This window comes from Strongylocentrotus purpuratus, unplaced genomic scaffold (assembly GCF_000002235.5).
Source record: "Strongylocentrotus purpuratus isolate Spur 01 unplaced genomic scaffold, Spur_5.0 spur5_scaffold_7, whole genome shotgun sequence".
In the NCBI taxonomy this organism is placed as follows: Eukaryota; Metazoa; Echinodermata; class Echinoidea; order Camarodonta; family Strongylocentrotidae; genus Strongylocentrotus; species Strongylocentrotus purpuratus.
Genome location: NW_022145613.1, coordinates 4019496 through 4143939, shown reverse-complemented (window position 1 = coordinate 4143939; position 124444 = coordinate 4019496). Strand labels below are relative to the sequence as shown.

The following is a 124444-nucleotide window of genomic DNA, read 5'->3' as shown; positions in this document are numbered from 1 at the left end:
CTGTTATTCTTATACTTTTGTGTCTGCCTCATAGAATGTTTTATTATGGTTTGAGAAATAAAGATGAACTGAAATTAATTTTATTCAGGTATGTTATCGGATGCACTGTTTGTCGTTCGTTTTGAGATATATCCTTTTCGATATATTCTGCATATTTTCATAAATTCTCTTAACGCAATTTTTACTCAGTTCCATTCTCCACAGCGAGAATTGATGCCCATAATGGATGCAGTGGCAGATCTAGATGTGCGCCGAATCAACCCCCCCCCCCCCTTGGCAGCCTAAAAAAGGGGGAGGGCGAAAGAATAATAAGGAGACAAGAAGGGGAAAACCATTTTTTTTGGGGGGGGGGGGGGCAGAGGGGAATCGCTACCCTGAGTAACGGGTCGGCAACATAAAGGATGGGATGGAAAACTATTTAATGTGCGGCTTAAAAAAGGAAAAAGGAAAAGGGAAAAATGGCAAGCGATAGAAGAAAAGAAGGTAAAAGAGAAAAAGATAGAGCGAGAAAAGAAAAGGAGAGAGATAGAGAAAAAAAAACATGAAAGTTCAATTAACACATAAAGATTAATTACATAAAGATTAATTCTCGCTCGGTCGCTAACCTCCCTCGCATAATATCCTTCAAAATGTACAACTAAAAAATTTAGAAAATCTGTTTTCCGATGGTATCACGTAAGCACAGTTTACATACTGTATGTTTACAAGATAAAGAGTTATAGAAATAGATCATTGCTACAAAAAGAAAATTCCGCTTGCTGTTTTCAGTAAGGAGTCACTACAACATAATTTGCCAGGCTGATATTTCCCATTTCAACCTTAGCGTTGATACAGTACAATACTGTACATAATTATATGACAGAGGCCCGGAGTAGGAAATAAAAAATCCCGTCCATGCCCAAGCTCCCTACTTACTAAAATTTACCTACTAAACTGATATGTACAACTCTTCGGATTGCACACTAATTACCGGCAAAATAAAAGTAAAGTGTGAAAAAGGGTATATTGCTTGGTTTTATACTTTAGTTTTGCTAAGGAATGTAATTTTGTAATACAATAAAACTACAAAAACATGTGAGGGGGTAGCCTACTAGTCACTGCCGTAATCTTCGCCCCTCTCGTTCGCTATGCTCCCTCGTCCTCTAGGCGTATTGATGGGGGGGGGGGGGCAGTTGCCCCCAATAAAATTCAAATGTAGTTTAATTCTCATTCGATACCATTGATTTACAAAATGTGTTTGCTGAAATTACACTATTTTCCGGGAATTTTTATCCCTTTTTTGTAATTTATACGTTTTATGCGTTTATATGAAAATGGCATATTCCCAAATTTTCAGTCAGGCAAAAAATATGCTTATGTAGAAGACTACAAGTCATGTCAAGGCACGCAGATCGGCGGGGTTCGGTGAGCCTTCCCCCCCCCCCGGCCCCCTGACTTTTTTTGGAAAAGTATTTTGAAGAGAACTAGAAAGAAAGAAAAAAAAAGAAAGAAAGAAAAGTGACCTGCCAGTGTCAAAAGGGAGGTATGCTCATCTGACCGTAATTGAATACCTAGAACCCCAAGCTTGCGGAGGCTCCGCCCCCTGGACCCCACCAAAGGCCCTAAGGCGGACACTTGGATGCTCATCTGACCGTAATTAATGCCTAAACCCCTGAACTTTAGGGGGCGACCTCACGCCAATTAGTGACCATCCAGTATCACAAATGAGCTAACAAAATATATGCTCATCTGACCGTAACTAAATGCATAAAACCCCTGAGCTTCCGGAGGCTCCACCCCTTTACCCTCTGTGGGGCATGCATGTATAAGAGTGGTGATGATGCGGATTTTTTTTTTCTTCTGCCCCCCCCCCCCCCCGAAAAAAAAAGGATTCTGCTCATTACGCCACTGGCTCCTCGCATTTGGTCCCCCGGTCATAACAAGAAATCGCCACCCCTGACCTACACTATTAATATGTTAATTAGACCGAATGACAAGGAAAATTAAACATGTTATGTTTTAGTTACTTGGTTAAATTATTTTTAGGGAAGAAAAAAACAAACTGACCTAACTTTTACTTGCACAAGATCAGTGGCGGATCCAGATGGGGCCCGAATCGGCCGTCACCCCCTTTGGCGGCTTAAATGTTTAAAATAGAAATAGAGAGCGACGAGGAAAAGGGGAAAAGGGAATAGAATAAATAAATAAAAGAGAAGAAGAATTGCAAAGGAGAGAGAGAGAGAGAGGGGAGAAGGGGGGGGGGGGGGGGGTGAGGGAAAAATAAAGTCGCTGCCTAAGCCCTAAGGGCTTGTGTGCGCACCCGTTGAGTTCGGATTCGGTCCCCTCTTTTAGAAATTCCTTGATCCGCCGCTTTGGATGGGTAAAGACAAAGTATGAAATACGAGTCAGATTTAAGATATACCCTGTCATGTCCACCCTTCCTCGACAAAATAAATAGTGTTTTGGGGGTTATCTGTGCAGTTCATAAAACGTTGCACTGTGTTAGCGTCATAAACGTAAAAGTGCGTTAACATTTGTGTTGCTTAACCATTTATATGAGCAGAAATGATTGTAGACATTCCATAAAATTTGGAAGTATTTGTGTATTTCTTATTGACAAACTTCTTACCCAGTTGTGGATCTAGAGGAAAAGGAAAACACGTGCTCCCCCTCCGACACTTACACCCCCCTTCAAGTATACCTAAAGAATACACAATTTACATGTACCAACCCCTCCCCCTCTCCCCCACACACATGCACCAAATTTGATTTGATTTGATTTTTTTTTTTGGGGGGGGGGGGGAACACTCTCCAGAACCTTTGCAAAGGACGATAATTTTTATCATCCTCAGAAAATTTTGAAAAAATGCAAAGATATACAGATAATTATGATGTAACGAAGATCGAATAGACTCTGTAGCCAGTATTCAAATATGAATAATATTTGCCCTCGCTCTTTGCGCTCCCTCACAGTTAAAAAAAAGAAAAATCATCCCTATTTTGAATTGAATGCTTCAATATGTTTTTTTTCTAAAAAACGTAAATTTCAAGATTTTGGGGTCGGCCGCATAGTTTTTTTTTGTTTAGGCCTCACCCTCAATACCGGGTGAAGCTTTTCTTCACACACCTAATCGGAGATGAAGGTAGCCCATCCAATGTGTAAAAATTGCCAATTTGATAAGTGTAAGGATCGTATTGTACAAGTACAACCGCTATACTACACACACGCAATATATTCTTTGTGTATTGTATCCATCAGGCATGATCAGTGCAACGATGGCTGGCTACCAATTAAAATAGGCATGGTGGTCGGATATAATGAGAGTAGATGATGGAGGGGGGGGGGGGGGTAAAGCGCAGAACTTAAGGGCAAATCAAAGAATTATACTACGACCTCACCTCATTTATGTTAGAAATTAAATATATCCCCGCACCATAATTATAAGCATGTCATGCGTTATATGCCTTTTCTCTGCGAAAGGGGGCATTGACTCTTTAAATACCAAATCACATAAACTATTCACCATTATGTCACCGTCATGTACATATTTTCTATGGACATAATTTTTCACGATCTCAACTTTTCACCACCCTAGCGTCATGTACATTGTCAATTATGGATAAAGTGGAATATTAACTCTTCACCACCCTACGCTTACTTTTCACCTCCGTCATGTACATTGTCTATGGATAAGCTGGAATATTTACTCTTCACCACCCTACGCTAACTTTTCACCACCCTACCGTCATGTACATTGTCTATGGATAAATGGTATTATTAACTCTTCACCACCCTACGCTAACTTTTCACCACCCTACCGTCATGCGCATTGTCTATGGATAAGCTGGAATATTAATTTTTCACCACCCTACGTTAACTTTTCACCACCCTAGCGCCATGTACAGTAAGTGTCTATGGATAATCTGGAATATTTAATTTTTCACCACCCTACGCTAACTTTTCACCACCCCACCGTCATGTACATTGTCTATGGATAAATGGTAATAATATACTCTTCACCACCCTACGCTAACTTTTCACCACCCTAGCGTCATGTACAGTGTCTATGGATAAACTGGAATATTTAATTTTTCACCACCCTACGCTAACTTTTCACCACCCTACCGCCATGTGCATAATTGTCTATGGATAAGCTGGAATATTAACTCTTCACCACCCTACGCTAACTTTTCACCACCCTACCGTCATGTGCATTGTCTATGGATAAGCTGGAATATTAACTCTTCACCACCCTACGCTAACTTTTCACCACCCTAGCGCCATGTACATTGTCTATGGATAAGTTGGAATATTAACTCTTCACCACCCTACGCTAACTTTTCACCACCCTAGCGCCATGTACATTGCTATGGATTATTAACTCTTCACCACCCTACGCTAACTTTTCACCACCCTTCCGTTATGTGCATTGTCTATGGATAAATGGTAATATTAACTCTTCACCACCCTACGCTAACTTTTCACCACCCTAGCGCCATGTACATTGTCTATGGATAAGCTGGAATATTAACTCTTCACCACCCTACGCTAACTTTTCACCACCCTAGCGCCATGTACATTGTCTATGGATTATTAACTCTTCACCACCCTACGCTAACTTTTCACCACCCTTCCGTTATGTGCATTGTCTATGGATAAGCTGGAACATTAACTCTTCACCACCCTACGCTAACTTTTCACCACCCTAGCGTCATGTACATTGTCTATGGATAAGCTGGAATATTAATTTTTCACCACCCTACGCTAACTTTTCACCACCCTAGCGCCATGTACAGTGTCTATGGATAAACTGGAATATTTAATTTTTCACCACCCTACGCTAACTTTTCACCACCCTAGCGCCATGTACAGTGTCTATGGATAAACTGGAATATTTAATTTTTCACCACCCTACGCTAACTTTTCACCACCCTAGCGCCATGTACAGTGTCTATGGATAAGCTGGAATATTAACTCTTCACCACCCTACGCTAACTTTTCACCACCCTACCGTCATGTGCATTGTCTATGGATAAGCTGGAATATTAACTCTTCACCACCCTACGCTAACTTTTCACCACCCTACCGTCATGTACATTGTCTATGGATTATTAACTCTTCACCACCCTACGCTAACTTTTCACCACCCTTCCGTTATGTGCATTGTCTATGGATAAGCTGGAACATTAACTCTTCACCACCCTACGCTAACTTTTCACCACCCTAGCGTCATGTACATTGTCTGTGGATAAGCTGGAATATTAATTTTTCACCACCCTACGCTAACTTTTCACCACCCTAGCGCCATGTACAGTGTCTATGGATAAACTGGAATATTTAATTTTTCACCACCCTTCGCTAACTTTTCACCACCCTAGCGCCATGTACAGTGTCTATGGATAAACTGGAATATTTAATTTTTCACCACCCTACGCTAACTTTTCACCACCCTACCGCCATGTGCATAATTGTCTATGGATAAGCTGGAATATTAACTCTTCACCACCCTACGCTAACTTTTCACCACCCTTCCGTTATGTACATTGTCTATGGATAAGCTGGAATATTAACTCTTCACCACCCTACGCTAACTTTTCACCACCCTACCGTCATATGTGCATTGTCTATGGATAAGCTGGAATATTAACTCTTCACCACCCTACGCTAACTTTTCACCACCCTACGGTCATGTACATTGTCTATGGATAAACTGGAATATTAATTTTTCACCACTCTACGCTAACTTTTCACCACCCTATAGCGCCATGTACATTGACTATGGATAAACTGGAATATTAATTTTTCACCATCCAATTACAATACAGTTTATTGAAGTTAAAACGGTATTATGTCCTATGTGCAGGCCAAAAATAATGACGAGGTTAAATTCCAACGTAATTTGAATGATAATAATAATTTAGAACTTCCCTCAAAACCAAAAGGTTTGAAAATGTCTTTTTGTGAGAAAATAATGATCATTAGTTGTCGAATTGAATTTAGCGAGCACGCTCGTTTAATTAGTCTGATTTTTACATAATAGACAAATGTACATTTAGTACATGTAGAGAGGCGCGGATCCAGGGGGGCGAGCGGGCCTTGCCCCCCCCCCCCCCCGAAAAAAAAGGAGAGAAAGAAAAGGAAAAGAAGGGAAAGGGAAAGAGGAGAAAAAGGGAAAAAAAGAGGAAGAAGAAAAGAAAAGAGGGAAGAAGGAGATCGGGGGGGGGGGGGGCAAAAGGAATTGCCTCCCAGGCTGCTGCCCCCTCCCCCAATCAAAAAATAAAAGAGAAGGAAGGAAAGGGAAAGAAAAAAAAGGAAAAAATGAGATAAAGGGAAGGAAAAAAGAGGAAGAAGAAAAGAAAAGAAGGGGGATATCAGTTGCAATTTTCCCGATCGGGGGGGGGGGGGTGGAGGCAAAAGGCCCTTGACTCCCCCCCCCCCCCCCCGTCCCCGCGTTAAAAAAAAGAGAAGGAAGGAAAAGGAAAAGAGGAGAGCTAAAAGGAACAAAAAAGAGGAAGAAGAAAAGAAAAGGGAGAAAAGAAGGGGAGATCAGTCAACAATGTGTGGAGCGGAGTGGGGCCAAAATGACCTTGCCCCCCCCCCCAGGCAAACTTAAAAGAGAGAGAAGGGAAGGGAAAGGGAAAGAGGAGAGAAAGGGAAAGAGCAAAAAGAGAATGAAGAAAGGTAAGGGATATCAGTTGTAATTTTCTCGTCAACAAGGTGTAAATCGGGGGGGGGGGGGCACTGGCGTACTGATAGGGGGGGGGGGGGCTTTGGGGAAATAAAATTCAAACGTGGTTTATTTCTAATTCCATAACGGTGGTTTACAAATAATGCTGAAATTACATACTTTTCCGAGATTTTTCATCACTTTTAAGTAAATTGTACTTTTGTATGCGTTTGTTGGAAAATGACAAATTCCTAAATTTACAGCCAGGCAAGAAAATGCTTCTTGAGATGCCTACATGTCAGGGCCCGCGGAACGGCGGGGATCGGGATCCTCGAGCCTCCCCCCCCCCCCCACTTTTAAAAAAAAAAGTATATTAAAGAGAAATAGAAAGAAAGAGAGCAAGAAAGAAAAAATAGTTAACTGCCAGTGACACATTATAATGATGTATCAAAATATGCTCATCTGACCATGATTAAATTAAATGCCTAAAACCACGAGGGCTCAGCCCCCTGGATTCCACCTAGGGCCCTAAGGCGGGCCCTTAGATGCTCATCTGACAGTAATTAAACGCCCAAAACCCCTGAGCTTCCGGGGGCTCTGCCCCCTGACCCCCAACGAAAAGCCTCAAGGCGGGCCCCTTGATACTCATCTGACCGTAATTGAGTGCCTAAAACCCTTGAGTTTCCGGGGGCTCCGCCCCGTGAACCCCACGCCAATTAGTGACCTGCAAATGTCACAATTAGGTATCAAAATAATGCTCATCTGACCGTAATTAAATGCCTAAAACCCCTGAACTTCCGGGGGCAGACAAGGTATCAACATAAGTTCATCTGACTGCAGGCGCGTAGCCAGGGGGGCGGTGGGGTGGTCCCCCAAAAAACGCGTAGCGAGGGAGCACGGGAGGGGGGAAACTGAATTCAGACGAAGAATATTTTCGAGAGCGGTACAACGAATCGTCTTCTTTCTCTAAAAATTAAATGAAACGTCGAAGCTTCCGCGCTTCGCACGGGAGGGGGGGGGGACTGAATTTAGACAAGGATTAAGAGTCGAGAACGGTACAACGAATCGTCTTCTTTCTCTAATGATTTAATGAAACGTAAAAGCTTCCGCGCTTCGCACGGGGGGGGGGGGGAACTGAAGTTAGACAAGGATTAAGAGTCAAGAACGATACAACGAATCGTCTTCTTTCTCTAATGATTTAATGAAACGTAAAAGCTTCGCGCGGGAGGGGGGGGGGAGCTGAATTTAGACGAAGATTAAGAGTCGATAACGGTACAACGAATCGTCTTCTTTCTCTAATAATTTTTTGAAATGTCAAAGCTTCCGCGCTTCGCGGAGGAGGGAGGGGGGAAACTCGCCCCTACTTGCACCCACCCCTCCCAATGACGTCACTGTTGGTCACCATAACGTACCAATATTTGGCTCGCATGATTTCAAATTTGCCCCCCTCTAAGAAATCTTGGATCCGTGCCTGCATGTAATGCTCATGTACCCCTTACAGCTCTATTTATTACCAAAGCAAGTCAATCATTCATTCAATAGCGTTTGACGGTCAAGTCTTAAAAGTAAACAGGTTTCCTTGCATAATTTGAATTCTATAGGACACTGCTAACAGATAGGACATACGTGACATATTCACAATTCCTGCAAAGTTCTTCAGACTTTCATGTTGGCTGAAAAAGAGATCATGGGGTTCAAATAAAACCTTTAAGAGATTTTTCCGATCGGTGGGTTTATGTATAAGCAATATTGCTTCACGAGGATGAACTGAAATAAACAGATGCGATCCCCTTCTGTCGCCTATATAAATTTTAAAAAAAATATATAGGGCTTGATATGTAGACGGGTGAGATACTTTAACAATGAAACAGTCCTCTTAATTTAACAGACTATCAAACAAAACTTGCACTCTCCAAAATATTATCGTCAAGAATTTAAAATTATATTGTACTAGCCTATATATCTTTTTCTAATACAACTGTAGAGAAAACATATATTGTAACATTCTGTAATATGTGGAATATATTTTACAAATGAACCTCAATATACCTGGCAAATGCGCAATTACACCTTGTTCCCGAAATATTTTGCGGTACCGCAAGACCTTATGCAGGTACATGCAACTGGGAAACTGTTGATTCGTCGGAAGTTTGCAACTTGAATGGATCTTATTTCAGTCGTTATGAATTCAAGAGAATCGGAAATGAACGGCGAAATTGTTGTGCTGTTTATGTAGGAACTCCACACAATTCCACATTGATTCCAAAGGGATGACAACATAATGAAGCACGAAGGCAAAGCTGGTCTCGTAAATGTTTTTAATAATATGTGGTTTTCATCGTGACTTGGTTGCCATGTCTAATGTTTTAGATATGTGCACAGCTGCATTTGAGATATAAACTGACTGTACAACATTGAATTTATCTCCCATATAATTATACTAGAGAGAATGTGAATAACAACGAATTTGTTAACAAAACACATTTTGCCCCCCCCCCCCCCACAAAAACGCCCCCTCCCCTCCAAAAAAAAAAAAAAAAAAAACAGTAAAGGAGTAAACATGGTTTGTATTTTTAACCCAAAAGAACATAACAATAATAAAATCCTGAATTAAATCACATATACAATTCCATTCAAAGAAAAGAAACGTTCACAGGAATTAAATTTCATAAACATTGCGCATGCAACCTATACGGTATTTATCAATGGAGGTCTTTATAATATATTATGCGCTATAGCGCATATCATGAACATATTGTGCGAAAATGGGAAAGCGTGTCTGTTTTTTTGTTATAGGGGTGAGAAGACATGAGCCCCCGAACGCTGGCGTACTGATGGGGGGGATGTATTTCTTATTCGATACCAGTAATTTATAAATGTTGTTGTTATGACATGATTTTCCGGTATTTTTTCTCCATTTTTTTTTAAAGTCTTACCTTTTTATGCGTTTGTTGGACGATAAGAAATTCCCAAATTACAGACGAGCGAAAAATACGCTAATTTAGAAGCCTTTATGTCATGGTCTGCAAAGTGGCTGGGCTCGAGCCTCCCCCCCCCCCCCACCTCACTTTTTGAAAAAGTATGTTAAAGAGAAAAAGAAAGAAAGACGGAGAGAAAAAATAAGTGACCTGCCAATGTCACAAATAAGGTATAAAAAAATGCTCATCTGACCGTAATTAAATGCCTTAAACCCCAGAGCTTAAGGGGGCTCCGCCCCGAACCCCACCAAGGGCCTTAAGGCGGCCCCCTTGATGCTCATCTGACCGTAATATACCTAAAACCCCTGAGCTTCCGGGGGCTCTGTCCTTTGGATGCTCATCTGATCGTAATTAAATACCTAAAACCCCTGAGCTTCCGGGGGCTCTGCCCCCTGGACCCACTATAGGGCGGGCCCCTGGATGCTCATCTGACTGTAGTTAAATATTAAAACCTCTGGGCTTCTGGGGGCTCCCCACCTGGAACACGTCAATGGCCTTAAAGAGGGCCCCTGGATGCTCATCTAACCGTAATTTAATACCTAAAACCCCTGAGCTTCCGGGGCTCAGCCCCTTGACCCCCCTACCGAGACTCATGCCCTGGACCCTACGCCAATTTACGCTCTACCTGATCGTTAATACTCCACTTTGAAAAACGTTCCGCGGGAGCTGCATGTATCATGTAAGACTGGTGGTGATGCAGATTTTTTCGTCTGCCCCCCCCCTTCCGAACGTTTTTTCTCATTACGTCACTGCCCCTGGAAGGTGAGCCCCCTGGAATATTTGCCACCCCCGAACCCCCCCCCCCCTCCCCCCCCCATCCCAAACTGTTTCCGGCGCGCCTGATCTATACAGTACTAGTAATGATTCTTTATTCTAATGTTGCCATGTATTACCGTAGAGGCTATGTCTACGAGAACGAAGAAGAGAAAATAGAATTGAAAGGAAAAAAAAGTCATATATGCATTGGCATTTCCTGTTATTTCTCAATAAATGTTTATTAGTTTTCGAAATATTCTGGTGTCCGCAGTCTTAATATTGTTTTCAAACTTCAGATGTGTATCATTGTGAGAATTTCATGAGAGCTTAGTTGTCCCCGTCTTATAGAGTTACGATTGATCCAAATCAATCGTAAGTCCTCTAATCAATCGCAAGTTTGTAGTCTCCACTCACTGGGGAAAAGGGGCGGCCGAGCGACTTCAAAAGTGGGGGGGGGGGGGGCACCAAGAAAAAAGGACACTTTCTAAAGAAAAAAAGGCACCTAGGCTACAAAGGAAAAAAAAAAAAAAAAGACATTGTTTAGACTTCGGTATATACCCCTACATTGTGTTTACATTATCAGGGATAATTTCAATATTTGTTTCACTTTATACACCATACAAGATATTGCATAATGCATCATGCTTTGCAGTTGGGTGTGATGGTCTGAACATTTATTTGCGAGCGAGGAAAAGTGTTAAGATTTTTGAGGTCGCAGTGCGAAAAATTACATCTTATAAAGAGGAAAAAACCCAATCCTGATAGGGTTATAAGTACATTTTCATAACGGAAGACTGAAAAGACCTTAGATAAAATAACATAAGTATATTTTGATTTGATTATATTTTCTTCTGCATTCGTGTAATCATACAGTTTTTCGATAACAATAATAATATAAAGTACAATAAGTATTTTTCTGACAATGAATCATAAATTAGCAAATACATATATATATATATATATATATATATATATATATATATAAAATGTCATAAATACTAAGTTTCCTCAAACATTATAAAACATGATACAATTATTTGCGGAAGAAGGACTGTCATTATAAGCAGATTGCTTGATAATACGACAGCCCCCGACAAAAACTCATGAATATATTAACACATATTAAGCAGATACGGATAGGTAATTGAAAATACAAATTTCGATGATGGTGATATTGACAATGCAGATGAGGATGATGATGATGATGAAGACGATGATGATGATGATGATGATAATGATTCGAATGAAAGAAGAGATGACATGATAAACAATGAATAGTTGACACAGAAATTCTACCTTGAGTATTCTGATAATAACATCGTTTTAACTTTGGCCTTAAATGAGTAGAGTGAGCAGGCCCGTAGCCACTGGGGGGGGGGGGGGGGGGCACGTGCCCCCCCCCAAAAAAATTGAAATTGTTTAGACCCCTCCCAGAACGTCGATCAATTATATGTGTCCCCCCCCCCTAAACATCAAACTCTGGCTACGGCCCTGAGAGGGAGCAACATGATTTAATCGATTCTGGGAGAAAGTTCCATAGGTCAGGACCATGGTGTCTTATGGATTTATTTCGGGTATACTAGATGAAAATTTGAGGAATTACGAGTAGGGTAAGAGTGAATAGCTTTATTCATAGTGTAAAAGTTTTGAAATGAAAGAGGGAGCATATTTTTTAAATACTTAAACATGATCAGTAAACATTGTAGCGAATTTATGTCGAATACTGTAAGGGTTTTCAGTTTGTAAAATATTGGACTTGTGTGCGATAAATAATCGTGAACCAGTACATAATACGAAGGGCTTTATTTTGCAATAAATAAATAGAGTTGATTTTGATTTTGGCGCTGGTGGCCAATACTAAATTGCAATATGTTATATACTGTAATATCAATGAATTATAAAGCATAACAAGCGGATAACATGGGATTAATTTCTTCTTTCAAAATCGTTTCAAAATTACAGTAAGTTCATTGGCTGCATGTATCTCTTTCAAAAAGTGTTTGAACTAACTATAACAATCCCATTTTTGTCTTGATGTCTTGATTTGAAATGTCTTGATTTGTAACTGTCCCTTATTACCTACGCATGTTGGTAATGAGAGACCTTTGATGATGACGTCATAAATTATTTTTATCTTATTAATCAGTTACATCATGACCACAATTTTGTTTCCCAATAAAGAGAAGAAGTTACTAAAGAGAAAACAAAACTTTCTGTATGTGTAACATTTTTCATGTTTATGTAAATTATGGAAATGTGCTTAAGGGTCTCCAATTCCCCACACCTACCCTAGTACTAGAGATTAAATAGGGCACTTACGAGAATGGAAAATGGACACTTATTGCAATGGAAAATGGGAACTTGTCGAAGGAAAAGGGGCACGTTTCAAAATAAAAGGGGCACTTATCAGAGTAAAAGGAGCACTATTCCTATGTAAAAAGGGGCACTTTTCGGGTGCTTGAAAAAGTGGGGGAAGGGGCACTGTGCCCCTACTCCCCCCCCCCCAGGAGTGCGGCCTCTGCTGGGGAGTATTCCTACCAGTATGGTCACCGTGAAGGCATAGGCATATCTAACACAAACTAAAACGGTAAAGAGTTAATATTCCAGTTTATAGACTATGTACATGGCGCTATATAGGGTGGTGAAAAGTTAGCGTAGGGTGGTGAAAAATTAAGAGTGCAGTTTATCCATAGACAATGTACATTGCGCTGTAGGGTGGTGAAAAGTTAGCGTAGGGTGTTGAAGAGTTAATATTCCACTTTATCCATAGACAATGTACATGACGCTAGGGCGGTGAAAAGTTAGCGTAGGGTGGTGAAAAGTTAATATTCCAGTTTATCCATAGACAATGTACATGACGCTAGGGTGGTGAAAAGTTAGCGTAGGGTGGTGAAGAGTTAATATTCCATTTTATCCATAGACAATGTACATAACTGAAGGGTGGTGAAAACTTAGCGTAGGGTGGTGAAGAGTTAATATTCCAGCTTATCCATAGACAATGTACATGACGCTAGGGTGGTGAAAAGATAGCGTAGGGTGGTGAAGAGTTAATATTACCATTTATCCATAGACAATGTACATGGCGCTAGGGTGGTGAAAAGTTAGCGTAGGGTGGTGAAGAATTAATATTCCAGCTTATCCATAGACAATGTACATGACGCTAGGGTGGTGAAAAGATAGCGTAGGGTGGTGAAGAGTTAATATTCCAGTTTATCCATAGACAATGTACATGACGCTAGGGTGGTGAAAAGTTAGCGTAGGGTGGTGAAGAGTTAATATTCCATTTTATCCATAGACAATGTACATGACGCTAGGGTGGTGAAAAGTTAGCGTAGGGTGGTGAAGAGTTAATATTCCATTTTATCCATAGACAATGTACATAACTGAAGGGTGGTGAAAAGTTAGCGTAGGGTGGTGAAGAGTTAATATTCCAGCTTATCCATAGACAATGTACATGACGCTAGGGTGGTGAAAAGATAGCGTAGGGTGGTGAAGAGTTAATATTACCATTTATCCATAGACAATGTACATGGCGCTAGGGTGGTGAAAAGTTATCGTAGGGTGGTGAAGAATTAATATTCCAGCTTATCCATAGACAATGTACATGACGCTAGGGTGGTGAAAAGTTAGCGTAGGGTGGTGAAGAGTTAATATTACCATTTATCCATAGACAATGTACATGGCGCTAGGGTGGTGAAAAGTTAGCGTAGGGTGGTGAAGAATTAATATTCCAGCTTATCCATAGACAATGTACATGACGCTAGGGTGGTGAAAAGATAGCGTAGGGTGGTGAAGAGTTAATATTACCATTTATCCATAGACAATGTACATGGCGCTAGGGTGGTGAAAAGTTAGCGTAGGGTGGTGAAGAATTAATATTCCAGCTTATCCATAGACAATGTACATGACGCTAGGGTGGTGAAAAGTTAGCGTAGGGTGGTGAAGAGTTAATATTCCAGCTTATCCATAGACAATGTACATAACGGAAGGGTGGTGAAAAGTTAGCGTAGGGTGGTGAAGAGTTAATATTACCATTTATCCATAGACAATGTACATGGCGCTAGGGTGGTGAAAAGTTAGCGTAGGGTGGTGAAGAATTAATATTCCAGTTTATCCATAGACAATGTACATGACGCTAGGGTGGTGAAAAGTTAGCGTAGGGTGGTGAAGAGTTAATATTCCATTTTATCCATAGACAATGTACATGACGCTAGGGTGGTGAAAAGTTAGCGTAGGGTGGTCGGAAGAGTTAATATTCCAGCTTATCCATAGACAATGTACATAACGGAAGGGTGGTGAAAAGTTAGCGTAGGGTGGTGAAAAATTAATATTTCACCTTATCCATAGACAATGTACATGGCGCTAGGGTGGTGAAGAATTAATATTCCAGTTTATCCATATACACTGTACATAACTGAAGGGTGGTGAAAACTTAGCGTAGGGTGGTGAAGAGTTAATATTCCAGCTTATCCATAGACAATGTACATAACGGAAGGGTGGTGAAAAGTTAGCGTAGGGTGGTGAAGAGTTAATATTACCATTTATCCATAGACAATGTACATGGCGCTAGGGTGGTGAAAAGTTAGCGTAGGGTGGTGAAGAATTAATATTCCAGTTTATCCATAGACACTGTACATGACGCTAGGTTGGTGAAAAGTTAGCGTAGGGTTGTGAAGAATAAATATTCCACTTTATCCATCGACAATGTACATGACTCTGATGTGGTAAAGAGTTGAGATTTAAAAAAATATATCCATAGAAAATATGTACATGACGGTGACATAATGGTGAATAGTTTCTGTGATTTGGTATTTAAAGAGTCAATGCCCCTTTTCCCAGAGAAGGCATATTTATTTATTTATTTATTTATGCATGCATGCATGTTCACAATTTCACAATTCATTGAAGTTAACATCACAATGAAAAATGAATATAAAATAATATAACAAATCATTTCAATTTTACAATCCATTTGAATTGACTTCACATGAAAAAGAATATAACAATGATTTATCATAGACACGTTGCAACTAATATACAGTTTGAAGAAAGAACACACAAAGGTACGTGATGAAACATAAGCAAATAGAGCTTGAATCGTGTACCACCTTTCAAATATATAACATATGACAAATAAAATTCATGCATGACTTTTAATTATGGTGCGGGGATATATTGCAATTCAAAAGAAGATAATAACTTTTTAATTTCTAACATACATGAGGTGAGGTCTTAGTATAATTCTTTGATTTGCCCCTAAGTACTGCGCTTTACCCCCCCCCCCCCCCTCCATCATCTACTCTCAATTTATATCCGGCCACCATGCCTATTTTAATTGGTAGCCAGCCATCGTTGCATTGATCATGCCTGACGGATACAATACACAAAGAATATATTGCGTGTGTGTAGTATAGCGGTTGTATGTGTACAATGCGATCCTTACACTTATCAAATTGGCAATTTTTACACATTGGATGGGCGCTACCTTCATCTCCGATTAGGTGTGTGAAGAAAAGCTTCACCCCTCAATACCCCTAGTCCCCTCCCCAAGAAAAATGAGGGGGAAGAAAAAAGGATGAAGCCAAAAGGGTATGCATATTCGAGCCTTCCGCAGTTTTGAATTCTAGCAACGAATGCCCCTGGCCCCTCCGCATGTTTGCGAAGGAACAAGAGGAGAGGTATAGTAGAGATCCTTATGATGTAATCATACGCCTGAAATATAGACTACGTCTCAGCTGCTGCGATGCTCGAGATTCGCCACATGTGCTGCGCCTATTTATATTGTGCGTGTGAGCAAAGTACGTACCGCATGTACGTGATATATGCGTGTACCGCGTGGTCGAGAACTTCAAGATTTCCTACGGCCACGAGAAGAAAAGCGTGAATAATGTTGGTCCTCTTTGAATCATCGGCAGGCTATGCCATTTTTAAGGTAGTATAATGTGTAAATTCAGATTTGAATCTAACTGTGTGATGTGTAATGATATGGTGGCAGTGGGAAATACTGTAACATTTCTTGTGATGATAAACCTAAAAGCAGGATCAGGGTCCAGTCCCATTGCTTTATATTTGCGTTAGCTTTTTATGAGAAGTATTATTATCAAGAGATTAAAGAGAAAAGATATGTACTAATTACCCGTTTGTCCTGTAATGTTAGCTGGATTAACATTGTCATTGTTATACAAATTCTTTTCAAGCTGTATTGAATTAAATAAATGACAACATTGATTGTGTGACAAGAAAATTGGGATAATATTGGAATTCATAAAATTAAAAATTAAAGAGTTTCCAATTTGAATTTCATCTGTTCATTAGACATTAGCATTGCACTGGAAAAAATCAGGACACAGACTTGTCAGCATCTACATATGTATGTTTTTGTGGCATAAACAAAAAGGCCCTTCTCCCATGTCTCCATATTCAGATATTGTAGAATCTATAATTGATCAGTAAATTCATAAAATAATTTTGAGTCTTTGTCAATTGTCTTGAATTGAGTTTGACCTTTGTTGACATGGTGTAGGTCTAGATGTTTGCTCAATAACATATTTGTCAATCTTCTTTATTAGCTGCTGGACGAGAAGAAACTTCAGAAGGTTGATGATCTATTCAAATCATTTGACTCCCCAGAGCATGCAAGCAAAGTGTAAGTAGGCCTATATCATCCTAATCCGGAGGGACTCCCAGGCCATAGACCATTCTTGTAATGTAATCAAATAACAATGCATAATTATGTGCATTCAATTTTGATTACAATATGAAAATGGTATTTTGCCGAACTCGTCTAAACTTTACCAGAAAAGATGAAGGAGATAAACAAACTTTTTAATAATAATTTACATAGCAGGAAGAAGAAAGGGCTTTAAAGTCATGTTGATAGTCATAAGTTTAATGATAATGGAAATTCAGCCATTTTTCTCTTTATTTTTCTCCTGAAGAAATGATAGGTCTACATAGGCCTACATGAGTATAATAGAACACCTTTTAAGTTTAAAACTCACTGGAATGAGATATCCTTCTAGGACAAATGTGGAGAGCAAATCATGTAGCTTTCTCTTCTGATTGAGTTAAGTTCATTATTTCATTTTTCATTTTTCTAGACTAAAGCTGAAACAGTTCGAGAAATTTCAGGACACAACAGAGGCTTTGGCAGGTAAGTTCCTCATGAACAACTCGGTCATCCCCCTCCCCCCCCCCCCCCCCTCTTTTTAATCATTTAATAACATTGTTTTCTTAAACTTGGGTAACCATGCTAGAATCACAACTGCCAATATACATGTAAGGATAGCTTTATAGATTAAAAAATCCAGTTAAATCATAAAAATCATCAATAAAATGAATTGTCATCAATACTACCTACAGGTACTGAAAAGTGCTGATATGGTGAATTTGACTCATCAAGTCTATGCTAGACTTCATTAAGTTTATGTTTTGGGCAAAAGAATTAATTTTTGCCTGCTTCCCAAATGGAGAATAGCTGGCTCTGCCGCCTCCTGACTGATAGTTTCCTGGGGATGGTCGAGACTCTAAAATATTGTTTCTGTTAATGATGTATACAGAGTAATGTATGAAGAAGAATGATTAAGATTATAACTCATTCGTCACTACCTCTGAGGCAGAAATGACTAGAAAATGACATCAAAAGCAGAGTTAGGCCTCATAGAAACCCTGTATAATCCCAGTAACCAAAGCTGATCACTAATCTCCCTCTGTAATATTCAACTTGTTAATGCTCTGTTTTCCATGCTCTAGCCTGATGATAATTGTAATATTGAATTAAAAAAGTCCAGGGAATAATTTTCCTGGTATCGCATCGCAATTTACTATGCATTTTTGCATGACTGCTATACAAAATATCTTTTGTGTAGCAGTTTTCTTCCATAGAAATGTACAGAATTTCATTTGAAATATTTATCCGTCGGCTGAAATTGCTAATCAAAAAATTTGAGGAAAATTATTCCCTGAAGTCACACGATAACCATGTTTCTGTCTACTTATATTCCCCATCTCAATTTTCTGGGATGATTTATCGTAAATTCTTAATCAAGTTTCTAAGAATTAAACTACCATGACTACATGAGGTTTTTAGTAAGTGAATTAGGAAGTGGAGCTGTTAATGGTTATTCTGAATGTAAAATAAGTGATTGTAATTTATCTTGATGGACTTGTTTTTCTCTTACAGCTGCTACTGCCCTTGTCGAAGGCAAGTTGGGCAAGGGACTAAAGAAGATCCTGAAGAAGGTAGTAGCCAAAGATGCTCAAGCAGAGCTCGCTGTGGCTGATGCCAAGCTAGGGAGCATCATCAAGGTAAGGATCACAGCACATAGGCTAATAATCATCACAGTTGCTTGTCTTTAATCACATTGACTTTTGTGCCTTTTACTGAAAATGTTGTTTATTCAGGTTGGAAATGTTTGGATACTACTAGTTCTCATGAGTTACAACAATTTCACTAAACATGGATTTTTCAAGATTTTTTTCAGTGATTCAAATTTCCACTTCCAGTTATTTTGGAGATTTTGGAGTTCAAAAGTGACCAAAGATTTTGGATGTACATGTAATACATGAGATATATTCTATATATTTCATTTCATTGAATGCTACCTGGCCTTTAATATTTACCAAAAAGCAACTGATTGCATGTTTTGTTATATAACATTTGGCAGCTTACATTATTGACGGTCAATGCTTCATATATTCCATTCAATAAATGTAGAATGTATAAAGAATACTGCAATGCTCATGTACAAATTGTATTATTCTCTATTTGATGTTTAGGATAAACTGAACATGAATTGTGTCTACAACTCCTCAATCCAAGAACTCATGAGAGGGATCAGGTCCCAGTTCGACAGCTTGGTTCCTGGTCTACCTGGCAGAGAAATGACTGCTATGACACTGGGTCTAGCTCACAGGTTAGTTTATTAATGGGACTTAGAGACAGAAAGTGAAAATAATATAAACAATGAAAGGAGGGGAACAAATGTGTCAGTTAATTAAATTGAATGAGAGACAACAAATGGAGAAGTGTTAAGAAATTGACGGGAGGGAGACGGGAAGTTGTGAATTTTGAGACCAAATATTTATGTTGCCTGCAAGTGAAATATGAGAAAGAGAGTTATGGCAGAAAATTTACCGGGAGGAAAATATTACATGTTACAAGACAAGAAGAAGAAGAAAAAGATTCCACTCACATGTAATAAGGAGAAAGGACAAGTCAGCACTATATGCATCCCTATTTCTGTATTTTCTTTTCAGTTTATCAAGGTACAAGTTGAAATTCAGCCCCGACAAAGTGGACACCATGATTGTTCAGGCAATATGTAAGTAGAAAAAACTGGGAGTCATGTTTTTATGCAAAATATGCTTTGAAATCCATCAAAAAAGATAAAAAGAAAAGTTCACAATCACTGTTTGATACAGTTTCTCTGTCCATGTACATTTTGTTTCAGACATGATTTTTATGGTGATAATGTGGCAGGGCAAGTCGAAGCTTTTTTGTCCAATATGTTACTATACTAACCACATCTAAGATTTCAGTATATCTCATTACTGTACCAAGCTGATAACCCCACATGAGCTTTGAGATGAAACAACAAATAAAATTCTGTTTTTTATGTCAATTTATTTTCACAATTCCATAAGACAATTTAAGAATACTTGGTTACATATGGAACAAACTTTGGACTTACCCAGCAGTGAAAGTGCTGTCAATAATTGTCATTTTAAAGACCGTCTATACTACTGGGCCAGAAAGGATTAGACCACACAGCAAGGTCCCTGACAGGTGGCTATCTCATTAACTCAGCTCTCAACTAACATAAGAAAAAGAGGATCACGGGGGACCAACAGGCACCGATTGGGGAAGTTTTCTATATTGAGGGAGCAAGTAGCTACAAGTAGGACAGTGAGGCTTTAATGAAGATTTCTGATTTATTTTACCCTTAATAAATATCTGTTCTGAATGAGCTAAGTAAGTTCTTATCTCTCATGTACATTTAGCACTTTTGGATGACTTAGACAAAGAGCTAAATAACTATGTGATGAGATGCAGAGAATGGTACGGCTGGCATTTTCCAGAGCTGGGAAAGATCATCACAGACAACCTAGCATTTGCAAAGACAGTACTACATATGGGTAAGTGCTTTAGGGTCATTGACTACTTTGAAGTTGAAAGTGAGCGTTTTCATTGTTATTATGCAAGTGTGGAAGAACATCAGAGAAAATAATGGCTCTTCAAATGCCTTCATATTCTAAATATGACATGTAACAGCTTAAAAATGAAAACCACATTATTATGCCACATGTTTGTGTAGTCCCATATATATCTCTCTCTGTACAGTGCTCGTTACTTTTACCTAGACTGGGCCAAATTTCTTATCATTTTGATGATTCCAGAACCTTGCCGTACACACCAATACTTATATGCTACATAATCACACCTTTTCTTTCACAATGCAATTGCCTGACCAGATCTCACCTTTATTTTTTAGGCCAATGCATGTTCTCCTTGACCCAGATTAAAGTTATTCTGTCTTTATGATATTTATGTAGGTGTGAGAACAAATGCATCCACAACAGACTTCTCAGAAATACTTCCAGAAGAGCTGGAAGAGCAACTGAAACTGGCTGCAGAAATCTCCATGGGAACGGAAGTATCTCAAGATGACATCCTCAACATCAAGTACCTCTGTGATCAGGTGAGTGGATGGCTTCATCTTAAGTAAATTTTTAAGGCTGGGGACACTGGCATCTTGGTGTTCGGAATAAAATTAAGTTTTTGGAGAATCAGTTCATTAAAAACTTGGTGTAGCGACCGCCTGTATAGGAAGACGGCCAGTCTATAAAGTCATGGAAACTTGCATCTGTAGTATCGTATACATACCATTTGCTCGTAAAGTTCACTTTTTTTGTTTCACTTGAATGGTCTTTATATTTATTTCTACTTCAGATTAAAAATATGCACTAGTCCTGAGCAAAGAAGGACCTCAATATTGAAATGACAGTGTTTGCCAAAACATCATCCCAGTGAGAAATTCAAGAGTAGAAATTGTGTGTGATGTATCCAGGTTAGGGTAGGAGTGTTCTTGGAGATAATGAAACCACTTCTGTCAATGATGCAGATAGAATATAGTATGAGATTATGATGATTATCACAAATTCTCATTCGTCACTACCTCTGAGACAGAAATGGAGTAGAATTTTCTTCTTATATTTTTTTCCCCTGGAGATTCAGTTCTTCGGTTGGTCTTTCACAGTTGGAAATATTAGCTGTAACTTTTTGTTTCATTGAGTAATTTTGCATGGTTATGGCAGCTTAATTCTTCATTGGGAGGAAAAGACCGATATATTTCTGTTAGTTGCATCAATGGTGATCTGACAGATCCTCTGGTAATATTTGTTCCATGCTCTATTCCATCAATGCTTATGCTTCTGACTTTGATTGTGTTGTATTTGGGGTTTAGAGTTACAGGGTAAAGTACATTTTGATCCGCTTTTGAAGTTGGGGATTTGGTTATTGTTCTGAATGAACCACAAAGGAGTGATTGACATAGCACATGCTGCAGCACATGTACTGACTAATTACCTTCTTCGCTCTCTCTCTCTCTCTCTGTTTCCCTCTATGAAGGTGGTCGAGATCACTGATTACAGGACACAGCTGTATGACTACCTCAAGAACAGGATGGCTGCCATTGCACCCAACCTCACCACCATGGTAGGCGAGCTGGTCGGTGCTAGGTTGATATCACATGCAGGTGAGTTGGTTGGTCCAGTGGTTTGGTGCCTATCATTGGAATAACACTGGCATGAGGTGGTTAATGCTAATAAAGAATAGCTCTTGAGATAGACCTTATAAAGCTGCTAGAATGAATAGAAAGCCGAAAAATGATTGACATTTGGATTCATAATTCTAGTTTGATAACTAAACAATGGAAAAACTGTTGCAAATCTGCTATCAATGTAGCTCCGTTCAATGAATTTCAGCATTGGGAGTTTATTGGGACAGTTTTATTAATAGGTTCTCCAAAAGGAGCATATCAGTATACACTGTAGTTACAAAAGTTCTATTTATTTATTTATTTATTAGAAAGATAAATGATTTATTGAGGTAAATGACCTATGGAGTTACGATTCATCTGTCATCATATTATGTAGATAATGAACTGGTTTATTTTAGACATTTGATAAAATCCAAGCTTAGTCCTGTAACAAGGAGCTAGTGAATGATATATTTAATCATTCATTTTTCTGTTGACACCATGTGAAGATAAAAGTCTTGAGCCTCGTTTCCTGTTCTATCCTTGCCAGGTTCACTGATGAATCTGGCCAAGCATCCCGCCTCCACCGTTCAGATCCTTGGAGCTGAGAAGGCCTTGTTCAGAGCACTGAAGACCAAGAAAGACACACCCAAGTATGGTCTCATCTACCACGCCTCACTCGTTGGACAGAGCACTCCTAAGAATAAGGGAAAGGTACGGAGTATTGCCATGTTTTTTCATCGTTTGTGCACTTTTGAATTTGACTTGAAGGAGGAATAGTAATTTATTGTCATTAGTGTTGTTGGAGTGTTTTAATCTTCACAGTTGTACCATTTATGTTCAGCATATCGAGTAAGTGTCTATGCCTCTGATTGGTTGTAACTGCAGCGACAGTTAAAAGCTCTATTTTTCTGTGATCTCTAGAGTAAGACTTTATCATCTTCATGCTATTTGACTTTTCCTCAGGGCATTCATTTCAAGATTACCTTGGTGCAGTGGTTCTAACAATTGCCCCTCAAAGCAGTATGCTAACATAACAAAAATGATACTGCAGGTACAATAAAATGTCAAAGAAACTGTTATTTTGATCAGAGAAAATGGCATTTTCCATTTGATATACTTTGATTTCATTATTTGTATTTATATAGTGCTCATAGATTAATTGCATCACTACTTTTCTTTCCTTTAGATGTCAAGAATGTTAGCGGCCAAGACCTCGTTAGCGATCAGATATGATGCCTTAGGAGATGATGCCAGCTGTGAACTAGGGTTACAGGCCAGAGCCAAGATGGAATCGAGACTAAGAAGCTTGGAGCAAGGAGACGTAAGTTCTATTCTGCATCTCTTCAGTTCCTGGTCCAGATTCTGGTCCAGATCCTGAAGTCTGGATATTGATGACCAGTTAGATTGTTCACACCCAAGTGAAGAATGTATTTTGTGTAAATTTTTGATGTTTTGTCCTAATACTTTACAATCTCAGAAAGGGACTATTAGTTATGTTCCTCTATTTAGTTTTACCTCAGAGTCTACTTTTTAAGATGTCTGCTGTGGAGGTGTCCCACATTTCCCTCCTTTGTTTTGTTTTGTTTTTGATTGTGTATTTTGTGTTTGCTTTAGAGATGGGAGGGGTCAGAGTTAGATTATCACCATTACATTGGGTTTTTCTTTCCTTATGTAGGAAGTTAAACCTAGAAACCATACAGTAGAATTTACCTGTAAAGGCGTGGTAAGGGAAACCGGTGAAAGTGGCTACCTTAAACAGATGGCCTTTATCGACCAGTGGTTACGATATGATAGGTTTGATTGTAGTTCAAGTAGCTTATTTGCCATCTCTGCCAATGATGAGAACGTTGTAAAATCATGATTTACCATGATTATTCCAAACAACTTCGTCACTACCTCTGAGGCAGAAATATAGGTCGCATAATAGATTTGAGCTAGACAAAAAAAAATTAATTTGATTGAGGTTCGTGCCTGACTTTGTATCCTTCAACATTTTTATCCAGGAAAGACGTATTTCTGGCACAGGGAAGTCCAAGGCTAAGTTTGAGAAATACCAGCACAAGAGCGAGGTCGTGACCTACGACCCCGGTATGGACTCCACCCTCCCATCTGTTCCCAAGAAGCGGAAGATAGAAGAGGTGAACGGAGATGATGAAGGAGAGGAGACGGTGTCGGCATCACCTGAGAAGAAAAAGAAGAAGAAGAAGAGAGTGTCGGAGCCGGAAGAAGTAAAGGAAGAGTCAGAGGAGGAGACAGGTAAGGCCAATATCAATCTTGTCTATCTCTCTATATCTCTCTCTCTCTATATATCTCTCTCTCTATATATCTCTCTCTCTCTCTATATATATATCTCTCTATCTCTCTCTCTCTCTCATATCTCTCTCTATATCTCCCTCCATATCTCTCTCTATATATCTCTCTATATATCTCTCTCTATATCTCTCTCTATATCTCTCTCTATATCTCTCTCTCTATATCTCTCTCTCTATATCTCTCTCTCTATATCTCTCTATATGTGATCCACTGGCAGAGGAATGCAGGTCTCGCCATCAATTCCTAATTTTGCTCTTTTTGTTTTTATTCTGACAAAAATTTGTCAGCAAAGTATTGTACAGAAAAATAATATTTGTCAAGAGAGAATAATCAGATAAGGCAATTAATGATTGTAGTACTACAAAATACGGATTTGGGAGAGGAAGGGTAGCAGGGTTCAATGATGTGGGAACCATGAGCAAGAACTTTGCATTGGAAAGAAGAAAAAATAAGGTAAGGAAAACAGTGAAAGTGGCTAGCTCAGACAGATGGCCTTTTATAGATGGGTAGCCTCAATATGACAAGTTTGATTGTAGTTAAGGTAGCGTATTTGCCATCTCTGCCAATGATGAGAACGTTGTAAAATCATGATTTATCCATGATTATTCCAAACAACTTCGTCACTACCTCTGAGGCAGAAATATAGGTCGCATAATAGATTTGAGAAACAAGACATGGATAGGGGAGAGGAAGGGTCTCGGAGTTCAATGATTTTGGAACCAAAAGCAAGAACTTTGCATTGGAAAGAAGAAAAAATAAATATAATACAGTAGAAGGACTTGAAACTTGTTTAACTCAACTTTTATATTGTGAAGCATAGTTTTAAAATGTATTTTGAAACCAATATCAACTTTTATAGGTTTGAAAAATGACAAGCCTGTAATTAACCGAACCTCATTTACAGATATTTCTTGTGTTTATAAAACTTCATTTTATGTGATTGTTTGGATGTCTCCAATATCCATCTTGATGTTTTTGTCTCTGTCCAGTTCCTGAACCATCATCAGAGAAAAAGAAAAAGAAAAAGAAGAAGGTCAAGGAGGAACCAGAAGAAGAAGCAGATGAACCGGAAACGGTAAGTAGCAGATAAAGGAAGGTGTACATTATTGTATAAGAAATACTTTAGGTGACCCAAATAGTGCATTTTTCTGTATGCTAACACGCATAGGAGACAGCTGTGTTGACTGACGGCCCACGAGCCTTAAAGGCAAAATGTTAGAAAGCATATTTTGCCAGATGCAATGCAGGATAGCTTGGGCGGTTGACTGTTGAAAGTCATCGAGTGATAACACAATGGAATTCCTTGTTGAATATTGTTATATCAGGGTTAAACAGTCAATAAAATGCAAATTGGGACATGCAAAATTATGTTTTCATGGAGAGTTTGTTGTACAGTGTTTTAAGAAGAAAGCTCTGTAGCCAATCATTCTGTTAACATGAATCTACAATTAAAAGGATCAATTTGGTTGTAAAGTTGCTGATATTATCAATTTTTAAAGAGAAGGTTGAGTTCTGGGAAGAGGTGAAAAATAATTTGTGAGCATTACTCGTTCTTATTATGCAAGTGTGGAAGAACATCAGTTAAGACATGTTCCCCGAAAAGCATGGCTCTTCAAATGCCTTCATATTCTAAATATGCATGTAACATCGTAAAAATCGGGGGGCCTGCTTTTTACGCCACGTGTTCGTGTAGTCCCATATACATCTTTCTGTGCAAGTGTTTGTAACTTTACCAAGACTTTGCCAAATTTCTTATCATTTTGATGATTCCAGAACCTTGCAATACACACAAATTCTTATATGCTAGATGATCAACCTTTTCTGGTCGGTTCCACACCGTTTCTTTCACAATGCAATCGCATGACCAGAACTCAACTTCATCTTTAAAACATGATGATTAAAGTTAACCCTCTGTTCTTTCTCCACTTTTATTCTCTCCCTTACAGCCAAGCTCAGAAAAGAAGAAAAAGAAGAAGAAGAGGAAAAGTATGGCAGAAGACGACTGAGAAGAGACTACAAGAATAGTTGGATAAGAATTTCATAGGATTCAGAATTATCATATTCTATGTGCATTTTCATTCTGTAATTAGCAGCAAATGAGAACAGCATAAAAGTGACATTTAACTTTTTATTCAAAGCTTTTAAACTTGACCAGACATGGCTATATTTTTGTGAATATTTAATTCTTCATAATCTCCCTTTTACTTTTTGTTTTCTTTTATTATTTTATATACGATATGCATATTAAAATTATGTGATTGCTCCAACACTCAAGTCTTTTTTTTTTCTTATCGGCAACACTCATTTAAGTGTTTCTGTTTTGCTGCAAATAGAAAGAGTTGATTACAGTTTTCAGTCTGAAGGAATACCTTGATTTACATGATGTCTGCCTCTAGTCAACATTATTGGGCTGTATGGTAATTAATAGATTTCTTTGTGTCTGTCTTTTTGTAATGTTCTTAGCAGCTTGTCAATAACATAAATGCAAGGACAGTATTGTTGTCTTGTAACACTGAGCAATCCAAACATAATTGGCTTAATGTTAAACTTCCAGTCACATTAGTTTGCCAAAGGTAGAGTAGAGAATAATGTATAATGAAGCTTTTATCATTGAAAATGCCTACATGGGACTTAGAAATTATTGTAAATATTAATTGTTCATTTTCTTTCTTTTTAAACAAAATGTTATTACCTGTGAGTGAATTTTTTAAAGAAACATGTCATCATTATGGCTTCAGTTCCTATGCAGGAACATTTAAGTTATTATACTTATTTGGTAAGTTCAAGGTATTATTTTCCATATGTTAAGGACATCAGAATTGATATTTCCCAGATGATTCTGTGAAATTGACCGCCCTACAAGAGTGGAGGTCAGTCATGAAAACAGACATTTGCAATGTTAATCCCTGTTTAATTTCCTTCTTTTTTGAGGAGGGGGGGGGGGGGTACCGTTTCGGACAGAAAAATGGCCAAAGTACCTTTGACTTGCCCTACTATGAAGTATACATGAAAATGATAATATAGCACAGCGATAAAGTGCAGCATACAACTTATATCTGTATCATTATGATAACAATGAGCAAGGTTCAAATTCTTCTTAAATCTTGGTCACTTTTAGCAAGCAAATAACAAAGACATCAGTGTTACTGTCAGTATCCCATGTGTAAATGTTTTGTTAAAATGCAAAGCAAATTCCATATTTTTCTTAACTTCAGTTAATCATGGTAATGTTTGATTGTACATGATCAAATGTGATTACTAATTTTGAATACTTGTAGTTGATTTACCAAAACTTGTGTCTACTCTCAACTTTTATTTATTTCTGATGGTGAAATAACAAGACCACCCACTCACTACAAATGTGTTTTAAAACTTATTGTGTTATGTAACTAGATTGAGATATTCACTCACCTCTGTTATAACCAAACACAAATTATCACAAGTATAATTGTGTTTCATGGTGTTACTGTTAGTAGTGACCCAGGGTCAAAAGTGTGGTGTCTATTACTTTTACTAGTATTCAATTTTAGTGCTGACATGCAGTATGTCTTTTATGCATTCCCCACTAGCTGTCTCTAAAAAAGAGATGCACTTTTGATCGCTTCCTTGTATATTACAATGAATATGGAATTATGTTTTTATTAAAATCATATCTTGTATAAAGTACTCATGCAGAATGTGCTTTTGGTATTAGATATTGAGTGCGGGATGAAAGAGGAGAGTGAGCTGCTCACTCTTCCGAATGCAAAGATGAGCTTGTATCATATACATCAGTAGTGACATAACAAAGATTTTTACCAACAATCCCAACTAGATGAACTTAATAAGCCAGGATATTGAAGGGTTCCATTTAAAATGTTGACAAACATGTCGTTCAATCTTTTACTAGCTGCTAACCTTTCAGATTGATTTTTCAAAATCTATTTCAAAATGTTAATAAAACATTATTTTACTGGGCATAAATATGGAGAATCTATGAGAATGAGAGGGTGAGGTGAGAAAGAAGGACTTTAGTGAGAAAGAAGGGTGGCCCGATGTGGAGGAGATCAGATTTCAACATATCACAACCTATGTGAAAACAAAAACAATAGAACACATAATCGTTGAATGAAGTCTAAATTCGTTGACAGAAGAAACATTTAGACCTAGACCGACTTTCATGAACTTATTGCTTATATTAGTTAGATGTAGAATTAAAGCGGTCTATAGATCACATTGATTTATATAAGAATGAATGTTGTGCAGAGAGCACTATATTGATCAATTTACATACCATCTCAAGATTTTATCTTTGATTTAATACACCTATTAAAGTCATAATTTAAAAAATATAGCATGAATCGACATGATCATCCTTTCTCTTGCTGGTTTCTTCTCTCGTCATAATATAAATAACTCTCTACTCTCTCTCTTTCTCTCTCTTTCTTAATCCCTTCTCTCTCTCTCTCTCTCTCTCTCCCTCTCCCTCTCTCTCCCTCTCTCTCTCTCTCGTCTCCCTAATTCTCCCTTCTCCCCGTTCCCTCTTCGATTCTCTTCTTTCCTCTCTCTTCCTTCTTCCTTCTCTCTTCTCCCTATTCCTAATTCTCTCTTCTCACTGTTCTCTTATCCCCGTTCTCTTCTCTCTTTCTCTCTTCTTCCTTATCCCTAATTAAGTTCTCTCTTCTCTCTTCCTTCTTCTCTCTTCTCCCCTTTCCCTCTTTTCTCTTCTTTTTTCTCTCTTCTTTCTTCTCTCTTCTTCCTTTATTCTTAATTCTTCTCTCTTCTCCCTTTTCTATTTTCTCTTCCTTTTTCTCTCTTCTCCCTTCTCTCTCTTCTTTCCATTCTCGGTCTCTTCTCCTTTCTCTCTTTTTCTCTTCTCTCGATCTTTTCTCTTCCTTCTTCTCTCTTCTCTCTCTCCTCGAAAATGTTATCTTACATTAACAACATTCTCGAGGATACCGTAGGATAAGGGGCGGAGCATCGAATTTACTTGACATTCGTTGGGGCGGAGCTGCACGAGTGTACGTGCAGGGACGTAATTCCGCAAAGTCATACCTCTTCAAATATTCTTACTATCATCCAGGTAATTTACATTTATTACTCTCGATCTATTGTTGTTATTTTTCAACTTTGACATAATCCGTCTTCTTTTTCTTCTTCTACTTTCCCATCTGTACATCTACCATTATATTCCTGCTTGTCTTCTGAATTCTGCACTCAGAGAGCAATAATTCATTGATGTCTCGATGGATGGGTTATTCGTGCTCATATTCATAATGATAATCATATGAATATTTTCACACACACAGTTGTTGGCTCATGCAACCGGCCGTGTGATGTATGTGCGCATCTTCGGGTATTTGTTGGGGTCAGTAGGTCCATGCTGTGGTCGGTGCATTGTTGCGTTGAGTAGTTGGTTGTTTTCTGATTGTATTTTGTAAATAGCTTTATATATATTCCATATATCATTTTTTGTTTGTATTCATGAATCAGTTATCTTTGTCACATCATCTGAGCTGAGCTGAGGGGCCTAGCTTAACCAGGCCAAGCTGTACTTCAACCAAGGTCTCCTCGTCTTTCTTTTTTCTACATTGTGTACAAAAAATAAACTTTTATCATTATACTATATTATATTTTATTACATGTGATTTCTGAAAGACAAATAAACTTGAACTTGAAGTATCAAATTGGCAATGCCAAATACTTATCTGAGTAGGTGAAAAGCAGCATATGATTTTATTTTTTGTTTCCTCGCCCCATTTTCTTCATTGTTATCTTCACTTTATAGGCCATGGGGACATCACAAAGTGTTGCTTTGAAGGAGAAGACGGTGGTGGTGATCGGCTGCAGCTTTGGGGGGAAAGCAGTGGCGTATCCACTCAGGGGCCAGTGTAAACTTATCGTGATTGATCCTCGTGAAGCCATGCACATTACCATAGCAGCACCAAGAGCCTGTGTTGAACCAGGTAATTATTAACCCATACCAGGCACGTACGCAGGGGGGGGGGGGGGGGTCAAAACCGGCCCCCCCCCCTCAAATTTGTTGAGTGTGTTTTGGAGGAACCCCCCCCCCCCTCTTTTTTTTTTTACAAAAAAAAGTATTCTTTTTAAAAATTGTGCTATGGGTGACCAAAAAAGGTGACCTAACCCCTCCCCCCAACAGAACCAAATTTTGATCGGTCATATTTTCAAGCGGCTGGCAGCGGCTGGCTGAGTCGTTACAAATTTTTTCAAAATGTGCTCTCAAAATATTTGGCGCGATTTTCAAATGTTAAACCCCCCCCCTTCAAATGAATCCTGCGTACGTGCCTGGCCCTTACCATGCTACATTGCATAGACAGTACTTAAAGACTTTAAGTTACCTGATAGGTCAACAGTGACACCCGCACTTTAAAAAAAAAGTCTTCCTACATGTGTATCAAATATATTTGTATCTCTTCTTTTACTTTGAAAAAAAAGGACATTGTCATCCTATTTTTACCCCATTCCTTACTGTTCTCAATGTTCTTTTTCAAATGTTATAATCCTAGGTGTGGTCAGTAACTTATAGTTTGGACTTGTTCAATCCTATTTATCTCTTCTTCCCCTCTTGGTTGCAGGTTTTGCTAAAAGGGTTCTTATACCGCTCAAGGAAGTCTTTGGTGATAGCTTTGAACAGGATACTGTGGAGAAGATATCCCCTGCAGCAGGGCAAGTTGTCCTCTCCAACGGCAAAGAGATTTCCTACGACTACCTGGTGATAGCCACAGGCACAACAGGACCATTTCCAGGCAAGCTTCAGAACGACTGTACCATCGATCAGGCTTTGGATCTGTACAAGGATGCATGTGAAAAGGTAGGCTTATTTCTCGTCTGTGTCTATCAAATCAAATCCAATTCATGGAGTATTTGTTATCAATATGCCTTCTTTGCAGTTATAAAGTGCTTATTTCCAATTTTCCCCACAATGTGGTATAAGGACAGTTTAAATAATAATAAGAACACTTCAAGACATTAGTTGAGCCAATATAATTGTAATGATTTGGGTATGATTTATAGTCATCCTTATCTGTTAAATAGACCAGCCATTTACTGAAAATCTTGAGATATGATTGCCAGACATTGCAACAGCTAATGTAAGGAAGATGGATTGCATCTGTAGTATATATACCATCATACAAATTAGCGTTTCAACGTTTGGAATAGATTTTCTCCATTGGTTCCTGGAAGAAACATTCACAAATTTTGATGGCATATACAAACCTCTCTATAGTGACCGCCCAAGGGAAACGCAAAAAGTGGCCTTTGTAGACAGATTCGATCCTTTAGTACATGATTCAATGAGGAACCGCTTTCAAGGGAAACAACAAATGTGGCCTTTGTAGACAGGTGGTCACTGAAGTAGGTTTGACTGTAGAAGTTTACTGATTAAAATGACTGATTCTTTCCATCACTGTCATAGGTGAAGGCTGCCAAGACGGTGGTGATCATCGGAGGGGGAGCTGTAGGGGTAGAGATTGCAGGAGAGGTGGCTACGGATTACCCAGACAAAGAAGTCACCATCATCCATGCCAGAGACAGCCTGGTGGAACCTGCCACGAGTGACACATTCAGGGCCTCTGTTCAGAAGCAGCTAGAAGAACTCAATGTGAAACTGGTCTTTGGTATGTCTGTGTCTCTATGACTCATTCTTTGGCGACAATTACTCGGCCCTTAATTTCAAACCAAGCTTAATTCCTTACTTTAAATCTGTAGCAAACACTACACCTATATCTGTACTTTAACCCTCATCCTAATCTAAACTAAAGCTAAAACCCGATCAGAACTTTTCTCTAATCTCATGCCTTTGTCAAAATGAAGAATGTACCAACGTTTGCAGGAGTAGCTAGGTATCAGTATGTTTTATTCCAAATTTATTCCACTCTGAAGACAATATAAGTGTAACCTTATTATATATATATATATATGACAAGTTCAAAACCGTTGAATAATTCAAAACTTATGAACCACCTGTCATTCTTTTACTGTACCTCATTCTCTCTCTCTCTCTCTCTCTCTCTCTCTTTTGCTGTCTATGTATCAACCTCTCCATCTCATCCTTTCATTTTCCTCCCTCCTCCCCCTCCTTTACCTCTCTTTCTCCACCTATCTCATTGTCACATCCAGGTGAGAAGGTGACCAATCTTGATGACATTCCTAGAGACCTATCAGGAGCCACTGTCCTCACCGACAAAGGCAAGTCCATCCAGGCCGACGTGGTGTTTGTATGCATAGGCTCGTCAATTAACAGTCAGGCATATGCAGAAGAGCTTGGTGAGTAGTATACAGAGGCTCGCACTCACTGACGAGGGGGGTGTTTCACAAAGATCCTAGGTCAAACTCAACTCTAATTTTGGACTTAAAAATTACGGAGAGCCATTTGTAGTCTTAAAATAGAATGTATTCAAAAAAGATAATTAAAGTTTTTTAGACTTTTTATAAATTCCACATCAAGAACATGAAATCTCATTGATAATAGATAATATGAATGATTCAAATCAACATTTTATGCCTTTTGAAATAACTTTTATAAAATATTTTCATAGATTTTAACAGCTTTCCATAGATTTTAACAGCTTTCCATAATTGTTAAGTGAGTCCAACTTAGAGATAAGTTCAACTTAGGATCTTTGTGAAACACCCCCCTGGTAACGAAGTTCATGAAATTGTGATCAATAACAACTTTCGGTACCACAGATCTACTGCGAAACTGGGACTTTCCCTTGCATGAAACCTTGACAATTCGTTTGCGAGTGGCTCAGATTTGTGAAAATTTCAGTCCGTGAATATTTATTTCACAACTAAGAGAACACAGAATATTTGCAATTCATGATAACGTAATTTGTTTTGTTATTTACTGGCTGTAATGATTATGACTGATAACAACTTAGATTATATGATCATTACTGACTTTCAGATGATTTGTTTAGCTAACTAAAGAGTTTTTAGATACTTTCTTTCTTGTCAGGAGGGTGTGGGGGAGGGGGGGGGGGGGAGTGGTGAGGCAAATTGTTAGCTTGATCATTCAAGGTGTAATAATCTCCAGAAATATCCCTTTACCACATCAAACAATAATTCATCATTTCCTTACAGGTTCTAAGATGGATGCACGTGGGTCTCTTCAGGTCAACCAATATCTTCAAGTAGAAGGTCATGAAAACATATTTGCCGTAGGTGACTGCTGCAACGCGGATGTTCAGAAGATGGCGTATAGAGCAGGAGAGCAGGGAAAAGCCGTCTACCACAACATCGTACAGCATGCGAGTGGGTACCCACTGAAACCGTACAAGTCCCGTACGTATGCAATCTTTCAATTCGTAGACTAGAGCTGTTTGAAGGGGGGGCATTTTTTTTAATAGAAATTGATTGCTTTTGCAGTTTTGCATAATTTGCATAATTTAGGAAAACTTTCAAACCTACTTTAGTGACCATCTACCAGTATATGATCGATATGAAGAAGAAAAAAAATCACCTGTCTATAAAGACTAAGATGAAGGCAATGTGATTCTATATTGAGGGCATTAAACATGAAGTGCCATGTGACATGACATATAAAGCCAGTCAAATTATTATCATCACTTATTCTTTATTCATTTATTAACTACAACTATATCAGGCACAATTTGTCAGATGTTACAAGGCTGGAATATGAACTGTGTGTTCAAATGACTGTCTTTACATAATGGTTGTTTATGTTACATAGATGCATCATACGTAATGATAATATGGATACGGATAAAGATATTCACTTTATACTCTCATTCATTGTCACTTAAGTCAGGCAGAAGTTACCAGATGTTCAACAGGAGGAGTACAAACTGAATGTTATGGACTGCTTAGTACATAACAGTTCTGTGGTTTCCGTAGATGCACGATGTGTAAAGATAAGGATGAATAATGATGATGATGAAAATGATAATAGAATGATGACTATTTACATATAGTACCGGTATGTTGTAATATCTTACTCTATAGTTGTACACATGCATTGTATATAATTCTTACAAATCGTGTTATTATCCTCTTTTATCATTTACAGCATGCGTGATGTTCGCTCTGTCAATTGGACGGCATCGGGGTCAGCTTCAAAATGGCAACATGGTCCTAGGGTCATGGCTCATGAAGCGAGTAAAGAGCCATGATCTGTTTACAGGAAAAATGTGGGGAGAATGTGGTTTGAAACCTCCCAAAAACTGAAACACTACAAAATTATGTCGAGGTGCAATGAAAATGGAATTTTACATTTGATTTTATACATTCAAGCATGACACTGCAATTAATTCAATCAAATTAACTTGCCCTTTAATTACTGGCATTTTTTATGTTTTCCGCCTGTAACCGACGAATCAAGCATCCTTTATTTATTTATTATTGCAACGTATTAATAGAGAGACACATAATTCAGAGCTCTGCCAGTTCGAGTGTGTATATTTTTATGAGCTATAGTATCACCACGCACGCATCTTTACGATATCTGTGCAATAATGTTATTTATTATTGCAACGTATTTAGAGAGACACATAATTCAGAGCTCTGCCAGTTCGAGTGTGTATGTTTTTATGCGATATAGTATCACCACGCACGCATCTTTACGATATCTGTGCAATAATGTTATTTATTATTGCAACGTATTTAGAGAGACACATAATTCAGAGCTCTGCCAGTTCGAGTGTGTATGTTTTTATGCGATATAGTATCACCACGCACGCATCTTTACGATATCTGTGCAATAATGTTATTTATTATTGCAACGTATTTAGAGAGACACATAATTCAGAGCTCTGCCAGTTCGAGTGTGTATGTTTTTATGCGCTATAGTATCACCATGCACGCATCTTTACATTGCAATCATGTTATGCTAACTGTAAACATACATTCATGGAATGCTAGTACATTTTTATGCAAATATACAACAGTTATTATTATTTTAATTTATTGTTGTTGTGATTACAATTGTAATACTGGTCAAGCTTGCTATCCATAAGGACAGCTATTCATAAGGATTATTATTCATAATGACCGCTGTCCATAACGCGTAACAAAATGAATAGCAATCCTTTATGAATAACGGCCCTTGTAAATAGTGAGCAAACCATAGCCAATTTACCTCATAATTCATAAGGACCGCCATTCGTAAAAACCACTATTCATAAGGACCGCCATTCACAAGGACCGCCATTCATAAGGACCACTATCCATAACGCGTGACTAAATGAATCGCTGTCTTTTATAAATAGTGGTCCATTTAAATAATAATAATAACAATCTATTAAAGTCCACTCCAAATTTTATTAAACCGAAAAATGGAAATTCTTTTTGCCCAATTGATCGTGAGCCCGGCAGCCACTGAGCTGCGCCAGATCGACGTTGCTCTATCCCCTTATTGTTGAACGCCAAACAAGGTAGCAGTAACTCCCGTCTTTTAACGGCGTTTGGTATGACGCGGCCGAGGTTCGAACCCACAACCTCCGGGTTGTGAGGCGGACGCTCTACTGACTGAGCCAACACACCGGTCGGGTGCAGACCCCTCTAATACAGCAGTCACATCGACGAGACCAACGCAAGACCGACAACACATCGATCATAAAGTTGCATTACCTCCAATGGCCAAGAATCGATCAGTATAGAGTCGGTTTGGAGTCGGTTTGGAGTCGGTTCGGAGTCGGTTCGGAGTCGGTTGGGAGTCGGTTGGGAGTCGGTTGGGAGTCGGTTGGGAGTCGGTTCGGAGTCGGTTCGGAGTAGGTTTGGAGTCGGTTTGGAGTCGGTTTGGAGTCGGTTTGGAGTCGGTTTGGAGTCGGTTCGGAGTAGGTTTGGAGTCGGTTTGGAGTCGGTTTGGAGTCGATTTGGAGTCAGTTTGGAGGTGTGACTGAGGTATTACTTGGTTAATCACTAATAGCAGATCCAAGGTGACTATGTGGTGTAAAGAGTGTAATTGTTTGATGTTTGGGGTAACACCCTGTTCTGTTGCTTGAATGAATTTCCCTCACAATCATCTTGTTTGCTTAGTGAATATAATTTACAAAGATATTCCTAAATAATATATTAAATAGAGAAATGAAATTGTATATTGCCTATTGTGACAGAGTATAAAATGAAGAATTTGTACTTAATATTTGATATACCGGTAACTGTTTTTAAAGTACTATTTGTATATTTTTGTTCAAAATGTATAATAGATTTACACAGATATTCCTATATGATATATTAAATAGAGGAAATGAAATTGTATAGTGCCTTTTGTGACGGAGTATAAAGTGTATAATTTGTACTTAATATTCAATCCATTTTTTTATTTTGATATACATGTACATTTTGTAACTATTTGTATATTTTTGTTGAAAATTTATATACTGCCTATATAATTGTAATGAAGTACATCTTTCTCTAAACTTTTCTGGATATCACCAAGGAATTAGGTATTAAGATTGAAATTATTATTGTGTTAGTCAATAATTAGATTTGTTGTCACCGTTAAGAGAAAGTCGAGTCCGGATAAAGGGGAAATCATAATTTTTTCGCTTTCTCATTTATTTCATTTCAGTTTGGAAGAATATCATGTTAGAAATGTTTCCTGCCCAAGGATTGCTTTTTAAATGCCCTAATATTCAAAATATGACGAAAAAAAGCTGAAAAGTTTTGATCCAAATTTCATGCCATGTGTGATTGTCATCCAATATACAATGTTATTTCAGTGTCACATGGTGCAGTGTATCTAATAAAACCTCGCATTACAATCCAATTCTTGTGTACCGCAACTTCATAATGTTATTTTATGACTAGAACAGAACTATATCTTAAACAGTTTATTTAATCTTTGTTGTTGATTAAGTGGTAAAGCACTTTTGTTCTTAAGCCAGAGGTCCTCCAGGTTTTGTTCCCTGTGGAGACGTTTATATTTTTCAATATGTAGCAGTTTTATCCATTGGCAATACTGAGATGGAGTCCTCGTTTAAGCTATGCTTAAAATCATTCTTGTCATTTTTTTTCTTCATTTTTAAACATGTGTATATCGGTACATGTACACATGACTGTGTTTATATTATTTTGTAGTAAGTGTAGCAGAGCAAAATCAGAGTGATTGGATGATGAGAGAGAAGGAGAAGGAGATGAAACAAGGCAGAAAAGAATGAGGGAGTTTTAGTGGTAAAAAAGTTAAGAGGGGAAAATGGTAGGCTAAAAAGACATTAAAAGTAAACTTTAAATCACATTAAAGGTAATACACAGTTTTGGTATGGGGTCATGAATTTGGTTTAAATGATTATTAGAAGCAAATGTGATTTTGCAATATTCAATGATCGTTGTCGCGGTTGAAATCGAGTCTAAAGTGATGAAAATGTAAATAATAAACTCTTTATGTTGTATAGCTCCCTATCAAGACTGATATTACTTTAGCTTTAAAATAATGTTTCTTGACTACAATCGACTGACTTGCTACTCCCGTTTGAAAACTATACAGTGCGTCCAAGAAAAAACGAAACCGAGAATTATCGATGTGGCATAACTTAATCAAAATTATAATTGATAAATGACACATATTTTTTGTAAAGCTTAGATCCTCCTCTTTCATGCAACTCATATAATGCATATTTCACGCATGAGTGATTCAAATCATTTTGAAGAGAGGAAACCAAAAAGTCATTTGGGGGACGGTATCTGAATTTCAAAGAGGAAATTACATTTCTAGGAAGTTGAGTTTCTGCCCTTTCATATGACACCTCAATTAGGAAAAATGAGCAAGGAATGACACAGTTCTGTTTGTTTAAAGTAGTGCTTGCATTTCCATAATTTTATCAAACGAATTCGTTTTCACTGGCTGCCAGCCGTAGCAACAAGCAGAATTGACAAAAGACTTAAAACTCTGTTTCGTTGACAATCAGCCATGCATGAAGTCTTTTGCATTAAATGAAAGGGGAGGATCTAAGCTTTACAAATATGTGTCATTTATTAATTATAAATGTGACTAAGTTATGATAAAACATCGATAATTCTCGGTTTCGTTTTTTCTGGGATGCACTGCATATTCTGAGACTTTTCATGGTCGCAGCTACCAATACCATGGAGTGGTCTTAGGCGCTGTTTAAAATATTTGAAATTTACTGGGAGCACCGGTTAATTTTTTATTATTCAATTTCTCGAAAGCTGAAGTGTTTTAGGGGCTAAATTTTCTGGTGCTTATAATACATCCACAGGGGCATCAAAAATATATATAAAAACGTTAAAAAAAATTACTATCCGTCCAAGTTTCAAAATTTCCCAAAACTTTGCAATACCTTTAAAGCATTTATTAAAAAATATTTTGAGTGCACATTGAAAGAGAGTTTGATGAAGAGAGTGAATTAAGCGGAAAGGAACAAAGTAAGCTGGAAATGAGAAGAAATAAAGAACTAGTCGACAGTGATAAGGTGAAAGTTGTGTGCAGGTGTATGTACGGGAAATAATGTACTCCCACGCACTTCGGATCTTGGCCTTAAACATGGGTAACTATTTTCTTCAGGATAATATCTCACACATAATCTCGCTAACGTGAAAATTCCAGATGCAAAATCCCGCAAATATAATTGAAATAAATTAGCTTTTTATCCAAAGTCCCCTAATAAGGGTACTATTTTCTGCCAAAATGACCCTTAAAAATGGGTATGGGTAATAGACGCTTCAGCCGCACACCCCCGTCCAAACAAAATCTGAGTACCCCCCCCCCCCCCCCCGGGTTATCTCTCTCAATTTGGACACCTGAATGAAACAAATCTAGTGCGTTATCAATAACTTAAAAAATGAAACGTCACATAGTTGCCAATTTATGTTTCAACATTAACAGATCATGTAACTTTGTCATTTATCATCGGATATTAATCAAACGTTCACTAATTTTTTTGGTCATTTTCTGCTAGTATTAATACCAACTTGATTATGAGGTTGGCCTAAAACCTATACCCTACTTCTCACCGACATATAAATACAGACGAGTGAGAACAAGCTGCAGTTACTTTGAGTAAGCCCTCTGTAGCTTTCTGCATTATATCGTATTAGAGTACAAGCCAGGGTCCCATATTGCAACTTATTTGCAATCAATAGCAACCATGTACAGAAGATTGCCGATCAATCGCAACTCTTTATAAGACGGGACCCTGGCAAGCAACTGTATTTTCATTTAGGAATATGGCCTATATTATATTATAAGTCAATCAGAGAAAAAATTATAAGCATATATTCATTATCTCTAATTCAATTATAATTGATTATGATCTATTATAATTATAATTGATTATGATCAATCAATTCCTTTCTCTGAAGCAATTTTTGTCCCCGTCTATTGCGCTGTAGAGCTCTTATCCTATTCCTAAGTCGCTAGGATCATGGTTTATATTCCAACCAAACAAGATGATTTATAATCACAGTATTTGAAGAATCAAAAGGATACCCCTTCTCGAAACTATTCTGTTCCACCTCAAATGATATTAAACCAAAGTTATGAACAATATACAATATAATTCACATTCAAGAGCATCTACTCTATTATTCTCAAGAATAATAATATAAGGCAGATAGTATCTGCTGACAAATAAACAGTAATTTTACTTTCATTATTTTGTGTGTGTGTAATTAATTCATACTATTTCAATTTGGCCTGATAGTCTTCAACTTTAGATTTTTTTTGTACTATTTTGGTTTCATGCTGCTACACTTTCAATATTTTTGTTAATGATCTAATACAGTGACAAAATGAATATTTTACCTCATTTTCACCCATGTTTTTGTTCAGTCCCCCGCTCCTCACCCGGAGGCAACGGTCTGGATCAATCTGTTTGGATACGCCACTGTATTATTGGGAGAAGAGCAACTCAGAATGAGGCTTATAGGAGGGGAGAGGAGAGGAGAGAGAGAGAGAGAGAGAGAGAGAGAGAGAGAGAGAGAGGGGGGGGGGGGGGGGGACTCTTTGCCTCGGGATGATTATACATGTGTGTCTGTGTCATCGTCATTATCATCACCATCGTCATCATCATCGTCATCATCATCATCATCATCATCATCATCAACACCACCACCATCATCATAATAATCAGCAAAATCACCATATCATTTCAATATCACAACTAATCTATCTTAACTGTAGACTTCTCTAACTACATATTTATGCCAAGCAAAGAGCTCAATTTAAGACCACGTGATAACCTAGTCCGAGGAAATGCTTAGTTTAGCTATTCCTTTCATAATTGTTTTAAATTTTGATGAAATATACCAATCCAAGCATATCCATCATCAATATATATCGCGCGCAAATCCAAAAATTGTTTGCATCCCTTTTTACTTCCGGGTGTACACCACAAGTAGGGCAAAGTTCAAAGACCGATAATATAAGATCGACGGGATGAACGGTATCTCAGCTCAGCATGTAAAAGCAAACTAAACAGCTTTCAAAATGGCTTTAAAACATGTTATATTAATCTTAGGTGTTGCGATATCATTACATTTTGTATCAGGTTAGTATATTGCTACTGTTTATGTATGTATTTGTGTAGTTGTTTGCCTTGTTTTCATAGAATTTTCCTAGTTTACTTGCGTTGCTGTGTGCGATGTGTGGCAAAATGGCGTCTTGTTTTGAGTCGGAATGGACATAGACTAGGCATAACACGCAGGGCCAACCCGGCCCGATTGAGTTGAGTGTATCGCCCTGCAGCTGCCCTGGGCGCGGGCCTGTATCTGCATGTTTTTGTTTAAGGTTTCACTGAAGACTGAAGTTTGCATCGGATTATCTCATTATCTTGATCATATAATTATAAATCACAGAACTGAGCTGAGCCAGTTAGATCTACAAATATTAGGCTAGTACAAGTTTACAACTTAGTTTGAGTCAGACTCAGAAGTAACTTAGAAATAAGGTTACGATAAATTTTAAAACAATTTTGACGGTGGTTGTCCAAATTTTATTTTAGTTTTCTCAAGCTCAATTCTCATGTTCTAACTCTTAAGACTAGATCTAGAGTAAGATTAAAAAATGTAGCCAATATGGACAAGTCAAAGTTGCATGTAGGTCTAGGCAATCTGTATTAACTGCCATGTTGTTTTTGTTTGTCGTGTGTCTGTTGCACATTTCTTTAGACTCTCGAAGCTCGGCCATGTCACCGAGAGCAGAGAGATAGATTATTATACAGATCTATAGGGTGTGTAATTGCGCACCCGGTTTTGTGTGCTAAAACTCTTCCCATAGAGATTGCGCGCAGCCCTATGCAGTCTACGCACGTAGAACTTTAGCTTACATTTAATGCATGCGCAAAATGTTCATCCGATCTCTGCGAATCACAGTCTCATTTTACTAAATTTGCGGCGACAAGGGCCCTTCTTATTGGCTATCGCTGGCTTGCATTCACTCAATGTGAATTGAATATTTGTACAAGGAGCAAGCTTGCAATTTTCCATTCAATTGATACCCAAATTATGATATTTCAGTCAAACCCTCTATTCGTTACGATTTTTCAGCATCCTTGAAAGGTTATGTATTTCACGTATTTAAGTTTAAGTCTTACGTAACTATTTTCAAAGTTTGAACAATTCTCATTTTAGTCATATTTAAAACTGAAAATTCATTCTGAAGTGTTCGTTGATTTTCTATTTTATATGTGTGTCAATGTATGTGTGAACTTGTGAAGTGCGTCACCTGTTTAAAGCATGACATGTCAAAATTCCTGTGGCGTGACGTAATATATTGACATTGCCATTGAACTTAAGTTGCGCTTAAGTTAAGTAGGCCCTCTGTCACCTTAATTCGAAGCCACTCGAGCGAATCGGCCAATGAGAGCGCGTAAACTTACTGTACAGCCCCTCCATATTCCCAAAAGAAGCTAGACTCGGAATATCTAAAAACTCTAAAAATATCTAGATCAAAACAGCGATTTAAACATCTTTTCCTTCGTAGCTCCAAGATTTGCCACTTTCATGAACCGAGCCCCCAAAGCTTAAGTTGGGCAAGCTGTAAGGAACATATCCATGCGCTCATTTTTTTTGATTGCCCCAAGGGATCACAAGCGGTTACAGTTTGAAAATACCCTTCCCCCATTTTTCGGATCAGCTACATGTAAGTAGGGAGGCATGAGCTTTGCTCAGCCCAAACACATGGTGACAGCGAGTAGAATCTGCACATGATGTATTTCACGATCGGTGCGATACAATCTTTGTGCGTGCTACCCGTGTTGCAAGCCTTCGTACACATAGTACTGCGTGTGTCCATTCTGATCTTGCGTATGTATGCATTTGGACAGCGTGTGTTTGTGAATTGGCGAACAGACCTGCACACGGGAACACAACGAAGGTGGAGCTTGCGATCGCACTCAAGTAGTGCTGCAACTAAGCAACACGCGTATGCATGCACATCGTGCGATGTGGCTGTTTAGCAAAACAAAATGATTCTGCGTGAACGTCTTTTTTGTCTATTCTGATGCATGAGCGATGTGTACATCCATTCATCCCTATGGGGTGCAAACTCGCCCAAACACTACTTTTCCACAAAATGCACCAATTTCTAAGACGTGTAATTGCTATTAGTATTACCAGTAGGGGCGCTGCACAGTGGGCCAGGGAGGAACCAAAGTGCGCCAAAACTAAGTTTGGGTGATTTTTTTTTTTCAATTTTTTTCTTGCTCAGTTGAAAGGTAATACATAGAGGAATACCTCAGTGAAATATTTAATTCCGTTATGCACAATAAGGGTATAAATTTACTACTTCAAACAGCAAAATCCTACATTTTCACAGTTTTAGTGCAAAAGTGACTTATTATATAAATCTTTCAATTCAACATGAAGTTTTTAAGTTATTGATATGAAATTGCTCTCACATATTCCTGATAGTTCATTTCGTTCAATGAATGGGTTAAAATTAATAGAAACACAATCTTCATGATATATTATAGGGTAATTCACTGAAAAATGGACTAATTATCCATGTTTTTTATAAATCCAGAAGAAATGTTTAGATCTCCGCAGTGCACCGCTTAAATTTTAATACCACCATTTCCTCTGATGTCTAAGCTTTAAGTTGATACCAAATTTGGCTGCCCGATCTTGCCCGTTGTTATGTTAGAGCCGATTTCTCTTGCCACATTGCACCGAAAAATGTGGGTTTTGGGGGTCCGCGGCTGAATCATGAAGGATTCGTGGTCATAAATCACGGCACGAGGGGGCGCGTGACACTTGTTCTGACACCGCGGACCAAAATAAACACATTTTCGGGGCAATGTTGCAAGGAAAACGGCTCTAACATAATAACGGGCAGAATCGGGCAGCCAAATCTGGTATCAACTTAAAGCTTAGACATCAGAGAAAATGTTGGTAATAAAATTTTAGCGAAAATCCCTGGAAATCCAAACATTTCCTCTGGATTTATAAAAAGAAAATCCCCAAACATGAGTTTTGGCGCACTTTGGTTCTCCCTGGCCCACTGTGCGCTGGTCCAAGAATAAAGATTGTCCGCATAAACGCGGAAAGATGCCTCCGCAAAAATAAGGATCGTCCGCATTTTCGCAGATGTTTCATATTTCGATCCTGGATTTAGCTCATGCTGCAATCATGATTATAAACCTATAGGTCAGTCAGGTACCCCATGATTTTTACAAGCAGATCACCTGTCTAATTATCAAGCTATTTATGATTGGAAATCAAAATTTCAAAATTTGTTTTCCTAATGTTTTTTATAACACTGCAGTTTATTGGGGAAAATGAGTACGGTAAAACTGGTCAAGAACGTTTATTCACCATGAATTTGCAAAATAATTAAGCATGGCTTATCGCCTCAGCTATATACATGTAGGTCAGGCCTTCTCAACTGGCGGCGCGCGCGCCACTTGTGGCGCTTGCGGTCAGTTGGAGTGGCGCCCGGCTGTTCCAAAAAATTAAATAAAAATAAAAAATTAAAAATCAAAGAAAGAAAAAATTAAAAAACTATATTTTTAAAATTTAAAAACTCAGCAATATCAAAAAGTCGCAGTTGAAGTTGAGCCCAAAATGTAAACAAGCCATTTTGGTTGTTTGATTTTCACTGGATTTTGACATTTTCCGTGTTTATTGCACTAAAATAACTACATATAAATTCACTTCCAGTGTAGATGTTACCAAGGAATTGTACTAATTATTTCACACCAATATGAAATTATGATTGATGTTTTATGGAATAAAAAGGTGTTAAAAATGCAACATCTGGACCCTAAACAAGCCCTAAAATCGACTAGCTTCCGGGGGGCTTTGTCCCCTGGACCCCACGCGGTATCGGATCGGTCGCTACGCTCCCTCTCAACACAGTGACCAAACATACAGGTTGGCACTTCAACTTCAATATACAAAAAAATTGGCACTTCTAATAAACTAGTTGAGAAGGCCTGATGTAGGTGAATCGGTCGGGTCCCCATGTTACATGTATCTTGTCACTGTAACTTTGGCAAATTGACCCCTGTTTACCCGTAATTTGGAGGGGTGCAGAAAAAGAGGTTTTAATTTGCTTTTGTGCAATAATGAAAGGGTAAATACTTTTTATGAATATTCTAAATTCATTCAGTTTGTCATTTATAAATATCAATTTTTTTTTCTACATCGGATAGCATCTTTAATGATAATAGAAACAACAAAATAAGAAAGGTTGGTAATTGTAGCATTTCAACTTCAATTCTTAATCACTCTACTCGAACCTCCACCAATAAGTCATCCTTGTTTACGTCGGCAAATCCTGTGTTGAGTGCTTGCTACCAGCACAGCTAGCTCCCATGCCATCGTAAAACAATATTGGCTGTTTATGTATGCCTGTATAGAGCTAAATGAAACTCAAGCCCCTGATGTAACAATATCTCAATCACCCCAAAAATGACAGAAAATATGTTGCGACAGACAACAATACAAGTCAGGGAAAGTGAAACCTTGCTTTAAAAAAACCCTACATAAATCCTAGAAGTATTACTGATATAAATACATTTGAAGAGCTTTGGCACAGGTGTTTTCTATAAATAATCAACTTCAAAACACTTGAATATCCCTATTTCATACCATGCTTACCGGTAGATAGTTTTGTACCCCAGCTCCAGCAGCCCAGCAAGTCTGCATGTTCAATTAGCTAATATGAAATCTCTGCGCATTCACGTGCACAAGTCAGTGTTGTGAAAATATTTTTGTGTGTGAGTTTGCCTCGTATTAGTATGTTTAACTTTAAGGCAAAAGTCATGGATTTACTACATGTCTACTTTAGAGCTCACAATCAGGGTCCTTATTTTCTAAATTGCTTCAGCTACAGGTGGGGCCTTGTCCCCCGAACCCCAACACAGTGTTCCTCTTTTTCCAGATTTTCTCTGTCTCATGCCTAAATTTTGAGACAGCAATTGATTTTTGAATTTATCAAAATCTATTGAAGAATAGTCACTGAAATAAGTTTCCTCAAATGGAGTATAGACAGACAGGTGAACCAGTACAAATGTGAAATTTTAGGTTATTTTTTTCTCTTTTTGGTTATTGCAATTGTTAAGATGAGTCATGAGGAGGGAGGGGAGTGTAGAAGTGTAATTTTGTGTTTATTTGTTTAATCTCTTCCGTTGTGTTTTTGTAACTGATTTTTTTTTCTTCCTTCTTTCTACAGGGAGTAATAAAGGCTTGATTTGTTCATGTAACGAAGAGGATTGCTTGAAGACGAACAACTCATGTGTCATCGAGACGGATCATGGCATATGTGTGTTCAGGTTGACCCGTGGCAAGTCTCAAGAAGAGATGCGATTCTTGATGTGTGAGAATGAGCCCCACGGTCCTCAAGAGAGGCTATTCTCGTGCGAGAATCCACCGCCTTCCCCCCAGTATGTGTCAGTCTGTTGCACAGAATCTAATTACTGCAACGGTGTTAGATGGAAAGATACACATCTGAATCCGATGGACCCCTTGGATCCACCACCAGGTAACTAACAATATCATTTTTAGAGAAAATATTCAACACTTTTGACTAGAGTTTCAAGCTTTAAGTTTTTGTTCTTTTTATCTTTTTATTTCTCTCCCAAACTAAAAGTGTTGTGTTAAAGATAAAGGCCAGTTCTGGTCATGGGAATGTATTGTGAAAGAAACGTTGTGGAATCGATCAGAAAAGGTTGATCATCTAGCATATAAGTATTGGTGTGTACTGCAAGATTCTGGAATCATCAAAATGATAAGAAATTTGGGCCAGTCTTTGTAAAGTTACAAGCACTGTACACTGTATATATGGGACTATCCCACACTTTCGTGACACGTGCGCAATATCAATCACGTCCAAATAGATATAATAATGTACCAAATATATCAATTAGTAGGCGGTTTCTTGGCAAAATTTGTATCATCACATATTAGTCGAAACATATTCTTTCACATGACCTATAAATGTACTTGTGTTGGATCGTACCCTCAATCAAGGTTATTTTCTGTACAACCTACATAGGGTTGTATGACACATGCTCTGGCAACCCTAGGCGCGTCCTCATCATCTCGAGATTGCCAAACAGCCCGCTATTTCTGATTTGGGAAATAATCCCAAAGTAACAAATCGTGTCTTCACTATCTCGAGATTCGACTTCGAAACTTGAAACACAACTTTGAGTAATTAGCTCGAGATATTTTGCCCAGCGTTAGCGCGTCTTGCGAATCTTGGGTCTAGTAAAGACGCACGGGACAAATAGCTGGATATTTTGCCAAATAGTAGGACATTTTGCAAACTATCCCAAGATATCTTGGGATGACAATCCTGACCAAATATCCTTCTAATTGCTACTCCGGTCTGATGAAGACGCAAATTAGCTGGATAGTTTGCGATCGGTATGGTTCAAATAGCTGGATATTTGGCAATCTCGAGAGAGTGAAGACAGGCCTACTGGCTCCACAATCAATATGCTTCACTAACCAGATTCCTCACTTCAACCTTGGACCAAGCACTAGATTTAACTATAATGCAAACCCTAAAACTAACCCCAAATCCATTCAATTTCAAGTTATTTATGTTTCCAACAAAATATTACAAATCAATTATAAAAATTTACAACAATTAAGGAATACATATTGGAAAACCTATATTTTCGTCAAAAGAGCAATTGTCGCTTGTCGCTGGAGAAAATATTGGAGCATCCCTGCATATACCAAGGTCCAAGGTCTACTTGTGTGTACTAAGATAAAGAAAGAAAGTCTAGAATTGTCTAAAATATTGATTATTAACCTGTAATTCAAGAGTTGAAGCTTGTATTAATCTATTTGCATGTCATAAATTAATTAGAGATGCAAAATATAGTTTGAATATATGTAAGTAAATGACTCCAAATGAGCTTTACATCTTTCCATTCTTTCCTTGTGCAATTTTTAGTTTGATACATGTTTTCAATTATTTTATTGTTATTATGAGAAAAAAATCACTTTGTACAAGAATTTAGCTTTCTTTGTAAAAAATGATCTCATTAACAAACATTTGTTGCTTTTTATCAACAATATTCTGCATGTGAATTAACAAACTTTTTAATCGAGATTGCAGTCATGTATTCATACATACGAGAGGCAATTTTGGAAAGATTTCTTTTTGTTTTTTTGCACAGTTTGTTTGATGTCTCAATATCTCATAGAGTGGCAGGAAGTGAATAAGCATGATAATTGATCAATCACGAGGCATTAGTTATTTTAACAAGAAGCCTAACTGAGTTCACTGGGCCCCTGTGTTGTTCCTACGTGTAGTACAGCTTGACAGGTGCGACAATACACTTTAAAGGGGGACCAGTCACTCAATTTTTGTTTTGCTTTGTGAGTTTGGGGTTCCATTTTGATATTCTCCAGTTTGCGTGTGTGTTCAGGTACATGTACCGCATTGTAAAGATGAATTTGTTATAGTATCGCACCTTCAAAGAGCTGTTACAAGTTTTGGTAAATATTATAAAAATTATTTTAAATTAAAGGAAATCGCAACTTGAGAGTAATGGACATAATTAATGTTCATGCAAGAAAACTTCGCATAGAATTAACTACTGTGCATTAGTTATTATTATATTTTTGATCAATGAAATCAAGGTCAGTGATTGGTCAACATCGCATCATGTGACCAAACATAACATTGCTATGATGTTACCAATAAGAAAAATGTGCTATACCGTGATGTCATCCATGGTATAGTGCTCTATTATACCATGGCACTACATGTACATGTATACCATGGATGACGCCATATATGCGATCGATCAAGATCAATGTGATATCGGTGTCGGCCCGGTCCTGGTACATTGTACGGTCGTCTGCGCTGCTCTCACTGCACTCAACACTACTTTAGTGACAATATACATTGTCATTATTATTATTATTATTATTAATATTTTTATGAAGGTTGGTTTGAAAAATATAAAAAGAAATATATTATGCACTATTTCAAGCCACTAGTGAAATTATGGATTCCTCGGCGACAGAAATAGCACTTTTTTCTTCGGGGCTATGCCCCTCAAAAAATAGTGCTATTCCTGCCACCTCGAATCCTCGATCCATAATTTTAGCTAGAGCCTCTCAGTGCATGGTATATTTGTTTACTAGTAGTTACTCCTATAAAATATGTCTCAATTTTTTTGCAGTGTAATTGCTCACTCTGAAAACATCAGTGAATGGTTCATGGCCACATGAATCTCTAGTCCCATGCAGAGCAACAACAAGTCATGCATGCATACCAAAAAACCTACATGTAAATGAGCAAACAACAAAAGTTGTTGTTCAAAGGTTTTTTTTTCAGTAGTATAAATGGCATGAAAAAACACTGATGGTTTTTCAAAATGTTTTATGGGCTGTGTAAATGGGCCTATTGTGTACATATTTTGCATCTTTTAAAAGATTGTGTGCACAGTCGACCTGGACTGCAAGACCTTGGAACCTTCATAGCTTCTACGAAAAAGAGCTTTGCTTTGTATAAAGTGGTCACTTAACGAGCATTGGTGATAAACATACACACAACATACATGTACATGCATGCTCCCAGGCTACTGGGGTGCAGAGCAGTGCCTGCTGGCTTTGTATGCTCCCCTCATAACATCATAGCACCAACAGCAGTGCACAATTCATTGTGAGCTAGCTCACTGAGCTGTACATTCATGTAGCGCCAAATTACACACATCAATCGCAGCAAAAGGGTGCATTGCATTCAAAGGGTTTGCATGTGTAATTGTGCGGTTTCAACCACATCGCACATTAGTAATTCAGCTCCCCACTACATTTATTCCATTGTGAAGTACATGGAAACATATTCTCCATGCTCTGTATAATGCACGTACATGTAGTCCCACATAATGCAGACAATTACATCTCAAATCATTATTCACCATGGCAGAGCTCTGGTTTCATTTTTCATCCACATTTACATACAATGCCAACTGTTTCCATGGTTCTGTTACTATTTGTCTACTCTACAGAGAATAAATTGTGACTAATATCTCTGATTCTGATATGGGAAAAAACAAACACACACACACACAAAACAACACACTTTCTTTGACCTAGATTTTAAACAAGGTACATGTATATTGTGTAGATTCATATCAAATGAATGACAAATGGTCCTTAACATGTAGGAGGTATAGCTCAACGTGGTTGAACTGACAGTCCATTAATACAACATGGAAGGCAAAAAGAGATTATAATAATTCTAGAATCTAGAATCTCAATATTGATCAGCTCCACCTTTTTTTTTTTTTGGGGGGGGGGAACATGAGCGGTTTGTGCCCCCGTTACATATTTAAATCTTCTGCTGCTATCAAAATTGTTCACATTTTTGTTACAAATTTTAGAGTATGCTTTTTTCCAGTTAAATTTGAGATAGTTTTACTAATCAGAAAGTTACGTCTTGAAAATTATCCTGGATGAAAAGTGCATTTTACAATATTCTGTTAATTTTTTGTTGTGAACTTGAAGTCTATTTCATTTTTTTTCTTCTCTGTCATGATCAGATGGGATGCTCTGCACTTAAAGTGTCATAATCTGGTCACTTTTAGAGCAGTTCACAATCATGTGAAAATAGATACACATACATGTAGGACTAGGAGAAGAAAGAATGGAAACGTAGTGGAAGGGGGCCTACATGTACATGTATTATGGACAGGCAACGGAGAAGCTGCTAAAAGATCCAGTGCACTCCTTCGCCGAAGCATGAATGTGTTGATGAATGCCTTGATACATGGTCTAGTACATGCACATGCACATACATGTTCGTGTATATGCTAGCTAGTATATGCCAATACATGCACAATGAGACACGATGTAGTAGTGTGTTTGCGCGCTCTCACAACCCCAAGCTTGATAATGTTGAAGACTGAGCATGGATGTAAACATTGGCGATGCCATTACTCATGGTCAAATACATGTACATGTATGGGATACATTTTATTTGCTCCTCCCTCTCTATGTATATGTTTGTTCTTCATGAGATGAGATGAGTTGTGAAAGTCAATATTTTGTTTTGAGGGGTGGTAAGGATCGTGATATTTGCAGTAGCTTTAGCACCTGTAAGACCTTGAGATGCTGAAGAAAGGATACTGTATGAATGGGAACTACAAGTACAGTGTCAATGTCAATATTGAAAATGGGTTGGTTTTGTCTGCCTGCACAAGGCCAGGGCGAATGAGATGTGTGCCCTCTGTAATGGGAATTTCCAAGTTATATATTGTCATGACATTAATAAGTTGGTTTCACTTTCATGATAAATGATTGTCATATAATTTAGAGACCTATCAATCATTAAACATTGTATTTAATTTATTCAATCAGCTTTTTTTTTATTGATGATTTTTTTTTAAACAGCCAAATGGCCAAATTGTAGATTTGTTTACAATCAGAATAGATAAAATGTACATGTATACATGTACATAAATTAATGATTTATTAATATCAGTAAAAATTCAACATTTTGAGTACATATATACTGGTACATGTAGTGAAGATAAACTACATAATCCAGGCTATCAATACAGGCTTGTAGTACGCCTTAGGGTCACTATAGGCATAGCAACAGGTTGTGACAAATTCCAGCAAAATAGATGTAATAGACATGTGTTTCAATTGGTTGTTGCCGAAATTGTACGGTTTTGTGAAACACTGCCTTGCGTATTGCAGAAAATATATTGCAGAAAATAAGGAAACAGTTTTGGAATCAAATACTTTAGATCTCTTTCAGGCAATATAGAATGTGTGCTGTAAACTACCGTAATTAACGGTGTATAAACCGCCCTCGTGTATTAACCGCACCCCTCTTTTTTGCCCTAAATTTTTTTTTTTTTTTTTTTTGCCGACTCTGTCGGCAGCAAGCCAGATCCGTGTTAAAAAACCCAAGCGGAATCATTTAACTGCGAGGTGCAGCTGAATGTGTAAGATCATTAATGTAAATTAAAAAAACAGGGGACCTACATGTAGGATAGAACCTTGTGGACGTAGAAGGTTATGAATTTATAATCATTGGTCAACCAAGAATAAACAGACTGAGTGGATGGCAGATCTGAATTATAATGTATATTTAATAATTAGGTTGTGTATTAAACTATCCAGGTCAGTAGTTGGTTAGCAGGAAGTTTCTGGCTGCAACACAAAGACATTGATGCAGTCGAGTACTTACAATTTATAATTGCTTTGCAGCACTTGCTTCCATATCGATTTGCTTTTTGATTGATAAAGGCCTTGATATAACATATACATGTAGGTTATCCTCTTAAGATTGTTCCGTAAGAATGAATATGTAGTCAGGACTTATAATTATTACAGAGTTTAAAGAATGATTATTTTTTGTTTAAGGATCCGCTCAGTGAGATTGTCTTCTTTTTTTCTATTGAGATTTACGAAACAAAAAACCACTTCCATTTGTCATTTTCATGTGATGTATTTGATTTGAAATAATCATTTTTTTTAAAGTTAGATAAATCTTCAGAGCACTGCCACCTCCACCTCCCTAAAAAGGAAAAATTGACTGAAATGACGATCCTTAGTCACATATCTTATGCAAGTTTCCTTTGAAACTGAACAGCTCCCTCTTTGGCAGGTGTTTGTTCATCTCGGATGTGTGTAGGGAGGGCCCTTTATCCTTTTTTGTGGGTGAATATTTGAGAATGTGAGAGAGGAGCTAGACCAAACAGGATCAGCGTGGAAATTATCACAGGAAATTGGCGTCTGGAAAGGAGACATCTCTTCCTCTGTCTCAAGAGAAATTAAAGAGAGTCTTATCCCTTATTCAATGCATCATCGACCCTTAAAATTGTAATGAGCCCCCATGAGCTATAAAATATCAAGTACAGTGAAACCTGTATATAAAGACCGCTCAAGGGAAACAAAAAAAAAGTGGTCTTTATTGAAAGGTGGTCTTTGTATACAGGTGGTAGCTCGAGCAGGTTTGACGGTTCAATTTAGGAGTTTAAACAATAATACGACACTTACATCTATTATCTGTATCATGATCAATGAACATTTTAATGTAAGACAATATAGAACAATGTAAATAATAACAAAATATCAATACCAAAAACAATTTGAGTGAGTAAAACAAAAAACTGTGAGTGGTTGAGGAGGTCGAATCAGATGTGACACAACACCAAATTTGTACAATGTAAGAAAGGTTTTTCCACAAAAAGTACATGTACATGTATAATATGCACTGGGCAGTGTAAGTGTCACTTTATGATTTTCTAAAGTTTCATGTCAAAAAAGTTTCTGTTAATTTTATAAGAAGTTCTGAAAATCTTGTAAGCTATTCAGGAATCTCATAAAGTACAATGTAGGGTTATCCTTTGTATACGATATGTAGCATGAGTATAATTTCCATGTGTACATGTACATGTCAGCTTATTAAAAAAAAGATCTGGTTATGAATAATTGTAGATACGTACATGTACATGTACAGGTACATACATTTATATTCCACTGTGTTTCTGACATTGCTTTGAAGTACATGTATGCATCCGTTATTCCGCTACTGGTGTAGGTCTACTTATTTGAATTCTTTACCGTATGGATAGTAGAGAAATGATTTATCAACTCTACATCTACATGTAGGTGTAGGCGGCCAATACATACAGTGTAGGAAAGTTACCTTTGTGTCTTCTCGTAAAGGGAAAATAATGATTTTAATTGAAAGTTGAAGTGAAATTTTATAAAGAAAAGATGGAGTTCTACATGAAGGGTTATTCAAAGGCAAACAAAAACGAGTAGATAAACAACAGTGAAAAGTAAAACAATGATATAATTAATAATTAAAAAAAAGGCAAAACATGACGAAACAAACACCGAATTTATATTTACATCAGATATTGTACAAAGTACATGTACAGTAAATGCCTTCATATGGAGAAGAATATTACAGTGTAGAAATTTATCCTGTACATGACACTTGACCTTTAATCTTTGTCAATTAAGGTCAGAAGATGAAGTGAATTCCTGCTCGTCCTGTCCTCTCAGCATTCGTGTCAACCCACAAAAAGTCTGGTAGGAAATCTAATAACCGGGAAAAGCGGTGACTCAAGTTTCCTGTAACTCGTATGTTTTGAGGAAAAATTCACTGAAGTGTTGTTTCAAATCAGCTGCGTTGTAGGGAGCGGCCATTGTTCACGACATGTTGTGTATGGGCGCGTACAAGCACATTTTTTTAGTAACTTTGTAACAAAGTTCTGTCTGTTTGTGAGGTTAACTATCATTGTCTAAACTAACATTGAACTACACATTTTCAGGAGAATCTCTTGTGTGCTTATACTTTTGAGAATATAGTGTTATGTTTTTGTTGGAGACACAGACTATGAGCAGCTACCTGTACATGTAAAGTCGTCACGGTTTGGGCATCCATCGCGTCATGAAAACCTTTTACATGTACATGTACATAGTTCTACAGTACAGGGGGATACTGACTGCAGTTCATTGTGATAGTTTGATAACTTAACTTTGACAAATGAGATTTCATAGCATTCATAGATATCTTCAGCATCTTCTCTGTGAATGTACACTATAGCTATATGTACTGTATGATCGTACAAAGGAGTACAGGTTTATTTGTCAAGACCAGTTTGGAGGATCTCTTACATTTGCATTAAAACAGAGACTTTATTGGATTTAAAGAGAAAATAGTGCACTGTAGCAGGAAAGATGTCCACCACGCCAACCAAACAATTTAGTTCAAAGCGTGGAAACACCACGGAAACGACCATGGGTACGACCATGGGGACGACCATGGGGACGACCACGCTCTCCATGAAAGACCTGCTTCTCTACCACAGAGAAAAGACTTACAATCAATCTCTTCTCTCTCCTCCCCCTACCTACCCGCCCGATCTAGACCAATGCAGGCAGGTTCCGCAGCGAGGACCGTGCAACATGCAGGAGAGGCGTTACTTCTACAACGTAACGAGCTCTAGCTGTCAGGAATTCAGCTACGGTGGGTGTGATGGCAATGACAACCGCTTCATGGATCAGGAATCATGCATGGATGCATGTAAAGGTATGTCTCAGTCTCGTTGCCCTTTTTCCCTATTTAGGCTACCTAAATTTATTGTATGGCTGTACCAAAATTGTATATCTCTATGGTAAGTAAGTAATTTTTTCCAAGCCTCAACATTGTGTAACAAAATGTTGTATAATAAAACATGGTTTAGCGAAGCGCATGTTTGAGCATTGTTTTGAACGATAACTTCATACAGGATTGGGGTTATGTCCTAGTCAGAATGCTATGTCATATAAAAATTGTATAACTGGGCGGTGCTTACTGTAAGTGCACACTGATGATTAGCCACCTATTCAAACATGACGATAATGTGATTGTGAATCATTATAGGAAGACGATCTGATTAGATTTTGGTTAAAATTCCTGAAAATACAGGTTTAAGCCTCATTATCACAATATGTCAAGAACCACTTGCGGTATGAACTTTAAACTTGGTGCAAGACCATGAATACTGTATCACCAAAGGAAGACAAGCTGATTAGATCTTGGGAATGGATGAATAGGTAAAAGGTCAAAGATCATAAAGGTCAAGTTCCTTGAAATCTTAGGATTTTAGCCTTGTTATCGAAAGGCATCAAGTACGATTTGAGCCATGAACTTCAAACATGTTACAAGTGTGCAGCACCACAATAAGACAAATTGATTACGGTAGATTTGGTGCAAAAGAAGGTCGAATGTCAAAGGTGAGTTTGTCAATTCACTTGAAATTAAAGGTTTTTTTTAACCTTGTTATGACTAAATCAATAACTATTTTTAGTTGTGAACTCGGAACCTGTAACCAGTATGCATCACTGTAGGGAGCAAAGTGATCAGATTTTGGGATTGTCAGGTCAAAAGTCAAAGGTTTTAAATATCAATCAACTTGTAAGTAAAGGCATTTTGTGCTCGCTGTGGCTGATATTCCAAGAATAATTCAATACCTTGATCTGAAATGAATATAGGCAGAGGGCATATTGGAGATGCAGTCGCATTTGTCTTGTTTTTCATGAGTTAATTGAAGGCATGGCTCCATCCTAACTGTTTTGTTGGGGGTCCAGAGTGGAATTTTAGGGTCTGTATGCATGAGCCTCCTGTTAACATTTTTTAAATGAAGGGGTCTAGGTCTAGAGTGCTGAGTAGATAAAAATGACAATCTAAAAAACAATTAAGAGAGAGAGAGAGAGAGAGAGAGAGAGAGAGAGAGAGAGAGAGAAAAAAAAAAGGCGAGTAGAAGAAGACAAGAAAAAGAGCTCTTCAAAAATAATTATTAAAAAAAAGAAGAAGAGGAAAGCTGACCCTCTTTCCCTTGATAATTAATATTTTAAAAAGTGATTTCATCCCAATATATCAGTCATGTTAGCTGTGCCGCCAACTCGTAAATTATGAAGCCGTAACTATGAAGATGAATCAGTTAAAGTCATGCCGTTGGTATTTAATCAGCTTTGCCCAGGTTTTGAAGGATGCCTGCCCACTATAGTCTGTATGCCCCAGGGTGATATGCAGTACTTCTGAGAAATGCATGGCTGCATGCTCATACTGCTCCAGAAGGAATCGTCTCTTTCACTCTTCTGTACACCTGCCTGACCCCACCCCAAATTTATCATCTCTATTGTCTCACAAAATATACCGGTAGGTCCTTTCCTCTCCTTCCCAGGCTTCACAGCTATGTTGAAATTTGTCTCTCCCACATCCTTCCGGTATTTCCCCTTTAGAGCAGTAACAAAGGAGTACATTTACATCTAGTTTGTTGCGACAGTCGTTTCATGAAATACAATGTTTATCTTTGAAAGTTTCAAATAAATTATGGAAACACCAATGCAGTGAACTTTGAACAATGTAGGCCGATGGACATGTAGAAACTGTCACTTATTTCTGATGGCCATTTTTGCAAGGTGCCAAATTTTGTGGATCAATTCGATTATTTTTTGGCTTGAAAATCCCCCAAAGCTCATAAAAAGTTCATATAACCGGTATGAGAAAGGTTATAGTTTTGCAGCAGGCAAATACTATACATGAATTAACCGTGAAAGTAAGAGCTATGATTGGATCGGATGATTGAATCAGAGGTAAATCGGATGATTTTAGCACTTTAAGACCTAAAATCACTCATACCATGGACAATTCTCTCATTCGAGCAACAATTGAGTCACCATTTTGGATTATGATGACAATGGAGAAAAAAAAATGTGTTGTCATTATAATATGATAATTGAGGCTCTTCTGTTTAGACTAATCTGTATTAATATCAAATTCATGAAAAGGCACTGAATATCAACGAGGATGGTCTACAACAACTCCAAATGACAAAATATTCTCGACTATGTTTCTTTTAGTGTTTGATACTTTGATAGCCCATAACTTGAACATTTTCTGTTTTTCTGAATACTTTCTGATCATTTTTCATTGATCGGTGAGCAGAGTTTATCATCTAATTTATTTACATCGGCCAGCAATTGGCCCCCGATCCGATTATGGGTTAACATGAACATACATGTATACATGTATATATCCCTTACCCTACCTTAAACTGTATATTTTGTGTTCCAGTGTGATACTAGTATATTATGAATAGTTCTTTAGGCTAATGATTCAAATCATGTCACAATGTCAAATGTCACACTTATGATGGAATTTGAGGGAGGGGGCTAAACAAGGAAGGGTGTGCATGTGTTCAGGTCTATAGTTGAAGATGATGTTTTAGTGACGAGATGGGAAAGTTACATGTTCTTGTACATGTAGTTGCAAAGGATTATGGGGAAGACAGACTTAGGCCATTTAAAAAAATATACATGTTTAGCGTCCCTGCCCGCTTATTTTTTGGGGGCCGCCTCCTATTTTTTTTTATTTTTTATTTTTTTTATTTTTATTTTTTTATTTTTTATTTTTTAAAATTTTAATTTATTTTTTTTCTTCAGAATAAAAACATGAAAAACACTGCTTAAAGGTACTATGTCCCTTTTGCAGCCAACCTCAAATTATGAATATGTCATGTATGTCCTATCTGTGAAATTAAAACGTTAGCAGTGTCCTCATATTCAAATTATGCAAGGAAAACCGTTTACTTGCTAGACTTCACTGTCAGACACTATTGAGTGAGTGACTGGCTTTTTTTCTTCTTTGGTAATAACATACATGAAAAGAGTTGTAAAGGGTACATGAGTATTTGTCTACATCAATAACCCACTTCTTGTGATGGCCAAGATTAAACTGATTGAATCTTTGCGCAGCATAAAACGTATGACCATTCGGTACAATTGTCTGAAAATCAAGACTATTACTTTTGGGCTCTATAGCCCTAAAGTCGATTTGACAACTAATAGTTGTTATTTTCCCACTTGAAGACATTTTCAAGCCCCACCTTTTTTAGGGAAGTTCTAAATTAGTATTATCTTTCAAATGCAGTTGGAATTTAACTTTTTCATTTTTTGGCCTGCAAATGGGACATAGTCCCTTTAAATGGATCTATTTCTGATTTAAAAAAAAAAAATGTTGGGAAAATGTACTGAGCGGCCGTTTTGAGCGGCCATTTTGAGCAGCCATTTTGAGCGGCCATTTTGAAAGGGGAAAAAAAGAAAAGGGCCTCCTCCTTCCTATTTTTCAAAAAAGCAGGATGTTAAACATGTTTTTTTTATTATTTGGCCTTACATGTATTATTGTACATTGAACATGTTGTTGGCTTTCGGTATACATAACAAACAGGTAACAGCCACATGTGCAATACACATGGCCTTATCCTGCCCTTATCCTGTCGTCATTTAGGGTGAGACAATAGACCCACATTGTCTTGGTCTCCACTGGCTCTGTGACCTTTATTATGACAAGGTCATGGATGGAAGGATTTGGCTAATCTTGTCTAGACTTGGTAGTTTTCTTGTGTGAGTTCAATGAATGTCTTTATCTGCTTGCTAGCAATTGATGGTATATTATGTAACCATATTCACAGACAGTATTGATTTGTTGAATGCTTAACAGCCTCTTGACTGGGGGGGGGGGGGGGTGAGATTTCATGATTTATGCTAACAAAATAGAAATTCAGTGTTTTAAGCATATACATTTTCCCCAGACTTATCATAGTCCTTTGACCTACATGTACTTAGTTCACATTGCGAAACTGCTCCAGATATTCCCAAAGGTTATGTGGGAAGGATCATGATTACTTTTCTTGAAAAAAATCTGGAATAATCTATGTTTTGTCTGGCTTTTATAATATTGAAGATTACTTTTTATCACTGAGCACCATAGTCTAGGTTTTTTGATTGTCTTGAAAGTCCATGTACATGTACATGTAGATAAATATGGAAATAGTCGGTCTACGGGATTAGATGTATCTGGGAATAAGATCATCGAGGGAATACTAAAAAACAGAGTTCTTACTCAACTTCAGACTTATTCAATTCTCAATTTCCAACTAAGGATGGGATTGGAGAGTGTACAGTACATGTAGGTCTATAGTTGATAATGATTTAGTGATGAAAGAGAAAGTTACGTACATGTACATGCATTACATTCTCTTGCACCAGACATGTAGCTGTGTATGTTTATAGTACATTCTTTAGGATTGAGTTATTAATTGTACAATGTAGTTGTTCCAAATAAATGTGCATATATGTACATGTACATGTACATTGTCAATGATGTTGAATTTTAAGAAACTCCTCTCAGCAATTATATATGAGAATTATCAAAAAGCAAAAAGCTTTTTTTTTGTAGACCTGGAAAAATCATTGCTTTCAGTTTCTTATGTCTGAGTCAATAACCTTTGATGTCAATTTTCCTCTTCAATTTTCTTTTTAATCATCTTTCTGAAACTCCAGATTACCGGCCTGGGGGACCTCAGTCAGAAATCAGCATTGCTGGTGTGGCGGCGCTCGTGGCAGGACCCATCTGTTTGATCTGTATATTAGTGACAATCTACCTCCTGCTTAGACAGAGCCCAGGATGCAGGGATGATGGTCATGATCCGATAGAGAATCATGGATCCAAGGACAAGCTTATCCAATCTAGCAATCTCCGTGATCTGGTGGATCCAACAACATCTGGATCAGGGTCAGGTAAATCAAAGAAAATAATGAAAGTAAAGATAAAAATGATCCAAGGAAAGAAAAATCAATGCAATTGCATGACCAGAACTCAACTTTATCTTTAAGTTTTAAAAAAGGGCAGATGAGGTTAAGTGTTTCCAAGGATATGGGTCATTCTTCAATTGCCTGAATTCAGTTCTTTGTTTCATCAGTACATTCTAGGACTTCATGAGCAACGTTAAAAGAATATCTTCAAACATAAATAGTATACAGGTAAATCATTGAGCACTCACTCACGGCACAATATTTTCAGACTTGTCTGGTCATTCCCCTCAATGGGTTGGATTAATCAGTCAGTCTGTCTGCTCCACTCCAATACATTATTAAAGATAGATTAGCAGTAGCAGGTGGTTGCTACTAATCTTTTATGATAGTCTAAATCTCGTCTTGGCTCATGATATATCTTTATAGATTGTTGTGTTTTGAGAAAAGCCCTGTTGAGTTGTTGAAGGGATGATAATAAACTTTTGTGAATATGTGATTGGGGGGGGGGGGGTGCAAGATTATGTGGGCAGTGACATATGTTTGCATGGGGAATCTTGTGAAATTACTCTAGTAGTTGTGATTTTAAGAGTTATCCACACCATAAATCCAATACAATTCTTATTCAAAGACAGATATTATTAAGTCTTGCAGGCAATATTTTCCTGTGAATTTTTATACGAATTGGAAAAAATTAAGTCCACGCTGACACTTGTAGCAGCTAAACTTGATAATCAGTAAGATTTATATGTGTATTATAGTGGCAGTAAGGCTTCCAAACAATGTAGTAGATACCCATAAGGTCAGATAAACAGTAATCATCTCTGATAACTACCTCCCATGTACTTGTCCGAGGATAACTAATTATTTTAAAGAAAATAGTTGTATGTATGTGTGGGGAGGGGCCCATTTACACATGGAGATCATTGGCATACAAGGTAATATTCTGAGAGGTGGTAGTAATATACTGATACAGTGAAAATGTAAGCTTGTCAGAAAATTGTTTGCATATCTCTGACTTTAGTGTATTACCTTGTGAAATGTGGATACCAAAAGATCACTCTTTCAATTTGAGGAGAGACGTTGAAGAGATAAAATACGATTCCACGAAGAAGCAGTAATGATACACAGATAACTTATCTTTCTCTGGGGTATTCTTGTGACCTATGACCTCAGAAAATTCACAGGAAAACAATCCCTAAATTTTTCCAGGGAATTAATAATATCTGTCTTTGAATAAGAATTGTATTGGTATTATGGTGTGGATAGCCTACGACCTCAAAAAGATCACTCTTTCAATTTGAAGAGAGACGTTGAAGAGATAAAATATGATTCCAGAAAGAAGCAGCCAAAATACAGGATAACATGTCCTCTCTAGGGTATTCTTCTGATCGACCTATGACCTCTAAAGTATTGGGATATGAGATAGTTAGCATTAAGAGCCCTGCAGACACTGGGTTCTGCTGAATACAGTACAGCGAGTGCTCCTAGATGGAGAATTTGAAGAATGTTGGAGTCCAGCTTTACCAAATATTTAAGAGAATCTGACTTGAATGAACTTAAACTGAATTGATGTGCTGTATGTGGGTTGGACAGTCCAGCATATAATATAAACAAACCAATGACAGTCATGTTTACTGAAAATCACATCTTGCATTTGCACGAAGGAGAACTTGGGTCAACCCCAATTCTTTCTACATTTTTTGTGAACTATTTTTTTGGTCATAACTTTCCTTAAATATCTTTCAAATTCAACAAAGTCTCCTCACATTAATATTTTAGGTCATATTGATTGACACATAAGGAAGAGATAAACTAGTTTTATTCATCCTTTTGAAGGAAACTTAGCAGTTATTTATTAACTTTTGAATTTTTTGAAACTTTTGCTCAATATTTTTACCCCTCTACTTTCAATGTCTCATTGTTCAAAATATCAAGCTGATGTAAGACATAAACAAATATAACAAGGTTCTCTCGTTGTTCATTTGTTCATGACAAATAACTTAACATTTTTAAAATTCTACTCTCTTTTAAATAGGCTTACCCCTGCTGGTCCAGCGTACCATCGCCCGTCAGATCGTCATTCAGGACTGCATCGGTAAGGGGCGGTACGGTGAGGTTTACCGGGGTAAATGGCGGGGCGAGTCGGTCGCCGTGAAGATCTTCAGCTCTCGGGAGGAGCGGTCATGGTTCCGTGAAGCAGAGATCTACCAGACAGTGATGCTGCGTCATGAGAACATCCTGGGCTTCATTGCTGCAGATAATAAAGGTATGCAATGAGCGTCGCTGAGTGGGATGGTGGCTTCCACAGGGCTATATTCGGAAAGTTAACTTCATTTAAAGCCAATCTGCACTAGTTTGGCCAGGGGGGATTAGACCTCCCAGCAAGGTCACTGATAGGTGGTTATCTCATCAAATCAGCTCTCAATTAACATAAGAAACAGGGGATCATGGGGGAACCAACAGGCATCGATTATGCATTGTTCGCTATATAGAGGGCGCAAGTACATGTAGCTATAAGTAGTGCAGTGGGGCTTTAAAAATGTTGTATGGTGAGAGTTGTTTTGGGTGTATGGGTGCATTCCTGTAGAAGGAGATTTTGAAGTCTGTTTGTGCTTAATTAACTAGTGGACCTGAGTGCAAAGTTTACAGCACAATTAAATGAGCTTCCTGAATACACCCCCAAGATGTAGAGGAACATCTCAAAGGAAACCTCAATCCAATGTTTCATCGGGTGTGATCCTAATGCACTCTTTACAATGAGGGTATGACTATATTTTGGAGAAGAAAAAATTGTGATCGTATTAGAAATGATATCTTAGTTATGAATGATATCATACTGAATTAGGCCTCGAATGGTGGTATGAAAAGCTTACTTAGGAAATGGAGGGAAAGTCCTCAAAAAAGCCCAGTAGGATGTGAATTGTGCCAATCAGACTTTATCTCTGATTAGAGAGCTTGAAATGTATGGCAATTTTGAATCCTTGTCAATTTGCTAGGGCCTTTTGGAAGAGCATTCATTTTCAATTACTTGGTCACTTAGAAAGGATATAAAGCTTTAAGTTGACTAGTTGCTTGTCTACAGGCCTCTACTTGCTTTCTGGGCAGTTGGGTTAATAAAATCATCATTTTTGCAGGTAAAGGAGTCTATATAGTACACACTATTGCACACTCATACAAAGCTGCCAACCATTTCTACTTTGGAGGAATGATTCCTATTTTTGTAGCATTCAAGCTTTTGTTTTTAACCCTTGATTCCTCTCTTTTTCTGAAAACTTCTGTTTAAAGAGTACACATATTGGACTGTATTCCTATTCTTTGTGAGAGTTTCCTAATTTTTGCTGTGAAAGTAAAATGTACAAATGATGTTTTTCATTCATTCATTCATCTGTTTATTTAACCATCAAAATGTATATATACAATCAAAATAAGTTGCATCAAAAATTTAGCAGAACACAAATGATGGTTTGGTGACCGCAGAGAAAGCAGGGCTTATAAAAAGGGGCCACCAAATTGAAATACACAAAAAGATTTCATATTTTTTATCTGAAATATTCACCTTTATTTTCCCAGATAATGGAACATGGACCCAGCTGATCCTGGTGAGTGATTACCATGAAAACGGTTCCCTCTTTGACTACCTGAACTCCCACGTGATTGATGTACCAGGGATGCTGAGGATGGCTCTGTCCATCGCTACTGGGCTGGCTCATCTACACATGGAGATCATGGGCATGCAAGGTATGGTAGCTTGGAAAGGGAAAAGGAAATCTAATCAAAACTATGTACATGTATGGTTGGATGAGAGTTAGAAGGACGTTAATGCTTTTAGAAGTATATGAATTGATACTCTTCTTGTTCTCAAAAGATGATGAAGACTGCTTGAGTTTTAAAAAAGTGGTTGTCATAGGTGGTCTAAATATGTACAGGGATAGTTGTCAAAAAGTGGTCTTTACAGACAAATGGTATTTTTTCATTGTTATTTCTAAAAACAGATTCAACCATATTCACCCATATATTTCTAGAGAATACTGGGTGCCCCATATTATGATAATAAATAATAATAATAATAATAGTGTAAATCTATAGAGCGCACACACCGTCCAGGGACGCTCATGGAGCTAGCTCAGCAACAGTTCTCTTTAATACAAGTAAAGTAAATGTTTATTATGTTGTTGAAGAAGACATAAAAATAGTCAATTTCTTATCAGCTGAAAACAGTCATGCATATGATGGAAGTGTGGGAAAAATAGTTATTCATCTGACTAACTCCAAGGATTGTTCCTTCATAGTCCATGATATATTTTCCCTATCACAATGAAAAGAGTTTGCTATCATCAATGACTGTATTGTGGTCAGTTAAAAAGTATGCCTTATTATTTAAAGCTAATCACACACCTATAGCTTTGGAAATTTCACCTTAATTAATACTTTTGGAGTATTATTGGGTTTGGTAACCATAAAGAAATATTATTGTATCTAAATCAAATCAATTTTCCAAGATATATATAAATATATATGTAACCAATCCCTTTTAAATCTGTTGGATATCAATTGCAAATTTTAATTATTGATTAGTAAATTAGTGGCTTTGTGTGAGTAGTCAGAACATGAATTTTATGACTAGACCACATTTGTTTGCTTGTTTGTTTCTTCAGGTAAACCAGCCATTGCCCACCGAGACATCAAGTCCAAGAACATCTTGGTCAAACGTAATGGCCAGTGTGCCATAGCTGACTTGGGGCTAGCGGTCAGACATGACTCTGTGACAGATACGGTGGACATCTTCCCCAACAATCGCATAGGTAATTTCAACCATTTCAAGATGGTTGTTCGGAGGTTGTGGTGGAGATTATTAAAATGATGATGGGGTGGTTTGTGATGGTGGAAGCATGGTTCTTTGCAAGATGTTTTATTACCTTGGTCCACATTAAGTGAACTGGCTCAGCAGCATCCCATAGGAAATCCTCTCAGTGCACCATTTTGGCAGGTTGAACATTTGCATTGCCCTTGTCAAGGGGGATGAGGGGAGTTATACATACTTTTGGTATTACTCTGTCAATAGTCCCCTTCAGTATCTGTGTGTTATGCTCCGATGAGGTCTCTGTGATGGTGATGACGATGGTGGTGGTAATACTATTCCACTTATCATGGTGATAATGATGTACATTAAAGTCTCCATTTAATGATTTGATTGAGACTGTGCTTTTATTTGAGATGAATATACTCCTGATAACTCCCAATAAAGATGGTAATGAATCACTCTGCTTATTTGTGAAAGAATTCCCAATAAACTTTTTGATATCTATCCTGAATTTGCTTTATAAATCTTTTCTTTCCTCCAGGCACAAAGCGCTACATGGCCCCCGAGGTATTGGATGACACCATCAACATGAACCACTTTGACTCCTTCAAGAGGGCTGATGTCTACTCCTTTGGATTGGTTCTCTGGGAGATTGGAAGAAGATGTCAAGTATTTGGTAAGATTCTCACTTTTCACTCTGATCATTCAGCCATTTTTACCCAGTACAATAAAGAAAATAAGACAGGAATTTCTGTTTTCAGGATTTTGCCTGATTTGGGGGCCTTTGTTTCAGGGTCTTCAGGCTTCACATTGTACAGAACAAATTAGATTCCAACATGTCTGTAGTAAAGAAAATAAGACAAGGATGTCTGTTTTCAGGATCTTGCTTGATTTTGGGGCCTTTGTTTCAGGCTTTTCAGGCTTTACATTGTACAAAACAAATTAGATTCCAACGTGACTAGGTCTCTGCATGATAGTTGAATTCAACCTGTTGGTGTCTCTGATAATGGATTAAGATTTATAGAAGGTCACATGACTCTGTAACAATATATATTCATTCATGATGATGTCAAAAGGTATTTAAGACATGATAGAAAAGATAGAAATATATTGTGATGTAATTTTCATTTTAACTAATACAACTATAGTTATCACGTTGGAGATGATTTTATATTCATTTTCTCTTGCAATTCCAGTGGGTTTAATCCGTATTTCTGTCTGGCATAGTATTCAAAGGGTTTAGAATATTCCATAACTTCATTACCCATATACATTGCTTATAGAGACCGTCTCTATTATTTTTAATTTTATATGTATTCAAAATCTGTTTCGCAGCTTAGGCTGAATTGTGAAATTTTATACAAAAATTAAAAAAATGAACATTCTTGGTCAATTGTATAGTAAGTGATCGATGAAAATTTGTTGAAATTTATTTTGTTGTATTTGTCTTGTCCTCAGGTATCTATGAAGAGTTTTGTCTACCATACCACCCCTGGGTACCAATGGACCCTCCCATTGATGATATGAGGAGGATAGTGTGTATTGAGAAGAGGAGACCACCGGTTCCTAACAGATGGAACAGTCATAAGGTAAGTTCACTTCCTTTGATATAGGTAGGTCAAGTCCATGGATCCGCACGATTTGAAAGGTTATGAAATCTGCATGTGATCATTTACTGAGATGGAGGAATGATGTAAATGTTTTCGTCAAGTTTAAAAGAGAAATTTCTTCTGGCTCCTTTGAAATAACACTTGCTGCTCGTATGATACAAATGCTACTTTTTTATACAAAAGACTGTTTATGGACTGTTCCTTTTATTTGCCTTGCCAATAAGCATTGACAGCTCTTTCTGTATTCTACTCTTCCTGCATTTCCAAGCATCTCTGTTCTGCTGCTGTGTCCATTCCCTTACTATATGTTAATTTCTGAGCTAACGAAGGATGCGATTATGTGAAAAAAAAATGTTGACTGCTTCTTGTTTGCATCACGGTAAAAACCATGGCCCTCTGCGATCTCGAAACTGCTATATGGTCACCATGATTTTCCAGAGCCTCTCCAGCAGTAGTTCTACAAGGAATAACTTGTATTTGTATTTCTATAAGGAATAACTTGTATTTGTATTTCTATAAGAAATAACTTGATAACCCTCATGCTTCTATTCTGATCCCGACAGATCATGGAATCTTATGCCAAGGTGATGAAGGAGTGCTGGTATCAGAACGGAGCTGCCCGTCTCACCGCACTCCGCATCAAGAAGACCCTGGCTGGTCTGATGGGACCTTCCGAACCAGAGGTCCTACTCCCACCGGCAAACATGCAGAATACCTGTGACGCCTCGCAGAGCGGGGACGACCTCAAGGGGAGGCTACCCCCCTCGGCCATCATCCCTACCTCGCATCCTCCCAATGTTCCTAACCCCTACCCCATCCTCAGCTAGTGGGGGGTCCATCCAACCGGCAACCCTCTTGGAGTCTTGGTGAAGGATATCCGCAACGAAGGAAAGAGAGCTTTCCCTAGCATGCAGACATTGGAGGTGTGTTGTAGGACTCTATGTTTTCAAACGTAAGAACTGTGCAAGTCACCGTAAAGAGAACATGGGGAAGGAGACAGTGAATCCATTATATCATTAAAGTGCACCTAACAAACAAGCGTCAAAGTACAGTTTTTCGTGTGCACTTTACGGGCAAGGGTGTGGAGAGAACTACAACCAATGTCCTCATAACAGATCACTAACATTCTGTGATTAAGATGACATTTTGTGTTCCTTTGTTTTCATATTGTGTCAGTTCTGAGGTATGTAGAAACTACCTGATTTAATAATTTAATGAACCTATTAAAAAAGACACTTTTAATTCATTGCGGGAATCATAATTATATGTTCAGACCTTGATTGGTGCTCAGGTCAGCCTTGTGAAAGAAATTTAATCTCGCTGGTATCGATCATCAAATCTTCAGGTCAGCTCTTAGTGACTAATTCCATGTTAAACAAAATGACTTAGATCAGGATTCAGTGGAATAGCAAAGTTGCAATGCTCTGGATGAACAGTAGCTCCTGCATACTTCACCAAGGAGATGGGCATCATGGAAAAGACTGAGGTTGGAAAGTCTTAAATGAACGTCAGCGAAACGAGGAATTGGAATTCATTGTGTTTCAAGGAGGCAGTTTATGGAGCAAGAGAGTATTGGTTTCATGATGTTCCCGAAGACGAGCAGAAAATGGTTTGTGACATTTGTCTGAGGAATGATCCTGGTCAAGGGATTATCTTATCCTGATACGAGAGAAATCTAGTATGTCTTGTTAAAATCATACAAATGAGCTGCCAGGTAAACAACAAGTTGTGGAATATGAAAAAAAAAGTCATGATGAGGACTATAGCACTGGAATTCTTACGAGGCAGCTTGTATGTTTGAAACCCCAGAAAGAGCTCCGTATATTGGGTCATCTGAAAAGGAATCCATCAGATATCAAGAGACGGTTGTGTTTGAAATGCAAACATGCACCGTGAAGAGGAATGTGAAACAACCTGGTAATCGGGTTATCAAGATAGGATCACCTTTAATAAGGGAAACCCCCTTTTCTTTTCTAGAAGTAAATGTTTGAGACAGAAGTTAGATTGTGACATGTAAACAGGGTTAGCACCATTCGGATGTCTTTGAGAAAAGATGGTTTCTGGCCGTGAGGACGATGGTGAGACAAGACTGGTAAAGGAGAGACACCAGACAGGCTGCCAGGAGACACAGGCGGCACCATTGCCACGATGGGTGACAACGACCTAGGGGTCAAACTCTTCATCATAAAACCCATCTAATCAGGAACCCAAATAGCATGATACCTCAATTTGCAAAAAAAAAAAAGTAGTCTTAGGATGATATCTTCTGTTACTTAACTCTACCTGTTTCTGTAAGCAATGTACGCAGTGCTAGGTAAGCTATGTATCTTGTAGTGGAAGGGCCTCCATTTCTTTGATTGGTAGTTAAGTAAATCTTTGAAAGCACAAGTAATGTGTAAAAGGTAGTTTTAGCTAAAGAAACTTCCATAACTTTTTACTTTGTAGGTAGCGCCAACAGAACGGCAAGAATATCTCAGGTTTTCAAAAATTAGGAACGTAGCTCAATCATTACTAGTCACTGTATTCATGTTAGTATTACTAATCAAAGCTTAGTGCAATTAAGAATATAAACCTAAAAAGTTATTAAATTTCTGTCAAAATTGAACATTATTGTCCTGAACTGCATCTTGAAGCAAATTGGCAGGATGAGATTGAAATGGGAAGCTGGAAGAATGCAACTTTGTGGTCTCCTTTTCTGGTCCAGCTTTTAAGTAAGCTGTGCCTTGATCTCAGAAAAAGCAAAAAACAAAACAGTATCAGAAAATCTGGCATTTTGTTCACTTCTTACAGTTATATGTGGGATGGAAAAGGGGAAAAGGAATAATGTTATGTAACGGACAATGCAATTGAAGGCTGTAATCTGTACCTACTTGTAAATATCATTTTTGCAGGGTAGTATACAGTAACTCGGCTGTGACTGTCAACCCAAGGCAGGTGTGGTTGACCATTGATAATTGAGACCTTGATATTCTTAGTAGTGTTTGTACAGATCTCGAGGACTGTGAAAGCATGCAGGATCAGGTTGTATATTGGGAGATTCAAAAACGTGTAGCGAATAGAGAAACAAAGCATAAATGTACTGTTTCATTTTATACATAAAGTCTGTATATAAATGTTATGTGTATGACATGTTCAGTATGAAGATATTCATTTCGCCATTCTCAATGTGATAATGCTGTACATAGCGCCACTTGTACATAATGGAATATTGTAGCCAACCCATGCTCTAGCCTGTCCTCATGGTATAGCGTATCCTAAAATAATTAATATTCAATTGTATTAAGGCACTCTGAATGGATGTGTATATATATAGAAATGTTGCTCATTATGTTGTTCATGGCTGAAAATTAATGATTTTGGGGGGACATTGCGACCAAGGTACCCAGAGTGCTGGATTGAAAGTTCTATCGAGTATGTGAAATTGCAGCACCCATATTTGTTTTGCATGAATCTTTATGGTATACACATTACACTGTATGTGAATGTATGTTGTTTATGCTACCTTATATTCTCCTTCTAACCCTCATTGTGTCATTCTCATTGTGGAAAGTAGAGTTTGAGATTCCTGCTCAATAGGGGTTGTGCACCACACATCATTGTACTGCTCACTGCATCAGTCATACTCAGCTAACCAACAGTAACGCAGGTTAGTGTAAACGTGACTTCCGTTAAAAGAAGTGTTTTCAATGTGACAACGTCAAAAAGGGAGCTTATACTGATGTCCAAAGAGATTGATTATTCTTACAAACTCTGCGGCCCATATTCTACTAAACAAGGTAAATCCAGCACTGGCTTTAATCTTGGTCTGATTCATTTTAACCAAGTGAGAAGTTGGACTGCTGTTATAGTAGTTGTGCTGAACTGCATCTTGATGAACGTGTTTCAAGTGCTTGGTTTTTACTATTCAGGTGTCAGGTGTCACTAGAAACACACTTAAGATGGAACAGCTGCAGCCTCCTCTTTAGCAACTCTCATGCTGTGTTAATCATGTAATAATTACTGTGTACTGGTATAAAAGTTGAATCACTCATTAAATCATGGCTAGATGTTATAACTGCAGAGAATATTAATCATAGTTAAATCATGGTATTGTGTAAAAGAAGAAAAACAAAAGGAAATTGAAAAACCATTGGGTTTTATTTGGGGAGGTAAATATCCAATTGCTGGTATCGCAAATACTCTTTGTGATGTAGAGCCTTATTTAATTTACATACTGCTGAGCACAGTAAAGGTAGAGAATCTTTCCTTTTACTCCTATTCTTGCTCCTATTTTCTTTGACTTTCATTCTCTGAATCTTCTGTCTGTCTGTCTGTCTGTCTGTCTCTATCATAGTATCAGTCCCTATCTTTCTGTGTCTCTCTGTCTCTCTCTGTCTACCGTATCTCTCTCTGACTTTGTCTTTCTGCCTCTCTGTCTGTCTGTGTATCTCTCTCTCTCTCTCTCTTTGATTTTATTTTCCCCGTCCATCACCTCTGCCAATGGTAATAATCTACCCAACAATGTTGAATATTTCTTCATGTCAACATTCTTAACCAAACTGTGGTGATGCTTTTCTTATGTAACAGTAGTAGAAGTGTCAAGTACATATAAGATGCATATCATGTTTATTTTGTTGTGATTTTGTGAGCTGTATCATGTTCTAGGCTAATATGAATGATTATGTGATTCTGGTCTGGCTCTGTTTACAAAAGCGATTCTATTGATGTACCACATTGTTAAAAGTTCACCTGCAGAAGGGCATCAAAGCACCTATAAAACATTCATGTGCCTAATGTCTATCTGTCACTGGAGGACGCCTTTACAAAATCTGGGTTGTGTAACACAAAAATCTGCAAACGATTGTTAATTTGAATCATCCATTCTGATTGGTTCTGGGTCAGATATTTAAACAAGATGTCCATGCAACAACGTTCTTGATTGGCTACTGCTACGTTGCGGTTGATTGCAAATCTTTGCGTCACACACCTCAGACGTGCATTTAGTACGTACATACATTTAGACCCTCACTGAGGATATAAAGATGAATCTTACTAAACAAAAGTATTAGTAAGATGGATTTCTTTAAATCCTCTATGTTCTACTATGTGCCCTTGTGCAAGGAGAACTTCTTGATTCAGTGTGAATATGCTCTTGTGAATGGTAGCCTTGTAAACATGATGTTAAAATTATATGTGAAGTATGTATTTACCGATTGATGAAGGTAAATACCATCTTAATTAGTTTTTGTCCTCTTCCTTGTGATAATGATGCTGCATGCAAACGGTGTGGAAAGAGAGTAGATGAATTTTAAGACAGAAGTGAGACAGACTTATCTCTCTATATTTTAAGAAATGTTATTTTTTTATACATTATTCTGATGTAGACTGGGCGATTCTCCTTTTAAACATCAACGGCTGCATTGAATAAGTGAATTAGGTTGGTTTTGCTCTTAAGAGTTTGGTCAACCATTAAAACAGTGTGTGTGTCCAATTTTAGTTTTGATCAATACAGAAATACGCAGTCTACTACTGCTATTTTAAACTTCTACCGCCACAGTCAGTAACAATGGGGTACTTGGAGAATGTTGTTCACTTTATGATTGTTCTAAATCGTGGTATAAATTTTTAGAAAAGTGATATCTACAGCCTTTATCTTATAAATGCTACTTGTTGAATGGTCTTCTTTTTAATTCTCATTTTAATTCATATAATATGAGGACCATTCATTTGTGTTAAAGTGAAGGTTACTTTGGTTAATAGCCTCCTATTGTAAAGTCACTGCTGTGGGACTTATTAATGATTTAAAGTTTTAAGGTTGTTTATAATATGAATTAATTTAGATTCTTTTTGTCTCTGGTTTTGTCAACTCATTGGCAAAAAGAAGAAGAAGAAGAAGAAAATAGCCTCCATCTCTAAACTGCTTTAGGATCATAACCTCAGTAAAGGTAATATAATGAAGAATTCATTAACGATTTTCATGTACACTATGGATTATCTAAGAAAGAAGTTTATGAATGTTATAAACAAGAAACTGATCAAATTTTCTCTATCAAGTGTTATTGATTTAAAAAAAAAAGTATATCACATCCTTCGTAATCCTTTTTAAAATTTTGGTTAAAGTTATTAATCCAGGCCAAAATGCAGAGTACTTTAACCTATTGCGTACAGAAACTGGGTGGTCCTTGTAATAAGCCTATGGGAGTTTGAGAATCCAGCAGTTAACAGGTTAAGCTTGTCGGCTGTATGGAGTTTCAAACTCAGTGATTGGAGGACAGACCATTCAAACTTCGTACCATACTGATAAATTGTTTCCTAGTGTTTTATTCTTGTATTTTTTAAGGGATGTGAACATACAGTCCTACCTAAATTCCCCCAAAGGAGTATCAAAACTCTCTTCTTTAAAACGAAGGACCAGAAAGTATTTTTATGTTGACCGGAGAGCAGCTGGAATAACGTTTAATGATGAGAGGGCTTAATTGTGATGAAAATGAAACTACGCAGCTGGAATATTGGAGCTATGCACTGGCATCAGAGCTCTAGAAACAATAAAATGCATATTTTGCCTTTTTGTTCTTCTTCTCTCGAGAAAGAAATTACAAGAAATTTTTTAGCAAGATTTAGAATTTACTATTTTAGATTTCTTCATGTTTAGTGTATTTTTTAATTTCAAGATATTTAATGATTCATTGCTGTATAAAGGACGAGGTAGTATTTTGAATGTTGTGAATAGTTACCTTAATTGACCGATTTGGTTTATTTTTTGAAGTGACAGTGATTTTATTACTGGTTTTCATCTATACCTGCTGCACAGGCGCAGGATTGATTTCATATTGAAGTTGGATTTGTTGTTATACATGTGTGTGTGTTTGGGGGCAAAATACAAAGGTTGTGATTGATTTGCTGTCTGTATTCAGGGGCCGGAAAGGCAGTCCTTTGTGTAGCCTCTTGAATGTATAATCGCATGCTTGATAGCTTATAATGCTCGGGATGTACTCTCTCTCTTTATGAAAAATTGTAACGCATGACTGTTCCAGAATACCAAAATACCCCCTTTATTTTACAAAAAAGAGATAATTTTAACAATGACCCCCTCCTCTCCCATTTAACACGAAAGCTGATAAAATGTAAATTGCGAAACACCCCTATTTGAGCATCTCTAAGAAGATTCATGTTTTCAGAAGCCTAATTTTTTAGTATTTCTAGGAGGCTCGGGTATCTACTTCCCTAGAGCACTCATGAATTTTGGATTTCACATATCACACAGTGCGGCCTCAAACGGTGAAAAAGGTGTCTCTTATGAGGGGATTTTGGACCAGTCATGCATACACAATTTGACATTGAGTGAGCAACCTAAAGCAGAGTGCCGTAGACCATACGAGCTTGCAATTTATACTTTAGATACTTGTCTTATCCTCTGCGCAGCAGATATCCATTCTTTTTTTAATCATTGATGAATGATTTTGTTTTAAAGTAGCCGTTGTATATTTCACTCAATATGTTAGCACATGTACACATGGTAGCTGCTGTTTTGTGATTCATACAAAGCTTTTTCTTCTTTACAGAAAGAAAAGATGAAGAAAAAAAAAGATAATCTGTGCCATAGTGTAGGTCGTGTAGTACATGTACTAGAAGTTTAAGTATATATATATATATATAATGATACCAAATCAAAATTGCGTAATCGTTAGTATGTTTATGTAGAGCTTTAGCATCGGAGAGCGATGCGTATATGATCTTTTTATCTTGGAAAGGTTCAAGGTTGTATCTCTAGATAGTAAAGGAATAATCATTGGTGAGCTTAGAGAATGGACAGCGATTTAAAAAAAAAAGGAAAAAAATATGTATTCATGTATCAAATGTACAAAGAATTATTGACTTTCATTTTAGATAGCTTTGTGTGTTCTGTCCATATCTTGGCACTATGGACCATTCTAAGAACGTGTACTGGCTTTAGAATGTTTAAATGGTAGCATGCATTGTATAAACAAAGACGATCTGTATACCGCATTTGTTATTGACATGTACATACACTATGTGTACCGGTACCTTTCATTACCTCTCTTTGTGTACCAACTATGACGACGATGATGTCAAGAGTTCAAAATTTACCTGTTGGAGTTAGTCAGTGTTAATTCAAGCAAGGGTAGGGGAAGGGGGTCGTATTTGGCACAAAAGTTGTTGATTGCTGAATAATTGAATCTAATGGGCATTTTAGTTCCAAGTATATTAATATTTTCAGGATGATTTGGTAAAATACAGGTGTTCATGTTTATCTTTTAGTCAGGTCCTAAAGAGCCATTTTTGTTGTTGGGAGTATGCATTCAGGTTTTTATCAAAATGTAGTTTATTTTATCATGAGTTTACATCAATTGATTCATAAGAAAGCATTTCAGTTTAGTAAGGTCCTGGGAAGCCACTTTTGTTTGTTGAAGTATAGAGTATGCATTCAGGTTTTTATCAAATTGTAGTTTTATTTTGTAATGATTTCACATAAATTGATTCGTAAGAAAGCATTACAGTAAAGGAGTAAGCTCATGATTTTGTTTACCAATTGTCAATGTTGTCATTAAACTTGTCATTGTTGTTTGTGTGTTCAGCACATTGTGTAAACACTATGTATTTTTGTATCCTGTTTATCGCTGTGTGTTGCAATGGTATCGTCCAATAAACGATTCACTCATGTTATGAAATATGCGTATGTCGTATTCTTCTTATTCAGTTTTCATGTTGGTACATATTTCATGGAAATAATACCATGGTAAATTTGTTAAAAGGTTGATTTTATTTACAAGTTGAGCTGAAAGATGTAGATAACAACACCAGCAAAGTTATGTTGAGTTTTACAATTATGGCAGAAAGTCAAGAGGAAATTTTTGTTTTTTGTAGATGAAGTTATTTTGATAATTCTTTGGAGAAGGGAGGGGAAGAGAAATTTGAAAGAAAAAAAATGATTTGGGAAAGTGTTAGACAAACATTTTACAAAAGGAAGGTCAATGTATAACCATTGATTAATTGCATAATATCAATGCAATGTGAATGATGTACAAATGATAAATGCATACATGCCAACTGTTCAGATTAAAGAGGAACATTCCTCTTTTTGGGAGAAGATAATTATCATTTTAATGCAGGTGTTCCTCTTCCTGTACAAATTTGTCTGTAGTATTGAATAGGAGAGTTAGGATTGTTCCTCTTTTTTTTGAAAATAGCATAATTTGTACAGATTTCTGATTTTCAAATGTTGGCATGTATGTAAATGGATCTCTGCTCTCTTTACTGGCATGATGCCTAGTTGTCGAACATTTCTTTATTCAACGATAACAAGAACAGAGATAAATCCAATTTAAACATAGACGGCAAAACATAGAAGATCAGAAAGAAAACGGAGGAGGATGCTTCAAATCCACTGCCCATCCTTTGGTCTGTCTCAGTCGTTCTCTTTCTATCATTCTCTGATACTCTCATTTTTCTGTCCGTTTTATTTTGCAATAGGGGTGGAGCAAATATGATCACCTCATCATACTCCTAGTTACGCAATGGTCGTGATTCCCCCCAAAATATGAAATAATATGAAGAGAAAATGTTGTTCTAAAATAAATACAAGCAATGTATGAATTTGATATAGCGTCATCTGCGTTCTGATTGCGAACATTCAAAATATCAATAAAGTGAAAAGCTACGCTCGAATAGAGGTGAATGACTTCACCCTCTGGAACAATGGATGCGTCGATTTGACTTCGCAACATGGCTGGGAGGATACTTCAAGGCGGTCGGTTGATTGTTTACCTCTCTTAAACCACCTTGTTTTCCCCACGTGCAATTGTGTAGCTTGTTAGGAAGTCAACGATGGAAGAACTTGATACCAAATCACGGAAATATTTCATTTTTAATCAGTGATTTGGTCTGCAGGTTTCATCTGGAGCACTTTTGGATCTGTCCGTCCCGTTCAAGCCTTTCATTGACTTGGCATCTTTTCTCGAGTTTGGCGGGGGTGAATGGACCCTAGGCCCGCAGCTGCAGGGGCTGTGTAGGGGTGGCTAGCGCTGTGCTGGGGTTTCGTGCCTGGCTTGGTCGACTGACATTCAATGCAGTGTTGAGGCTAAAACGCTGCTGGATTTTAGTGAACAAAGGACATTTGCAGAGCGGATTGTAAAGGAAATTTCAAGCAAAATGCCGCTTTCTTTTGAGAGACGTTGGAGCTTGGATAGAAGGTATTTTTGTTTGTTTGTTAATTGAAACAGGGTCTAGAGACCTCGATCATATCTCATTATCTGGCCTCACTCCCCTTTCATCGTCTAAAATCTAAAGACTATACATTTGAATACCTGTCCAAAATTCAGTAATCTTTATCCTTAGTTTCTTAACTTTGTATTTTGTGGTTAGAAAATGTCTGTAAATGAATGGATTGAGCCAAAATAATTATGCTTAATAATTACGATAAATAACAGGTGGTGGTGGTGATGGTGGTGATGGGTTTGGGGGAGGGGGCGGGGTATTGTAATGATGTGGGTTTTTAGTTGTCGTGGTAATGATGATGAACTTGTATTTTGTTGAGGGTGGAAATAGATTTTCCATAAACAGCTGCAGGACTGAATGAATTCCCATATGAGTATTATTCCCCAAAAAATATTGTTTAAGAAAAGTGAAAGATTAGCACTTCTACTCTATTTCAAGTTCTCACAAATTTGAGTAATGTTTTTTTGTGTGTGACATTTATGGGAATTTCCCTGATTGTCTGAAGTAAGTGCAGAAGGATGAATAATCAGTGATAGAATATATGTGAAGAAGAAAAAAAAAGAAAACATATATTGAGAAAGATAGTGGTTTTACTATGAGAACAGAATATTGAAAATCAGTAGGGCCTACATGATGGACATTGCCATTAGAAAGTGCATTCCAAATCTGTAGTTTATCTTTATGATAAGCTGCCTATAGCACTTGGAAAAAAGGAAAATGTTTCACAAATGTTGGTAATGGGTGAACAGAAAGGAGAGAGAGAGAGAGATATAGAGACAGAGAGAGAGAGAAGAAGAAGAAGAAGAAGAAGAAGAAGAAGAAGAGAGAGAGAGAGAGAGAGAGAGAGAGAGAGAGAGAGAGAGAGGGGGGGGGGGGTGGGGTGGGAGAGAGAACTAAAATGTAATGAAGAGAATGGACTTATCAGTTATGATTTATAAAATGTAGATGACATTTATTCTTGCTCAACTAAATCTGATTTTTTAAATATCTTTTGAGTGTGCATGTTAATGAAATGATTTTTGAGGAACCTTGATCTCTCCTCAGTCCCCAACAAACTGTCACAATATTCTACAGTGTACATTATCTTGCTTGCTACAACAAGCATTCATAATTCATGTCAATATATAATGTCTCTGTCCACCTCCTTCTGCATTCAATGAATATAAGAGTGGATCTCGAGTATCCCGATGCTTGTACAAGGTTGAGCCAACCTTTGCATGAAGAGCTGCGGAGGATTGAAGGAAAATTGGAGCACAAAATGTACTTGGTAATGAAGAGCATTGGTCCCATAAGATGAGTCATCTCTGTCGTAGGGAGGAGGAAAAGCCATCGTGGCATGTTCGATTTAAAGCCAGTGCCATGGAATTTCACATGTACATGTATGTTTTCTGACATATGTTTTTATGTGTGTAGGAGTAAAATCCATAGTATGTAAAATTGTAAATGGGAGGTTTTATATTTGGGCATCTATTTGTTATTAGGATATGATCAGTAAAATATAATGGAATACACAAAACTACAGTCCCACAAATGCTGGAAATTCAACTTGAAGCTGCTTTGGGCAAATTGTATGCTTTTTGGCTGTTAGATATCCATTTTCTTCAAGCCCATATATTTCAGACTTGCTAAATGTATTTTTTGCCTGGATACTTTCTTTTTTGCTCCAAATCAGAAATATTGGGTGAAAAACCATTGCATCGCATACCAGTATTATTTTCTGTAAGATACATGTACACACAATATGCTCAGGGTATTTATAAAACATTTGAGACTTTTAAATATTTTATTGACAAGAAATGGGAATTCCAGTAAAATCAGCTTTTTTGACAATTTTGATACCATTATTTTCCTTTGCAATTAGACTTAACATTTAGGGATTATTGATAAGCCTGATATCAAGATAATGCATCACAATGTCCAAGTAAATCTAATCTGATTAGTGCGACATGTAGATTAACTGTAATTACATTTCAAAATTGCATCATGAGGCCTACTGCATTGTTTTTCAAATGTGAAAGGGGAAGAAGAACAATTTATCATTTATATCATAACATAATTTAATGAAAATTCCCTCAGAAAATCATCAGCTGCACAAGTGGACATGTGTTGTAAGATCTTCCCTGTAATTGTAAGACCTTCTCTGCTCCAAACCAGATCAATTGAAATTGAATTTCTTGGAGTCAGATCGGTTTGGTACAATCTTGAGCAAGGATAGTATCAGCAGAAAAGAGAGAAATTGCTTGAATAATAAGTAGTAGCCTCAGGGTGATTCTAATCAATCTGGGGAAATGAAAAAATATAAACCACAAAATTGTTGGAGATCTCTTATTTTGAGGTTATGATTATCCTAAATTTATGAAATACAAAATCTTGATTACAGCATCTTTTCACCAGAGTTTGAATAGTTAACGTAACAAAAAAATGTACATATACTTCGTCCCTATTTTCACGAAGTGACGTTAGTGAGGAAAATCTTAACGCAAAGTGAATGCAATTTTTTTTTCACTTCGTGAAAACAGCGACGACTTGTAGGAATGCTTGATGAAAGCTGTGGCCTTTTTTTTTTCAAGCCCAAGATGGCTATTCTGGACTTTTTGTCAAAATTATGAGAAAAAAATGCTGAAATAAGCTCTTCTCCTTTCTTTGCAGCACTGATTGCTAAGATACAAATACATATTTCATTGAATATATATGTACTGTATAAATTTTAAAACTCAATAAATGCATTCAAGTGGCAAATCTAAACAGAATTATAAGGTTAAAACCGATGAAGCATGCATGATTACAAAATTGTACTTATTGTCCATTTGAAAATGTTGTTTGCTTATAGCCTAAAGGGTGAAAAGTATTAAATCTGGCTGCAGAATTAACTGCATTTGAAACTAAATAGAACTCATATACATGTAATTATTTGCAGTATTAGCCCTGTTCTGGCCCTCTAGTCTTAAAGGTACTGTATGTCCCATTTGCAGGCCCAAAAAATGAAAAAGTTATATTCCAACTGCATTTGAAAGATAATACTAATTTAGAACTTCCCTAAAAAAGGTGGGGCTTGAAAATGTCTTCAAGTGGGAAAATAATGACTATTAGTTGTCAATTCGACTTTAGGGCTATAGAGCCCAAAAGTAATAGTCTTGATTTTCAGACAATTGTACCGAATGGTCATACGTTTTATGCTGCGCAAAGATTCAATCAGTTTAATCTTGGCTATCACAAGAAGTGGGTTATTGATGTAGACAAATGCTCATGTACCCTTTACAACTCTTTTCATGTATGTTATTACCAAAGAAGAAAAAAGCCAGTCAGTCACTCAATAGTGTCTGACAGTGAAGTCTAGCCAGTAAACGGGTTTCCTTGCATAATTTGAATATGAGGACACTGCTAACGTTTAAATTTCACAGATAGGACATACATGACATATTCATAATTCCTGCAAAGTTCTACAGAATTTGAGGTTGGCTGCAAAAGGGACATGGTACCTTTAACAGATAAAATGTTACTGAACCATAGGCCTATTCTACTGATTTTAATGTTTTATGGTCCATTGGGCAACAGTTGCCCCAAGTAAGGTCAGGGAATATTACACAACAGGGTTTGTAACTTCAAATCATAAAGTACGACTTTGAAAGTCAAGGTCAGTAGTTGTTGTCACCCTGACTTGGAAGTGGAAGTTCACTGGCCTAATCTCGTTTAGATCCGACAATCTCAACGGACTAACTCCCTCATCTGGAAGTCATTGTGAGTAAATTAGGAAGTAATGGGGTATGCAGGGAAGCCACTGCAGATGTGTCCGAACCTAGCAACAAGATTTTTACAAATCCTGCAGAACCCGGAGGTAGAGAAGTGATAATTAGAGCTCAGGGAATTAGGCTACATGACATGGCATTTCCATTGGTCTTGTACCTGTCAAGATATTTGCAGGAAATTTTTTAATATGTTCTGACAACCTAAACAAAGATTTGCAGAGTAAATTCTCAATAAGAGGATGCAACTGAAAATAACACTTTGCCTGTTTGCCAGTTGGGTCAGCAAGGCAGGAGGTTTGTTGTTGCTAAGCAAAGCAGCACTGATGTTACAAATGTTACAAAGAACAATCTGTGGAACAATCTGCTTGAAGGTAATACAAAGTTTTGGTAAATTTTGAAAATTGGGTGGATAGTGAATCTTTACAATTTTGATATATTTGGATGCCCCTGGGGATGAATTATAAGCACTAAAAAAATTAGCCCCTAAAACACTTCTGTTTTCGAGAAAAATTAAATATACAAATTTACCGGTGCTCCCGTTAAATTTTGATGAATTTCAAATAGCGCCTATGGCCGTACAATGGTAGCTGCGACCATGAAAATCTCAGAATATGTTACAGTTGTGATATATAATTTCCAAACGGGAATAGCTAATCGGTCGAATTTAGTCAAGAAACATTGTTTCATAGCTAAATTAATATCTTGACCTTGAGAGGGAGCTATACAACATAAAGAGTTTATATTTATAATTTCATAACTTTAGACTCAATTTCAACGATCAATGAATATTGTAGGAACGCATATGCTTCCAATATGTTAATTTGAACCAAATTCATGACCCCATACCAAAACTTTGTAATACCTTTAAGATATCAAAATGATAGATAAAAGTAGTCATTCATGGAAAAAACAATTTTTGAGATGCTTATAAATATCTACCAGGAACACAAAACTGGAAAATGATAAACTGACTAGAAAAAAAGGATACAAACAATGTACATGTAACAATTACCCTTTTTCAAAAATATAAAAGCACATTTTCATTAGACAATTGGCTTGTAAAATCATTTATTTACTTACCTGGACATTTTGATTCAGGTTTTTCAAAAAATATCTTTTATTCAATTCAATTCAATTTAATTCAATTCTTTTATTCATCCAAATTCACAAGAATACATGGAAAATTGTTTTGGTCACACATTATAAAAATATGTAATATATATATGAGAACCTATATCGTTGTGTTTATAATTATAAAAGAAAAAGAACCATCAAAATAAAAGGTAGGCAAAATAGAAATATTCTTATATTCTAGTATTACACATTGAAAATGATGAAAAGGATAGAACATCAGTGTGCAGGAAGGAAGGAAGGAAGACCACACCAAACCAATACCACAAACGAACGGAGTATGGAACATAATTATGAGCCCAATTATGTAAGAATGTATAGTGTATGTGAATGTACTTTTTCTGAAAACTGAACAGCTACATGTAGTGATGATAAGTTATCTTGTAATTAGCATTGTGCTTAAACCCTGGTCTAAGGTCAGATTGTATGTTGTTTATAATGAGAGATAGCCGGGATTTAAGTCCGTTTCTAGAAAATTAGATAAAATTTGACAACAATGAGAATTCACCTTGAATTAAAGATGCCAACATGACATGAGTTGATAACTTGTCAATAAATACAGTATATAACATGAGAAGGAAAGCTTGATAACTCAAAGAGTTGAATGCATCTGCATCATATACTTTTGGGGGTAAAATATTTAATCCAGAGTCAGAATGCAGTTTACGCTTATAACTCAATCACACTGCCAAACGGACTCTAAATGGTCTCTAAACTGATTTCAAACCAAATCAATTCTTGGCCATTCCACTTATTAAATGTATTTTGTTTTGTTTGGTCAATTGTTGGCTATTATGATATATTATCTATCTTGTCAGTAGGGTATTATGAATTGAGAAACTTGTATCATTAAATGACACTACTGTGCCTTGAAGTAAATACTTCCACTGATGTTTGCTTACCTACTTTAATGAAGAATAATTGCATCAATGAATAAAGATGACTATACAAATTGAGGATACTCGTGGGAATGTTCCCTGAATTTGGCTTGGACTGTTTCAAATTTCCTGTTTGTATTTTTCCTTATCTTTATGACTTCGGAATTTGTATTATGGAGGTCATAAACTTTTCTTTTACCCCTTAGGCCAAAAATAAAAAATGATGTGTTTCTTGTCCGGAAAAGGAGGAGGCAGGGCATTACTATTTACTATTTTGCAATTTGTTGGCAATTTTTTTCTTCCAAGAAGGCTGCCATGCTAATTTTAGCTGGCCAAGCCTATTTATTCACAGATATTGTGCTATGCGAGTATACTGATACAGTGCATGACAAAATGTATACCACAGGCTTTTTTTTCCTTTTTTCCTTCTAAATGGTAAACAGTAGTAAACAGGCGGGCGGGGATGAGAAACACTTAATTTTTAATTTAGCCTTACCGAAATACATCATGTGCTGCATTTATACCTAATTTATACTACCGGTACTAACAAAATTCATTGATTTTTCTCTCAAATTCTGGTGATTTGTCGGAAGTTGCTAGCATCTACTAATAAAGCAACAACCCCCCCCCAAAAAAAAAAAAAAAAAAAAAAAAACTCTGGAGTGTACCTTTTTGAAACGCTGGCAGAAATTTCACTGTTTTTTGCAGTGTAAATGCTCGCTCTGAAAACATTATTGAATGATTCTGGTTTTTAGTCATGTGACCCTCCTCGCTTTCATGTGATCGCATCCAGAGCAGCTACAAGTTGCTCATTTGTACTACTAAAAAAAAAACAGATTTTTTTTTTTCTTTCAGTAGTGTAAATGGCAGTCCAAAAACAGGCCACATTTTAAATACAGATTCTCAGTGGTGACCCTCTAAATAATTGAGTGTATTTTGTTCAGGTCACAATTATTGCTCTGTGCAAGAGCCTGGGGGTTTTGCTAGAAATAAATGTTAAGTTAATGGAAGTATAAATTTATTTATGATTGGAACAACATCTTGTATAATTTAATATTCATCAATCACAAAACTTTTCAGATTCCTTTGGCAGATATCAATATTTATGAACATTTCAGATGAGTTTCATTGTACTCTTTGACAATCTTGCTTTCGCAATTACCCAAAGCTAACATCGCCCTAAAATTTTTAAGATCTTTCTACATTCTACCGAAATCTGTCTAAATTTAGTGGTATTAGATGTCTTCAATTGTCTTGTACATAATATTCTTTTAATGAAAACAAGAAAGAAAATAAAACCAGTTAGGGAAGTTCCTTATTCTGTAATGTTCCAAAGTGCAGGTAATTCAATCATTCCCTCAATTTGCCCACTCTCTTTCCAAAAGCCCTCAGTTTCTTGTTACCCTTGTATAACACCAGTTGTACATGTGATTGCGTACACAATTCATCCAGCTTCTACCAAAAAGTCACCCTCTTACTTTGAAAACAGTCCATTTGTTCTCCTCCTGCAAGCATTTGAGGACCTTGGACCTGTGCATAACTTGACTTGGAGGATTGCATCTGAAATGGCAGGTCATTTAAGGTCACCTCAGCACAGTAGATGGGTGTTATCCATTCATCTTAGAAACACATGTGAACTTAGCCTTAAGGTTGTAAGCTCCTGTGGAGTGGAGAGGGAGGGGTGCGGCCATGTTCTCACTGCTATTTAGCCCCATCCCTTATTGAAAGATGACGTTTCTACTATAAAAAAATTATCCAAAACACATTTGCAACCCTTGGCTATTGCAATATATCTGGTGGAATGAATTAGTATGAATCTAAACTGCAGTGCAAACAAAGTTTTTTGTGTTTTGTTCGCGTAGTTTTGAATCAGCTTCATTAGTGTTCACAAGGATCAGAACTTAACCAATAAAGTGCCATTAATCATGATGAATCTATGCTAATGAAATAAGCTGCTTGCTTACAAGGACATAGCAATCTACATTTGAGAATTACAGGTCCTAGAACCAAGCAAATACTTGTAGTAACTGCTAGGTAGGCTCATTTATAATAATTTAGTGTGATCAGTCTTCAATTCTGTGCTTTTGAATCCATGAGCGCGTTTATCTAGGCTTGCCACTAGATATGTACATATCGTACCCCACTATCGAACCCCACTATCATACCCCACTATACGATCGTGATTTGCGGGATGTCGCGTTTATCTACTCTTCACGATTCAAAATAAAGGCCTTGTGTCTGCCCAGCTGTTTTGACCCGGGAAGCAGACAGTTTCTCGGAGGTCAAATTCACACACATGCTTGTACACAACACCTGTGTGGTCCTATTTGTATGTGACGTTCAAAACAGCTTTGCGTTTATCGACCTCTCAGAAACGTGATTCTGGCTGTATGTCACATACAAAACGCACCTTTTTGCGTCTTTTGATATGCCCATATCTAAAGACGTTTGAAAAAGGCTTTGCGTTTATCTACTTCTAAATTTGCCTGAAAGACGTTTGAGAAACCTGATTCTAGCCAAAAATTTCCTAGATAAACGCAACCTATGAAAGACATCTGAAAGACACCATTTGAAACACTACTTAGATTTCCTTTTCAAAGTGGTCACACAGCCTACAGGTCAAATACATATTGTTGGGAGTCATGGTGAATTTGTGTGCTCCAAAAATGGTGACCCAACATTAAACAATTGCTTGGGCTTTATTTCATCAAAGCTACAGCATTAGGGTTACAACTGTTTTCTTTTAAAGTTTAGGGTTAGGGTTAGGTATATTATTGGGTCAAGGGTTGAAGTTAAGAACTCAGCTAGTGTAGTAAATTGATGCAGAAAATTGCAGAGCAATTGTCACAGTTGCCGTACAGGTACATCCCTACAAATATTTGATGATTGATTGTGGGTAGTTCATTATGCTCCCATTGTGCCGTTTGGAATGTTAATTTACTTTAATTTTATGATTAATATTACTGGCTAAGTACAGAGTACAACGGATATCAAACATTGTCCTCCCACCGCTGTGTGTGTAGTAAGAACGCACCCTCCACAACCACTTGTGCATGAACCCAATGGAATTTTTCTCTCTGACCCCAATTTAGGAACCTCCAAATTGAGCTGATTTTGAGTCCGGTGGGTGGTAAATATGGAAGCGTAATCTGGCTGCAGCATGTTCCGTCGCTGCACTCACGGGAGCCATCGGAATCAGAAATACGCGAGATGAATTTCATCTCTTCTTGTGGGTTGCCTAGCATATATATATCAATTTCAATTTAGTTTAAGAAATAGGAACTGGAATTGAGATGAATTTTTGTGATAACTTGCTTGGCTTCAGGGGATGTTTTTTAAAGTTTTTGTGCATTGAATTCAGTATTGGGCAATTGAGCAACAGATTCAGAATTTGAGATGGAAACTTCTGATAGAAACTTCTGATATACAATGTGCTTCATCTCAAAGTAATAAGCATATGGGATAGAGTGAGATGCTGACATTGCATTAGTTTGAGGGCTCTTGTTAGACATGTAGCTCCCATTGGAGGGAATTACCATGGGAATTGGGAAACAATGCATACGTTATCATTGGGGTAATCTTCATATTCTCATAAAACTATTGATATTTGAGACTTTTTTGCTTATATATTAAAAAAAAAAGATATATTCGGGATCATGGTTCAGAAATTCATTTTTAATCCTCATTAATTTTGTATGTGTGACTGGCCCTGAAAAGTAGCCCCACTGCTAGGCCCACTGAACTTGGACAAAACAGTCGCTAAATTTGATGTGTTGGTGATCTGATTATTATTACTCATTTATTTACTGACCCATTACAAATGGATAGTATAAATTCCATACCCTCATAAAAATCTATTGTGCTTGGAAGAATGCGGATATTGTAATAGAATGTGACCTCTTGCTTTGGTTGATTGTATCTATTGAAGGAGTCTATTTTAAATGGTACAATTGGCCACTGAGTCTATTCACTATGAAAATGACAGACAAAGAAAGCGGACAAAATATACAGTTCCTCAGGTAGACAAAGGAACATCCCTTCACTGCTATTATGTAAAAAGTGAATATGCATGTGACACCTGTTCTACACCATTTTACATAATAACAGTGAAGGGATGTTCCTTTGTCTACCTGAGGAACTGTATATTTTGTCCGCTTTCTTTGTCAGTCATGTTCATAGTGATTGGAACCTCAGAATTGTTCAGCTGTTAAATGATTCAGCTATTAAATCATTATGAGAATGAAGAAAATGTCTGTATAATGCTCCTTATGTTTTCCAGTTTGCATTTTGCCTGTTAAAGCCCAAGTTCATGTCCAAGTACTTGAATGCAGGGATATATTGGGGGGGGGGGGGGGGGTGATTAATCACTACATTTCTCTCCCATATTTCACCGTCATCTTATTAGTATGTGGATGGGGATTCCTCATCAGCATTACATTCATGCCAAATTTAATTTTTCTGACGCGTGTATGCACAAATTATTGCACAATTAAGATGAGCACAATATATCCAGGGTGTTAGTCACCGCTTTCATTGATGACAAATGTTTGGTCTGGTAAGGTGAATAGTGTAGTCTCACAACTTCATCTTGCAGACTCCAGTATGCTTCAGCTTGATATTGTCGTGGAATTAACCTGCCTTCCAATTGTTTTCTTAGAAAAATTTAAAAAAAAGAAAACCTACCACATGTATATTCCATTTAACCTCTAGCATGAATTCCTTCTACATTACATAATATAATGCAGAGTTCTATAATCATCTATGGGGAAAATTCAAACTAAGCCTTTGAGCTAGGCTACATGTTACCTACTTGTGCATACTGTCATGTCTGTACTCCTAATAAGGGCATAATATTATCCATTTCATTTCTATCGCATACTTGAAAATAACTGATCTAAGTCAACATACAGGCCTAAGCATAGATGAAATCAGAGGGCACTCTATGTAAAGATAAGTGCTAAAATATGCCAATCATCTATAAAATTATAAATTGTATACAAAAGTACAATTATGTAACCTAGGACAATTCAATCTGAATCAAGCTATGTATTTGTTTGGCATACTATCTCAATGAAATCAGGGACTGCTGTGTTTAATAGCATTGGTTAAGAAAATGTACAATTATCTAATCATTTGAGTTTGAGAGAGAAATACATAAAAAAAAAAAAAAAAATTGCTTATAAAGCTCTTACCATCGAAGTCTCTAAGCGCTCAAATGACTTATGTACGTCCATGTTTATGGTTCTTGTTTATTAATTAACACATGTATCCCTTACAGGAGGGGTTTGGAAGGGTAGACTAGCGATCACTAGGCTCATCAATTTGCTGTATCGTCATTGCCTAGAGCATACAGAGAGAAAGAGAGGGGGAGAATGACAAAGTCGAAATCATATACACCACCCCCGCAGGCTCCAAAGGGTTAATAAAATTGAGATGCAATAAGTGGGTTTTTAAAGGGATTAACATGTTCTGCGCCGCCATTGAAGCTGCCTTCCAAATGAGTATCGTATGATTAGATTAATACTAATTTGCATCCCGGGCGTAAAGTTGGTGAAAGGTATGAAATTAGGGGAGTGGGATCCTGAGCTTGTGATAATTCACTCCAGGCTTTCTGGAATACATGAGATATCTAGGAGAAAGCGGATATATTGTAGCAGATGGCAATGTTATGTACTCTTGTAGAGTGCAACATAGATCATGATGAGATGAACATACAATCAATGTTATTCACATTGAGTCATTTGAGTTCATAAATCCTCGCCTTCTTAGTTTGCAGACAGACTTGAGAATCTGCAGCTTTGTAATTAATGATATTTATCCTTGCATTCATGTATAAGGCCTTAAAGGGATCCGGTAACTTTGTTTCAGATTCTGAAACAAAATCCTGGATTTAGCTCATGCTGCAAGGATAATTATAAGCCTTTAGGTCAGTCAGGAACCTACAAGCCGATCGCCTGTCTGATTATCAAGATATTTATGATTGGGAATCGAAACAAAATTGTGTGTTTTTCTAACGGTTTTCATAACACTGTCTATTGGGGAAAACGAGTATGGTAAAACCGGTCATTCACAGATTTTTACTTTTTTGAGGCACTTCTTGATCATTTTGAAGCGCAATTTTTTTAGGGCTTCAATATTACACCATATCACAGACACTGATAACACGTAGGACCGTGCATCTCAGATTTAACATTGTTAAACGATGCCTTTAAGGGTGAACAGTAAATCAACGTCACATCAGATTGTCTTTGAGAGTACTTGAAATGCATTTTAATGGAATGTGTGTTTACCATTTTAAAGGGGGTTATTCACTGAAGATTTGCTCTGAGATATCAGTCAATAAATGCAAAGATTTTATTAACATGAAATATGTCTGTTGGTCGCTGATTGCTATTTAAGGTATAATGTATGCTACTGCAACCTAACACTAAAGTTGCACCCAGATCTCTACAAACCTCTAGCTTTTACTTCTATACATAATTTGTTTTGAAATGTGACTCTAATGTTGCATTGATTACAACTGTACATTGTATGAACATTAATTATCAAATAGGCATCTTCAAGTGAGAGATAATCAATAGGCCATTTTCGTAATGTAACCAAATTTATACGTAAGTGCCTCGATACGAATTATTTCATTCACCCGTTACGAATAATTTCAATACCGTATTTGCCGGCGTAAAGGCCGCACCCCCGCATAGGCCGCACCCCCGATTTTGACATTTAAAAAAAAAAAAAAAAAAAAAAAAAAAAAAAAAAAAAAATTAGTTGCACACAAGTCCACCTTTTGGTGCTCATGGTTTTTAGCATAAAATGATAAACTTGTGTAGCTATTTCGTCCCATACACATTACCAACCACATGTACGATTTTCTTTAAAAGTATTTTTTTTTTAATGACTGCATCAAGTCCAAAGCCACAGTAGAGCTACAGGTAGTAGCAGACCAAATATCAAGAAATTTGCACTTTTGATGGCAATCTAAGTTTATGATTCCATGAAAATTGGTAACATATATGGGACAGCAAATGAAAGAAATCCTTTGGGCTTGCTCATAAGGATTTCCTTCATTTTAAAACAATCCTTAAGGAATACAATGTACATCTTCAGAGACCACATACTCTTGAGCATAAGGCTAGTCAATTAAATTTTGAGGAAAAGAAAATGGTTTTAAATATGATAATGAATTGATCAGGTTAACCATGTGAAACACAAATTAGCAACTCTACACACTATGAACAAGACGGACAATGAAAGCGGACAAAATATACAGTTCCTCAGGTAGACAAAGGAACATTCCTTCACTGCTATTATGTAAACATGTGTAGAACAGATGTCACATGCATATTCACCAGTTCTACACATCTATATTATTAATACGCAAAATCGCCGCGGGGGGTCCAAAACGGGGCAAAACGGTTCCTCAAAAACGCCTTTCCCCGAACCCGCTCGCCTCCGCCGTGGCGCGGGAACGATGGCACAATTCCACGAGGCCATGAGCATATTTTTAAAACCTTATTTGTGACACTGGCAGGTCGATCACTAATTGGCGTGGGGTCCATAGTAGAGTTGCGTACCAACTACGCTGAGCTGAGAGTTCGCTGGCCTACATTACTATACCCTGAGGGACGCAAAAAAGTATGCAAGATGGACGCAAACAATTTAATATGTTTAACAAAATTTGCGCACTTTCGGCATAGAAACTTGACGCAGAAAGTACGCCTTTTTTTACGAAACACTACGCTACTAAACTAAACAAACTGCATCTTTAAATTAATTAATTTGATATAGATCGAGTCCCCGAAAAAAAAAATCTTTCACTGGATTCTACGCTCACAGCCCCACACATAGTCGAGTCAATTTGTGCACAAACCGTCCGATTTTTCGCGTAAAATCTTTACTTTGAAAATAATTATACACATTCTGTGAACAATGCCAACATAATCATAATTTATTTTTTTGTTGGTTGTTTTGCTGCCGAAAACCCACGCGTGGAAGGACCTTCATTTAACATCGAGGTTCATTTAAAGGCGCTGATTTGTGCTTGTAAACTTGTCACAAATAATAGTAACAATGTCGTTTTTAGAAGAATGTGTAAGATCATTAATGTGAATTAAAAACAATAAAGTACCTATGGTACCAGTGGTGTACCTTGTGGTACACCATTTGTTATAGAAAAAAATTTGAGGAACTATTATTATAAACTACATATTGAGATCTATTAGAAAGATTACTTTCAAACCAAGATGACAGTCAAATTTTAGTGTTGTTGTAGTTTCCGAGTGGTGAGTCAACACACTGATTACTGAGCTGGGAGACATTGCCAGGCATAGCGCCATAAATCGAAACTAAAAAAAAAAAAAAAAAAAAAAAAAAAAAAAAAAAAAAAAAAATTGTTGGTTGTTTTGCTGCCGAAAACCCACGCGTGGAAGGACCTTCATTTAACATCGAGGTTCAGTTAAAGGCGCTGATTTGTGCTTGTAAACTTGTCACAAATAATAGTAACAATGTCGTTTTTAGAAGAATGTGTAAGATCATTAATGTGAATTAAAAACAATAAAGTACCTATGGTACCAGTGGTGTACCTTGTGGTACACCATTTGTTATAGAAAAAAAATTTGAGGAACTATTATTATAAACTACATATTGAGATCTATTAGAAAGATTACTTTCAAACCAAGATGACAGTCAAATTTTAGTGTTGTTGTAGTTTCCGAGTGGTGAGTCAACACACTGATTACTGAGCTGGGAGACATTGCCAGGCATAGCGCCATAAATCGAAACTAAAAAAAAAAAAAAAAAAAAAAACTTTTTTTACTCTTTCGGCGCATAGGCCGCACCCCGACTTTTTGATATTTTCTCTTCCAAAAATACTGCGGCCTATACGCCGGCAAATACGGTAGTCAGAATGCAAATAGCATATATTACGTGTTGTTTGTCCTACCTAGCAACAACTCATGTATGCAATTTGAATTCTGTATTTATTTATAATGGGTGAATAAAATAATTTGTATTGAGGCGCTTCACAAATATATATGTATATATGCATGCATACATTTTGTCGCTGTTTTCACGAAGTGACGGTAGTGAAAAAAAAACTGCATTCACTTTGCGTTACAATTTTCCTCACTACCGTCACTTCGTGAAAACAAGGACGATTTGGTTACATTACGAAAATGGCCTATTTATTATTCATGGAAGGGAGTAGAAATGTAGATAATAATCCTCTTTTTCTTAATTCAAATGAACATTGTATAATTTTGTAGGAGTAAAACTCATTGTTCTTTTTCTTCTTATACCTAGAGTAAATTATATTCATAACAAGTCATCTTCTTTGATTAAAAAATATTTTAGATTGTTACAATGGAACACTTTACATTTAATGAAGCATGTACATTATTTGTTTTGATTTTTGTTGTACCAAGCTCCATGTTGTAGGAATCAATTTAGCCTGGTTAGGATCTGAGATGTAATATGACCTTGTGTGGAGTCAAACTACTCCGTCTTGGAGATAATTCATCATCTTGTTCCTTTCTTGAGAGACATCTCAAATTGATGGATTACTTCGAGTCGAATGTCTTGGCAATTATCTTTGCCATTCAGCAGAGATTGCCAATTTGCCATATTTACGAGAGCCTGATGATTTGTGCATCCAACGTTTTCCCTCCGAGTGCATCAATGGTTTATTCAAGTATAATGGAAGTATTTTTTATTATAATGAAAATGTAGGAAATCAATGAGAGTAATTATAGTACTGTAGCTATTATCAAAAATAACACATAGCTTTTAAGGGTCATAATTTTTACACCATTTTGAGAAATAATTCATGAATGCAATATGCTAGCAAATGTACTTAACAACTTATTGCAAATAAACTAAAGAAACAAAATATTTAAAATAGCCCATTTTTCACTTTTGTTCATCCAATTTGGAAATCATTTTCAATCATCAGAACCTTCAAGAAAAAAAACCTGTGCTATCATACATGTAATACTTGTTCTTGCTCGATCTCTTTCCTCTGCATTGATACAGTGGCAATATGCACACTATACATGATTTCTGTTTATTATCATTAAAATGCTTTGCCTCTCATTTTATGAAAAAGTTATTGTGCATACACTGGTCATGCTAAATTTACAGTACATATACGTAGAGGAGTTATCACCAAGCAGAGAGAGAGAGACCCCCTTCAGCCATTACAAGACTTGCTTGACACCTGTCTGCCCTGAACCTATCCTCTCTGTATTCTAATATATTGATTGCTTTCTTCTACTACCATCCATCATTGTGTTTCTTGGGGACCTCTTTCACCCCCTTCAAGCCTATTGTCATCCTTCAATTCCCTGTTCTTCTGAGCGGAAATCCTCATTGTTTACCTGTAGTTACTGTAGCTGGGCCCTTTGGTGACCTTCAATGTATTACAATACACAGTTCTGAATTAAGCTTATTTGGATGCTGACTGATTCCAGCCATTATCTTATATTGTGGCTTTCAAGAATACACTGTAGATTTGATGAACCTTCTGAAAATTAGCTGAATGTAACCTGTCATTGCCCATTCTAAAATTGTTTTCATTTGGAGGAAAGGAGGGTTAGGTACAGGTATAACCTCTATCCAGGGTTTAAGTTATGAAAATCGTTAGTGTACATGTAGGATATTGACTGCGGCCGGAGCAATGTATTGCTACATCTATGGCTTCAAAATCTCCTTTATAATATTACTCTTTATGGAAAGCCTAGATGATGACATGCTTAGGACATGTCCTTCATGTTTCAGTCAGCTCTAATTTCAGCATGGAAAACCACTTAGCTTACTGAACATCATATTATTTGAGTATGACAAGAATTTCCAAGAAATTGCAATAGGATTGGAGTTGAAAATTGTGTATAAATTCTCTCTGATTGAGATGCAGAATGTGCTTAAAATAGTTATATCAAAATTGCTTAGTAACAGTGAATTGAATCCTAACTTTCAGAGATAAGACCTTTACACTAAATACTTGTTGTTGATAGTAATGTGACTATTGTAATGGTTACTTCATTGTAGGATTAGCAGCTGATTGGGTCTTCTATCCCACTCGAAAGCTCATACTACTCTGTAATCTTGATGATATTATTCATGGTAATATTTGTAATCAAAATTAAAGAGAATTACAATATGTTCAAATCTAGCCCTATTTAAAAGAAATTCTTCAAAACCCAATCATGGCCACTAGCAAGATGTTGTCGCCTTCTGCAGAGATCCACAGTCCACACTTATCATTTTCAGAGGGGTCAAGATTTAAATTCCTAGAGTCTGTAGGGCATGTGCCCCTTGTCTGACTTCATAACATTTTAGGGTCTGGAGTAATTTTTTTCCCCACCTTTGTGGAGTGGAATCCTGTAAATGTTGACTGCTGACATTTTGGATTGCTGTCCATATGAGTGGGCCGCCATGCATTTGATAATTAGCTCTTCATAATGTAGGTCTGTGTGAGAGACTAGTCCAAGTTCATAAACCAAGTTGGGATTGATTGTAGGATCTTCAAACCTTCGGGTAAGCCCGTGTGAGGTGAGAGACTCATTTCCCCCCCCCAGGTATTTTTATATCCGTCACTCACTCGCTTTCTTTGTCAAACTCCTCAGGTAATAACTCTGATGTGTCTGTCAATCGGCGTTGGAGCATGATGTTGGCCAGGGAGGTATATCTATGTAGATCTTCTGCTTGTGTTTTGTTGGTGGACTGAAAATAAGTAAAACAATGCCTCAAGAATCTGGTGACCTGACATTTGCTCTGATCATTATTTTGTCAGAGATATCTGTTTAGGGTGACATTAAATGATTGGTTAATTGTAGGATTAGGTTTAGGATTAGAGTTGGAGTGAGGTTTAGGGTTAGGGTAGGGTAAGGGCAAGGCCTAGGCTTAGGCTTAGTTATTGTGGTGGGTCAAGGGTCGAAGTCAGGATCTTGGTTAGTGTTTGAAATCGACTACAGAGCATTTGTCTTACAATCCAAGAATCAGGATCACAATTAGACAAGTGTAATGAAAAGCATATAAATACCATACTAATTAAGAAAAAAAAAAGTTACCGGTACTATTTAAATGTCATAACTTGGAAATAGAGCCTATGCATTTTAACCCAACTGTGGACTGTTGTGGTATGCTGGTATACATGTAGTTTCTTGTTATTTTTGTCTCCATTTGATTGCCAATAGCACGGTTTGATACCTATGAAGAGCTGCAATGTTTAATCAAGTGAACGAATGTGACTGCACGACAACACCAACAAGTTGTTGGAATGCGTGTCAAAAGTTGGCAAAGTATTGACACTCTTGTTTAATCCCACACATGCACAACCCTGGGAGAAGGGTGAATCGTGTTAAGGTGTGTTTCTAAAAGTACAGGCAAACGAGGCGAAGAATGTCGATTTGAATTTATTCTAAAAGCAGTTAACGCTGGAAATAAACAGTCAAATACATGTGTTATTTTGGCAGTCCATTTTTTCTCCAAAAGGCGTTGAAGCTTGATATGTAGTGTAAGCATATTTTCCTATGATTACATTTTTCACACTCGCAGGTACGGGATCTTGTTTTTATTTGTCAGTGGCATTACTAAATTGACATTTCTATATCATTTTAATGGACTTTATTTTTGATATTTAACAGACTTTATTTTTGGTGTTTAACTTAGTTTTTACTTCCTCAAATGATATAATTATTTTTGTATCCATTTTCATTTTGAAAGTCAATAGGAAGGGTTAAAAAAAAACATACAGCAGTAATCGCTAATCGGAACTAAAGAAGTTGTATTTCCTCCAGATGTGCTCTTGAAAAGATTTCCCTTTATTTAAATTACATTAATTACATGTTACATTATATACCGCATAAGAAGATTTTAAGCCTCTGATTGGCAGGCATGGCATTCGCTACAAACTGCTGGGCAGTGTAGCAAATTTTTCTTACTGCACAAAGTTCTTCTTGTGCATACAATGATTGCACTATGCCCCTCAACTTTTTCTTGGGACACAACTCAGTTTCAATATCATCTTGGGTAATAGTTTGAACCATGCCCCTCAAAGCAGTCAATATTTGTATACTATGGACCAGTTCAGGCAATTCCTGGAAAGACTATATTAGAGTAGGTCCATCAAACTATTACGGAACATTCCTGGTCACACTTTCTGGTGCAGACCTATCATCGCATCACAACTAGTCTATCAGTTTTCTCTTCACATACCTGGGACATTCACAATACCCTATAGGCTTACTCCTATGAGCCAGGCTACAATTACAAACCCCATTTATATCCTGGTCATTGAACCCTCAAGCTCCCCATAGCTCCATCCAGATGCCATGATGAAAGACATAAATTCATTCTCTATATATGAAGAGCTTAATTCCAAAAGGAGCTAAATCCATTTTTGTAACTTCAGAGAAAAAAAGAAATTGTTTATCAGATTTTGTACAGGCGTCTATAGGGAAAGTGATATGAGAAGGTGCATTTTTTCATAATTGCTCCCAAAATGTTGATAAATACTTTTGGGTACTTAAGTGAACAATGTTCTGATATCAAAAACTCAATTTTCATCAAAAGTGGATTTAGCTCCTTTTGGAATTAAGCTCTTCATATGTTCATATTTTGGATGGGGAAGGGTTAGATGGATAGGGCGGGTGGGGGGGGGGGGGGGGTATAACGATATTACAGAGTTTGAGATGGGGCACCAGTCTTGTAACACATTCAAGGTTAGAAAGTGTGTTTTTATGCATAGCATTGCACTCGCAATACCAATATCTCATAATTTGAAAGACAAACATTCATCATCCGTTTGTGTTTGTAAGGGTTGGGGGAGGGTAGTTAGATGCTCCCCCTCCCCTTCATGAGAAAAGGGAAATTAATTGAAAAGAGGAGGTTCACAAGCTTTTGCCTTCCCAAATTACATTAACTCCAAAAAAATAGATAATAAACTCTTTATGTTGTATAGCGTACTCTCAAGACTGATATTACTTTAGCTTTAAAACAATGTTTCTTGATTAGGATCGACTGATTTGTTATTATCCTTTGGAAATTATATATCAGAACTGCATATTCTGAGATTTTCATGGTCGCTGCTACATGTACCATGGAATGGCCTTGGGAGCTATTTGAAATAATTTAAAGTTACCTGGAGCACCAGTAAATTTTGTGATTACTGGTATTCAATTTCAAAAGCAGAAGTGTTTAGGGGCTAAATTTTCTAGTGCTTATAATAAATCCACAGGGGCATCCAAATATATCAAAATTGTAAAGAATTACTATCAATCCAATTTTCAAAATTTCACAAAACTTTGCATTACCTTTAAGTAATATGAATGTCTGAGTTTTCTATTTCTGTGAGCTTTAATTGTACCTATGAGGATGCTACTCCTGGTGATATAATGCCAGAACCAGAGACCGTTATCATTTTCCAGATAAAATGGAATGACATTTAATTGTTCGCTAGGGAGCTTTCTGACAAAGTGCAGGGACTAAAGACAGAGTAAAAGCTTTAGCCTTATGACATTCATGACATTGCAACGGGGGTAAAAAGTTCAGTTCATCAGGGAATGTTAGATGAAGAAGAGTATTGAGACTGAATAGATAGATATATGGCAGAAGATGAAAAGACGCAGGCCTATGAAATTAAAACTAGAAAAGAAAGAAAACAATGATACAGTAGAGCTTAGTTAAAGGTAAAGACCAGTTATGGTCATGCGATTGCACTGTGAAAGAAATGTTGTGGAATCGATCAGAAAAGGTTGATCATCTAGCATCTAGCATCTGCAAGGTTCTGGAATCGTCAAAATGATAAGAAATTTGGCCCATTCTTCGTAAAGTTACAAGCACTATACACAGAAAGATGTATATGGGACTACCCTATATCTCTCACAGACCATGAGAAAAACAAATTTACCAAATATATGAATTAGTAGGCGGTTTCCAGGCAAATTTTGTATCATCATGTATTAGTCAAAACATATTCTTTCACATGATTGGTAATGAGAGCTTCCATTTCATTTTTTGAAATTGGGGCGTTTCCAATACTGGTCTTTACCTTTAAAGGGGAAGTCCACCCTGATATTAAGTTTTAATAGAAGCAGAAAATGAGAAAGTTGAGCAAAAACTGATTAAAATAAGAATAATAAGTTATGAATTTTTAAAGATTCAATCAATCAAACATAGATTGGCAACTTTGAGGCGTTTCTTGTGAGGTCCCCTCCCATTTTCTGCTTTTATTAAACCAACTTAATATTAGGGTGGACTTCACCTTTAATATGGAAACAGGCTATGAAGAGATCAATCATTTATGATAGTGCATTAATTAAGAAATAATGTGGCCAAAAATTCAAAATAGGAATGTTCTGAACTTTGTTTTTTTTTAATGCAAAAGGAAAGTTCTGATAAACTTTTTAGAATTGTTCAATATCCTATTATCTTTTATGTTTGATGAATGTGATAGAACATCCTATTTTAAGTGGGTGAAGGAGTCTTTCCTTCCTCTGGCGTGGGCATGTATTTACTTATGGAAGAGCTCATTCCCAAGCTGAGTACACACATGATTAGATGTGCGTGGGACTAGGTGGGTGAAAGTTTGATTTGGGCCACATTTCCCTTCAAAGGTTCTCTACACAGGTGAGCTAACCTGAGCCAGACTCCTTGTCTCCTGAATAACCTTGTTTTCATGAGCCTATAATATGCTTTTCACACTGGCAATATTTTCCTTAACCCCGTACTATAGGTGGGGTTAAGGGGGGGTCTTAACCCCACCTATAGTACGGGGTTAAGCCTATTCCACTTTCTGTTCACACTGGCTTTTACCAAAGTGGGCTAAAGTTGGCTAACCCCACCTATAGTACGGGGTTAACTAACCCTGCAAAATAGCAGGGCTAACTCCGCAATTGTGGTGCTAACTCCTGCTAACCCCGCAATTGCGGTGCTAAGCAAACGAATGAGAACAGAAACGAAAAATAGTCCGGTACTACGCAATGGAGCGTATCGCAGCTGGCCAGATGCGAAGTATGTCCTATCATAACATACACGATATCCGGGGTTAACGAAATGCAGTGAGAACAGCGGGAATTTTCTTATTCCGGAATAGGCGCTAGTACGGGACTAAAAACAGCGAGTGTGGAAAGCCAAAAAAATAGTCCGGGGTTAAGGATAGTACGGGGCTAAGCAAAGTACGGGGTTAAGCAAAACCAGTGTGAAAAGAGTATTAGTTTCCAAAATAACCCGCTTATTTTCATCCAGGGAATAAGCCCGATCACAACTACAGTGTACCTCAAGCTTATTCGCAGTGTGGATTCGAACAGTGAGTGATTCCACTGTTGCATATCAGCGAGAGCTATCATGATGATGATAGATAGATAGATTAGATAGCTTATAAATCCCAAGCAAATTAGGGCTTCTTTGTGAAGTTGCTGCTATTTAGCCAATTAGTGGGTTAATTCACTGTAGAAGATACGGTAGGACTATGATAGCACCCATTTAGAGTCATACATGTCAGGGTGTTAAATCAAATATTTAAACACAGAGTTGATGCTTTACTGACTCTGGGCTCTCCTGGTTCTGATATGCTCTTCAACTTGGCTAATTCCTGAGGAAAGTTGGCATTGCTTGACTCGGGCTTGTGGAGATGGGGAACTTTGAACTTTAACTTTTCTGATCAGTAGATGATGAGTGCTCTAATATCTCAATCTCAGTCTTATTTCGGGCATATGGAAGTATGCACACCTGTTAGCAGGTGATCAAATTTGAACCAGATTCTCTGTCTCCTCCTAAATGTGTTACATCCTTTGAATCTTCCCCCTCCTCCTTGACCTCGTGAATTGAGGATGGGAGAAGAAGATGGGAAGAAGTGAAGATAGAAGGATGACAGGAAGAGGATGAAGGGGGAACTTGATGGAGAAAGGTCTTTAAGTGATAATGCACTATTTAGAGCTATACTTGCGGGCTCTATATAGCAAACAATGCCTAACCGATGCCTGTTGGTCCCCAATGACCCCCTTTTTCTTATGGTAATTGAGAGCTGATTTGATGAGATAACCACCTGTCAGTGACCTTGCAGGGAGGTCTAATCCCCCTGGCCAAAATAGTGCAGATGGGCTTTAAGATGTGACATTTTTGGTATTCCATCTTCTCCCCCTCATCCTCAACCTTGTAAATAAAGGAGGAGACTGGTAAGGTAAGAGGAAGGAAGGGCCAGAAAGAAAAATGGGAATAAGTGAAGATGGAGGGATGATGGGGTATGATTAGGGGAAGTCATGATGAAGAAAGGTTTGTAGTTGAAACCGGTGATCTGAAGGTGTGACATCATTGAGATGCTGCCTACTCTTGCCTCCTTGACCCTGTGACCCAAGGAAGTAATATATGAGGAAGGATGGGAGAAGGAGATGGAATGGATTGATGATGGGAAAAGGTCTTGATTGAACAAGTCACCATCTTGCTATATTTTAGGAAATCTTGAAAAAGACCTTTGCCTATAACTTTTTAATATTGCATTAATCAATATTTCTAAGTTTTATTGATTGGAAATGAATGAAGATGTATGGAGTGGGAGACATAGAATACCTTCACTGCATGTTCAAGTATATTCAGCATGATTTCCTACACCTTCAGTTAATCAACAGATGTCAACTTTTAATTGATATTCGAGAAACTTCACAAATTGCGAAATTAACATTGGAGATTTATGAATTCAATGAGAGCAACTCTGACGAAAATTTTACAGTAGAGGTGGTCGAACAAAATAAAAATAAGTTTGAAATACACGGTATCACCAGAAAATAATATTATTTATTTTATCAGCTTGTTTTTCATTACAAGGTTATGTTTTATCTTCCTACTGCTTACTGAAAGTGGATGGTTCTCTTCATAGTGTCGAGCATTCCTATTCCAAGTTCACCTCCAGTGTCTGGCCAAGACTTGACGTTGGGCCACATCCTCTAGAATTCATCTGTTAAGCGCAAGAAGGATGTTACCCTTCTAGTAAAGTATATGAGTTAATGACCTTTTGGCTCTCAGCAGGCAAATTCATCTAGGATATCAAGTCCTAGAGCAGAAGGGTGTAATAAATGTGTGGTAGGAGGCTGCTAATTTGAGTGTTGCTCCTAGGAAGGGGTAATATAATTTCCAAGGGAAGGGGATGTTTGGGTTGGTAGGTACTCCATATGCCAAGGAGGGGTACGGTATTGCCCCCCTGGGATGGTGGTTTTATAGAGGTATATACAAGGTCATAGACCTGTGAGATGTAGATAGTCTGTAAGCACAAACTCTCTTTATACATACGTTTTAAACAAAGTCAAAGTCAAGTCTACAAAAGTAATCTTTGCTGAAGGAGAAGTACACTGTTTTCCTGGGAAAAGGAGAAGGGGGGGGGGGGGGGGGGCTGCTAACACAATTTTTTTCTGATTTGTAATTTTTAAAGTTTTGTATTGAAAGGATAAACATATGATGAAGAGAAATTATAACTTTTGATAGTTGAGCAATGTATGCTGAGTAAATGCATTCTATAGATGTATAGTCAAAGAAAGAAATCTACACATTTTCAAGTTTGTATATAAAATATATTTCATTTACACCTACACAACACATTTCAGTGCACTCATCATTTAAATTGCCGACAGTGACATACATGTAAGGCTTTTTACATGTACATATATTATGACTTATCTGTAACATCTTTCCAAATATTTTATTACAATGTTGAAAATGTTAAGAAGGAAATCTGTGTTGAAATAAGGAACATATCAAATCATCACTGTGAAGCTCCACTTGATGAAATAACTGGTGTTAAAATATTAGCGGGCATTTAGGCCTATCACCTCTTTTAGCTGCAGCTGAAGGGTGGGTAAACATTTCTTCATGAATAATTGCGCTGAAGCCCCAAAACTGACTAATATTCATGAAGTGTATCTCCCTGAGAAGACATTGATGTATCTCGCAACTCATCCTCATTCTTCATGTTTACTCTACGCAGCTAGCACGTCGCCGTGCTGAACTTGCGGAGAAGCGCTAATGTGGGGCCAAATGAAATGAAATTGGACGTGTTAGAGTCGGATGCACTCTATGCATAAAATGGGGGTTAGAAGGGGGGCAGCTGTGCAGGAAGATACATGAGATGCGCTGAAATGGAGCGAGGATGCAAATGTGTAATGGATGCGGAGGAGTGGGAGGGAGAGTAGGGGAGGAGAGGAGGAGAAGAGGGCAACATGAGCAGGATAAGTGTTTAGGGAAAGGAACAGGTGGTGTTTTAGGACCTTGAAATGGTCTTGATTTATGGGATCATGAAATTGGTTTTGACCTTCAGGTACATAATAAAGGACTAGAAACTGAAGAGGCATGTGCCTAGATACAGGAGAGTAGAAGATAGGAAGGGTGGAGGAGAGATGAAAGACGAAAAGGAAAAGGAAGTTAAGGAGATCAAAGCATAGTGGGGAGTAAACTGCAAAGAGGAATAGGATAGCATATAGAAACATTTCTAGATCCATCTGTAGAGGAAAGAATGTATGTGTGTGTTTGTGTGTTTGTGTGTGAGAGAGAGAGAGATAAGGCGTGTCTGCACTATCTCGAGATTGCCAAATATCCAGCTATTTGAATTATCCCGATCGCAAACTATCCAGCTTATTTGCGTCTTCATTAGACCGAAGTAGCAAATTAGCTGGATAGTTGGTCGGGATAATATCCCAAGATATCTCGGTCTAGTTTGCGGTTTTCCGTGTTTACTCGAGGTCAGTGGTTGCGAGGTCAGCGCTGAGCGGTATAGATCGCATGTGCGAACCGGAAATCGTTGTGCATGATGGGATCGGTCTAATGAAGACGGTCGCAAACTATCCCGCTAGTTCGGAAATAGAAGGATATTTTGCAAACTAGACCGAGATATCTTGGGATATTATCCCGACCAACTATCCAGCTAATTTGCCACTTCGGTCTAATGAAGACGCAAATAGCTGGATAGTTTCGATCGGGATAGTTCAAAATAGCTGGATATTTGGCAATCTCGAGATAGTGCAGACACGCCTAGAGAGAGAGTAAAGTTAATAGTTAATAGAGAACTAGTTAATTTAATTATGTCAAGGGGGCAATTAATCAGAACATTAATTTGATGTACGATGTAGGCTACATCTCTGATTGATACCTCTGTACACCCACATAATGCAGTGCTTGAATGCGGAATGTATCAGACTGAGGAGGTACACTGTAGTAATGCAAATTCATAAGTGTTACCAAAAATTGTTTTAGTGAGTTAAATTTTGTCCATTTCTAAAATTGAAGGACTTTTTCCCTTTTTAAATCTACATGTATGCTGATTTAAACTTAAGAAGAATGTAACAAAAAGATGGCAAAATGCTCAGTATTTTTTAATACCTTTTTGACATTACTATCAACAAATAAGTGAAGTCAAATAAAATGACATTTACCCTTGATAAATCTGTGTATTAAGTCATTAACCTCAAAACTTGACCCATTTTTTGAAAAGATCTGCATCAATGTAAAGTAATCTGAAAATCAATTCATCATTCAAATCAGTATCAAGAGATTAATTTATAAGTTGCTTTCTGAATTTATATTTAGTAACACTGTTCCAATTTCACTTTGGTTTAATGGTGCATGAAATTTCTTTAGTGCTTCAATGGGTTTTCAGGTCATAAGCCCTGTGCATGATTTGGATGAAGGAATATTGCCTATTCTGTTATTATGTGCTGGTCTCCTAAAGTCTAGTAAGCTGCTGGCACTGCTGTAACATATGGTTGACAGATCGGTAGCAGCGCTCAAGAGCTCTTTGTAGCCCCCTAAGCCCGTTAATACATTATGACATCACAAAATGCGATCTGACCATTGGGAATTGTTTTGCAATGTAACTTTAATCAATAAACCATTTACTGCCCTCTCTCTTCTTTAGTGGTCATTTGGGTGTATTTTTATCAATCAATAGGCCCGTGACAAGAATACTTGTAGTATTTTGGGTATAGGTTATATTAGGTACTAATTAAAATGTTAATGGTATTACGCTTCAAAGGAATGATAATCTATTTCTAATCACAATAAAAATGCAATGATGACAATGATGAATTTTAAAATTGATGACTAGTGTTCATGCATTATAAATAATGTATTGCTTTTTTTTTACTCTTCCCTCAAAAAATATGTTTGAAGCATACATGTATACATAGGTCCTTCTGATCTTACTCATATAATTCTAATCATTGTGTGAGATTTGGATTTCTCTGTACAGTCCCACATAGTTTAATTCATGTATACTAGACCATAGCTAGTACACTATTGACTGCTTTAGCATGGTTAATTAGTAAGTAATTCAAACATGAGTAATATCAAATAATAATCATGCTCCTCACATTATCAAACTTACAAGTTCTCTTTCATTTTTTTCTCTCCATGGATTTAAGGAAATGCTATGACAAATCCCCTATCCATGTGCATGAATATTTTCTTAAATTTATCTTACATTTAGCACAAATAGTATTTTATTAGAAAATGTCCTAAAAATAAATTGCTAAGTCTGGAAAGTTTTTGATAACATTTCAGTGATTTCATGGGACAAATAAGTTAGCCTTTGATAAGAAAACTAAGATTGTATCAAGGCATTATGCTCAGTAAAAATCACATACATAACGTGCTTACTGCATGCTTGTCTCACCTCAATAACACAAAGCCTATAAACTGTTATTTTCCACGTTTAACTGAAGTATCTTTGTGAACAAACACGATGAAGTGTATACACAGCGCACCTCTCTGAGGGGAGCAGAGATTTCTCTCGATATTTGTTGTAACCATTAACATTGGTGCTTCGTTGACACAACGGCTGATAATAGCTTTGTGTCTCGGATTGGAGTTTATCTTTGTCAATATTAGAGCATTGGCGTCGATAGATAGTGATTTCTGGCATTGGTATTGTTACATTGCATTGTCCTGTTCACATTTCAAATTTGATCTGGATTATGAAGGCCTTTTATTTGTATGTAATCTATTACTTTCACTGTCTATAAATATTTCGTAGCATTACAAATTTTTTGTATGATTGATGAATATTTCATGGTACAGCAATTTTACAATTACCAGGTCAAAATGTGAAATACAGTAAGTTGTTATTTGTGATCGCTAAGGAAAGCAATGAATAAAGTTTATGAGAAAAAGAGCATTTTTAAAGTCTTCAAAAATCATGAAATGGCACTAAATTAAACTAAATTAATGTTAAGGTGAATGTGCTTGTTTTCATGTGTTGTTTTTAATAAGATTTTAGTGAAGTAGGATGAGTTTCATTACTAGACGGCTTGTTGTAATGTTAAAGCTTTAGACAGTCTCCCATGATGTATTGTTGATATTTACGAATTGATAAGAATCTAAACGCTATTCTATAAATAGAAGTTTAAAAAAATTGAATTAAGTGAAGCTTATCAATCATAGAAATAAATTGAAGAACAATATATACGTTTGTATGGGTGGAATTTACCTGACTGCTATATGTTGCAGACTAAATTTTTGCTTACCTGCTTATAAACAATCTATTTTTTCAATTGTTTTTCCTCACTTGCAGGAAAGATGACAAGAAAGAGGATAAGAAGGATGACAAAAAGGATGATAAGAGCAAGGATAAGGAGAAGAAGAGCAAGAAGGAAAAGAAAAAGTACAAGACCAAATTAGAGGTAAGTTTACAACTACAAATCATTTGGGAAATTATACCGTCTAATCTTCATTATGTAAATGATCAATGCTTCCTGCATCCTGTGTCTTAATCATATTCCTTTTGTAAGTAGGCCCTACATGGAAATAGCCCTCGTTGTAGGTCTAATATTGATTACAATTCGTTGTCGATACTATCAACGGAAGAACCCATACATTGATAAGTATGGCGGATCCGTCGGTTCATAAAACTGCTGACGAATTGCATGGGAGCAGTACAGACTTGATAGCATTCAGGCCAGTGTGTACTAGTGCAGGCTCATCAATGAAGCAGATCATGTAAAAGTGTAATAGCTCCCTCTAGAGTGTATGTGTATTTAATCACCTCTGTCAGTACTGCATTCAAGCAGCTGATTGGGGGTCTTTCATCATACTTCTGTTCTTTCATCTGTGTATGGGTTGTGAGATATGTATTGTGGGTTCATATGGATGACAGCTGACAAGCTGGGAATAATGTTAAAATGATTGATCATTGCATGACATCAATGTTAAAGGAAAGGGAGGATGAGATAGAGATAAAGTGAGAGATAGAGAGAAAGAGAGACAGAGATAGACAGATAGATAGATAGATTGATTGATAGATAGATAGAGTGAGAGAGAGAGAGTATAGTTTAAACAAGTTGAGAGACATAGAGCAATAGAGAAAGTTAGTAAGTTAGAGAGCGAAACTAAGGGCCTTACAGAAAGTTAGAACTGATAAAACAAGGAGACAGACAGATTACAGACATCTACAGGGAGACACACAGACAGAGCAGAGATAGGATCTGAGTGTCCTCCTTGATGAATGTCTAACATTCTGGTAAAGAGAGAGTGATGTGCTGGAAGATAAACCACAACACCGACTACATGACTCCCTTAGAGGCCTAACCAAGCAGACGCTAGTGATCACCTCGTCAACATCAGCATCGAGCATGAAACTTGTACAAAGTTAGGCCAATTCACTGTTGTCGAACTAAGAAATGATAGAGAGAATACAGGCTCCAGAAATGCTGCCTACTATTCCCAGGATCGGTCTGCAAATTTGTGCGCTTCATGAATATATGCATCTGGAGTAAATCAAAATCACTTTCAGTAAATGAAATAAGTAATGAGTTAATTGGAGTATTAGGAAAGTAGTGCAATGTATGAGCATCGTGGTATGTTACTCCTTATTAAGATGTTGAGAGTCTACATTTAAAGGGATTCTCTCCATCCATGAATAATTACAAAGTAGGATTCTTTTAATGAGATGTACTATGTGTTGATGATGGCAGCATGAGCGGATGCTAGCGTTACAATTTGCAGAATGCAAGCATTATTTTTTTTAATGGTTATATTTGAATATTCAGTTAATCATGTTGATTAAAGATATATTAGTATTTTTATTAAAATGTTCATATAATCAACTTATAAGACACTTATAATAACACAACAAAATCAATTTCAAATTCATTCATCTTTTAGCATTCTCTATTTTCTCCAACAATCTTTGATAAATCTATATGTTTTTGGTAATATGGTAGTATATTTTTCTTCAAATTTGTCTTCCTCATCATACTGCCTATCATCCTTGTTTTCTCCATCTTCTAAAGATGAGATATTGCTCCAAGGTTATTATCCTCCTTCATCTCTTAATTATAAGCCTTGAATCCTCCTCATTGCAATGACCCAAAACAACATCCATACACCACACACTATCCCACGGCCAGATCTATCCATATCACTCCATGCGAGGCACGACCATCATATTCAATTGCGAGCATAACACACAAATGCATGCCCGGTGAGGGGTTGCGCATCACATATACCTGATGGTGCGGTTCAAGCGGACAGGCAGAGGGAACGCCAGTAGCACTCGAGCAAGAAATCTCCCTGTTGACTCTTAGGTGACAATACTTGAAGAATACTAATGCCTGCCCAAATAACTCTTGGATACATCTTGTTATGAGTCCAATCACTTTCCAAGCCCCGAGCTACATGTGGAGTCATGAACCGTATATATTTGTCTGCATTTGTGTGGACTTAGGAGGGCCCCTCCATGTCCAGTTTCTAAGTTATTTTGGTCAAGGATGATAATTGAGCAAGTAGCTTAGAGTACAATCTAGAAAAACAACACATTCCTCTTCTCTCCTTACCCCCAAACTGAACTCATATTTTTGTACATCAGTATACAATTTCTTTCTTCTGCACATTGGTACACATATCTTTACTATTTGTATTTATCATCTATTCCAAAAGTCTCAGGAGTAGAGCGTAATTAAGCTACATATTTACCAGTGAATCATTTACATTTCCCTAGCTATGCTTTAGGAAATTGTGATTTTGAACAAACAGTTCAAGGTTAGAAGAGTACTCATTTGCATACCTCCTGGTGTAGAATGAAGCTAAAGGAAATTGTTATTAACCGAAGAACCTATTTGGAAAAAATGAGGAATGATTTAGAGAACAATAATTTAGTAATTCTGCTTTTTGACGTAATAAGTGGTAACTGAACCCTCGACTGGCACAAACAAACATCTTGAGCTAGCCAGCGAGCTCCAGAAGCAATCATACTGAGAGGGTAGATAGCCTATCACACACATACAAACACACATTACAGGGCGATGACATGCGTTTGTAGACCTATATAGATAGATGCTTGCTTGCATGCATTCTAATGTGTGGGACTGAAGAAAGAATACAGGAAGAGAGTAAGTAAGTGAAGGGTGGTACTAATAAAGGTTAAAACGGAACATGGCTGGAGGAAATGAAAAATGTGAACTAGATTTGTGTCGATAGATGTAACCAATGCCACACACTTTTTATCTGATTTTTTATATTCTTTTAAAAATAAAGCAAAAATAATGTGAGTGGAAAAACAAGAAATAAGGGAGGTTTAACAAGAATTGGAAGGAAGTAATAGATGAAGAATATGCCATAGAATAAAAGGTGAATTGGGGTTACTTTATAATCACAACAAATGAGTTGAGATATTTATGATATCATTGGATAGGGACTTCATAAGTTTAAAGGTGTTTTGGCTCGACAATTGTAATGCAGAAACTGTGTGCAGAATCTAGAAAATAGACATACAAAACAATTACAATTTCTTATAAATTTCTTTTAAATGTGAGAAATAAAAATAGAGAAAAAGAAAAGACAAAAACAATAGTAAAACTGAGGTTTGAAGTAAATGATCTGATGAGAATTAAAGAGAAGGAAAAGGTGAAAAGAGAGGGATTGAGGAAAACTTAAATTGCTCAATTGTGCAAGAAACTTAGCTGACATGTAAAAGTACTTCACTTCTATTTTATCTTCTACATTGAGCAGAAACCTTTGAATAGTGCTACCCTCTTCTACCCTCCTTCTCTATGTCACGCTCTCCAGCGTAACGAATCGCTTGATGTTTACGCCGCACGGTCACACGCTGCTACGACGAGGAACCTGCAGGACGCGGCAGCCTGGCGCCATCGTCTGACGACTCCTCTGACAGCTTGCGCAAAGTTTAAGCCCTGCAAATAGAGAGGAATTCAGCCCAAAAAGGAAGACGAGTGGAAAAAGAAAAGAGACACAGATTTGCATTTTTGTAGTGGGACCGTGGGATTGGAGACTGCTGGGAAAACTTGATAGTGCATGAGGTTAGCTGTACATCTCTGCTCAGAGCCTCTGATAGTGATGCGTTTTTAAATACCCTAATGGTGTACCAATGCACTTTAACAGGCCTACATAAATAGAAGGAAAAACATCTTCTTCTTTTCCTTTGTAAAATGCCTTTGGAGTGCTTTGCAAAGTCTGTTGATTAACTTTGAAATAAATTATATTTCGCAGTATTTAAAAAAGGCAAATTCCATAATGTTGGTTTTAATAAATAATTAAAATGCATCCATCGACTGATGTACACTTGGACTTAAATATGACATTTTGCCAATGCAAAATTCTGAATGAGTATAGCTATAAGGATTGATGGGGATTTTGCTCAATATATATTAATTAGTTGTGTGGTATTTGTTGAACCTTGATTTTTAGAACTTTAGATCAGATGCACCAACCTTAAAATCTCTTTTGCTGATCATAGCTGTCATGAACAGGAATACCTGTTTTGTGTGGAGCTATGTTGAAACTGCATTATAAAACTACTTTATGTTTTTTCTATATGATGGTTAATTAATATACAATGGATATATGTAGGCTTCTTGTCTTTACTTTGTGATTTTGGTCAAATATTCTGTACTTATAGTCTCAAACAATTCAAATATTATAGGGATTTTTTCCTGAATCGATACTTCATTGTGAACTTGATAAATCCTTGTGGATAGGCTTATGCGATGCTGTTGTTAATTGCATAGTACTAACAATTTTCTATAATGAAACAAACTATTTCTCTTTTTTTGTTGTTCTTCTGATCAATTATTCCATATTAATTACACTATGCAAACAGGGATATTTGCCTTAAATGATGAATTGTTATGTATATTTGACCATCTCCCTTGTGTAGGCCTATACTGCGCTTTTGTGAAGTGGAAATTACAAACAATTGTATGGTTGTGAATCAGGTCAGAGCAAATAAGAGTTATTCTGGTGACAACAAATCGTTTGTGAGGCGAATGCATTTCAGCTCATGAATAGACGCTGGAAGAGAGAAATGAAGATGTGGTAAACAAGCCTTGAATTCTGTTGCCATGGAGACATGAAAACAGGCATGATGAGAGGGACATCTGCATCCAGTGCGGCAGAGAGAGAGAGAGAGAAAGAGAGAGAGAGAGAGAGAGAGAGAGAGAGAGAGAGAGAGAGAGAGAGAGAGAGAGAGAGAGAGAGAGAGAGGATGAGAAGGAGTGGTGTGAGAGTCAGCGATCACTGTGTGGTTGAAAGATTATAGAAGTGTTTCTTTCAGAGAATGGCTAAGATGGTATGGAAAGCCCTCCAGGAGAGGGAGGGAGGGAGGGATGGAGTGAGGAAGAAAGAAAGACAGAGATGGGGGGGGGGGAGACATATATCTTCATAAATAGAAGTAAGTCTACTTTTTTTATTAACATTTAAGTGTCTTTTTGGCAGTTTTGTAAAATGGTAAGGAATACTTCAGTAGATAAAGTTATGCTTGCACAGCATATGAGCCCATTGCAACTTCAGATCATTGTAGGTTTAACAAAGCATTGCAGTTCTAGGTTTACTTTCCACCTCTGAGCAAATTCCTAGTATTTCATTAAAATAATGGATTTAGAATGGGAGAATCTATAATTGTTTTGTAGGGCCTCCACGGAAAACAGTATTTAACTACTGATGGAGCCACCCTACTAAAAAAAAGACCAGTAAATAAAATAAATAAATAGAAAGAGAGAAATATATGTGTAAAATCCTTAACTCCTGACCTGTTGGTGCTGGAAGCTGTTGCATCAATCCACTCGGTCACTCACCTCTTTCAACCGGTTTGTACTTTTTCAAACTGATTACAAACCCCTTGTTATCTGATGTGATTAAAACCAGGCACCAAATTATCTATCCACGCCATCGTTCCTTTCCCCTCGCTAACACAACTTAATCCTTCCCCACTCTCCATTCAATTCAATTCTCTTCAATCGTCAAAATTAATTTGGCTGTTGTGGGATTACAAGCCAAATTGCTCCGAATCATAATCCCGCATTGAGTAAAAAATTGGGAGATGAGTTTCCATTGTCTTCTGCCATTTTGTGTTTTGGATTTGATATTTGATGGTGAGTTTAGATTACAGATATGGGGCATGCGGTTGGTTTGAGTTAATTGGAAGGAAATCAACATTGAGTGGAACAGGTTGGTGATATAGCGATGCCCTCAATATGAAATCTGACAATAAATTTGTATATTTATAACACGTCAAAGCAACAACCACAAAATTATGGAAAAAGATTGCAGTGACCTTCCCCATATGGGGAGCAAATAATAAGCACTGGATCTAGAGTTTATTGACACAATCCAACATTCCAAATTTATAGTTTGATATCCTAAAGTTCAATCAAATTCAATAAATTATGGGAAATTTATAAATATCAATATCTAACATTATGTGGAGGAAAAGAAGGTAAAGTACAATTTGTTATGATTTGGGAAACGCAATTAGTATTTAATTGTTCACTAACTATAGTACTAGATGTTAAAAATAGTTTGTTGCTATGTGCCAAATGTCATCTGTAACTATAGATATCAAGGATTTTTCTTTACTCCATGTTGAATTTTCTTACTCTGCGCTTCAGATGAAGGCTATGCTGAATATAAAAAGATAAGAAAAGAAAAGATAAAAGAAAAAATAAATAATTCTGTCAGCCAAACATGTTCAGCATGCACATGTAGGTATGCACACATAATATTGACACTACCCTAGATAAAGCTATCACATACACCTGAAGACAAGTTTAATCAAGGAACATTATTTCATTAACAGGGTATGTAACAATTCAATTTCTTTCAGGGCCCTTGATTCTAACGTCACTTACGAGTCGAGAACGAGGTGGCACATTAGTTTTCATGATTCGCAGTGCCTTCCTCACATCCTTAGTATTGTATTTGAACATGTAGATATTATTTTAGACTTTTGTATTTTAGCCAAAGCTTATTTTGGGTTGAAACAACACTTGCTACATTGTCTGGGAGAAAATGTGTTTACTTGTGAAAGCACTTTTTTGCCAATCACATACATGATCTCAATCTGATTTATCCTTATGTTTGGCCATTGGAATTGCTTTCAAACGATCACTTTCTTTTCTATTTTTTCATTCAGGTAAGTTTTGATATGCTGTGCAGCTCCCATGCTAATACAATCGGACATGAAAAGAAAAAAAGTCTCCTGCATTAATAGGCACTCATTTTTTTTCAAGATCATTATGATCTTATGTTGATGAAATTCAAGAAATTTTCAATATGTTTATATTTGAATAAAGCCATGCTTTTACTTTACATTAACAAATCAATCAGCTTAGCTGTTGGGTCCAGCTTTAACACAAGAGTGTTTAAATTAAAGCTATGAATTTCATGAAAAACAGCAAGAAATTAGTATTATTTTTGGCGAGGAAACATTTCAATCCTTTCAAAAACCAAATAAGTACAAGTAATATCTTTTTTTTTTATATTGATGCCACATGACACATGCATTCAGATTATTTCAGTACTCCTTACCTGCTTGTGCCTGTATTTTACTTTGACAAATTAAGCTCGAGTTGTGCAACACCATGACATCAGTAGGTTACCACAGGTAAATGTATATGTGTGGGCACATCTCAGCCTTATGCCTTCTGAGGTAATTACTGAATTGTTTACACAAGTAGCTCTCACTTGAAAGGAAGAAAACCAGTGATACGGTGATGTAATCACAGAGTGAGTTAGAGAGGGTGGGGGAGAGGGAGCAAGGGAGAGGAGGAAGGAGAAAGAGAGAGAAGAAGAAGAAGAAGGAAAGAAAACAAAAGAGGAGACAGAGAGAGAGAGAGATAGAGATAAAGAGAGAGAAGCAGGGGCAGAAACAAAAAGAGATAGAGTGGGAGAGAGAGAGAGAGAGAGAGAGAGAGGACAGAGAGAAGACAGAGAGAGAGAGAGAGAGAGAGAGAGAAAGGAAGGGCAGAAACAAAAGAGAGAGAGAGAGAGTGGGAGAGAGAGAGAGAAGAGAGAAAATAGAGCAACAGAAGAAACAGACAAGAGAAAGGAGGAAGAGAGAGAGAGAGAGAGAGAGAGGAAAAGAGAGAAAGAGATAGAGATAGGAGGAGGATGATTGCCTAGCTGTTTCTTGTCCATGCTCCTTACAAATTTCTCCCAACATACATGTACATGTACAGTAGATATCATTCGCTTAGAGCAAGAGGGATATTACATCAATGTAAATGTATATGAGCACATATTATGGTATTGCTATCTACTGAAGATGTAAACACACAATAAAAAAAATTGGTTAAAAAGAAGGAAGAGAGAGAGAGAGAGAGGGAGAGAGAGAGAGAGAGAGAGAGAGAGAGAGGGAGATAGAGAGAGAGAGAGAGAGAGAGAGAGAGAGAGGGTGGAGAGGGGGGGGGGGAATACAGGAAAAGGAAATGGAATGGGAAAGATCTATTATGATAGACAGATAGAAGGGGAGCAGGGAAAAATAGGATAGGAAATGTGGTGTTATCAAGGTTAGATATTGAGAGTGAACTGGAGATGATTATGTGTGTGCGGGTGTGAGAGTTGATGTTTGTGTTTGTGTGAGAAAGAGATTGAATTAGAGAGAGACAGAGAGAGAGAGAGAGAGAGAGAGAGAAAGAGAAAGAGAGACAGGGGTGCATGGTTTGCGTGAACACGAGTGTGAGAAGGAAAGAAAGAACTGTTACAGCAGGCAACGCAGGAAGAGATGAAAATTAAAAAGATAGAAAGAGGAAAGCGTATACGCTGCCCTACCTTGGGCTGGAGTGTATTGAGTCTCTGTTTTCCCAGGGATATGCTGGCCTATTTGTCAACAGTCCAGGCAATTCTCTGCTTTTCTTTGATTAAGTCTTGTTAATTCTACACCATGACGTCAAGGGAGTTAACCCGCTGGCCAAGAAAGTTGGTAATATTGTCACAGCAAGGCAGGGCAGACAGAAGAATTGATTAAAAAGAGGAAAAGGGAAGGAAAGGAAATAGGGTGAGAATGGAAGAGAGAGACAAGATATGCTTTTCAATTATATCCACTCTTACACTCTCAAGAGAAATGCCATCCTCACTCCTTTTTAGTGCAAATTATGTTGATAAATGTGGCACAAAGCTGTCATAAAGATTGTACTTAACTTACCTGAAGCAGAAATGTATTTGTTGAGATATTTTTCATTTATCTCTTGCTTTAAGTTTTCATTGTAGTCATATGTCCACTTCTGTGATTTGAGTGATATGAGAGACTGACACATTTGGCCTCAGTCATCTCCTCAAGCGAGAGAAGATGGAAAAAATTCATCTCCTTTCGTTTATTTTCTTCTTCATCAATGTCAACTCCTGTATTTCTACCTCTGGCATTGTTCATTTCCCAGCAGCCATCAATGTGTCATCTTCAACCTGGCTACAGATTTGAAATAAAAAACAAACAAAGATTTGAGAAAGGCTTCTAAAAGTGTCAGATATGATATTGAAAACAATGATTAATTATATTGTAATTAGTTTTTAAATGTTTATTGTCTTGAATACCCACAATTTTAATTTCTTCTGTAAAAGTTGATTGGTTTATATTCTTACTCATGTAAGAATGAGCAATTCAAAGACAAAGAAATTAAATGCCAACATACATTTGTTGACATAAAGCTCCTGCTCTTTGCAACCGTATATTTATTTCCTTTTTTCTGTGCATGTATGAAAACAAATATTATGGGCCTGTTAAGACAAGTATCTCGCTATTTTATCATACTCTGTTTTCCCATTGATATCCTTAACAGCTGTAGGTCGTTGTCTCTTTATTAGTGAACATAAAGCATTTTAGAATACATCCGAATGAGGCCGAGTGTAAAATAACTGAGGAGCAGAAAGCAATTTGAACCTGGTAATTTCCTAAACAACTACTCTCAAAGATCTATGGAGGAAATAAACACAAAGAGCGAGGAAAATCCTTTCGAACCAACAACAAATTACACCAGATACCTGTAAACAAAATGGAGGGTTTTTGTTGCCTGTAGAAGATAGACTCCGTAGTAAATTGAGAGTGAAGTGAATCGCTCAGAGATGATGGAAGCATCCTGATCTAGGTCAAGATCATTGGGTAGGATGAGAAGATACCTGTACATTGATGTGTACCTGTTTGTCTTGAGGCCATTACACCTGCACAGGTTTACTTTTAGATGCTTTCTAAGGTATGAAGATAGATTGTCTAGAGAAAGGGAGTAATCAAAAGTGAAAGGGGGGGGGGGAAGTATCAAGGAAAGAGGGGAGCTAGCTTCTTTTAAGTTTAGGAAGATAGATTTATGGTTAATCAAGAGTGAAGGGGAAATTTCAGAGATAATGGAAACAATCTAGGTCAAGTTCATTGTGTATGTTGAGAATATTCCTTTACCTGTGTGTCTTGAGGCCATTACACCTGCACAGGTTTACTTTTAGATGCTTTCTAAGGTATGAAGATAGATTGGCTAGAGAAAGGCAGTAATCAAAAGTGAAAAGGGGGAGTATCAAGGAAAGAGGGGAAGCTAGCTTCTTTTAGGTTTTAGAAGATAGAATCATGGTTAATTGAGAGTGAAGGAAATGGGTCATAGATAATCATCCCTGCGGCAAACCCATGAATGAAAAATGAGTATTTTTCAAAGTTTGTAGGAGATAAAATTTCATGTTAAATTCAAGATGAAGGAGGTTTCTCAGAGAGCATTCCAATCTAGGTCAAGTTCATTGTGTAGGTTGCAAAGATTTCTGTACATGGAGATGTTTTTGTTGCCGTGAGGCCATTACACATATTAGTTTACCTGTAGATGTGTTCTAAGGTATGGAGATGTCTAGAGAAAGGAATTTAGATATAATTGAGGGGTGTAACAGAAAAAACAAAAACAAACAAGAAAAGAGTTTCTTGTAGGGTATAAAGGATAGAATTCATATTAAGTGAGAGCGAATGGAATGGAAACATTCTAGGTCAAGATTTTATGGAGGTGTTCCTGTTTGTCTGGAGGCCATTGCACCTGTGCAGGTTTACTTTCAGAACCTTTCAGAGATAGAAAAAAAGAATGTCTAGAAGAAGGATGTAAGACAGAGGGAAAAGGGGAAGGAAATGAAGGGGGGGGGGTGAGGAGGAAAGTATGAAAGACAAAAGGTGAAAGGGAAGTGGGAGAAGAAAAAAGAGAAGAGGTAGTAGAGGGAACACAAAGAAGAGAAATAAGGAATTATTTATAAAAAAGAGAGTGAGATAGAGGGAAAGAGGGATAAAGAGATACATAATGAAAGGGATCGAGAGAGAGAGAGAGAGAGAAAGAGAGAGCAAGGGCGAGAGAGAAAGAGAGAGAGAGAGAGAGGGAATATTATTGAAAGAGATTGATGGAGAAAAAGGTAAGGGCACAAAACTTCAGATCTCTTTCACATTTCTGTGTCATTGTGCATTTGAGATGTATTTGTATTCCCTTTGGCATCTCAGTAAGATATGAACTTAGTGAGACATTACAGTGCAAGGATCTTGAGATATTGATCTGGACACTTCAGAAAACAAACTGGTGGGACTAACAATTTATGAAAGGATATGCATTGACTGATCAATCAGGGTGTATTGATACTGATATCTTGATTGCTGACATCTTCATGGTATTATTCAGTGACCTTCGCCACAGTTTCATCCTTGCAGACTTAGACGTCTCACCTTTTAAAAGCATGTAGAAATCAAGTTCACCTTACAAGATGCCCCATAATATCTCAGATGGGATCGCTGCCCTCTGTCCCACCTGGCGCCTGACGAAAGCAGATCCGCCAAAATGTCAGCCGGCCTTGTCCATGGCCCCTCTAAGACACCTCTTAACGAGGCGTCTAGAGTCTGCGGCCAAACACCAAGGTCTTTCGTTTCCTTGCGTCCGCCAGCCCACTTAGGAAGGCTCCTGTGCTTGACCGCAGCGTCTAGCCTTACACGTGTGAGGGCGAGACACTGTGTCGCCAACGTGTGCTAGGGCCTATTGATGTGACTGGGTAAAAGAAGAAGTGTGAGAGAGGAGAAGTAATTATAAACACATTGTAAACAACCTTCTGTGTGCTTAACATTTCATCTGATGCTTGAGTGAAAGAGAGAAAAAGAGAGAAGAGAAAGAGAGAGAAAGAGAGAGAAAGAGAGAGAGAGAGAGAGAGAGAGAGAGAGAGATGAGAGATAGAGGATCACAGAGAGAGTCACAGAGAGAGAGAGAAAGAGAGAGAAAATAGTAGATGGAATATGTGCAGGTATAATTGTGACAGTGATAGGTTTATTCGGAAAGACTACATGGTGAGGTAGAGAATGGGGGAAATTCCCTTTCTCCTTGGAGGGTTGGAAGTGGGGAAGGGGTTGCTGGTGAAAGTACATTGAACCTTTTCTTTGAAAATATAATTTCTTTATTTCAAGAAAGTTGGATTTAGTGATGTAAATATTTCAAGCAAGTAGAGGCCATTACATAAAAGGATTAGATGTACATCAATTATATAAAAGCATGTGCATAAGTATGTATAACTTTTTAACTATGAACTCAAAATTATCGTAAGCAGATACATTACTTGGAGGAAGAAAACAATAGTTGTCCAAGAAAAGACACATAAATAGTGATATTTAAGGAGTTACTAGGTACAATCATTATCGGAAGGGCCTGCTGCAATATCCGAATTACACGTGTTTAATTTGAACACGAGACTATACGAGGCAAATATCGCCCTCTACGGTAAAAAGCGGTATAACAAATGATTCGAGTATTTGCAGCAGGCTCCTTGCGATAAAAATGTACCCAGTTACTCCTCGATTATCACAATTTCTGTGGCATTTCTTGGGCGATTATTGAATTCTTTGTCCAAGTTATCTATCTGATTATGGTAATTTTGAGCAGTAGTTGTCTTTCCAATTGTGCTCTCGTAGTTTTTAATGATTTTTTTCTCGTTACGATCACGTCTTTGTTTGGGTTCGTTCTGGCACGCATTACAGCTAATTACGAGGAGCACTGCGCATTTTTCCGAGACTAGTCTCAACTTGCCTTGCAACGGCTATCCGTATCGAAACTCTTGATTACCAAGTAATTTTCAGCTTTAAAAAAAAGCATGCGATGTTTAAAATAAGAGATAAATATTTATTTTGTGTTTAAAATATTATATGATCGGTATATTGTACAGAAGAAATTTTTAGAAAGCCGTTTTATTATTATAACATTCATATTTTTTGACCAGATTTATTCAACCTGCATGAATCAAAATGGCGGCTCGAATGTTGTCTTTCCATTTCTGCCCCAGTTTTTTTACTTTTAGAGGCACGAAATGGCACTAAACATCGCCAATCATGGATGAAAATAATGTCAAATGGAAGAATATACCGATCTGAGCCGAGGTATGCATGTGTTTATTAATTTGATTGATAAAAAAGGTCACTTTTAAGGGACATACTGATGATATGCGCTTTTTATAGAGGCAAGTGACAAATCCTGCGAGCTGATTTCGGGACACCGGGTCCCGATCGGTGCAAGGCTGTCGGGACCCGGTTTATGAAAATCCCGACATGACTCAGGCCTAGTTTAGACATGTAAGAATATACTCAGACAGGAGATGAAAAAGGAGAGTGGATGAGAGAAAGAGATTATGGAAGTTAAGTGTGGTTGCATGAGGGAGAGAAAGAGAGAAAGAGAGAGAGAGAGAGAGAGAAAGACATAGATTGAGAAGAATGAATGAAAAGTAGAGACAGAAAGATTTAGAGAGAGGGGAGGGATGAATGGGGAAACGAACAAAGGAGGGAGAGAGGGTCAGAAAAAGATGGGGCATAAAAGAGAGAGAGAGAGAGGGGGGGGGGGGGGGGGAGAGCGAGAGGAGGAAAAAGGAGGGATGAGAAAGAAACAAGCATGAAAAGGAAGAGATGGAAATCTGATTAACTGTTACAATGCTCTAGACAATTCAATCACCCAGTATAAAGAAGAAAAATCTGTAATCCTCCTTCAAAATCAGAATAAGTTCATGAATTATGTAATGATAATAGATACCTTAAAATACTGTTTATTATCTAGATGATTGACTGACCCATGATTAATAATTAGTCTTGTACTGTGGCAAGGTCTTATTTGCCAACATGTTTTGAAAGTTTTCGGCATTTTGGATTAAAAGAAACAAGATATATACCCTGAGACTGAGAGCCTGAGCAAGTGACAGAAGGTTAAAGGTCAAAGTGAGGAAAAGAATACAAAAATGAGAAGAAGAGTAGGAAAGATGAAGGAAATATTTTGGTAAACATATTTATGAAGACTGACGTTATCAGAGGAGATGGATGAGCCCGATTCTATTTATTGTTTTATAATGTGTATATAATGCATTGTTTTATATGTATTCGTGCTCAATTTCAATTTGTAATATGTATTATCAATGCCTTTTATCTTTCAAATGTGTCCTTTTATTGCATTTTCGGTGCATGTATCTTTAAAATTCATTGTGCGGAGCGATGTTTCTTTGATATCGGATGACCATTCCCCGTCTCACGTTTCTGATCCTTGTAGACTTGGAGAGCGTAGACTTGGAGAGCCATACGAAACGAATCGTGCGGCGACTGCTGCAGCCCGTACTGACCCCAAAGGCAGTCTGTGGTCACGTCCACACTTAATCATCATGTTTGAAATCGTATAATTTTCATGTTGTGTAAGAGTGCATGTGATTGATGCCTTTATACCCTGATTTTTTTTCTTGTAATTTAGTTTTTAGATGGAAAGGAAAGATATTAAGATAAAATTCAAATGAATAAAATATATAACTCATCGCTATTGGTTAATAGTGTAGATTATGTTTGAAAAAATGAAAGAAAAAGTGAATGTCGGGGGGGGGGGGGGGTCATTGATGACGAATGCCATTTTATTATCGCTTATTCTTGAATTATTTCCAGTATAAAGTGAAAACAAAATATATAAAGTTGATTAAGAGACGAACTGCAAAGTCGGAAGGTAAGGAAATAAATTACATTGGCTAAATCATTGGAGAAATTTGCTAGTGATTGGTTTTCTTGATTTAGTTTGAAAAAAATTACATTTAAGGTACTGCTTATGGGTGTACATTGTATTGTGTTGGAAAGTGCTTGAATTTAAATTCTGCATGCACCTAGGAATTGCCGGATTCCAGGGGGTTACGCACCAACCCTCAGGTAAGAGCTCACTGGTATAGTGAAGGAGCTTTTCAATTAGATTGGAAAATCTTGGATTGTGTTCGCACTCATCCTCACCTGTTCACACTCTCAGAAGATTGTCCCTAGAAAAGTGTACATGTAGATCTGGCTTACAAATCTATGTGTAGTCAATTAAGTTTATTCACCCTATCCATGGAGGATGGTTTAATAGATGGCTTGCTGGTCTAGTGATGGGAGAGAATTTTAGATACGTTCAAACTCATTCTCTCCTGTTCACACTCTTACACAAAACAATTGTCCCTAGAAAATCATCAAATTCTCTCTTTTCCCCTTCTTTCTCTTTCTCTCTGTCAAGTCACTTTTTCTTTCACCCTATTCTTCATCTCATCTTGATGTTAATATCAAGTGGTTCTTTATCAAGCTTTGCAAATTGTGTTTTCTCCTTTGCAAGTTATATTTACTCCTTTGCTTTCCTTTATACTCCTTTCAATTCCTTCATATTCTCTTCTTTCCCTTGATAATCATTGAGCCTACTGCTTCATTCTATGAGAAGCGTTTCCATATCACTTGAGATTATTTCCTCCTTCTCCGCCCCTCTTCAGTCCCTCTTCTGTATTTCTACGTCTCTCTCATGCGTCCTTTTTCACTACCTCGCTATTTTACACTCGCTTACCTGTCTACACAATTCCACGTTCCCCCTTTTCCTTTCTTTCCCGTCTTTACTCCTTATTTCCCCCCATCTGTCACCTCCTTATCCGATACGCCCACTTTCCTTGTCTCCATAATTCATCTCTCCATCTTGCGGGGGGTGTTTTTCAAGCAGAAACATTATAAGGCCCTTGCACTTTTGAATGTCTCTTTTTCTTGTCCAAATGAATTTCTCATTGTCACTTTTCACTTAGGTTTGGGACAGAATGACAAGAATTTCATGCTGTAATTCCATACATCAGATATAATTCCATCATGTGCTTGTTTTTACCAGTATGTTTCACTGTCGGATCAATGCCCTAGTCCCAAATGTAATATTTCTTGTCAGTGGGATGACAGAAAAGCATCCTGTCATTCTGTACCTTTCTCTCTTTCCTGCTCTCTCCTGCTTCTCTCCTGCTTCTCTCTCTCTCTCTCTCTCTCTCTTTACTCCCTTCTCTCTCTCACCTCCTCTCTCCCCACCTTTCTCTCTCTCTCTATCTCCCCACCTTTCTCTCTCTCTCTCTCACACCTTTCTCCTCTCTCCTGCTCTCTCTCTCTCTTACTCCCTTCTCTCTCCCCCTCTCTCTCTCTCTCCCTCTCTCTCTCTCTCTTTTCTCCACCTTTCTCCCATCTCTTTCCCATTGCATGTTACTGTACTCAATATTGCTATCTATGTAAATTGTACATACAGTTGATAGTATTTCATTCTGCTTGCATATACAACGTACATTTGTGTCACATTTTTACCAACAAGCCAGCATTTACAGTAAGCGCTGTTTTCTTCCGTGTATGTCTCTCCATGTGTCTTTGATTCTGTAGACACATTTTTGAGAATTCATACTTTTTTTCGTATTTTGCTTGAATGCAATTTTCTTTCATTAAAATGGTCTCCTGTAGACATATTATGTTTGTTGTTCTAAGCCGAGGATTGTATTGTATTCTGTTAAAAAGTTTACTTTAACTTTGGTGAAATTTCAATAAATAATTATTTTCACTGAGTAATATCTTTTGTTTCTTCAATTTTGTGTGAGGATAGTCGGAAGGTCATTAACTCTGCATAAAAGTAGGCAAATTGATGCCTTGCTGGCTCTCTGCAATCGACACTAGTTACAACAGTTGAATTTCACTGCTAAATCTGCCAAATTCTTCTTGAACACCTACAGCTTTTCAATCACTCTTTCTCTCTCTCTATCCCTCCCCCTCTCTCTCTCCCTCTCTCTCTCTCTCTCTCTCCATCTCTCTCCCTCTTTCTCCCTCCTTCTCCTTTTCTTCTGCTCTCTGTAATCAGTCTATCATCAGTTCTACAATGTACCAACATCTCATTGCATTGCTTCCTCTTGACACTGTAACGCACATACACACACTGGTGATATAAATAGCTCTCCTTTCTGAATGAATCCCCACTCTCTTGATCGGCTGCACTGCAATCCGGTCGGTCGAGCTAGAGCACGGCTCACATCGTCCGTGCCTGGCTACATCCGTTTAACTTCCTCTCTCTCTCTCTTCTTCTCTCTTCACCCTCGCTCCAAATGTATATTCTCTCAACCGTGGATGCCCGGTGCTAAACACTGTGTAATCATGGGCCAGAGAGAGCAAATACTGGAGACATTGAGCTTGTTATTGCCCAAACTTTGAATGGGCGATTGCTTCATGTACCTGTGGAATGTTATAGCTTTCAAATATTTGTCATTGGATGTTTATCGATTCTATTCATGAATCTGGTTGCTCTTTAATCATCATCATAATATACATGAATGGATGGAGTGCTTTATCTTTTACCTTGAATGGAAAACTATATTTGTGGATAACTTTTACAAGGAATATATGTAGGAATTTTTCTTTCTTCAGTGATTGGTTCAGAAAAATAATTTCTCTAACATGGCACTGAGGCGAACCTTTAAGGTAAGTTGATTTTGAGTTGATTTTGATGATTCTTAATTTTTCAAAACAAATTGTGTAATGTAAGATGGTATGAACTCCATATAAAAAATAACTTACGTTTTACCCAAAGTAATCTTTAAGGGATAACTGCAAAGATGTATGCTAAGCAATTTTGTTCTTTTGCTAGTTTAGAATGATGCATGGTACTTGGGGGGGGGGGGGGGTGGAGTGAGACAGAAGGATTGAATGATAGTTTATGGTTAGTGTCATATTCTGAAGAAAAAAAGTTCTTGTAGAAATATCTCAGTAAGATGTGAAGTAACTGAATCATGGTGTAACAGAGTAGTGAACAAAAGAGGGAGGGAGGAGGAAAGAGGAAAGAGCTATATTTAACTAAATCAACATGCGCATTGAAGTGAAAGAGGGAGAGAGAGAGAGATAGATAGAGAGAGAGAGAGAACAAGAGAGAACAAGAGAGACAGAAAGAATATAAAGGAAGACAATGGATTTATTATGATTTCATTTGTAATGATTTCATTTTGTTGTTTTTATCTTTTGCCGAATAAATGTGAATTTGTGAATTTGAATTTTGAGAGAGAGAGAGAGAGAGAAAGAGTGAGAGAGAAAGAGAGAGGGAGAGAACAGAAGAAAAAGAGACAGAGAGAAAGAATATAAAGGAAGACAGAATGGTTTTATATATAGAGAGAGAGAAAGAGTGAAAGAGAGACAGAATGGATAGAGAGAGAGGGAGAGAAATTGAAAGAGAGAAAAATTGAAAGAGAAGGTAAAGGACTTTCGAAATTTGTAGGTGAGAGTGCACAGAGGTGCAAATGATGTGTTGTTAAAAATAGCCTATCTAGCATTGTATCTAGATACATGCTTTGTAAACAAACAGGTGGTAAGTGATGTTGATATGCTGACATATAGTATAGCAAATAATAATTTTAGGAGATTTTTTTTTCTTAGCTGAGAAGCATGGCGATGTATCAACCTTTTGGTTATGTATACTGGATAGTTCATGAATTAAGCTTAGAATAACAAGAGAGTCTAATAGTCAACAAATTTTGTCTTTAATGTCACTTGACAGATGGCAGTGACCTCTGTAACTCAGTCAATCGTCCCTTTGTTAGAAAGCATACAAACATATTCACTGTGTTGTTCAAAAGATGTCTTTAATAGCAGATCAAAAGGTCAAATGCTTCCTTTAATCCATCAATAATTGATGTCTTACCTTTTGAACCGAGCTAATGGCATGTTTGCCTACCTGACATCAAAGACGCTTACTATCAAACCAGCGGTGGGGGAGTTAGACATCGATTGCATTAGGGATCAATGGAAGGCAAATGTTTCTCCTTGCGTAGATCAGCTGGCAGGACTTCAAGGTCATTGCATTGTAAGTTAATATTAGAGAGAGACTTTTTGTATAAATTGGTGGGTGGTTAGTGGTTGGGGTAGAATTGAGGAGGGTTGTTTAGGGGGAGAGAGACAGAAAGTAATGAAGGAGGGAGGTAGGAAGGGAGAGAAAAAGAGAGAGAATTATAGAGAGAGTTTCCAGTATTTGGAGGAGGAGGAGAAAGAAATGAAGGGAGTATTGAGGAGAGAGAGAGAGAGAGAGAGAGAGAGGGTTTTCTGGATTTGGTGGTGAAATAGAATGGGGTGGATGATAGGTGAGATAGAATTAGATAGAAGAAGGAGAAGGAGAAGAATATGAAGAAGAAGGGGGAAGGGCTGAGAGAGTTCGGTGGTAAGCGCTTTATAAGTAACGTTTTTATTATTATTATTATTAAGAAGAAGAGGAAAATGAAGATAGAATAGAAAGAAAGAGAGAAAGAGACAGGCAGAGAGAGAGAGAGAGAGGGGAAAGAGAGAGGGGAAAGAGAGAGGAAGAGAGGGAAAGAGAAAGCAAGAGAGAGAACGAGAGTGTGTGTGTTTGTGTGTGCATGTGTGTGTGTGCTCGAGAGAGAGATATGGAGAGACAGATACTGAGGGGTGAGTTTACTGTGGACTATCTTGTGCTTATGTTGCATTGTGTTCATGGCTCTGCTCCACAGTACATTTTAATTAATCACTACACACCTGCCGGATCTTTACATTCTCAAAACTCTGGATTGCTTGTTCTTCCAAAACTTTAATACAAAGTCGGCGTAGAG

At 37.3% G+C, this 124444-nt stretch overlaps 3 protein-coding genes, 1 long non-coding RNA gene and 2 other non-coding genes across 6 annotated transcripts; all 6 read left to right on the top strand.

Annotated features, from left to right (window-relative positions):
* Positions 1-16167: 16167 nt before the first annotated feature.
* Positions 16168-28122, top strand: LOC576016 (nucleolar protein 58). Its single transcript, XM_776365.5, has 14 exons — positions 16168-16313; positions 16951-17027; positions 17482-17534; positions 18564-18688; positions 19160-19296; positions 19640-19704; positions 20384-20518; positions 20936-21081; positions 22011-22137; positions 22691-22854; positions 23330-23464; positions 24147-24399; positions 25446-25531; positions 26403-28122. Exons 1-14 carry the CDS (start codon positions 16269-16271, stop codon positions 26460-26462), a joined length of 1608 nt encoding a protein of 535 aa, XP_781458.3. The 5' UTR covers positions 16168-16268; the 3' UTR covers positions 26463-28122.
* On the top strand, positions 17915-18007 carry LOC115920090. Its single transcript, XR_004062178.1, has one exon. It is a non-coding gene; the product is annotated as a small nucleolar RNA SNORD70 (small nucleolar RNA).
* On the top strand, positions 21483-21576 carry LOC115920089. The gene has a single exon (XR_004062177.1). It is a non-coding gene; the product is annotated as a small nucleolar RNA SNORD70 (small nucleolar RNA).
* A 1388-nt stretch (positions 28123-29510) lies between the features above and the next one.
* Positions 29511-35294, top strand: LOC575945 (apoptosis-inducing factor 2). Its single transcript, XM_030974762.1, has 7 exons — positions 29511-29518; positions 30224-30401; positions 31035-31270; positions 31877-32078; positions 32581-32727; positions 33547-33747; positions 34493-35294. The coding sequence occupies exons 2-7, from the start codon at positions 30227-30229 to the stop codon at positions 34648-34650; spliced, it is 1119 nt and encodes a 372-aa protein (XP_030830622.1). The 5' UTR covers positions 29511-29518; positions 30224-30226; the 3' UTR covers positions 34651-35294.
* A 5494-nt stretch (positions 35295-40788) lies between these two features.
* On the top strand, positions 40789-75038 carry LOC593908 (TGF-beta receptor type-1). Its single transcript, XM_793363.5, has 10 exons — positions 40789-40931; positions 46058-46366; positions 54749-54910; positions 59707-59943; positions 61994-62224; positions 63529-63696; positions 64614-64760; positions 65301-65435; positions 66218-66348; positions 66933-75038. The coding sequence occupies exons 1-10, from the start codon at positions 40871-40873 to the stop codon at positions 67194-67196; spliced, it is 1845 nt and encodes a 614-aa protein (XP_798456.4). The 5' UTR covers positions 40789-40870; the 3' UTR covers positions 67197-75038.
* A 543-nt stretch (positions 75039-75581) lies between these two features.
* Positions 75582-107729, top strand: LOC105447254. Its single transcript, XR_974020.2, has 2 exons — positions 75582-76559; positions 104886-107729. It is a non-coding gene; the product is annotated as an uncharacterized LOC105447254 (long non-coding RNA).
* The last annotated feature ends 16715 nt before the right edge of the window (positions 107730-124444 follow it).

What these genes read in the sequence shown, in the direction of transcription:
- LOC593908 (XM_793363.5), top strand. Translation starts at nt 40,871, where the DNA reads ATGGCTTTAAAACATGTTATATTAATCTTAGGTGTTGCGATATCATTA. An exon ending in ATGCATGGATGCATGTAAAG is followed by an intron (nt 54,911 to 59,706) that starts GTATGTCTCAGT and finishes CTGAAACTCCAG; the next exon opens with ATTACCGGCCTGGGGGACCT. An exon ending in GGAGATCATGGGCATGCAAG is followed by an intron (nt 63,697 to 64,613) that starts GTATGGTAGCTT and finishes TTGTTTCTTCAG; the next exon opens with GTAAACCAGCCATTGCCCAC.
- LOC575945 (XM_030974762.1), top strand. Translation starts at nt 30,227, where the DNA reads ATGGGGACATCACAAAGTGTTGCTTTGAAGGAGAAGACGGTGGTGGTG. An exon ending in CAATGTGAAACTGGTCTTTG is followed by an intron (nt 32,079 to 32,580) that starts GTATGTCTGTGT and finishes TGTCACATCCAG; the next exon opens with GTGAGAAGGTGACCAATCTT. An exon ending in GGCATATGCAGAAGAGCTTG is followed by an intron (nt 32,728 to 33,546) that starts GTGAGTAGTATA and finishes ATTTCCTTACAG; the next exon opens with GTTCTAAGATGGATGCACGT.
- LOC576016 (XM_776365.5), top strand. Translation starts at nt 16,269, where the DNA reads ATGTTGGTCCTCTTTGAATCATCGGCAGGCTATGCCATTTTTAAG. An exon ending in TAGGTTGATATCACATGCAG is followed by an intron (nt 22,138 to 22,690) that starts GTGAGTTGGTTG and finishes TATCCTTGCCAG; the next exon opens with GTTCACTGATGAATCTGGCC. An exon ending in GAAGCTTGGAGCAAGGAGAC is followed by an intron (nt 23,465 to 24,146) that starts GTAAGTTCTATT and finishes ATTTTTATCCAG; the next exon opens with GAAAGACGTATTTCTGGCAC.